The sequence below is a fragment of the Trematomus bernacchii genome, unplaced genomic scaffold (genome assembly GCF_902827165.1).
Source record: "Trematomus bernacchii unplaced genomic scaffold, fTreBer1.1, whole genome shotgun sequence".
In the NCBI taxonomy this organism is placed as follows: Eukaryota; Metazoa; Chordata; class Actinopteri; order Perciformes; family Nototheniidae; genus Trematomus; species Trematomus bernacchii.
The window spans coordinates 1,043,989-1,188,167 of NW_022987710.1; the positions used below are offsets into that span (position 1 = coordinate 1,043,989).

Consider the following 144,179-nt stretch of genomic DNA (forward strand, 5'->3'; position numbering starts at 1 on the left):
TTATTTCTTTAGAAATGTTTTTCTTTATGTAGTTATGTACACATGACAAAAAACTTTTGAATCTTTTAATTTTTGAAAAAAATGTGGGTGTGGAGTCCCTCCAGTTCCTAGAATGCACTATCTTGGGGATGGTTTGCTTTCCATCCCCAAGGTCAAACTCCGGAGCTTTGGGGACAGAGCCTTCTCTGTGGCAGCCCCGAAGCTCTGGAACTCCCTGCCCCAAGACCTCCGTGAGTCTGAGTCCCTCACCCTGTTCCAGTCCCGCCTCAAAACCCATCTCTTCAAGTCTGTATATCCATAAGCCCCCCCCCCCTCTCAACCAACTTCCTCCTGACTGCTTTTCTGTTTTGTTTTTTGTTTTTCTGTTTTTGTTTTGTTTTGTTGTTGTTTTATTGCCTGGCCTTGTTTGTCTACCCTTCCCCAAATGTAAAGCGTCTTTGGGTTTAGAAAAGCGCTATAAAAATAAAATGTATTATTATTATTATCTTCCATGAGCTGAAACTGACCTAAAATGCATATTAATGGGTGCCAAGCATAGACTGTTTTTCCTAAGCCACTCCGCCTTATGTCCTATACCATTCGGTATATTTTTAGGGGCACTGATATGATATGTTAACTTCCTATTCTTAAATACACTTGCAACAAATATATGTGTTTTTGGTACAAGAACATTTACTGATAATAATATGAACCTGTCTACATCATATTAATTGTCAAGCCTTCATCATTGCCTATTTTGCCTCAAGCGCCTTGGGCCCTGAAGTGAAATAAGTCTTCGATACTGGACAGTTTTTGTTTTATTGTCATCTAAAAACAGAGGGATGATAGCTCATATATGAGACTTCAAAGGTATTTTATTTTGAAACTCAACATCAGAATGTCCTGATTTATTCTGAGTGACTAGATGGGGTGTCTTGCTATCACCCTGGAGTGAAATGAGTCTTTGATACTGGAGAGTTTTTGTTTTATTCTTATCTAAAAACAGAGGCATGATAGCTCATATATGAGACTTCAAAGGTATTTTATTTTGAAACTCTACATCAGATTGTCCTGATTTTATCTGAGTGACTAGATGGGGTGTCCTGCTATCACCCTGAAGTGAAATAAGTCTTTGATACTGGACAGTTTTTGTTTTATTCTTATCTAAAAACAGAGGCATGATAGCTCATAGCCTATATGAGAGTTCAAAGGTATTTTATTTTGAAACTCTTTAAGTTTTACATTCAGTTAGTTATAATGTGGTAGTTATACGTAGTTTGTCTTACATTATTATTGGTCACATTAGGCCTATATAGTACATATTTTAATATGTTTGGTATAATTGTTATTGACCGAGTAAGCACTTTTATTTTGAAGGCAGTCTTTCCAGACCGCTACCGTAATGCATAGGATATTCGCGCACCACAAAACAACGCGGATGCTGGCTTGACTGTGTTTTCCGAAGTGGAGGCTGGCTTGACCGCAGTAGGCTACAGCCGTTGTGTATTTATTTTATTATGTGAAGCACTAAATGGTTTTAGAAAAAGATCGACTCTTTGTTTGTAGATATCTACTAAACTAAAGCAAATAAAGAGAGTAGGCCTGTTATCAGTGGCGACTGGTCATTAGGTGTCAGCAGAAAGTATTACAAATAATACTTACAAATTATGATTACAAAAAATGCAAAAAAAAATAAAAAAAAATATAAAATATATTTTAAGATCATGTTTAATCATCTGATTCGTCTGTACATTGCTGTTGTAGTCTGTGTTCTTCTAATTAGTGTCTACAGTCACAGTGTGTGCCTATTGAGCTGTTTAGAGCCATGTGGGACAAAACCTGATCATGCCCCTCCCTCTCACTGTCTAAGTGAACGGTGACTGTAAAAACTACACTGCGCATGCTCAGAGTATTTTCCTATTTAATGTGTGTGGCAAACAAATTATGACCATAGGGGCACTGAGCTGCCATCCCCACCATACGTCATCTCACATCATTCAGAGCTGATTGGCTGTAAGTACGTGTGCCGCGAAAAGTGTGGTGTGTGAAGAGGAGACGTGAGAGCTGCAGTGACGCGTCCTAAAACCAGGAAGTAAGCTGCGCATGGCTTCCCTCGACACAAAAGCAATGAGGTTTCTCCATAGGATTTTAGAAAATAGCTGGAAATAAGATCTGTGGGAAACGTACCTGTTAGATAAATGCACGTTTTGTTCAGCCGGATAACATCCACATGTCTACCCTACTTTTATAATTTTTTTATCATAAATCTATCTATTAGATTTATGATAGACTTTTGAAACTACAAGAAGATAAGGAGGACTTTTACAAAAAAGTTATAGACATTTTTGTCCAGAAGGATAGGCAAATGGACTTCATCTTCAAGTCAAGGTAAGACCGCAATTTTATTGAAAATGGGATCTTACTAAGAGAGAACAATTCAATATTTAAATGATAAAATTACATTTTTTGGGTATCCTTTTGTTGAACTGTCTGTTTAAAATTCATCGAAGCATCAGACAAAAAAAGCTTTTGAAAATAATATTATATTTTGGTTTAGGTCAAAATATAATATTTGTAAACCTGAAGAGTCAGTGCCAGTGCCTCACCAGCCATGAACCTCACTGCACATCACTGCAGAAGCTTATATATAGACATCTACGTTTTTTGTGCCCCACCACTTTTGTACATATAAAAACGCCACTGCCTGTTATACTGAGTGATATATATTATACACACCGGCACTGCTCTGCTTTCTGCACGGACCTCACAGCTGTTCTCTGTAAACATTGCGTCGCGATGAAAGCAGTTAGGCTAATAAAATAATATCCAGGGGATGCATGCAGAGCTGTCATTGGCTGAGATCAGTCCGGCCGTGCGTCACGACCATAGAGTGGCGAAGTCACGCCCTTCTACTTCCGCCCCATGGGACCTTATTTCGGAAAAATAATGTATTGAAGTCAATGGAGAGAGAAAACTTATCTTTCGATCCCGTTTGAATTGGGCCATGAATTACACATATGTTTGTCAATCTTAAAAAATCATTTCCATGTCAAAAAAGTCACAGTTTGTCGTAAAATTGTTGAAATATAAGACTATGAAAAATACGCAACTAGAAAGACTACAAATCCCAGAGTCGCGTAAGTGATGTCACAATTGTTTTCCTCCACTAAGAGATAGCTAAAATCAGCGCCATATAGATATAATCTATCTATATGGCGCTGGCTAAGATAAGATAACTTTAACAAGATGCCTGTGTGCTTAGTACCAGGTTGTTATCATACCAGCAATGGGTTTTGCTCGTTCTTTCGCTTCCCGTCTGATGAAAGGACCAGGAGTGTCTGGATCAAGCTAGCTAGTAGCTAGCACGTTAGTTAGCATTACAGCCGTGTCATTTTTATTAGCCTTAACATGAAGTAACATTAAGTAACCCAACATGTTAAACAGTAAGAGTAGTAGTCATATTTCGTGAACCCTTTGAATAGTACTGTCACCGGTGTGATCATTCTATAATACACAATTTAAGTCCGGGGGAGAAATGCTAACGCTAACGCTAGCATCGACGATCTTCTCTACTTCATGCTATCTGCACAAATGGTTGACATTAAACATTAAAACGACCAGGCAGTTCAGAGAGAATCAAAGGAAGGCAGGCAGGCAGCTTTGCATGACATTCTTCAGGACGTGTTTCATTGTGGTGATAGTGAGGGTAGTCAATAGTTTTGTTGACAAGACAGTAGTGACGGCCATCTTGGTGACGTGTGTTGTTCTGTGAGACCAGAGATGTAGTTCATTGAGCGTTTCACACAAACAAATGTGTTACTTCACAGTTTTACGACACATTTTTATTTTTTTGACTTGCAAAATTATCTTTTAAATTGACAAACATATGTAATTCGTGGCACAATTCAAACGGGATCGAAAGATAATCTTTCTCTCTCCATTGACTTCAATACATAATTTTTCCGAAATAAGGTCCAATGGAGGTCCACCGGAAGGAGAGGGACTTCGCCACTCTATACACAGGGTTGCCAACTTTGGGTACCTGGCTGGAGTGAGATTTTGATATCATGGGTTTAATTCGGTTTAATTACACATGCGCACGAAATGACTGCTATCGTGTCAGCAGCGGGACCTTAGCATATATATAGGATATATATACAATATATACAAATACACAATAATGGACACAGACTATAAAGGGCACACAGTTTCATTCACTAGTGAAAGTCAAACATCTTTGTTTCCACTGTTTTATTGTGTGCCTGTCGCGATAAGCAATTAATTGACTTATCGTACGATAAATAAAAATGAACTCGATAACTTTTCTGACCTCGATAAATTGCCATTTACATGAGGATGTGACTAGCAGTTTGAAAGGATGTACTTGAATTATTATTATATATTATCATTATGTCAGTGGTCTAAAATGGTCATACAACGGTGCCGACAATATTATCGTTTATCGGAATAATTTCCGGGAAAATGTATCCAACAAAATTAATTATCGTGAGAAGCCTATACATGAAACACACACACACAAACAAATCTACAGACTTACTCCAAACTGCCAAATATATTAATTAATACTCTCACTCTTATATACTCTTTGACTCTATTTTGGCCTAGTAGAACAATAAGCAGCAGACTTTTACTTTTTTATCATTTCTACTGGATCTTAGATCTGCGCATGCGCTCCAGAGTATTTTTGTTGGGTAATCTATGGTAGGGCTAACCCATACAGTGGTGGGGCTCAAGTCAGTATTTGCAATGTAATTACATACACGCTCCCCCCGACAGATTATTTCCCTGTCTCAATCCAAATTGAACTGTATGAAATAAAAAGGCACATTTGTCTTGTAGTAAATAAAAAGGGCGACCTGGAGCCAATCCTGCAATTTCCCCACAAGTGAATGAGTTGACATGCTGAAAACCCAACCCCTGCAGGGGGGTCTGGGGGGATTCTCCCCCAGGAGATTTTTTTAAATACTAACATAAAATACACATTCTGGTACTCTCTTGAGAAGAAAAATAAATAAATCTATTACTACACGACATATTTAAAAAAATGAATGCCATTTTTGTTTTTTGTTACTTTGTTCTGAAAGCTGAACCTGCTGCAGCAGTGCTGCTCCTCACAGAGAGAAGAGGGAAGAGGCTGTGTGAATTACTTTACATTGTGGATAAGGGTGGATAGCCCCCATTGTTCTCTGTGTCAAAATGAAAGACAGCCCACACACCTATCAATCATCAAACCGTGGGGTCTTATTTCATCTCTATACATCGATACAACATTACGTGTTGATAGAAATCAACACGTAATGTTGTATCGATGTATAGAGATGTACTACCGCAAAAGTATTCTCCGTCGGGACTTCCTGCAACAACACCACGCCGTTATCGTGATTCTGATTGGCCAGAAGACATTATCAAAGATGTTCTATTGAGAAGACGATCACTACGTGACAAAAGTTTTCAAAACCGTTTCTAGTCTTCGAATTCTTGTTTTTGGCGTGAGAATAGTTTGGGCAGCGTGAGAGCGTAAGATTGAGAGTGAAAGCGTGTGTCACACGCCAGATGTGTGAGAGTTGGCAACCCTGCTATACAGTCTATGGTCACAACTCTTTGAAACATCTCTGTTGCCGGAAATGCATCCACTCTAGCTTGGAACACTATGCAAAAATCATTGAAACTGAGCATTTTAATTCCCTTGCATCATTTTAAAGCACGGCTGGATGAAATGTTATTGGATACCTGTCACTGTAAATAGGTTGCTAATGTATACCCCTGTAATTATGTTGTGATGTCCTTTTTGTTTTCTGTTGTTTTTATGTGTAACTAATGTACCGCAGGTCTCCCTTGAAAAAGAGATCGTTGATCTCAATGGGATTTTTTAACCTGGTTAAATAAAGGCTACAAACAAACATGTCTGCCGAGCATCTTGCTTCAGAAGCGAGGCAAGAATACTTCCTGCCATTCGGAAAACAAAGAGTGGAACAGGCTAGCAAGTGTGCGTCATATGAGAGGCCCCGCCTTACATCTTCCGCCAAAGATTTGGGGAAATTGGTCCGTGCGCAAAGCATTGTGGGGATTTTAAGACCGCGGAGTCTACTCATGTGCAGCCTCGATATTTCTCCAAACGGAGTACGCCGGGCTCGGTAGATTTCCAAGTATGCTGGAGATTGGAACAGTACTTCGGCGGCACTCGATGACGTAGTATGCTTGAAATAGTGGCTCTGAAGCAGCTTTACTCGCGATTGAGAAACACCCATTGGCTTCCAAGACGATATTTCAAGGATGCTACGTCATCAAGTGGCGCAGCAGGACCGTTCCAATGTCCAGCATACTTGGAATTCCACCGAGGCCGCGTCCTTGGTTTGGGGGAAATTTCGAGGCTGCACATGGGTAGACTTCGCATCCTTAAAATCCCCACAATGCTTTGCGCACGGATCAATTTCCCCAAATCTGTTGCAGAAAATGTAAGGCGGGGCCTCTCATATCACACCTATATCTCATCACACCTGCACACTTGCTAGCCTGTTCCACTCTTCGTTTTCCGAATGCCAGGAAGGATTCTTGCCTAGCTTCTGAAGGCATGTGCTACCAAGCAAGCATACTCACGATTGAGAAACACCCAGTGTATCCTCGATTATAGCTCCTCCAGAGAGCCTCCTCGACACTCGATCCTCAATGTGCATTTAAAGAAATTAGATATCCTTCAACATTGCACGCTGAAATTCATTTCCGGGTCACTACCGGAGGACCGAAGAGTCGAGGAGGGGAAATCCCAGAAATGGGACACGGCCACTGACATCTAGTGAATTCAGCCAGAGCGCATCTATGACTTCATAAGTAATAAAGAAGACCGTACATGGAAAGAGTTCAACCTACACAGGTCTGCGACTCATGATTTGGGTCACTTTTGGTTATGAATTGATTGTTCTAAAATTACAGAAAATAATAAATGTCCAAGGTGATGTCTTTAAAAGATCCTATTTTGGCCATCCAAAACATTAACATGATAAAAGGCAGGCCGTAAACAGTCTTTTCTACACATTTTGCATGAATAAGGAATAATTCATTATAATAGTGACTCGTGGTTGCAGCCATCGTAAATTAAACATTAACACCAAAAATATTTTAATTCTTTTTTTTGGGAACAATTGTGTGATTTCAGAAGAGGCTTGTCACAAAAGAAATCCCCAAAACAACCAAACATTGTTAAAAGTCCATAGAAACAGTTTTTAATTGAAATATGTAGCAGCATTTTATTTAAAAAAGTCAAATAAACATTTTGGTGGTGGGGAGAAAAACCGCAGGTTAGGATAAAAATAAATGTTAAATACAATCAATACTTTAGCTTCTGAAGCCTGGCTGGTTCACTCGTCCATTTAGGTAGCCAAGCTACTGGTCCCTAAGCAAAACGACAACATGGCAAGAGTTCAACCAAAACACACTGCATCACACACACACGCAAACACTCTCCATCATGCAAAGCCCACTTTTATAGCAGCACAGAGGGACAAATATGACCCTAGGAAAAGTTTTTGGGCAAATGAGGCCACTGATTAAAAACAGCAATCATCCCCCCACACCCCAAACACACACACACACACACTTAATAAAGTAGAGAATTCATACAAAAATGTCCATTCAATTTGGCCTCTGCATAAAAAATTGGCAACCAACAAATGTGTAGGTGTGGTTGTAATTCACGTAAGCATTTGGGTGCAATGCTGTTGAAAATCTTCTCAAGCCGTCGCATCCGTAGCAGAGCAGATCCTTTGCTCTTTGACTGAAGGGTTAAATAATCCTGCAGGGATATAAACTGTCCACTGGGTGGCAGTGTTTTGTCAAAGTCACTGTGTGCGCCCAACATTTAAAAGCAACTGCATCCATGTAGTTGGCTTGAGTTAAAAAGGAAAAAATACAAATTCCATGAATGTTTTCCCACTGAGAATCCATCATTGCTGTTCAGAGTCAACACAACAGAGGTGCTTTTCTTCTCCATTCAGCCAGAAGTGAAACATTTATTTAGGATTTGCCGTCGTCTGGTCAGTTTCAGTGATGGCGTCGCTGCTTTGGACAGCGTCGTTGTGGGGATGGAGTTTGAATCCTGGTTTGATCTTCAGCACCGCAGCGTCCACCGGGACCAGCTCTTCCGTTTTCTCACTGCTCTGCGGGGGGGTCAGGACACCCGAGGGTACAGGACAGTTGCCGTGACGCTGCAACTCCACATCCTGGTAGGAGTAGGCCTTGTCCTGCAGACAGCAAATACAAGGATTACATTTACTGTGACTAGAGAACACTTCTTCAGGATGAAATATATTTGAAATTGGATATTTTTACAAAATCCAGCTCAATAAAATCAGTCATTTCGAGATAAAATATGGATTTACGAGTTGTAAGCAAAACCCCAAAGACTTTGCTTTCAGAATGTGAAACTATTATCGCCATATTCAGACGATAAATACACTTTGAAGCTTGCGCACACACTTTCTACAGCATGACTTTCACTGATGAGCGTTTAAAGAAATGTATCATTTATCATCATCAATGCTACTAGCTTTAAAATGATTGATGATAGTCAATACAATGGATGGATGTCTGAACAATAAGCTGCTGACTGTTGAACATTATGAGGGGGGCAGCCCCTAGTTTCTCCCTGCCTGTGAAACGTTCTAACATTGAAACACTTTCTCTTACCAGCCATGTGATGTAGGAGGCGTGGGTCTGGATGTTGTGCATGTCATCTGCAGAGATTCCTGTGAATGTTCTCATAGACGAACCACCGACCTCCTGCAGCGCAATGGCGAACGGCACCATCCACCTCACACACTCCTCCACCTCCACCCTCTTCAGAGCTGCAAGCACAGAAGGATGAAGTGAGGAAATGATAAAGTATGCTTTAGGATCACTTTTGCTCAAGAAGAGTAAAGCAAGAGGAGTTCAGGAGGAGCTTCTTTTTTTACCCGAGACGTTTTCCACCAGCTCCAGAGAGGAGAAATGAAACAGGGCTGAGGCAGCGAGGATGCCGTTGGAAAACTCGAGGCAATGCACATCGAGAATACACAGGTCCAATAACTAGAGGGAAAAATAGATACAAAATGAAACATCAGAGCCTGCCTCAAAATGATACTGAACCATCACATTTGTGAATAAAAAGGATTTGCTCTTTAAAGCTACACTGCAGAGCTGGGGACTCCGAGGGGCAGCAACCCGTAGAGGGACCATAACCGATTAGATGTACAGTATTTGAGAGTCAATGGATGTGATTTAGTAAGAGATCAACTTGTAGGATGATCCAAAGAACACATGAAGCGACTTCTGAATGAGTTTACCATCCAGGCAGGTCAGTGATGCCTTAAAACCAAATGATGACAGATTCATCTACAATGACTGATTTTCTTTAAATTAAGTTTGTATTTCAATCTTAAGCTCGGTCGCTTCTTTGAAAAAAAGGTTTCAAAACAGAAGTATTTTGATTACATGAATCTAATCATATTCCTAATCAAATAAACAAGGTGAACTGCATGTTCATTTCTGGTCACTGTTCGTGCCAGTTGAAGCTGTGAAGCGTAATTGTCAAACATTACAGGTGAGAACAGCGTGGTCCGCCATATATTTTTAAGTTTTTAAATACATTTCAAAGAAGGCAGAGTTACTTGAAAAAAAAAATACATCCATGTATAGTATATATTTTTGAAAAGCACTTAAGAATCTAAAGCCCATTGGAAGCCAATGCACCAGCACTTTTCTTGTTGTTCTGAGATTTTATTTGTATGCTTTCTTTCACTTATTTTAAGTCACTTTGAATAAAAGCAACAGCTAAATTCAATGTAATGCAATAATGCTTACAAGAAACACACACTAAGCCACTCCTGAGCGCTACCAGAATTGAAATATTTGTCAAACTAAAAGAAAGACGAAGCTTTAAGCGAGTGTGCACACTTCTGTCCTTTTTCTGTATTATTGAAATACCCACTTGCTATTAACTTGAAATGAAAAACACACAAACGGCATACCTGTGCGATTTGTGTGAAGGTTTTCTGGGGGTATTTGGGGATGAGCAGCTCGTCTGTGTCCTTCAGGTAAGCCACCTGCATGTACACATTGAGCCAGGAGATGGGAGTCTGTGGGCTGAGGCTCCAGTTCAGCTCCTGGGGGAGAACAGAACGAGAGGACAACCTGCCGTGTTAACATTCAACTGGATTGACCTAGGTTAAAATACTTTTGATTATTCATTATATTTTTGGTTTTAAAACTGTGTGCTTGCCAGTTTTCTAAAGTTTCGTTTTTATACATTTAGCCGTTTTTGTAAAGGCCAGGTATATCTCAAAAGGTATGTAGCTCCAAAAATATACATAACAAATTGGGATGTGTTGGACTAACCCTAATGTTACAATCTTTTACATTTGGGAATTCAGTTGAATCCTTTTACACTACCAATAGAAAATGACCTCTGGTTGGTTAAATGGCATTTGATTTTCTACAATATTCATTTAATCTTCTTAGTCTAACATACTAGCCTGTTCCATTTCTGTAATTTAACAGCACACTAGTTGAGGGAGCTTCGTGCTTTTCCTATTTTGGGTAGTCATTTATTATAGACACACAAAAAACGTTACTTATATTAATTTCTTTTAACCATATTATGTCAGTAGAGTTTTCTTAACCCTCCTGTTATATTCGTTTTTCTGTAACAGCAATAATATTCCTGGGTCTATTTGACCCAGTGCATGTTTAATTATCCAAAAATGGTCAGAAACCCCAATTTTTAGTTTGTACCTTTTATTACTATCAATTAAATCAATATTTAGTGCAATTGTGCCCCTTTCACACCAACGCCTTTTCAGCGCCGGCTCGGAGCTAGAGCCTGAAAAGTACCGGTTTTTCGGTTTTTCCTGTTCACACCGCAGCGGCGGTGCTCTAAGCTCCGGAATCCGGTTAGTTTCCAGCTCCAAAAAAGTTGTCGGTCTAGAAGCAAGACTCCGGAGCTAAGAGGCGGCGGCGCTTACGTCTCTCTTACGTCGAGGCGTGCAGGAAACTAAACCCATCTCCCCTGAACATGGGTCGACTGAAGAGTCTCGTCATGCCTGCCTACAAGCAGTAGCGCTGAGCAAAGTGACTAGAAGGCAACCACACTTATAAAAAAAAAAACCACACTTTATAAAGTCAGGCAACACTAACCAGGCTTCGTGTGATTCTGTTTATTTGTACCTTACTTTGACCATCCGTTCGCTGTTATTGATCATTGTGGAGAGCAGGCAGACGTTTTGTTTGTTATTATAGCAGCTATCGGATGGAATCAATACATGGGCTGCACAGGTTGTCATGTCCGACTATCACAAGTAGAATCATAATGAAAAATACGCCGGTAAAATGTGCCTGTAGAAAACGGCTGTTTAGCTTCGGTTGCTATGCTAACATCACCCATGTTATACCAGAGAAACTTTCATAACAGCGTTGTGATGCCAAACAGCGTCAATTCAGACTGACACCAAACAGCGTCAATTCAGACTGACACACATTCACTTAAGGGGAACTGGGGATATGTATCAGCTGCTTGTGTGACAGTCAGACAGTGAATACTTTAGAGCCGTGTGAGCTAACCCGGAGCTAACGGGACAATAAACTCCCGTGGAAGAGCAGCCGGCCAGCACTGCAGCGGTCGGTAAATGCCGCTGAAACACATTAATAAACAATGAACCACGGCACTCTGGAGAAAAGTATAAGGTTGGAGAAGTCGTTATTTAATTTAATCTGGCTTCGTATGATTAAAAGCAACACGATCATCGACCCGACGCAGTCCCCCGTTGTTGTGAGCGCCGTTGGGGAGCAAATCAGCGATGTAAACGGTGACGTCATGACGCAGCAGCGGCAGCTGGGCGGTGTGAACAAAGCGGGAGCAGAAAAGGGAAACCGGAGCTGAACCAGAAAAGCTCTAGCACGGAGCTAGAATGGGAAAAGCGCTGGTGTGAAAGCCGCATTATTCACCTCTCACAGATCATGGTTCCATTAGAATAAGTCACTTGTTTTTCACAAAACATATACATTCAAACACATTTCTCTATTTTTTTTTTTTACATTGGAAAAACCTTGATATAAAATACCTTAGTTTTGCACAACATAACATTTTTTTAATTACTTTTTACATTTTCTAACTTTTTTTCCCAATCAGTTGATGTTGATAAATAGAGACGAGACACTTCTTCTCTTCAGGGTCAAATTGACCCGTTCACTTAGAATCAAGCCAAATGAGTCATAAGGATTTGTATTTGTAACTGTGTGTGTGTGTGTGTGTGTGTGTGTGTGTGTGTGTGGGCGCATTTCCACTACACGGCCTCGCTCGGTATGGCTAGGCCTCATTAGGACTGGCTCACTTTATGGCGCATTTCCATTACAGTTTAGGAACTGGGGTAGTATCTATAGTAACGCAGTGTAGGCGGAGCCGTGACGTCATCTTCAATGAGAACCCCAGAAAAACAACACAGCCGTTAGCTGTTAGCACTCAGAGCTCACAGCTCCTCATATATGTTCAGAAACTAGACAAAAGTTAAACAAGTACAAACCACAGACTGCCTGTGTCATGGTGAATACAGTCGCTGCTTTATTTATGTCTGTATAGGCCGTTGTTGTGAGTGTGGACGGTCGGAGCATATACTGCATTAGCTTAGCCAATCTCCATTTAGAACACACGCATTTTAAAAGGTTTTTCGCCTGCCGTCTGTCTGCAGACTTGTCAAAGCATTAATTCATGGTTTTTACTAACCGGTATCAGTATGTTGTTACTTCGGCATCATTTTGAAACGTGTATTACAATTAAATCACGGTCAAATATGTCCATCTTGTTGTAGTTGTTGCCCCCTTGCCAGCGACGCTCTCTCTAGTTTAGCATACTCAGCCCGAGTCAGCCTCGTTGTCTCTGGCCCTAGACCCACGATTTTATGAGGCCAGAAAAACTGTGAATTAGGACCCGCCGGCCGGTACTAGGCCAAGTGGAAACGCAACCAAAGACGGGCCGCTGACGTCACAGCCCTCTTAAACCGTGCTCCGCGCTGTAGTGGAAACGCGCCATATGTGTGTCTGTCTGTCTCTGGCCGTTTCTCAATGTCGAGTATACCTGCTGCAGAGCCACTATTTCAAGCATATTACGTCATCGAGTGGCGCCGAATGCTGGGCATTTAACATGCATTTAAACAGTCCTTCAGGCGCCACTCAATGACGTAGTATACTTGAAATAGTGGCTCTGCAGCAGGTTTACTCGACATTGAGAAACGGCCTCTGTTTGTCAGTATATCCCATTTGCACTTCTGACCCCTCTGAGCCTCCACTTTCACTGCCGGGTCAAATTGACCCGAATACAATCTCTACAACATGCAGGGGGGGTTCCAAATACATGACATGAACCATTTCCATTTGACTTGTTTATAGCCCTAATTAAGGCAAGTAGAAGAAGTTTCATACAAAAAAAATACTTTAAAGTATTATTGTAGATTTTCAAAATTGAATACGGGTCAATACGCTGAACGTAACAGGAGGATGCGTTTGTATTATTTTCCGGTACAAGTATTCTTCAGTGCTTATTTTAGTTTTAGTTATTAAAAACAACCCTGGGATTGATGTATTTGTAAAATACAAGAATAGGGAAGAGAACACACACCGTTTGTGACTTGGGTAACCAAGGCATATTTTAACAAGACACGTCTTACTATGTTCGTGAGATAACCCAAAATATCATCAGTTGGTTAGTTTGGCTATATGATATTTGGACAAATACAGAGCAGATCCTACTGATGTCAGTGAGCTAAGTGTGTGTGTGTTTTTACCTTCATAATAATGATTTCCATACTGAGAATCTCATCTTCGGTGCAGGCTTCGTCTGTAACGTAGGCAAACTGGTGGACCTTGGGAGGATACATCTCCTGAGGGACGCAAAAACACAGGAGACGACCTTTATAACAACCACTCATACCAAACCAACGAGTGGAAGATGTTGCAGGAGAAAGGGGCAGTGAGAGTACAATGATATATCCAACACATGCCCACAACAAAAGGCCAAAAATAACCACAGGGTTCTTATCGAAGCAGAGGGTTTAATTTTCTCCCGGATTCTCCAACCCTTCTCACCTCTACTTTAGCAGCTATGAAGAGACAGGTGATGCCTATGAGCTGCAGCGTGGTTTTGAAGACGTTTCTCTGGGTGGCCATGAAGCGATCAAAGTAGTCCTGCGCGAGGTGGTAAGACTCCCTGTGCAGTTTGTACACCTCACTCACCTAAAAACACAAACAGAACATTAATGCAGGAATAGGGCCGCCCCATGACTTTTAACCACTAGAGATTTATGTGATGGCACTATGGACATGAAGTGGCATCAGGAAGATGAAATAGTACCCATCAGGAGAAGCTCATCTCATGACAACGTTTTGTTACTGTAAGATGGAACAGCCATGTTTACCTTTTTACTATTCTATTTTCCTTTATTTAAAAACAAACAAACACCCAAACAAAAGCAAGATTTAGAAGTGATTGAAAGGCATATAGATTTTGGAGGACATGCGCCATAAATGATAGTATAGACTGCTGTTAAGGACTATAATGACCGTTGCTAAGGAGGATGGAGAGAGAAAGGAAAGGGGTTAAAAGACTGAGCGCTGGACGTCAGATAAATCAACAGAAAAACCCTGACAGGAACACGGTATGTGCTCTGTAGTGTTTAAGGACTTGTTTGTGGAAAATAATCTGTAAACAGACTTGGACAGTCACAGAAAACATCAAATCAGAGCTGCCTTCATTTTAAATTAAGTTGTTGTCGGAGATCTAGCTTTTGGTGCACCGTGGAATGGAGTTTTATTTTCTTAGCGTAAGCAATACGATCATTTTCAAGTCAATAAAATAATTTTAATTAATATTGGGAGTCAAGTCGTTGGTCTGTTTAGTATGTGGCCGTGTAGCGGGATAATGTGCAGCGAGGCAGTTATTATTGGAAAAAGAACACGGAGCCCGGCACGAAGCAGAGGGATCTTGATTATCCCTTACTTACTTGATGGTTTGTACCACAGGGTGTTTACAGATAATAACCCAAAAAACACATTTGTATTTTCTCAATAATTAGATTAATTGTCCAGCTCAGAACCAGTAAGAGGCCTTAGTGTTGTCGGGCGTTTTACAGTCATGAAACTTATTGTATGATCAGGGTTCTTACACCTTTTCCAAAGTCAAATTCAAGCACTTTTCAAGCATTTTCAAGGTGCATTTTCAAGCTTTTCAAGCATCTTACAGCTGTTGTAAATTACATATTTATATACACATACTTATACTCAAATGATTATTTCCCTGCCTCACATTAAATCTGATGTTCTTTATGCTATAAACAACCAAATGTGTGTTTCATAATAGCATTCTACATGAGGATGACAAATTAAAATGTTTAGAAAAGAAAACTAAGTTTAATATTTCAAAATGAGTGACCCATCTGTACGTAGACTGGGCATCCCATATAACCTGGCTGAGCCAATATAAAACAATCAGCCAAATAACTTTTCAATACATTATTGATTACTATTTTTGAGGTACTTTTAGGTTGGCAGTAAACACAAGTCAGAGGTAAATGGTGTACTTTTCCTCCACTACATGTATTTAATACCTTTAGTTACTTTACAGATGTGGATGAATGATGTGAAATATAATCAAGTGTTAAATCAGACTTTAGTTCCACCTGGAGTAAATTCACAAGCTACTCTGTAGTATACAAAGTCATTCAAACTAGCTGCTCCTTTACCAGCTTTGATAACACTTTCATGATCAATCATTATAAAACATATCATATACAATTATTAGGGATGCTCCGATCGCCAATTTTGGGGCCGATCGCCGGAATCAGCTTGTTCCAGAGGTAGATAAAATAGCTAAGTGTGTTAGGTCTAACTCTTAATGTGTGTTCTGCTTCGCTCACCGGTCCGTCACAGCGGGTGGAGCTGCAGGATTTCTGCTTCACACACGTTGCATACCGCTATTTTATTGTCCTTTTCGGACACTTAAAATACTGCCAGACTAGTGAAGCCATTTTGGCGAGCTTGTTTTGCCGCGCACAGAGAAAAGTGTCATGTATTTTACATGCAACGATAGCCTAATCTAAAATGCTCTACTACGGCGGACCTTTCGTGTGGTGTGTGGCTCGTCAGCGCAGACTCTCGCATCGTTATTGTTGCACACTTTGCAGGAGGCTACTCTTGGGCTTCGCTTGACCCTCGTCTTAGCCATGGCTTGTATTTGTCTTCTGCTAGCCAACGCTCGTTGACACGGCAACCTCCTGGCATACTGTCATCTATCACTCTCATCAGAATGCCCAGGTCACACACGTAACAAAAACACTTGCCGGTCACGCGCATTGCGCGGGAAGGCCGGAGCGGAGCTGTTTTATGTAAAAGCGAAGCATTTAAGCGCGCTCCGACTTCTTTATTTTCTTTTAATCTAAAAAGCGAAGTAAAGCATTTACAATTTCAAGCACTTTATCCCAAATTCAAGCACTATTCCCAAAATTCAAGCACTTTTCAAACCTTGAAAACACCTCGTACAATTTCAAGCATTTTCAAGGATTTCCAGCACCCGTACGCACCCTGTATGATGTTCTTTAAGGTTCTAGCTTTTTTATTATCCTGCTGTCTAACCAATTCAATCAAAAAAGGCAAGTCAGTCGTTATACACACAGCCTTTCCTTTTTCCTTTTACCACCTATAATGCGTAAATGATCAAAATGGAAGCCAGGTGGAGACAAATTCTAGACTAGTTACAAGGACATAGTACACACCTCCATGAGCCAGTCCAGGAGAACAGCTCTCATCTTGGGCTGTAGGTGAGGATGTTTCTCCATCACATGGACATCCTTGGCGTACGTCTTGTCCTTCTCCAACATGTTGTTCCACACCACATCCTTACTGGCCCAGCTGATAACAAAACAGAGATGGATAAAAAGAAAATGGTAAAACATCAAATATTTAACTCATGACTGTCCCCCTTGTTGTGCAACATTTGCTAAGCAGCATTATGATGTTCTATGGGCAGACATCTTAACCACAAGACCAGCAACAACAACTATTAGCCACAACCTCAGAAAATGGACCACAGAGAAAGACATGTGCTATATTATATCAAACAGGTTGCTGTAAGATAATTATTCTAAAAACAGTACTCACCACAGGGCAGGAAGCGGCGCACACCGTACAGGCGTTACATAGACGTTGTGGAAGTTGTAGTGGGGGAAACCTGCGTTAATCAGGGCAACGGGCGGGTCCTCTTCCTGATCAGGTGTGGGGATGCACCTCTGTGGACTTGTGTAACCAGCATCAGGACTCCAGCCCGGCTTTACAGGAAAGAGGGAGAGCAGAGAGGTGAGAAATGGAAAATGAGAGGGGGAGGACACAGTATTGACTCGGGCAACTGAATAAGCCGGATGGTTTACATTACAGACAAAATATGAACTATAGATACCCTTAATATGGGTATAATTGATGAAGTATGATCGTAAGGCAGAATAACCCCAAAAAATTACTTTGGGAATGAGCAACCTACTTATATACCAGCTGTGCATTTGATAAAATACAGTGGCAATATTTAGTAACCAAAAATGTATATAAAGTGAACTTAGTTAGGGGTGGGTTATGCCTACCTCACATTCACGCTGCTTCTTCTTCGTCATCTCTGCTACCTCCTCATCAGGATCTTGTAAATACTGAGGATCAAAGATGGACATATTTTAAAGTTAAATTTGTCTTCAATTCAAAGCACAGATACATCAGATCAATCTCCAGCTGGTGAAAGGTAGAAACTGCCAATTGTCCCAGCCAGGGATGTTTTGTTTTGCAAGCACTAATGAAAATCATTATTAAATCCAGCAATATCAGTTGTACAAGAAATACTCCAATGAAGCACAGACACTACTTGCTAGCAATGATGAACATTTGTGACAACCCAGACACACCTGAAACATGGGGTTTAGGCCCATTATAGGCTGCTCTGTGAGCCTTTCAGACTACTTACAATGGCAACATCTGCCTTCCTCTTTCTCGGTCGTACTGTATTTTCTTTGAACGCCCCGGGAGCTACAGACTTCGCTTCTGTGTCTTCCCTATAACAACAAAAGACAAACACGTACTTGCAGTTAGTCTCCGGAGCCGACATAAACAGTTTAACATGCTTGGCCTAATATGTTAATGCGGGCTAAAACAAATAGCAACAAGCTAACTAGCCGGATGGCTAAAGCTCCATCAACTTTTCTCTCTGTCGTCACACACTTTGATTGACGCGCTTAAAATATACATGAATGAAATGCGTATGAAACTCACCGTTGTCTTCGCATTATACTCAGAGGGGTATGTGTCAGTTTCAGAGTAAACCTGTGAATGAGAAGTGTTTAAAACGTTTGTTATTTGGGGTTTAAAACAACACATTCATACACTCCCAACCCCCACTCTCGACTCCCTCCTTCTGACAAAGCCCAACTCAGCCTGGCGCGGGGAAATGGAAACAGTACTCAATGTAAAAAGTCGCTTAAAAGTACCACACAATGCTATTTCTTCACGAAACTACTCGGTGGCAAACACAAGACGTATTATAAGCCCCCCGAGGTTTTTATTTCGCGCATTTTTGATGGGAAGCTGGTTATTTCCCCCACTAAATATGGACAGCTGGCTTGCCACATAATGGCCGAACGACAGGCACAGCTGAGACGCCTATTATCCCAATTTAACATTTAACATTAACAGTAATAACACTAGGCATTTAAGTACGAGAATCCATAAAAACCTTGAATCCAGTATCTAACTTGCTGCGGTTTAGTTAGCATTCAATTCAGCTTAGCAATAAAAGTTGCACCTAGCTTCACAAACACGATGCAATGGTACAGTTTCGTATTATCCACTCACCTCAAGATGCTGCCCTTGAAGTTCACTCTTATCCAAAATTAAATATGTATAATGTATAACTTCACAGCCTGTTGTTCGGATGCAGTGGTGCTCTCTGTGTCCGAGTGTGCGTGTACCCAGGCCGTGCTAGTTCCTCTGAGCTGGCGCCTTGTAGTGAACAGATGACTTGAAGCATCAACGTCAGAGAGGAGTGGATTTCACTTGGCGCTAAACTCACAGCTTCACCGCCTCTCTGTAATCAAACTCTCTCCCAATTCACCACCGTTTCGCATCCTTATCGTGTACAGAGTTCGTGTTTTGTATATAATCGATATATATTATGACAAAGAGGAGGGAAAATGAGTTTATAAATTTGCCGGCAAAACTGGAGGCGTGTCTGCCGCGGTGACAGCTGCAGGGGCGGGGCTTCCAAAGAGGAAGTGCCCGGGCACCGCGTGGCTAGTCTGTCAGATGTAAACAAAGCCGTAGTGCTTAGATTTAAGCCTAAAATACAATGAAATACGACCATAATGTTGTGAGGTAACTAGGTACGTTTGTTCCGTGAACTCCAAATATGGCTGTCTTGCGCTGTCACGCTTGGCGCATCAGTTATTTAGGTAAAAAAAAGAACTATGTTAGCCGGCGGATGCTTCTACCGCCCATTTCCAGCTATCTCCTATTATATCCACGTAAAGCTTTTTGTTTTAACACACTCTCTGCACTGCTAAATACTTTTTTACTTCAGGTGATGAGGTTATGTAAGATAAATAATTGTTTTAGGCACTACTGGTTTGATATGGATTTTAAAGATAGTTTATTATCACTGATTTTGCTCAAAAACAAAACTGACCCTTGGCCAGTCACGTGATCCACATGCTTAGAAAGACAAAAAGCAAGATTATTTGTCTCTGCTCAACTGGTTGCTCCACAAAAACGGCAACATGAAGTTTTTGAACCTTTTTGGGCGACTGAAATCTGTGGTTATTGGAATGATTCATGTTAAAGCTTTACCAGGTAAGACTGACCTGACCCTTAAGATTTACATTTTAGCAGTTGTAAATGAACTATTCAGTTTATTGACTCTAGTAAAGGTTGTAAAGGTAATTTGTCTGTATTTCAAATCCCACACATAAATCAGATCAATCTCCAGCTGGTTAAAAGTAGAAACTACACATTTTCCCAGGGGTGTTTTGTTTTGTAAGCACTAATACAAATCATTATTAAATCCAGCTGCATATACAAGTTTTTGCCAGCAATGATGAACTTATGTGACAACCTAGACACTCCTGAAACATGGGGTTTAGGCCTATTACATTATTCAGACTACTTACAATGGCAACATCTGCCTTCCTCTTTCTGGGTCGTACTGTATTTTCTTTGGGCGCCTCAGGATCTAGTAAAGGTTGCAATACCACAAAAATACTCCATTCAAAACTGTCATATCATTTTGTCTGTGAAATCCTATATGTCAAATTAACATGGTCAGGTAAAAGCATATTATTCGGAGCTGACTGTTGAAGTACTATAGCAAATTAGAGTAAAAATCAATTTAAGAAAAGTACACATATTTCAAATGTATACTTATAGGTGCAGTATTCAGGTAAAGATATTTGGTTACCTTTGGGAGCTTTTATTTGTCATATCTCTTACTTATTGTTTCCATATTTGATGTCTATCACAGGCACCCCCCTGGGCTGTATGAAAATGTCCCGAATCACAGAAGAAGCCTGCAGGGAGGCAGAAATCTACCGTGATGCAGGGATTGTAAGTTATTGTACATTGTGTGAATTCCTAACACATTAAGTCTTCTTAAGCGAGCCAGTACAGTTACTTGTGAACCCCTCTTCAGGATGCTGTGATCATCGAGAACATGCATGACATCCCTTACTCGTTCTCTGTGGGCCCTGAGGTGACGGCCTGTCTGACCGCAGTGTGCTCGGCTGTGAGGAACATCTGTCCACAGCTGCCGCTCGGAGTGCAAATACTGTCCTCTGCAAACCAGCAGGCCCTGGCAGTCGCCCTGGCTTCAGGTTCAGTCTTTACATCGTTGAATGATCGTTGTGCTGTGTATATAATGCCATAACCATCTGCAGTAAAAGTGTTTAGAACATAGGTATATCAATCATGTATCAGATCAACTGTAAACTGATTTTCTGACTAACATCAGCTCATTACGGTCTGGTCGGGTTTCATGATTTAAGGTGTGTTTATCAGTCAAATAAGATGCTGTGTGTTTGTCCTTTAGTGTTTTATGTAAGAACATTTAAAACAATAAAAGTAGGAATACCACAGTACTCGTGGTAAAGTATTAAAAGTATCAGCATGAAAATATAATTAAAGTACAAAAAACATTACTGATTAATCAAGACGGACAATTTTATTCTTATCATTTTATAATATATACTGCCTTATAGCTTGTGAATTTCCCCAAGGGATCCATATAGTCTATATAACACATGATCAATTATATGTTGATTATATTTAGTATAGTTTATCTGAATATGTATTTTCAAAGTGACTAAAACTATCATACAAATGATTAGGGGAAAGTAGAAGTAGTATGAAATGGAAATACTCAAGTAATATGCAGCAGACCAAACTGTACTTAAGTACAGTACTTGAGTAAATGTACTTGATTTCTGAACCTCTGGTTAAAAGGAACCTGTATCTGACACAGAGGCTGCTTGTTATGTTCACAGGTCTGGACTTCATCAGGGCCGAGGGTTTCGTCTTTTCCCACGTGGCTGATGAAGGACTCCTGAACGCCTGCGCCGGGGACTTACTGAGGTACCGCAAACAGATCGGAGCTGAGCATGTGCAGATCTTTACCGACATCAAGAAGAAGCACAGGTGAGATCCCCATCTCTACATTTTTATTAGTAACTAGAACCATAAGTGCCGCTTAGATGCAAAAAAGAGCTGCAACAACTTTAGTGGTTTACTTAAACATTTCTCTGAGTGTGCTGAAATAATAGGCAAGGGCAAGACCAACTACTAACCAGCCCCCCTGTTAGAAAAGAGGATTCATAGTGACTGGATGGATAAATATTAGATCTGGAGACTTGAGGTGTTTCAGTTTGTTAGTAGCCTTGAAAAATGTGCGTTCCATTGGTTGTCATTAGGTCTGGCAGGGTTTAGGTTTTTCTTACGTATATTTTCTAAATATTTATCAAAAATAAACTAATTAAAAAAGGGAAAGCCATTAAGACTTGTACAGGATAACATGTCACTAATTTTTTATCTATTTATTAAAAAAAAAGATCTATAGAAATATCAAAAATATACCAGGAGAGGTCAAGAAGCTGCAGGTTTATACAATTGAATTCCCCTCATCAACAAAAAACAAGCAATAGCAAGAAAGGGTGAAAATATATTAAAATAGTCAAATGATATACTTCTTGTAATGTATATGAATTATTTTGGTAATACAATATGTATAATTTGCTTATTTAGAATTCTATATAAGTATATATAGGATTCTTTGTTAAAGAGTGGAGAATGAGGCAGATGTAAGTTATCGATTACTCCTACACTTTGCTGCAAATAGTGTAGCTTAAGTTACAGTTGATAGATACAGACGATAGATACAGGCCCAGACCAGAATAACCCCCGTGCCTCAGTAACCTTTGTCTAATAGCCCATCATCAATGATGCTCCTAAGGAGCCACTTTGAATTTTGAAATGTCTGGAAGTATGAAGCAATATCACTGTTTGGTAAATTGACACCCTGTTCTATGTTGTTCTATAAAGAACGTTTTACAGTGTAATGGAATTCATGTAACTATGGTCTTCCCAGTCAAAGTTTTATCTCCAGCCAGTTTTACTCGGCCATGTCCTGCTTGTGTATGTACACTGTGTGTTTGTTTCCCCAGCTCCCATGCCCTGACCTCAGACGTGAGCATTGAAGAGACGGCACATGCAGCAGAGTTCTTCCTCTCAGACGGACTCATCATCACAGGAGCAGCTACAGGACAGCAGGCTGACCCGCGGGAGCTCAGAGGTACCGCACCCTCCAGACTGCCAGGAGCACATCAACGCTTTATCAGGCACTGCCTAGCACCTAATCATCCTATCAGTTAACAACACAGGGCTGAAACACAATCTGTTAGCAACATCCATTGGATTGATTTGACATTAATCTTGTCAATGCATAATTGAGTCTACTTGATGTTAAATGCAGTAACTCCCCAGATTTGAGAAATACTATCCTTGGGCTGCACAGTTAATCAAAATTGTGTCGTAATGCGTGTGTTCAAATACCATTTTGAATAAAGTTTTGTGGAGCAGCAGAGATATCCCGGCCTAAAAATCACATTCCCCAGACTTAAGAAATAACAAAATTGTTTGGTACAGAAAAACTATACAAAAATGATCAATCCTTCAAATATAGTGAATCATATCTCAACCGCAGTGTCAGTCAAAATAATCGCACTTAGTTACTTTCTCAGATATTCTCCACCATATATTATAACCATTTTGTGCTGTCGACCGTAATGTTGTCATTTTTAATCATTGCCTCATCCGTCCAGCAGAGGTCACCCTCACCTTTAGTAAAGCCCTTTATATATAAACAGTCTATGGTCAAAGTCTATGAAAATATGTTCTTAGTATCAAACTCATTTTGTAAGTGTCCTGGAGTGATACCCAACTCACGCTGACCTTTTACTAATATAGCTTCAGAACAAGGATTACTGGCAGGTAGGTGACTCACTGCCAATCTGATATGCTGTTTGGTGGATACAGTTACATGCGGAGGAAGCGTGCAAACGACTGTATAATAAGAAAATGCCACATATGCAGATTTAAACATATTTTTATAAATACAAAACAACTGGGGATGAGTCATTTAGATATTTATAGTTAACATGTTCACCATATATATTTAGAATTTGAATACTGCTTCCATCAGTGGCTTAATCAGTGACCACGGGGAGCTGAAGGCCCTGCCGTTTGTATCTGCAGAGAGTCACAGGGTTGTAAATCTGGACCATGTCCTTATATTAGCGATACCAGGCCTGCTATTTTAGTCTCTAACACGACTCTAAACACTCTAAGCCTAACACACACACAGCATTGGTTCCATGCACACACTCACCCCATCTTTTCCCCTCACACACACATGCACGCTCTATCTCGGGACCACAAGCACGCAGACAAGGGTCAGACAGAATGATACTGGAGCTCACATGCAAGTGTCCAAAGTTCCCTGGGTGTGCCACAGCCTCCTCTCGCCATGGCAACTGACATTCATTAACATTATCATATATGGATAGGATCCAGATCTGAAAAAATAGCATGCTGCATCGACATAATAAATAATCTCAGATTACCACATTTGACAGTAACTGTTTGTGTGGATTTTAATAGAATACATTTGAGATGCATCCATGTGCATGTGATGGTGAGGAAAGGAAATCAAGTTGTTGTATGCTTTGAAGAAATAGTTTGGATGTTTTGAAGTGGGGTTATTTTAGGTACTTGTTTGTAGTCGGTGTATTATCTGCAGTAAATTGCGTCAGCACACCCGTAGTTTGCAGAGCAAAGCAATGTACTGCTTTTATCCATCAAAAGAAAAAAGAGGCCCACCCTTAAAAAATAAATGGGTAAAGAGTATGTTATATTCAAATTATTTTCACCTCTGTAACTTGCATGGAGACAGCCCTTTCTGACGGGAAACTAAAGCTGTTATTTGTCTCTAATGTGCTCTTGCAAAAGCCACTAAACTCCATTAAAAAAAAATGTGATTGTACTTAACAGAACCTGAGGGTTGCTGGTCTAAGGCTACTTTGACCAGTTTGTTTGTCTGTGTTATTGTAGGCTAGCGACTCACAGGTAAACACAGGTAAAGTAACCATTTTTTCAAAAAGATTCATAAAATCTGGTGGATTTGAAGATAGCATAAAAAACATCTTCAGGATACACTTAATATGGATACCTACCTTACATAAGCTCAATTCAAAACAACTATCCCTTTAAAAGATCCATAAGTCATCATTTATTGTTTTCTTTATTTTTTCAAGTGTATCATTAAATATGTGCATTTCTTAGAGTTGGAGTAGTTACCCCTGTTCAGATGTTTCTTTGCTTTTTGCAGAGGTTTCCAAGTCTGTGAGGATCCCAGTGCTGATTGGTTCTGGGGTAACCTATGACAACATTGAAAGCTACATTGGTGCAAATGGGATGATCATCGGTTCTCATTTCAAGGAGGGGGGCCACTGGGCCAACGCCGTCGACCCGGAGCGAGTGAAGAGGTTCATGGGAAAGATACGTGAGCTTCGACAATAAGAGAGAAGGTGTTTGTCTTGTGTCCGCTGCCACATTAAAGACCTTCAGACACCAGCTTAAGAAAACAAGACTTTCATTTTTTTGTACATTTTATAAATACACTCATAGAAAAACATAATATTCGACTGTATTTACACTCGTCTAAAATGAACAATGTGTGATATGAAAATAGTGGGTAATCAAAACACAAACAATGGTTTTGTAATTCCCGGGGGTTTTCACCCGACATAATTACTGTACAGCTCACCGTGGCATGGTACGAGCTTTAAAACACTTGTTACAAGAACATCTAAAACTAAGGCACATGAAATAATACACACTGAATAAAACCAAGAAAAAACATTCAAACTGCCATAATAATCCAACGGCATCGTAGATATTGCATTAAAAATCACTCTACAGGTTTGAAGTGTTCATATGTGAATCCTTGCTCAGTTACAAAACCTTTATCACACACACACACACACACACACACACACACACACACACACACACACACACACACACTTCCTAAAAGCCCTACCTCTGGTTATATCTATGGAATCTAAACTAATGCTCTCCAACCTGAGGGACCGACTGTTATTCATGATATCAGGAGTTCAAGAATGATTGTTCTCAGTGGTTTCAGCTGCAGTGCAGGTTGCCGATAATGACATTTAAATCAAACTGCACAGGAAGTGGTGAATCTGATTGTGCTTTGCTTTGATGCTAAATTATCTGTGTGAGGTGAAACAATGGTTTGAAAACCTGAGTAAGTCAGAGTCAAGGCACTGTGCTGCACAACTGGGCTGTGGTGGAGGCACCTTGAAGCCCCCCCCCCCCCCTTTCCTGTTTAGTTGTTGCAAAGGCGCTGGCAGGGCTGCTTGAAGTGTCCGTAGCGCTTCTCTGTGGGGGAGAAGCGCATCTTGGCGAGGTTCTGCCTGTGGAGGCCTCCGCGGCTCAGCTTCTTCCTCTCAGCCTGGGCGCCGGCCCTCTGCACAGCCAGCAGCTGGAGGTGGCCGGGCAGAGGGACCCCCCAGGCAGCCAGGCGCCAGGAGATGTGCCGCCTCACCACCACCGGCCTGCAAACACACAGGGGAGGGTTAGAGCATGTGTTGATGGCATATTAGATGATAGGTTAGTAGTAGGTAGGTTCACTGATAGGATACTAAGACGCACCACGGGAAGTTCCTCCTGCCTGTGGCCAGCAGACTGTTTCGCTTCTCCCCAAGAGCTTCAATAGACGGGTACTGAACTTAATTCACCAGCTAAAACTCTCTTTAACTGTGCAATCCAGTGTTCATATCTTATTAATACTAATACAACACTGTTTATATTGTAATATACATGTTGTATATTGTAGGAGAATGACAGTTCTTAGGAGGATAGTTTTAGATTAATCTTGAGACTGCAATATATCAATTTACTCAAGTAATTTACCCAATTATAGTTTTGAAACACTTGTTCTTAAGTATTTCCATTGTGTGGTACTTTAAACTTCTTTTCACTAGTAGTAAAAATGTTAACTTTTATTTCACTAAATATTTGTCATAGTTTTAAGTATCTTATTTAAGATGTTATGTGAAACTAGAACGTCTTGCGGTTGTATGCCACCAGTAACCAGTCAAGTTGCAGTTTACATGCATATCTGCGACGTCATCTATATACTGTTAGACATTGGTGGGAAAATGTTCAGTTTGAGTGACTTTGAGCTTCATCAACCAAAATCCATTTTGTTCATCACTTAGTCAACGTGGATGTTTGTTCCAAAATTTGAATAAAATCCCTACATTTGTTCTTGAGATCGAGCCTTCACAGGAATGTTACGTTAACCAGCATCCTAATAAACATCAAAATCGATATAGAGTGCCACAGTGACGCATCCTAAAACCCGGAAGTAAGCTGCGCATGGGTTCCTTCGACAAAAAAGCAATGCAATTTCTCCATAGGATTTTGGAAAATAGCTGGAAATAAGGTCTGTGGTTGGCACACATTTAAGAGACGGGTCACGTTTTGTTCAGTCGGATAATCTCCACATGTCTACCCTACTTTTATAATTTTCTAATCATAAATCTATTGATCATAAATCTATCGATTAGAAGGGTTGCACACTTATACTTTGATTTGGTTAATAGTTCTATATCGACTAACTACAACAGAAAACCATACCTAAAAAAGAATCAGCATAATCAATCATTTATAACAATATATACTAATATTACAATGAATGCAATACACAATGACTACTTTTGATAAAGTACATTTGATTGTACATTAAAGTACATTTGATTGAACTTATAATGGAGTATTTTAACAGTGCAGTACTTACACTGATGAAATAAAGCCGCAGAATGCTCCTTCTACCACTACACATATAAAAACCTTAAGGTCATTTACTTCCACAAATGCTGCTAATTAATCTTCTGTATTTGACTAATGCAAGTTAAAGGAGCTCTTGAAACATTGTACACATTGTTAGCTTCTGTAATCAAGCCTTGATTCTTAAAATGAAAACACAACACACTTTTGGGACTTTCACAGGTTTCAGTGAAAGTGTAAGACGAGTGTGTCTGAATGAAGACTAACCTGGAGGTGTCCTCTTCCTCTTCGTCAGAGCCAACCTCCTCCTCTCCGCTCATGCATCTCATTTGGTACACGGACATGCTGGGGTGCTCGATCAGCAGGTTCTCCAGGGGGCCCGCCGACAGGGCCGACAGGGGCTCGTTCTCTGCAATGAGGACATCTTCTCTTTACATCCCAGAACACACTGCGCCCAAACTGAGTGGATGATATAGAAGTGAATACCACAGACTCTGAAGGGTTTATTTGTTACCTGGCAGATTAACGATGATCCATCCTCCCTCCTCACTCTCCATCAGCTCCTCATAAGAGTCCGTTGCCTCAAAATCCTCCCCAGCGTTCCAGAGCAGCTGAGAGAGAAGCTTTCCGAACATCTTCAGACTCAGGTGCTATCTGGGAATTAACAATAGTGAGAATATCAAGCAATGCACAAAACACACTGTGAATTCTTTTTGGAAGGGTTTTGGCAGCTGGGGACATTGGATGTGATAGTGAGTTCTGAGTTCACAATCCTCAATCAGAATTAAATAAATAAAACATAAAAAATATATAAAAAAAATTGCAATAAAAATAAAAATACAATACAAAGCAGAGGTTTTTATTAACCTATGAAGTTATAGCAGAAGGTCCACTTAAAAAATTAAAAATAGAATACAAATATTTATTTAGGGACACGATGTTAAAGATTAGCAGATTTTACAGGAATACAAAACAATAAATAACTATTTGTATATTAATTACTCACTCAAAGGTTCCTGGACAAAAAAGGTCTAATAAATGTCTGTATGGTGAACGGAAAAAAAAGAAACAATGTAGATGTCTTTAATGATACAGCTAAACTATATCAAAGTATCTCATGTTTGTGAACTATTTGTTTTTGGGTTCTTTGTTCTCATGCAAGAATAATTCAAGGTAAAACAGCGAGGGTAATTGATACCCCAAATTGTGATTTTGTGGGTGAAGTATTCCTTTAATCCTCTTCCACCTGAACCTCCTCTCTGCCTGGATATATTTCCACATGAGCAGAGCAGGGGGCTCCCCGTTGAGGCTGTGCTAATAAAACCCCACAGATCTTCTCCAGTGATCACCTAACCCCTGCTCTGCATCAACAACTGTTTCCATTGCGCCAACACAGGAACCTGAGCCCTGAGCTGTTAGGTCGCTTCATGACGCAGACTCACGAGCCTAAGATGTTGAGGGACCATGATGATACAAGACGCTAGAATTTGACTGATTTCAAAAATATTATATAATCTGCGACACTGCTTTAAAGAACAACAACTTTTCTCCCATGAAGAAAAGTTGTAGGCGTGACCTAAAACCGCAGCTGGCTGACCTTTTGTCCTAAACAATGAACCTGTAACATTATGGAAGTGTGTACACTGCATGTTTGTTTATAAGTCCCCTGTCCTTCTTAGGCAACATAAATAAGGCTTATTAAATAAGGAAAATAATAACAATACATTTGATTTAAAAAGCGATTTTCAAGGTAAAACACTACGTAAAATAAAAGAAATCAAAAATACTTTTGGGTTTCTCCTGTTTTACATTAATTCTAGTGTTATGTGAAAGATATATACACTGCATGTTTGTTAATAAAGTCCCCTGGTGGAGGTCGCCATGTCCTTCTTAGGGAAGATAAATCATGCTTATTAAATAACAAATAATAATACATTTATTTAAAAATATGTTTTTAAGGTACTCAAAGACACTCTTCATATACGGGCTACAATTCATGAAATATAATTAAAAACACACACTTAAAATATACAAAAAACAATCTTAACATTATTATTTGAGCAAATAATGAGCAAAAGTTGTCAAAGTATTATGTTACTATGATCTCATCCTATTTATCCAATATTTACTTATGACAGCTGATCGCATAAAATGCCGACATCAACATTTCCTTATCTGTTGAAAGTATAATCACAGGAATATATGAAATGCATACTGGCTACATTATTACACCATTATATCACAAGTATTAATACATGTCTGCTATCATCGTTCAAGACCAACAGAGTTCCATAAACAGACCCGTGTTTACCCGTGTCAGTGTCTGGATGCCTTCCTTCAGTGTTTGCCCGGAATCTAATGTCACCAGACCCCTCCCTATAAACACACACATAATCCCTGTCTGGCCGGTCTATTATAACCTGATATCTACAGGACGAACAGCTGATTGCACATCGACGCAGTTTTATTTATCATAATAATAGCATTGGGTGGATTTGACATATCACTGCCCAGAGGATTGCACTTCGAGAACAAAAGACAAATTACATCCAAAGATTAAAACAGGCCAGTATTTTTACCGTGCTGCATCTACATCATGACTCACCTGATTAAATAAAATAAATGTTTTTCCTCGGGTGTGGCCGTTATACCCAAAGGATCCTTCTGTGTTGCTTGTTCTTCAGAGATTGTTTTGATCTCAAAGTTGTTTTTCGGAGAGTCCTCCCTGTGTCCTGAAACGTCACCAAGCCGCGCCCTCTGAGGCGGGACAGTTGTACGTCAGTCACTGCGTCACATGTCCACAAAACAACCCACTGATGTGACAACAAGTTATGTAGTGGACTGAAATATTGCGTTTTGTCTTTCATATTTATCCACATTGGCGTTTACACAGTTCTCAAGCTATCAGAAGGGAACAGTAAATGAGTTTGCAAACAACATAATATACGAAAAAAAGTCCCCGTTATGCTGTAAAAATAAGGCCCGTGCTGGTGTGCTCTGCTGTTACAACCATCCCCGTAACTCCGCTCGTGCTAACTTTAGGCAGCAGCTGCACGTGAAAAGCAAAACAAGAATATTATTCTGTGAAAACTGGTTAAAATGGCGAACGTAACGGACAGAGCTACCAGAGTTAATTTATCTTGTAGAGTTTTGGAGATAGGTCTTTTGGAGATAGGTCTGGCTATGCAAGCCTGAAGGCTAGATTATTTACTTGTTCAAGTTTTGGTGAGACGCTGTCCTCTTTATGTTCAAGACTGTTCAAGATAGTTCCCACACTAATCACCACTCCAATGTTTTGTTTAGTGCGCATGTGCAAGATGTTGTTATTTTAAGTCAAACTGTTTTTACCTTTATATATACAGTTTATGGTTTTTACCGAAGTGACGTCTAAAGTTAAAGAAGAAAACACTCCGACAGAGACTTGGTGAGGACAGAATGCCAGCAGCTATCACGTTTTAATGGCATTTGGGTTTTGATTCCCATGTATCTCCAAATAAAAAAATAGATGAACCCAGTCCGAGCTGAACAATTAAAGTCTTGACTTTCCTTTTTTAAACTAATTTAGACTTTTTTTTAAGTGAGCAAGGAAGTACTCTATCATTATAGACACAACATGTTTCAAGTTTCAGCGATATATATTTATTATTTATAGAGTTACAGCCTTTATATATACAGTCTATGGTTACAGCAAATAAACGGTTGAAAATATCTGTCTTGTCTCGATTAGCTGTTATTTACTCTCTGATTGTCTGAAAGCAGGAAGTGGATCGCAGAGAGTATGCGCCGAGTCCGACTGCACGCGAAGAGTAAAAACTTCTACTTCTAAAGCCTGTATTTATCCGGGACAGGATTGAAGGTAAATACAACAATTAGATAATTATTGATACAAAGTTGATGACAGCTGTGTTCTATCTATTTTCTGTGCTTTATATAGACTCAGAAATGAATCCCATGGTCTTTGGACTCTTATTTTGTTCGGTTATAAAATAGAAACGAAACGCGGGTTTATGTTGTACTGGTATTAATTGATTGATTGATTGATTGAAAAGTTTATTAACAGCTTGTATATTGGGTACAGTACAGTACAGCTCAAAACATACAATTGTTAAGGGGATGCAGACCAGAGAAAGACTTTCGTCTTGTTTACATCAGGGTCCCCCATTTCCAATTCATCATATCATTTAAGACATATAAGACATATTTGACATACAGATGGCTTATTTACAATTTACATACAGGTGGTTTTTTACATACAGATGGCTTATTTACAATTTTCATTTTAGATTTCGTTCTAATACATCCTAACCGGACATTTAAGACATACCAAGTCTACAGATATACAGTTAGTAACAGAGTCTAAAATGCGAGTATATACATAGATGGGGGGGGGGAAGCTGTCCATTGTACGACAGGTTGAGATTTGTACCATTACCGGGGCCAGTTTTGCAATGCTTTCCCCCGAAGGTGCTCTTTAAGAGAGGTTTTGAAGGTAAGTATAGTTTTACTTTCCTTTACAGTTGTGGGAAGAGCGTTCCACCTTGATGTGGCATAATTGCGAAACGTGTATTCCCCTTTTTTTGTGCCAAATCTGGGTTTTACATGATTTGTGGAGCTCCCTCTGGTGTTATGATCATGGTATTCCTTGACCTTTGGGAAGAATTTTGACATGTACATGGGTACCATAGAGGTGTAGTGGATCTTGTAGACCAGGCCCATTGCAAGTAGCTGTACTCTGTCGTCTACTCTAAGCCATCCTAGGTTGTCAAAGTGGGCAGAGGTGAGGTGGGTTCTAGATGAAAGGTCAAGCAGTAGTCTGACCAGTTTATTTTGCGATGTTTGAAGTTTTATTTTTAGCGCCTTGGAGGTGCTATGGTACCATGACGTGCAAGCATAGTCATAGTACCCTTGAATGAGTGCTCCTGCCAGAGTTTTCAGGGTGTTTTTGTTTACCAGAGAGGAGATCCGGTATAGGAATCTAGTTCTTTGATTGACTTTTTTTATTACATTGGATGCCATTTTGTCACAGGAGAGGTTTGCCTCAAGAATAGATCCTAGGTATGTAATTTCCTTCTTACTTGTGACAATAATGTCACCCACTGCAACTGAGAAGTCGTCGGATTTGCTGAGATTATGTTTCGAACCGAAGAGAATGGACTCTGTTTTACCCAGGTGTAATGATAATTTATTATCGGCGAGCCAGGTGCAGATTCTGCCGAGCTCGGAGCTGAGGGTTTTTTCAACCTGCAATCTGCTCCTGTCAGAGACCAGCAGGGCTGAGTCGTCCGCGAACAGGAACAAGTTGCAGTCACATGCTGATGACATGTCATTTGCATAAATTAGGAACAGTAACGGACCTAATATGCTTCCTTGTGGAACACCACAGCTCACTGGGAGGGGGGGGGGACAGAGTACCGTTTACCTCCACCATCTGTTCTCTCCCCTCCAGGTAGGATTGCATCCAGCTCACCGATAGTTTATCAAAACCAATTGCTTTTAGCTTGTCAATCAGAATGGGGTGATTGACAGTGTCGAAAGCCTTTTGTAGGTCCAGCATCACCATGCCGCAGTATTTACCCTCGTCCACCTCTTGTTTGATGTGGTCGTTCAAATAAAGAAGGCATGTGTCAGTGGAGTGGGATGTTCTAAAACCAGATTGAAATTCATAGATTAGTTTCTTTTCTGCGAGGTACTTTTCGACCTGTTCATATACTATTTTTTCCATGACTTTCGAGATGGAGGTAAGTATAGAAACAGGGCGGTAGTTGCCTGGGTCCAATTTGCTGCCCTTTTTGTGCAGGGGGGTTACTCTTGCAATTTTGAAGTCTTTGGGTACTTTTCCCTGTTTTATGGAGAGGTTAATTATGTGAGCTATGACTGGTGAGATGGCGGTTGCTGTGTCTCTGAGGAATTTGGAGGGGATATTGTCGTGGCCAGTGGCCTTGTTAGGTTTGAGGGCGCTCAGTTTAATGAGTACCTCTGCTGTTGTTACCCTTGCTAGACTGAAATCATCTTTGCGTACCCCTAGGTTTTTGTAGTAGGTCATGATGTGATCTACTCCAAAAAGCCCTGAGTGGGAGGGTAATTTATTTACAAGAGTTGTGGCTATGTTTGTGAAAAAAATGTTCAAGTACTTGGCCACATCCAGTTTGTCTGTGATGAGCCTGTTATCTGTCTTTATGTTTACGTTTGAAAATCTCGTTTGAGTTTTTTACTGCAGCCAAGCTGGTTATTGAGTAATTTCCAAAGTTCACGGGGTTTATTTTTGTTTTCCTCAGTTTTGTCATTGATGAAATTCTTTTTGGCAGTTTTGATCATGGAGCTTACGTCATTTCTTAGTCTGTTTCTTTCAATTTTTAGTTCAGTCACGTGGGCCTGGAGTTCACTGCTCGTGCTTTTGGAAAGCATTGACTGACTTTTATGAAACTCAGAGCATTTTTTGTCTCTGGTTTTCATGGCGGTCAGTATGCCGGAGTGCATCCACGGCTCAGCGCGATTTTTTACCCTGGTTGTTCTTAGGGGGGCCAAATCATTGAGTATTGCAGAGAATTTGTTTTTGAAACCAAGCCATGTTTCTTCAACTTGTGTACCACTGAGCTCATCTGACCAGTCCAGGCTCTCCAGTTCTAGGTTAAAGGCCTCGCTAGAGTAGTTTTTGAGGTCTCTAGATATGACTGTTTTGTGACAGCCGGCCTTTTGTTTTAGCTTTTTGCGGGTACAGAATATCATATAATGATCACTTAAACCGCATGCTATAACCCCTTTACTGGAGATCCTGGACCTGTCAGAGGTCAGAATGAGATCAATGGTAGTTTGTGTTGTTTCACATACCCGGGTGGGTTGGGTGATTAGCTGGCTGAAGCCGTGCAGATCACAAATCCTACTGAAGGACTTGAAGACGGACGTGTCTTTACGTTGCATATCCGTGTTCCAGTCTCCAATAATAATTGTCTCTACATCCCCCACATCAGCCAAACACCCATCTAATGTATCATAAAAGTCACTCTGTTCCGGTGGTCTATAGATTGTCCCGACTATTACAGATTTAGCATTGTCAAAAAGAATTTCAACCCACACAGATTCAATATTTTCATGATGCAGGTCAGTACGGTTTTTGAAATTGGTGTCTTTATGTATGTACATGCAGACACCACCTCCATTCACGTTCCTGTCCCTTCTCACTACAAGATAATCTTCAATTTCAATTAAACCAACAATTAAACCGTTTCTGATTTAATCTACTGTCTTTCTATATGTTAAGAAAACAACTTAATAGCGTATTGCTTATTGTGCCCACTTTTTTTTTTAATTAAGTCAGTTTATAGAACTAATTCATAGCAGTGAATCGGCTAACAAACACTTCAATAACAAACCCCTAACAAGCCAAACTCCAGTCAGAAAGCGGGTTGTTTTAAATGAATAATGGATATTAATACCAAGCCTTTAAGAGCACGTGGCCTACAGCTCGTCATATTTTACAAATGTTCAGTATACGTTTGCAGTTGTTCCCATACTGTTAAAGTTAATTAACTACTGAAAGTAATAGATGATTAAGTACTACCCTACATAAATGTAAGACAATGTAAGATTGATTTAAAAATCATATGATTTTGGGAGTCAGTTGTAAAATGCATGGACATATTTATATACGTTATTTAATTATTCAAGTGCTGTTATTTTATAATGTTGAGGCTAATTTGAATTTTAAAGTAAAAGTGAAACCAAATGTATTCTGACGTGTCTTTGCTTTGTTCTTCCTTTGTCACCTTTTCCAGTTCGAGAGACGAATACAGTATCTGTCTACTTTCACTCTGAGAGATCCTGACTTTAAGTCATAGCATCTACAGGGATCTAAAAGTGCACTGTGTGTTAGCCTAACGGAGAGGGTCTGTCTTCTTTATCTGAAAGCATATTCTTCAATAAAATAAGATTTAAAAATCTTGGAGTCATAATGGCAAGCTTGATCCCTTTGATCTAGGAATTACAGTAATGGTAATGTGCTAAAAATGGCTATGTCTAATGCTGAATTACAAACTGGCCATCTGTCTAAAAGCCTTAAGAGCTGTGTTTAGTTGTTTGTTTAATTGCACATTTGTCACTATAGTTTGCACCACTGAAGGTCAATGTGAAAAGGTTTTGTTCCATGCTTGGTAAAGGGCTTTTTGTCAAAATCTATCATGACATCATGATTGCAAAATAACACACTTTATTTTAAGTACAAATAAATACATAGAAGTTTCATTGCAGGTTGTACTGAAAGTGCTCTTGGTAATTGTTCCTGCGGCTAAATGTCATGAACTGATATGCCTGTTTCACCTGATTCACTTTATATTCATGGCCTGAGGACATCTCCATGTGACAATAAAAGAGTCTGTAGAGAATGTGAAACAATCAAATATCTGTTTGAAGATACGATTTCTTCCTGATTCAATTCAAATGTGATTTGAACTTTTTCTTCAAACAACTGGATTAGGTTTGGTAAATGCTATATCCAAAACCTGTTTAATCTGTGTGAATACTCCACGTGAATAATCTGCTTCAACTGAAGGGTAAAGGTTTGTCTACCTCTAATCTAATCAAGGTTTACAGGTGTGTGTTCCTGGTGTTTCAGTGACGATCCCTCAGTATTGTTGACTGTCCTCTCTGTTCAGTGTCTCAGCGCAGGGATGGCTCCACGGATCGATGATGTCATGCGTCTGTGCTGTGAAATATCTGCTCACGATCAGATCAAAGCGGCAGTGAAAAACTCCACCAAAGGAGCGCTGGCGGCCGGAGGAGTTGCGTTTGTAGGCGGGCTGCTCGCAGGACCTCCAGGGATCGCTGTTGGTAAGAATACAAAAGTAAACCATAATGACAGTCTGTGAAACTGCCCTGTTTCTGAGGGAAACAGTGCATCTGCCTGATCAGAGGGTACACATGTAGCCCATCCTGCCAGGGGGCTTCAAGATTGTGAGATTAGTGAGTTCCATACATGGATGAGTTTTCAGAAAGGGGTTTAAGGGCACAGGCCGTGGTCCTAAAGTGTCAGGGGCCCCCCAGGCCTCCATCTACAGAATGTCACTCAAAGATGTGTACAAACAATAGACTGTAGATCACAAGAAAGCACATCAACAACAAAGAGGTGCAAAGAGAATCTCAATGACCAAAAAACATCCAAACAGAAAAACCAATTCTCAGCACAAAATGACTACAACAAGACACAAATTGACCACGAAAATACAAAAAAAGTAATACAAAAGTTACACAGAACAACTACAAGTGACATACAAGTGCTATAAAGAGACACAAAATGACCACGAAGAGATACTAAAGCACTACAAGAGACAAAATGACAATTAAAAGTCACAAACGTAAAACAAAGATACATGAAACCAACACTAAGAGACTTTACAGACACACAAAATGACTCCAAAGAGAATCAAACTTACAACAAGGAGATGCACAAGGACTACAGAGAGAAAGGAAATAACTACGAAGACACACAAAATAACTTCAGAAACACAGAGTGACTTAAAAGAGATACAAAACCACTCAAAAGCAACACAAAATTACTTTAACTATAACTTCTCTGGTGTCTGTTGACTCCATGCCTGCATCATGCCTACAGCTATTGATGGCCCTTGTGATTTATTGACCCCCTCCTCCCCTCTGTGTGTGGCAGGTGGAGCAGTGGGGGGGCTGCTGGGCAGCTGGCTGACCAGCGGTCAGTTCCGGCCCCTGCCTCAGATCCTGATGGAGTTGCCCCCCGCCCAGAGACAGAAGCTCTACGATGACATCGTGTCCGTCCTGGACAACATGGACTGGATGGATGCGGCCCAGCTCGTTTCCTTGGTGATGGGCAACGTGACTCTGCAGCAACAGGTCACCGCGGCGCTGCTGAACTACGTCACTAAGGAGCTCAGAGCGGAGGTGCGCTATAAGGACTGAGTCCTGCTCCACCTGGACTCACAGGACCACAACCAGAGACCTTTCCATATTTTTGTACTTGGCTGAAAACATTTGAATCCTGGAGGTTTCACTGCCATGACCGTGCCAAATGAAGCAGTTAGAGTGGCTATCCCAACAACAACAACTATTTCCTACTTACAATTTGGAGGCAAATATAAGCTTCCTGATTGGATGTAAGGTAGCTCCACCTCCACCTCTATAATTATAATCCAGTATATATCATTCTGCATAATGAGTACTTTTGATGATGAAAGTATATTTGAATATCAATACTTTACTAGCGCAAGAAAAGTTCTGAGTACTTCCTCTACTTCTGCCTAACAAGAACACATCATTGTTCAGTCACCATGGAAACCTAATGGACGGATAGTGACATAGAGAGGCGAAGTCCCGCCCATCTACTTCCGACCCATGGGACCTTATTTTAAAAATTATGTATTGAAGTCAATGGGGAGAGAAAACGTATCTTTCGATCCAGTTTGAATTGGGCCATGAATTACACATATGATGTTTGTCAATCTTAAAAAATCATTTCCACGTCAAAAAGTCACAGTTTGTCGTAAAACTGTTGAAATATAAGACTATGAAAAATACACAACTAGAAAGACTACAAATCCCAGAGTCGCGTAAGTGATGTCACAATTGTTTTCCTCCACTAAATATAAGAGATAGCTAAGATAAGATAACTTTAACAAGATGCCTGTGTGCTTTGTACCAGGTTGTAATCATACCAGCAATGGGTCTTGCTCGTTCTTTCGCTTCCCGTCTGATGAAAGGACCAGGAGTGGCTGGATCAATCAATCAATCAATCAATCAATCAATCAATGTTTATTTATATAGCCCAATTTCACAAATGTGACATTTGTCTCAGTGGACTTCACAGTTTGTACAGAATATCAGTATGACAATACGACACCATCTGTCCTTAGACCCTCACATCGTACAAGGAAAAACTTCCAATGGAAAAACCCCACAGTTTAAAGGGGAAAATGGGAGAAACCTCAGGGAGAGCAACAGAGGAGGGATCCCTCTCCCAGGACGGCCAGACGTGCAATAGATGCCGTGTGTAAATCGAAGAGATAATACATTTTACAGCATAGGTAGACCAAATGTTTGGAAATGCATGTGTCTATAATAAGAAGATGAATTCACAAGGATGTCAACAATCCTGTGGGAGCCATCAGGGAAGTAGTATGATGAGAGTCAGGCAGGACCACAGTGATAGGTTCAGCCACGACTCGAAGTCCAGGACTCAAATCCAGAACTCAGGATAGAGGATCCAGGACACAGGACCACAGCAACAGGATCAGCCACGACTCAGGATCCCGGCGTAGATAGACACCAAAAAGAAATTTGGGGGAAGCTGGGTTATTCGGAACATGAGAGTACACAGGTACAGACAGACAGAAGGAAGAAGTAAGGTGTCCCCCAACAGTCTAAGCCTATAGCAGCTAAACGAACGTGTCTACGTACATGCACTCCCTTAGGATAGGTTGAGGGAAAGGGGTAGCAAGTAAGAAGTAAGGAACAGAGGTGGAGAGGCACAACGTGTCTACGTACATGCACTCCCTTAGGATAGGTTGAGGGAAAAGGGTAGCAAGTAAGAAGTAAGGAACAGAGGTGGTCTGTAACCACATCCTAGAAACAGAAAAAAAGAGGACCCTTATATAATTTGTTGTCTTGTTGGATTTAAGCCAAGCTTGTCTTCTTGGATAGACTCAGACAAATACTAACTTGGTTTAATTTTGAGTGTTCATGAGCTGCATGTAGTCACCCAGAGCAAGTTTAAAAATATGTATCGCTCAATAGAAGGCTGTGTGTACTGAAGAGATGTGTGTAATCTATGCCACTATACAGTAAGTAGGTCAGGCATTGACATGTGGTGCATGTGGACACAAGACAATAATATTTGTATGTGTTGGCAAGTATAAGGGCAAAACAATGTATCACAATATAATCCAATAACATATAACTAGAAGGTGTAAAAAGCTAGCCTGGTTCTCTCCAAAACAAAAAGAAAGCCCACTTTCAAGTTAGCTACCTAGCTAGTAGCAAGCACGTTAGTTAGCATTACAGCCTTAGTCTTGTCATTTTTATTAGCCTTAACATGAAGTAACATTAAGTAACCCAAAATGTTAAACAGTAAGAGTAGTAGTCATATTTCGTGAACCCTTTGAAGAGTACTGTCACACCGGTGTGATCATTCTATAATACACCGTTTAAGCCCGGATGCCCCCGGCCGAGAAATGCTAACGCTAATGCTACATTAGCATCGGCGATCTTTTCTACTTCATGCTATCTGCACAAATGGTTGACATTGAACATTAAAAAGAGCAGGCAGTTCAGGGAGAATCAAAGGAAGGCAGGCAGCTTTGCATGACATTCTTCTGGACGTGTTTCATTGTGGTGATAGTGAGGGTAGCAAATCCCTTTTTTGGCAAGACAGTAGTGACGGCCATCATGGTGACGTGTGTTGTTGTGCGAGACCAGAGATGTAGTTCATTGAGCGTTTCACACTAAAAAAAAGTTACTTCACAGTTTTACGACACATTTTTATTTTTTTGACTTGCAAAATTATCTTTTAAATTGACAAACATCATATGTGTAATTCGTGGCACAATTCAAACGGGATCGAAAGATAATCTTTCTCTCTCCATTGACTTCAATACATAATTTTCCCGAAATAAGGTCCCATGGAGGTCCACCGAAGGGGAGGGACTTCGCCTCTCTATTAGCACAAATAAAGTTTTTGTACGCCACAATCAAGTCTTTCTTTTTAAACGCACTCAAATACTGTGCCTGAAGAGTCATATACTCTGGATCAAATCCAATCACACTGTATCAGGGTGTTAGTACCTCTGCTTAGGAATTTCAAATAAAATACACTTTGAAGCTTTTGACTGTTTATTTGCAGATTTAAAGTTCTCCAAAAGTGAAGGCAAATTAAAAAAATGTCTGCATAAGAACCGCAAGAATGTTTCTGTTCAAGTTGAGTGTATATTTTAGTTTAAAAAGCACTAATCTGCACCTACGGGTCTCTGAATCAAAGCAATGACAATAGTTTGGTGGTGTTATGGGATCCTAGTTTGTCTTTGTAGTCAGATTTCTCCCAGTTCCTCACGCTTTTAGAGATTCTTACTGGGAACCGAAAGCAGACGTCTCCTCTTCATAACGAGCAAAAACAGTGATTAAAAGTTCGAAATAAAGCAGGTTCAAAATCAGTGTTTCTTCAATGCGGTTTGGCTGCGGCTAACGTTAGTTTCTCTGAAAACTTAAGATCCAGACATCTGATCACTAGAATATTAGATCAGGTTAAAGTTTGGCTTACGCTGAATAAAAAGTAAATTCATGACAGCTCCTTTCAGGCAACAACGTCCCATGTTTAAATGTTACTGTGGCTGCGAGGGAGTGCGCTAGTTTTTAAACCAGAAGGTCGTGAGTTGATCCCAGCCGTGCAGTCAACATGTCGATGTGTCCTTGGGTTGCTCCTGATGGCCATGATGTGTGAATGTGTATGAAATGGCTCCATTGGACTCCTTTGGTTACTTCTTGAACAGTGACGGCCCGTCCACACGGCGGCGTGCGTTGAAGCTTCAGCGCTTCTTCCCATTCACTTTGAATGGGGTGACGTGCGTAGTAATCAGCAGCGAACCGCTTCAACACGTGTATTTCGGTTTTATTCACGGCATTCATTTTGTTATTCTACAGTATTGTTGTTTTATAGATTTGTTAATGTATACAATCCAATTTGTAGTGATGGCAGTTTGACACTGAAGCTTCGAACGGAGCTTCAACCGTGGACTTCCTATTCCATAGAAGCAGTGATTCGAAGCTTGCTTCAAATCACGTGACATGTGACGTCAGAAGCAGCAACTGCTTCAAATCACGTGACATGTGACGTCAGAAGCAGCAACTGCTTCAAATCACGTGACATGTGACGTCCGAACCAGCAACTGCTTCATTTCCTGAATGAATCACTTGACTGGTTCGCGGTCCAATCACGCGATTCAATGCACTGCCTCGTCTCTATTCTGACAGGTGACAGGTCGAAACAGTTTCGAATTTGAGCGCTTCAACACTTTATAACCGCTCTAAACAATGCGCAATGTGTGGGTTGTTGTCGTAGTTTGCGTTGTTGCTGTTGAGTTGTTGGTAGTGCATTTGAATTGGATCATTATAGAGCAAGCCAGGAAGAAAGATAGGTCGTTCTGGCTCGGGAAACACTTCGAAATGTGGAGAAGTTGTGAACAAAAAGACAATGAGTAATATAAAAACAGCTCTATAATTTAAAGGGGACCTATCATGCAAAATGCACTTTTGTACGTCTTTTATACATGAATATGTGTCCCTGGTGTTCCAAGGAACTCACCAAGTGTCAGAAAACACAACCCTCTCTATTTTCCTCCATACCCAAATCTCTAAAAAAGGGGCTGCAAAGGATCTGATAAAAACTGATCCAGATTTGAACACTGTCCTGACGTCAGGACGGTGGCGCTACGGCTATTGGGCCAACTCCACCAATCAGGAGGAGACAGCCACGGCCATTGTCGTTCGAAAGCGCTGGAGACGCTGTAGTACATATGCCAGGCCTGTAAGTGGCGCTGTAGTCTGCCACAAAAGCAGCGAAGAAGACTTGGTTACCATGGTTACCCTTCTGTTTATTCTCCGCTGTGGCTTTCTTTCTCCCTCCCCGAGGCAAGCGTTTGCTCCCGCTGCAATGCAATCCCTCCCCGTCGAGGCAAGCACTGTAATTCTCTCCGGTTAGTCCACCAGCAGATGACAAACACCCACCTCTCCGCCTCTTCCAAGGAACGAGGGGACCGTGCGGCAGAGTTTCAGTTTCAGTTTGTTTCGCCGGTCAAGATGTCCGTTAAAGTTTAAATCTTCCGGACAAAATTAGAAAAGTGCCGGTCAGAGGTCTTCTTTGTTATTTATTGAGCTTTAAAACAAATGAATAACGACTCTATATAATAAAACAGGAGGACGGAGATCTCTTTTTCTCCCCCTCTTCTGACAGCCCAGCAGCTGATCAGAGCACGGCTCACCTCTCCTGCAGGGGGGGCGTGGTCAGCAGAATCAGACCCGTAGACAGCAAACAGCACATAGAGCGAAATGAGGCATGGCTAAAATGCATGATCTGTTTGGTATTTTGAAAACAGAAACGTATAAATATACCTTATATAGGTATGGCCCTACAATATATAATTTAAATATAGCATGATAGGTTTCCTTTAAGGAATAGATAGCCAGTGGATAGAGCCGGCGGCCCGAATGCGGCGATGTCCTCCGCGCAGCTGGTTCAAAGCCCGGAATGGATGAACTTTTAATCATTGCTTTTCAACTTTAATACTTTAATAACTGATAAAAGGCCCTCTCCGCCCAAAACAATGTCCAGCACTCTCTAGTCTCTTCTCATTAGCCGCGTTCACACTGGAGTACTTTTCCCTGTACTTTTCGCGTTTAGTTCCGTTAGTACCCCTTATGTCGCGTTCACACCAAAAAGAGTACTTAGTGCCGGGAACTTTTACCCCCATTTTTAGTGCCTGCTGAGAGATGGTACTTTCCTGGGGGAAAAAAGTGCCCCAGTTCTGATTGGCTGGGCGAATTGCAAACCACGCCCCGTAAAACTCTGAAATGTTTTGTAGAGCCGCCATTTTATTATCCTCGCATTAGCATTATTAGCATTAGCATTCGCCCAGCGCACAAACGCAGAGAGACTAACTTATGGCAACATGGGAGCGGTGGAGATGAGGTGTCGGCGTTCTGGCGATTTACTCGGAAGGCTTCAGTAGAAGCTGCTGGGAGTCCCAGCAGCTTCTACTGAAGCCAGTCCCCAACTCCGGGGACTTCCGCCCGGGGACTTCGGGTGGCAGTATGCGCCGTGAAGTTGTTTGCGGCCTGCCAGTAAACCCAAAGCAGAAGAAGACGAAGTGACGTCAGCGGCTCATTTGCGTAATCTTCCCTCAGGGAACTTATTCCGGTGTGAACGCGATCGGCTCTTAGTTCCATAGGGGAACTAAGTGCCGGGAACTAAGTGCTGGGAACTAAGTACGGCAAAGTACTTGGTGTGAACGCGGCTAATAACCCAATACACACAATTATCAATCTTTAATTGCAAATAGAACATGATATTCAGTCTTAGTGTGTGTGTGCATCGAATATTTTTCAAGGCAAAGATATATTAAACCCACTGCAGCCTTGCACTTCGCCAGGAGAGGTCGCTGTAACTGAAGCTTCGAGAAATGAACCTATTTCCGACACAATTGTCCAAGTGGTTCGATGCTTCATTCAAAGCTTCATTTTGCCATCACTACCAATTTGTGTTCTTTGAAATTGAAAAGGATATTGCATTGTGTTTGTTGATATCGGAGATTTCAATAAATTCAATTTGGCAGCCGCAGTAAAAAAAAAAGAAAGAAAATACGAATATCCCGAATAACGAAATTGAAACCCGAATAGTACGAATATTCGGATACAGCCCTACAGCACAGGCAGTATGAGAAAAATAAAGAGCTTTTTGAACATTAAAGCATGGGGACATGACACAGTAGGCTAGAGGCAGTAAATACTGATATGAATCTGAAACTAGGAAAATATGTCCACTTTAATATTTAAACGTGTTGCTATTAACACATCCAATGAAATCGGGATACAAATATCAGCCGTTACCACTTCTTTCCCCGTCAGCGCTTCTCTAAAACACAGGTAATGGAGGGAACCTGCTGCAGCTGTTTTTGACTCTTCCAAAGAAACACATCTGTCTCTACCTGCTCCACTGAACTGAGTGCAGATCAGCAGTTTATATAAGAGCCTGTTTAATTGTGAGTCAAGTTATCTTGAATATACAGTATAGTTGAAACCACCTATAGTGATCATGCTTCTCTGGGTCAAATTGATAAATGCAGATAATTATAACCATTTTCTCTTTCTTTCTTTATACTATCTTATTGACTGTTTTGTATTGTATTATATGACTATCATAATGCTTTTTACAGATTTAAACAACTTTCAATTTACTTTGCAAATGTAAATACTGTATGGAGTACTTGATTACAAATAAGAAAAATATTGAAACGGCATTTATAAGAATGATTCAGTTCAAAATCTTCATAAACCGAGTGATACAAAAAGTTTCCACTGTACTGTATAATAATACTGTTCATTTAACCTTCAACAAGCAATGTACGTTTTAATGTGTTTACAAAGGCATCATTTTTTATTCATGAAAACACTTTTTGGATGTTGAAATGACATTACATTTAAATAGAAACAAGATATCCAGCCTTTTCTTCTTTTCAAATATGTGTCCAGCACAGAGACTGAACACACCTCAGAAGGCACAGAAAACATCAGAATCGAGACAACTTGATCCACTGATAGTAAAAACTGTTTACTAGATAAAGTACCGAGGACCCAAACTCCAAACCAAAGAGTTGTAAAGCACGGTTCAGGATCACAACGTACTTCACCTGAACAGAACTGTACCTGCAGGAAGCAGTTAGTTGGAGATTTAAGTAAAGATAGGCCTAAACTGTAAGATATAATTTCCTAAATTTAAGAGAGAGAAAACAATTCTAGTAACTGAGTAAAATTAAACTCGATTAAACAAATATTTGTGGGTAAATCCAGGTTTTAAAGAGAAAAAAGCTATAACGGAAAATTACCCATTTCTCTGGGTTGGCTTGGGTTCAAATAATGTAAACACAAATATAATATGTCTAGACATTTTAATGCCATAATGATACATATAAGTTTAAGCACTACATACATTGATATATGATCTTATAAAGACTCCAACAAAGGCAAATATGTTAGCTAACAGAAGCGTTATTTCACATTTCAGCATTCAATTAAAGTGGTGTTTCCAGCCATCAGCAAATAAAAGTTGAACATGTAGTTAGTTCCTCCAACAGGACACATGTTGACCTTATGCTACTGTTCCCTAAACAGGGTGAAAGAACACCAGCGCTTATTGTCTACTGGTCATATACAGCTTCACCCCGTTTTAAATCCCTTAGTTTTTCTTGAATGAAGCTGCAGAAGGCGCAGCGTGAAACTGGGATATTTGACCTTTCTGAAAACTCCTGAGCCGGAGTAAAGTAAGGGACCATGACCGTGTGAAACCTTATGATGGGTTATGTGCCCGTAGCCGTTGTTAAAACATGAGTCCAGATGAAGGTGCCCTTAGAGCCAAACCATTTCACACTGATGTTACTGATCAATAATTATGAACCATCAACATACCTTTATTCCCTTTCTTGCTAAGAGGATTAATATCACTCTTATATCAGCCGGTTCGTATAACGCTACAGCCAGGAGATGGTAAGCGTAGCATTAAGCTAGCCTAGCTCAGTGCAATGGTAGCAAAACACATGATGTCCTTTTTGTTAAATGCATACAAAGAGCAGTGTAAAAATGAGACCTTATCAGGTCAATTGTAAATATTTTGAAAATGGCAGTTTCATTTGTACACTGCTTTAGAGGTGGTGGAAAGACGTTTTGTTTCACATTTAGGCCAGTCTTTGAAGCAAAGCATCAGATATGCCGTCAAGGATTATAAAAGTATATTTAATAAAACAGAAGATACACTGTTGAAATATAGAAATGACCAGTTGGGCAGTGAACAGATGCATTTAGGTGCAAGTAGTAGTGTGATAGTGTGGCAGTGCTTTGTGTGGCATGGTTACATGTTTATATATTTATGTATATAACATTGCTCCGTATTTAAAGGCGTGTTCTGTTGTTGACAGAGTAACAAACAGGCACAGCTGTGTGGAGTTAAGTAGATAACATTATTAGACAGTGAACTTCTTAACTATCAAAAATGGATCAATTTCCTAGCTACTTCTTTTTTTTTGCCATTCTCATCAACCGCCTAAAATTTGGTGTAAATTTGTCAGCACAACGTAGCTCAACAATTCTCACCACAGGAAACAAAATGGTAGCATCCAAAGCTATTTTTTACTTTCCAAAAAGTATCACAATATAAAGCTTTGTTTTTCCTCCTGAGATGACAATAAGTGAAATGTTCTCGTCTAAACCTATCTGATGTACTCTTGTGATCCAACTGTTTTATCCAGCGAGTGCAAAGTGTGGGAGAAGTGGAGGAAAGCCTCTGAGATCTGTGCGACGTGTTTGAAAATATAAAGAGTACAGCTCTGATCAGAACAACTGGATTCAGTGTTGAGATCAGTGGAAAGATCCTAACAGTTCATGTCTATAATGCATTTTAACACTCACTAATAATGTGTTATAATCTGCTTACAGCTTAAATCCTGCTGTCATCTAGCTGTAAATTAGAAAGCATTTTATAATGACTTATACCTATATTGTTTTGTTGTTTCAAGGATTCTAGTGAATTAGAAATCCCATAACTGTTATACATTATAACCACTCATAATGCGATTACAAATTACACTGAGAGCTCATTGGTTGCTTCGAGTCACAATTCATCTTAGGTTTAGTGTGTTGTTTTTGCATAGATTTATTTATTTTGTAACTTTACTCAAAGCAAAGAACAAACAATTAGAGTACCTTATAATGACATAACATTATGCATATTAATGAGGGCTTCTAATTCTACAGTGCTATAAGCGGATAATTAAGCTTTATAGACTGGATTGTGAAATAACTTTAATTATGGGTCCTAGTAAACTCTTCACAATGTCTGACAGAGAGGCAGTGAGCAGCAAACACACACTCAGAACAGGGGGACTCAGTGTGAGTACACACACACAAAGTACAAGGCAGGTTTAAAGCAGTGACGCATTAGTAAAGCTACGTGTGGAAAATACATTTCACCCCATTTACATGTGGAGTAGGTAAAATAAAAAAGAGAATTTACACTGTACAATACATCATTTGCTAACTAAAGGGAGAGAGAAGGTGAGGAGCTAGAACTGCTCAGAGAGGAGGTCACACAGTCTCTGAGACACCGACTCCCTGCTGGTCCTCAGCGTCAGGCGGTACATCTGCAGGGGGACAGCACAGTTACACAGAGACATGGGGGGGGAGGTACTGCAGAGCCATGGTTATTACACTAAACTATTAAACTTGTGTTTTTAAGTATGTATTTTATGTCCCTTGTAGCACTTTGGGATTGCTTTTAGCAATGAAAGGTGCTTTACAAATAATAATAATAATAATAATAATAATAATTATTACTACACTGCTTAGTTGAATACTAAATTCTGATGGTACATTTGGACACTCCAGAGGTCTGGTAGGAGAACAGACCGTTTTTGAGAAGGATCAAGGGACCATGTGCAGTCGTATCAATCGGCAGAGAGAAGTCTGGACAATGTAATGTCAGCTGTGGACAACCCACATTAGTATTCTCCATCCAAAAGCACCATTCTTTATTAATATTCATTTTCATATTTGTGGAGAGCAGGACACTTTGGATCCATGATGCTGTCGCTGCAGTTTAGTGAGCGTGACGCAGTGGAACACACTTTCTTTATGAGCGGAAGCAGTATGATCATTTTTAAATCAATGAAATCATCTGCTCCCCCCTGTGGGTGTTCTGATCATTACAGGTTCTACAAAGGTGGTTATCAACTCAAGCTTTCTTCCCCGGGCTCTGTGAGCCGTCACATAAAAGGGGGCGCTTGGTGCGTCATTTGACTCTTTTACCATACCAAATGGCTTGTTTAAACTTCCGCCTTATAATATCATTAGAAAAAGATTACGGCAGACAACGTGTTGCTATACATAAGATGGGAAAGCTTTCAGAAATGTACTACTCGTTTAAATTCACAAGTAGTAATATATATTGAATTCCCCACTCGTTGACATATGTATCTTCATTTTATTCCAACATACATTGCAAACCCACTTATGGTTGATGGTACAAAACAAGGACAGGTGAGAGTGTGTGTGTGTGTGTACCTCTGCCTGTGGGTTGGGCTCCAGCCTGAGGAGGCAGCCCACCTGAGTGTTCTTGGTGTGAATGACTCCAGCTCCCACAAAGTTTGCAGGATTGGGATCCACCCCAGTGAGCAGAGCTACCCCAAAACCTAAGATCTGCAGAGTAAGTTACAGAAGAGAAGATGACAAAATAAACATGAAATATCACACTCACCAACCAGTGAAGGAGGGGTTTACATCCCTGTCTGCCCAAAACTGCCCAGTATTCATATCGTATTCATCATACGATATGATAATACCATGTGGTCAGAAAAAGTTAGAATTGTGTTTTGTGATGCTGACCATCACCTTGGACCACCAACATCAGTAAGTGTAGTCTTAAAGAGGCCCTATTCTGCTTTTTGGAGTTTTCCCTTCCCTGTAGTGTGTAGGTTATTGTGCATGTAAATGGTCTGCGAAGGCTAAAATCCAGTGGCGAACCGTGTCTATCACAACTGGACCTTCTGTAGACACACACACCCCGCCGCGCCCCCCGCCGTTATAATTTCCATCTTTTCACTGAATTGTCGTCTTGAAAAGGGTACTCACAACAATTCCGCAACAACATCATCTTCACCTGTTGCACTTAACATTTCAACGTTAAAAACAATAAAACGGCATGAATTGCTTTGTGGCATTCATCTGGATCCTCTGTCTCGAGCCAGTGAACTACCGGGCCTTCTAGAATACCCTGGAACCGAGGGAAACTCTGAAAGAATACGCCCATTGGCTACAAATCAATATATGATTGGTTGATCAAACTGTCAATCCAAATGTACGCTCTCATTCAGTGCAACGGCCAGGGCATTCTATCAAGGATATAGAATACCTTGGTTGAAGGATATTCTACCCAGAGACCCAGAAACAGATCTGATTGGTTGCATTTATTTTCTAAAACAAAACCACTGAAATGCGTCGTGCATGGTCCGAGAAGGACAAACAAATCAATGTAACACTGTAATATTACAGATCAACAACACAGATACGATTCTCATTTATTAATTTTATTTATATAATTAAATTGATTTTGTGTTTGTTTTATCTGAGTGTTCCAGGGTATTCTCTGAATACCTTGAAGGCCCTGACGGTTCGCCACTGCTAAAATCCCATAGTCTACACCAGAGGGAGTTTATAATACAAGTCTGGTTGGAGTACCAGATGAACAAGTTGTTTGGTAAACAGTAGAAATACTGTGCTCATGTTGGAAAGTGAGGCGTGTGGCGCAGTGGATAGAGCCTTGGTGTTGGGATCAGGTGGTCACAGTATTGAGTATGTAAGTCGCTTTGGATAAAAGCGTCTAACAAGTAACATGTAATGTGTGCTTGCAAGTCTGTGATTGGTCAATGCAGTGGCTCACTTGGATTACGTCATATCGCATTGCAGAAAGAGTTGAGCTGAAGTCAACTGCAACGTGGCCTTAATGGACCCTGGGTGCGTTTCACTTCGGTTAAATGGATTCCTTGCGTCCCTCACTTGCGTCGTTTCCCTGCGTCTAGTCCCTCCCACCAGGGAAGCATGGAGAGACGCAAGGAAACCACGAGAAGCAGGGAAATGAGTTTTAAGAGCAATGGGACGTCCTTTCCTCCGGAGCGTCACGTGAAGCGACGTCCGTTTGTGATGACGCCGCACAACTGATCGTCTGACAGCAGCCAGCTCAGTGCATGCGCTGCATCGTCCAATCAGTGAGCGATACACAGTAAGGGGGGCGGGGCGAGTGTCTGAGGATTTCACCGGAGGATGGTCTGGTAGTTCCTCGATTATCTCTCCTCCGTTATCACTACTCGATCCTCCGTCACAAATAAGGCCACTGGGACGCTACTCAAGATGGCGCAGACAAATCAACTTCCGGTGATACCGAGATCGAGGAGCGAGGAAATGAAAAATAAGAGAAGTGAAACACACCCCTTGACTCAAGATGTGGATTGACTTTGATATCCTGGCTGACCAACCCTATAGGCTAACCAGTGTTACAGAGATGGTCACAAAACATTCATGTTGGTGCAGATGGTTAACTGCAGAACATTATCTGCAATCTTTTTGTTTCTTATTTGAAATTAAAAAAGGCACTCAAGACCATCTGAGGGTCGCTTAAACTTTCACCTGGTTACAAAGCTACTGTAGCTGCTATAAATTCAGTGAACCGTTAAATGATCCGTTCAGAGTTTCTCGAGTGGTGAAACAGCTCACATTACAGCATTTCAAGATGAGTCCTACACCCCCCCCACACACAGTGGTTTCATGTACAGTGAAGCAGTTTTTTGTACCTTGGCGTTGGTAACGTCTGTGTCCATGGGGTGTTGGGCTTTGAAGATTGTCTGGACCTCTTGCTGAGGACTGAGGAGACAGAAGAGAGACAACATAATGACTTGTTAAAGGGCGAAAACTTTATTTAAAGGAATATTTCTACAACAAAATTATAGGTTGTTCATCCTTTACTTTAAAAAATTTCTTTAAAAATTCAAGTTAATGGTGGGTGAGAACCAATTGTAATGTTGTGGATTAAGCATTCTTTTAATATGAATTAGGTACAGGTAATTTAACATAAAACTTAGGAGAACGGTCAGAAGCAGCTAAAAATAAAAGGCCAGCTACCCGAGTGTTGCACAATGTTTGGCCTGGATCATCCAGATGTTTTATCATCTTGGAACAAGATCTAATATAGAACCGGCCATCTGAACCTTTGTATTACTCAATATAAAGATTATTTCTTTGGTAAATTAATACATTATTTGGTCCACAATTCATTTAAAAGAAAATCCCATTTCTCAAAGCTAGCTTAAAATAGCTTCTTTGAGATAAAAAACTAAATATATTTGACACATTTAGCTTATGGAAGGTAAAAGAAGCAATATGTGTCGTCAGTACTAAATCCAACCTATTGCATTAGTAATCGCAATATGAGAACGTGATTAAAATAATAGTGGAGCACGCTCAGGTACTGCGGAGCGCATAAAGCTTAGCAGACTCTTCACGCTAACGAAGGATCACTTCTTCTTCAGGGCAGGGAAGGCTACGCAGTACGCAGTCTACTGTCCCGCAGCTGCTGCCTCTCTGTTGGACTCCGGTACTGCACATTACTCACGAGACGTTGTAAAAAAGAAGTGGGGGGCAAACGCACTAACCACTCCACCCCCGCCGTGCGGGCCGGATGAGAATGTCTGGCTTTGTGTTGTGGCCCGCCAGTTGATGGTCACTGTCATAGACCAATGCTATGGAAGCAAGGGACCGTGGTGCATTGATGATGTAAAGCAAGCCTTACACTCCGAGCTGCTTCCAGCGCTGGAAGAAGTCTTCCGATGTCATCTCCGTGGGCTGGAAAAACTTGTTGAGCATCACAGGGAGTTTCACTGCGATGTTCTGAAGAGTTCCCCCGTATCTGTTCACACACAGAGTCGGGAATGAGCACATAGAGGAACCTGATACACGAGAAACAAAAGTTTGATTCAGACACCGACCTGAACTGGACGTTGAGGACCGGTGTGTCTGAGAAGTCTGACAAACACTCGATGTTGAGGATCTGCTGGAGCTGAGCCCCCCCTTCCACTGTGGGGTCCACTGGCATAGTGTGGACATTCAGCTGTGGGGATAAGGTCAAGGACTCCACAGACACTTAAATGACACTGGCAAACATAACAAAAAGTTTACCACCCATTCACATCGTGGGTTTTGTTTTAATCTCGAATAGTTTTTTCTTGACAGTTTGAGTGGTATGCGGAGAGTCCTTGACAATTTTAAACTTAATTTGGATGTTTTGTATGAGGTACTTATCCAAAGTCAGTGTATAAACTAAGGTCAATTACGCTGGGCACACCCCCAGTTTGGTGAAACAGATGGGAGTTATCACATGGAAGCTAATACTAATGTCCCGCTGTGGTCAGGGGCAGCAGGACAAATATTTTAGGAACATAAAAGAAAGGCCTACCAAGAAAAACAAATAGATGTTTGTGTAAGTGTATGCTATATGGAGAATACTTTCACTGCTTTGCTTGCCATGTGACAGCTAAACAGTCCATGTTTCCGAAAGGGAGCTGGGAGTTTTCTATGCTCTCAAACATACCCATCAGACTCCATTGAGAAAAAGAAAAATTCTACAAAGCAGTACACAGGAGTTACTGGTATAGTGCTGTCTTAATCAGTTAGCTTGTTTGTGTGATTGTGACTTTGTTGAATCCAAACAAACCAAAGTCAAGCATTAACTCAAACAAACTGAATGGTGGAGGCAGCAGTTGACCAGCATCACAACATCATGTTTTTTTTCAGATTGTGTCTGGTGGCATTGGCGAGAGCATAGATGGATATAACGGCATCAGTTACACGTCGGAAAGGGCTGTCTGACAGCAAGGTAAAGCAGTGAAATATTCTTAATATAGCTTACACTTGATAACAAGGTCTTAGCACTAGTGGGCAGTATATTGCTTTGCCTTCCTGTGACAAATCCTGTCTGTTTCTCCAAACTGAGTGTGGGGCAACTACCATTGAGTGGTTTTAATACACCAACCATGAACAACCTCACACAAACGATCCCTTTAAGTACACTCAGGTCTGTAAGAAGAAGTCGGAGCAGTGGAAGGATATGAGTCTTGAGCGTGTCGCTGCTTGTCACTGATGAGGAGAAGCTGAGGAACTGGGAAGATGTCTTGTTGCCGTAGAACACGTAAATGCGACCTGTGGGAGGATAGAAGGTAAACTATCTACACTATGCACTACATTTCAAAGTCATATGATTACTCATCCCATTTCACATGTTATTTTCTACATCTCTAATGCTGCCAACGGATGAGATTAGAAAAAAAAGATGCAGAACTCGTGCAAAATAAATACTGTTGACTAATATCTACTTACCGAGGTTCTGCCTGTACTCAGACTTCAGTCCAATCTGCAGCAGCTGGTTCTCAAAGATAACACCGTTGTTCTTACAAACAAACCTGGAATTTTAAAAAGGCACAAAATGATTATAAAAGTACAAAAAAGACCATAGAGAACATATGGTTTGCACTTTGTCAACCCATATGCTTAGTTAGGGGAGGTTTAGTGTGCTGATCATCAGATCGGGGGGGCAGGGAAGCACAGGTTCAATCCCACCTTGACCCCCCATCACAGTAAACATGCCCTTGTGTCCTTGGGCAATACACCTCCCCCTAGGGCTGCTCAATTAATCGTATTTTAATCGCAATTACGATTATGGCTTGCAACGATTACGAAAACAACGTAATCGAAATAAAACGATAATTCTTTTATTATTACTTTTCTCTTTTTTTTTCAAATTACATTTTTTTTTTTATTCGTTTTTCAGTTGAATTATGCTTAAAGTTCAGGGTAATCAACTGTTAAAAACATACTGTTCACATTTTTTTCTCCAATAAATTCATGTTTTCAAAGTAAATGGATAATCGTTTTTAATAATTGTGATATCAATTATTGACCCAAATAATCGAAATTATGATTTTTGCCATAACCGAGCAGCCCTACCTCCCCCTAAATTGCTCCTGTGGGTATTGTCTACAGTAGTCAATGAATTACTATGTCCAATATATTTAATATGTATGTAAAGCGCTTTGAGCACTTGGAAAAGTGCTCAAATAAATTCAATTAATTATTATTACTTTGTGTCAAAATGTAACGCTAGCAGAATATTTCAGCTTAATTGTAAAAGTTGCAGACAGGCTTTTCAAATATGTACATATAAATCATAAATCCTTAATTGATCCAATAGCAGTAAAAATGTACATTGTTTCAGAAGGGCCATTGCAGATACAAAAGGCTAAGATAAGATGACTAAACTAACATAATCAATACAGAGGCATGTACATGTTGATACAATTCAATCAAATATTTACCATCTATGGTAAAAAAAAATCAAAAAAACATACTAGGGGAGTGAGGGTTTAGCAGGTAAAATGGGTCCAATAAAATAAACTATCCAGTTGCATTATGGGAAATGCAATATCCAGTACTAGAGAATAGTGGCAGGATACCTCAGTGTCTGTAGTTTGGATTTTCTTATATTAATCTGTTTCACACTAAATCACAATTTCATATTAATATATATCTCACCTGGAGAAGTGTTCCTCGCACACATCAGTGGGTCCGGGTCCGGTGGTGGGGGCGGGTGCGGGGGAGGAGAGGTCTGACAGGACGTCCACTAACAGACTAGCTCCGGCTGCAGGGCTGGAGTTCATGTTCAGCAGGTCTGTGAACGGGTGGCTGGGGGCCTGCCAGAGAAACACCAGCAAACATGCACTGTTACACACCTAATACACACATAATACACACATAATACACACAAGCACAATAAGGAGGAGACTGGGACTTACGTTTTTCATTGCCATATCTACACTGTAGCTACTGTGCACATGACTATAGAGTGGTGCAGGGGTGACGTATTTACCCGGAAGTAAGCTGTGCATGGGTTCCCTCGATTAAAAAAAACGGGATTTCTCCATAGGATTTTGGAAAATAGCTGGAAATAAGGTCTGTGGAAAACGAAGCCGATAAATGCACGTTTTGTTCAGCCGGATAATATCCACATGTCTACCCTACTTTTATAATTTTCTAATCATAAATCTAATCGCCAGAAGCAAAATGCTATAAACGAACCACAGCCAAGTACAGCAGAGTCGCACGACTTCAACGTCACGCCAACTTAAGATCGATATTCAGAAATACAGATTCTAAATGGTACAAGTTGAAGCGTTTGTTTGAACAGTTTGCAGGAGGCAGGTACTTGCTTTCAAGCAGAACAGGGCAAACAAACTTAGAGGAGTGTTTACGTGTTCGGCGTAATGACGTACAACGTCCTCGACAACTTCTGTAGTCCTATTCGGCCACTTGTTAACAACCATTGTTTTTCAGACACGTCAACTCTTCAGAAATCACCAGTGGGGTAACTGCTGATGGATTTAATGTCGTAGAACAAAACGTGATCCGCCTCTTCAATGTGTCTCAACCACAGACCTTATTTCCAGATATTTTCCACAATCCTATGGAGAGATCCCGTTGACTCTGAGACAAGGGAACAGGAAGTGGTTAAAATGCTAACTCACTTCCGGGTTTTAGGACTCGTCACTGCACCACTCTATAAAGCATTGAATCTTGAAACTAAAGTGTTGTTTTTTTACACAAGTAGTAATTAACTATGAGGGCCACAATGCCAGGCTAAATACAATTCTAAAATAATGTAATTAATTATATGTTTTCTAGAGCTGAAACATTTAAGTGGAACTGAAGCTCAATTGCTTTTTATAAAGGAAATATATTTGCACATTTCGGCACAACCCTCCACTTTAAAATATAATATAATACACTGCAGTTTGTCATATTCATCTTTTTTTTTTTTAAGTTTAGTTTCTATTGTATATTTAAATTTGGTGTAAAAACTTGTCTTCATTCTTTTACTTAATGCTGAATAGTTTCAAAAATAATATTTTCTTTTTATAATATACTTATAATGTTTATGTTTGCACCAACAAACACTAACACTTGTATGTGTAAACGAACCTGGCAATAATCAGATTCGGATTCTTAGACACGTGGTCAACTTCTGTAAGGGGCCGATGACTGAAGATCTTTAGACTATAGTACGGCTGTACTGAATAGTTAGATGCTTCATTTGTAATGGTGACATTCAAATGAACATCATACACATTTGAATGCTCTGCAGCTTTGTTTTTGGCTGACATTATTATTATTATGTTTAAAGCCTGTATATGTGCACAACTGCAGATAAATATGGGGCTACACTAATATTACTAATGTTATACTATTTACTAAAAGCTCCCCCTTATTCTCGTCCCCTCCCATCTCTCTGTCTGTTAAACACGTAAACAATTATTGGCTTATGCTACACTAGACAGGCTAAAATGTTCATTATAATCTGATGACTACAATACAACAATTGAGAGAAGACTAAGACTACATTTAAAAAAAGCGTTGGTCAACCAAAACTAGACTCAATTAATCAAAATGTGACTAAAAGTAATGAAAGCATTCTGATCTAAAGTGTAAGACCAAGACTACATCCAAAACAAACACTGAATTAGGGTGATCCAACCGGCACAATAATATCAAACTCTTCATTAACCTCTTATGCAATTCCTATCTGTAATTCGTATGGATTCTAGCTATCGATATACCATGTTCCCAGCAGAGAGGATTGTGGGACTATAGGAGGCAGGACGGGGTCTGTTGGTAGGAAGCAGGTCTGCCACCAGAGAAGGAGGAGAAGACTGATGGAGAAGGAAAAGAACAAGAAGAGAAGATAGAAGGGTGAAGAGGTGAAGTAGGAGAAAAGACAAGTACAGTTGAAGATCAAGGAAATGTTCTAATAGAGGAATAAAGGTAGAATGAAGGCAAAGCAGTAAAAGCAACACGATATACGCAGAATAGGTTTTCTATACTCTAACGTAAAGCTATTATTACAGAAAGCTGTGCAGTTACCTTGTTTGTTGGTTCCGTGTTCTCGCTGTGCTCCGTGTTGCCGTTGACATTCCAGCGGGCCTCGTCCATGTCGGGCACCTTGCCGGGGCCCTTCTTCTTCTTCAGCTTGGCCAGGATGGAGGACTCTCTCTCTGGGAACGGAGGCATCTCCTCTAGCACCGTGGCCTGTGGAGGGACAGAGACAGTGAGGACTGGGCAATACACACAGCTGCTGCACCTCTGTACTACTAGCAGTAATTACTATTATTATTAGAAATCAGGGATTTTACAGATATTGAGTAATCACATTTAATCTTGCATATGACACCAAAGGAGTGGCCGGTTAAACATATAGAGCAGGGGTCGGCAACCATTGGCACGCGGCGCCGTAACCAGTGGCACACTAGGAATAAGTGGAATAAGTGTGCAAAATATTTACATTTTATTTTTGGATCCTGAACGAGACCGCCGCCAGAGCGCGTCTCCCTGTTACCTGCAGAAGGAAGCCATGCACGCAACGCAGCCCCGCTCTCTTTAACTCCAGGCAACTTGCTGATGTTTTCCTCCGTGGTGAAACGATCAGGGGTGAAGTGCTGCCGGAGCGCGCTCACACTTCACAAATTGCAGTAGTACCCATAAGGAGCTGTACAAATGCCGCAGTTTTTGCGTGCCTGTGTCTTTAGTTGAAAGCCCAGTGGCGATCTGCTCATCTCTCATCGAAAATAATATGCTACACAGGGGCGGACTGGCCATGTGTGTTCTGGAGAATCACAGAACGGACGGTCGTCCTTAATATTATGCCGTTTAAAGCAATTATTTAAATTTGTTTAAACCGCATCATTTAAGTTCCGCACACACTGCCTCCCCGCAGCGAGGCTCCCCCCGCCCTCCGGTTGACAGTTCACGAGCGTCGAGCTCTTCACTTCACCCCCCCAGTTGTTGTTCTGAAGTTTATAGTTTGGGGAAAAGGTGATCATTTTGACAATCTTTGGTTCGAGCAGGACTTCCTGTTGAAGGTTTCCTGTCATGTGGATGTGAACTAATACTACAGTTACAAAGCGATTCACATCAAAATGTGGCAAAATCTTCAGAAAAGATATGTGATGTTACTTTTAATGCCTTCACTTAAATGTTGCTCACCACATGTTTTTGGAAAAGAACAAATATGTATTTATTTCAAACAGCTGATTGAGTCTATGTTGTAAAAAAAAAGTTATCAAAGTTTCAATATGGACTAGTTCAATATCCAAATCTCAGTAAGGGTAATATTTGGTATGAAGTCTTGTGTTGCTACAAAGAAGTGCCAGGCAACACACGGTATTCCACAGACTTAATCAAAAGTCCTTGTTTGGTACAGATCTTCATTGTTATGTAAATCAATGCCGACTTTTTTTAACCTGTTTTTGTGAAAGCTTGAATGTGGGCCAGACTGATAGAATTTGGCGTAATCAGTATTTTTGTGTACTTCCTGCAGAGCCCCCTCACCAGTATGTCGGTGCTGGCGATGCAGCTGAGCCTCAGGTACTCGATGGCTCTCTGCTGCAGCTCCACGTCAGCGTTGCGCAGCTGGCTGTCTGAGCGCAGCACGTCCTGGATGGTGGGCTTCACTTCTGGAAACAGGTTAATGAACTTGATGTAGGCGGACAGCAGCAGGGCCCGGGTCGGCACCGAGCACAGGTGGAACTTAGAGTGGAGGAGGTTGAACTGGACCAGAGGGCTGAGGGAGGACACAAACATTCAGGTCAGATCGAGACTCTTCACAAAACTAACTCAATATGTCCCTTGTATATTACATTGCTGCTGCTGCTTGTTTCCTATGGAAAACACAGCACCATGTTTAGTTTAGGTTCACCCAAATTACACAAACATTACAAAATGTTTTTTTAAATTAGAACTTGTCTCATCTAGCTGTGCAGATAGTGTTGACTTCATTAACAGTACTTTTTAAACAAGAAATAGTCCAGGTGAAAACTTTGAGAGAAACGGGGATACTTCTCTCAAAGAGACACAGCTGTTCCATTTGCTGTTAAAAAACTATTCTATTCAAATATCTCAAAATGTGGAAAACAAAACCATATGAATGCTTGCAGTTTACCTGGAGCGTGGGTCCCCAGCAATAAGGTTTCCAAACTCTCCGAGGATGTAACCCCCCACCTTCAGCAGGTTCTCGTGGCAGGCTGGAGCCTGCAGTGCCTACAAGAGTTCACAAAGCATGACAACATTGGGTTGGAATACAATCTATACATAATATCTACTGCAAGCAGAGGTGTTGATTAGCCACCCAATATTGTCAGTATGGGCTTCACATAGTCCGGACACAAGTATACAATCCCTCACTGGTATCACAACAAGGCAAACTCTTTGGATTGACTCTGGTAAAACTCAATTTAAGTCAACGATCTTTGGTTCTTTTCTCTCGCTTTTTTTTTAATGTTGTTTAATTCAAAATATATTTTCAGTTTCACAGTGCGATCTTAGTTTATAGCTAGCTCACATTTGTAAAGTTACTTGCTGTATAACTCTGCATTAAGAAAAATGCATTACAACTTTCCTTTGCAGGCTTCCTGTTATTATCTAAAATGACTCCCTCATTCCTTGTGCACTAAGGGGTACATCTAGAGCAAACAAAGGTTTAGGACATTCATAGCTGCTGCTCTGTAAATCCTGTTAGTCTTAGGAACCTTTGGAGACCAGGAAAAAGACATTACAGTTTTTAAATGAAAAAAGTGAATTGCTGAAATTTGAATGTTTCAGCCAATTCCCACTTAGTCCCTATTTATTCCTCTTGATGTGCTCATGAACAGGGGACTTATAACACATGATGGTGGACCATAAGAGGACTCTTAAGAGGAAGATTCTGAGTGTGATGACAGATATCTTCATGCCCACCTCAAAGACGGTCTTTGCGGCGTATCCTTGGACATCGTCTTGGTTTATGACGATCTGGATGACTCGATACCACACCTCCTCGCTGACGTGGTCCCCCGCAATGCGGATGAGGTTCAGAATGGTGTCCACGTACCAGGTGTAGTCTACAGCATATTTTTCAGCCAGGATAGCCACCTTGAGCACCTGAGGAAGAAAAGCAAGTGAGTCAGGGGGAGAGGCATACACAGAAGAAGAAAATGATGACCAGGCTTGTACTGATGACCCACTATCTCCTCTCTGATGGAGTAGTCTGCGTTCTCCAGGTAGCTCAGCATCTCCGCCACTATCTGCTTGGAGTTGCTGCGGTCACACATGGCGTAGAGCAGATCCACGGCTCGCTGGCGCACACTCACATCTCGCTCTGTCTGTATACAAATAAACAGAAATGTATGACAAATGATTATGGCCAATAATATAAGAAAACAAAGCTTGATATACAATATATTTCTCTTCTACTCGTGATTGCATTAGCAACCTTCAGTGAAGGTTGCTAATGCAATCATCTCTTAACGCTCTGTTAGTTTAGGAAGCGCTTTATGTGAGCAGAGCAGGCAGACATCAATATTGGCAGTGCTCAAGATATTTTAAAATTGTTGGCCAACAAAATCATAATCGGGATTACATTTCAATAATTCAAGAAAAAAATGGTCAGATTATTTAATAACGAAAACTATTGTTAGCTGGAGTGCTGCTTTATAAGAACCTTCAGTTAATCTGTTAGTAAACTGATTGTTCGTATGAACTTGCCAGCCATTCAAATAGGCTGTTCATTATTGTTGTGTTTTCATAAACGCTGATATACCAATGTCCATAACAGACAGCTCACTTATTGCCATATCACAGCTTTGCATCTTAGAACAGAAGTCCAATTCAACATTTGTCAAGGGACAACTATCAATTAGTAGAAAAAAACACTGAATGTTAGTGGCATAACAGACTCTATAGCCAAACACTAGTCAAATGGTGAAAAAAAAAACATGTTCATCATGTCCACATCACAGCTTATCAAAGCAGACAGCTGATGAAGGCCTCACCTTCAGAGCGTTGATCACAGTATCTATATGCGTCTTCACCGCCTCATGAGAGAACTCGGAGCTGGCCAGCGTGCACATGCTCTCCAGAGCCAGGTACCGCAGGTTGGTTTCCCTGTGCTGCAGGAACTGGCCCAGCTGGTTGCAGGCTCGTACCAACAGGGTGGGCTCACTGAGGGACCAGAACAACAGCTAGATGAAGAGTCAACACACATTGCAACATCTAAAACCCCACATAGGTGAAAAATAAAGTCGAACAAATGTAAAGTAGCCTAAATAGGAAGATAAAAGACAAGGGGTCAAATATTTCCTATATTAGCAGGGCTATGTTCTCAAGATATCATTGTCATAAACACTAGTTTAAAAAAGCCTGGAAGTATTTTGTTTTTGATTGACAATGGATGGGGGGGGGGGGTCCCTGTCAAGTGCCTTTCTGCAAAACAGCAGATGCTATGTGGCTACAGGACTGAATACAACATGTTAGAATCCAACATGATTTACTAAAAGTCTACCCAGTGGCCCAATTATAAAACCCCGGGGAATGAACCAGAGTTACATGAGGAGTATGACCGACCTGTCGTGGTGGATGATGAGGGCGATGGCTTCAAACAGAACAGCGTTCTTTGCGTTGGAGTGCTGGACCTTCTTGGACTTGGGGGGCTCCTGGGCTTTGTTGAGGATGGTCTCCAGACACTCTGTCAGGCGGCTGCGCAGCGCTGCGTCCTCTGCAACAACAGACAGCGTGTTCTGAACAACTCAAGCCATTACATTAAAGAATGTTCATATTAAAAACACAGACATTCAGCTGGGACTCAAAGCAAGGTTTTTCACCTCCATATCCAAAATAGTGGGAAAAGCTGATATATTTTAACATATCTCATAGAAGGTATTTTTTTCTGAAATGTATTTGTCTACTCTGGTGCCATCTAGTGTCAAAAATCCATTCATGCAACTATTCTATTTTATAAAAAATGTTTAGGCTAAATCATAAACACAGATAATATTTGATAGACATTTGGCCTGGAACATTGAAATCTTCCCAGACATGTTGACCGGCACCATTTTTTGGGGAAAATGCTGTGGTTCTTGTTTTAGGTGAAAAATGGTGCCTATCTACACCTCTTGAGCAGCAGGAGAATTCTGATGTATCTGTCCACAGAGTAGCAATGAGGAATCTATTGCTTTTATTGGCTACATTTACCCTCAATGTTTGATCATCCAATTAAATAGTGTCAAAATATTATTTAAGAAAGAAAGTTGCCCACTTTACCCAGTGAGTAAGTTCTACTCCTCACTTTTCAGGTGATAGGACTGTATGTTTCTCCACTGGATAATCATCTGTGGTGCAGAAACACATAAGTGTACATACCAGGTGGAGGGTAGCACTGTAGCAGGCGTAGCAGTTTGACAGACAGCCATGGTGCAGCAACAAAGTAATATGTGTAGTCCTGTAGGTCGATGGATGCTGAAGTCACAATCTGGACAAGCAACAACAAGGTGACACATTAAAACACATGAATATATGTTCATTTTAGATTTGATCTTTGACCTCAGTGAATGAAGTTATCATGTAAAGAGACAGACACACTGACCCTGCTGAGCCGGGCCACAGCCAGAGAAATGGATGTTCTGAAGTCCTCAGGACTCTTCTGGGCTAGAGTGGTGATGAGGCTGGTGGCTGCTGTTACTACTCCCTGAAAACACACACACACACACACACACACACACACACACACACACACACATCATTATATCATAATTACAGATTAACTGACACAGTATTAAGTGTCACTGGAAAACTGTGCTGCTGGTTCACAGAGATGAGAGGGGTGAGATGGCCAGACAAAACAAATCGCTGTGACATGAAGCCAAAATTGTTACAGTGCACGCAGAACACATGGCACGTAGATTGTTGCAGTGAATGCAGATTCAAAGTTCAAAAGCTAAGAAACTTGAACCTGTAAAACCGTTGAAGAAATTAAACACAAGCCAACAAATGATATGACAGTATAAATAAATAAATGTATACTGTCAACTAGATGCAATGGGTAAAAAGAAGACAATAAGTATTTTAAATTTCATAGCAAAAATAGCATAGCTTTTCAGTTTTGTAGCCTTTTGTGACCTGTTGTCTTTTGGGAAGGTGTTTGTTTCCGTGTTATACAGTGTTCGAATGTTCCTTATTTTTTACTATGAAAATAGTTTATCAAAGTTGCCAGTGGGCTAAAAGCTCCCTTAGTCACAGGCAAGAGGGTTTTTTCCCCATTGTATTGAACATGAACTAGGGCTGCACGATATTGGAAAAAACTGACATTGCGATTTTTTTTCCCCCTGCGATATATATTGAGATATGAAAAAATACAGGAATTGAAGAAAAAACTGGTTTTTTTTCCCGCAAACCATCCTTTCTTGAACTTTAATGCTATACAATTGGTATTTTTTTAACTATATTTAACCGGATTAAGGATTTTAGTCACGGACGTCTGGATCTTAAGTTATCAGAGCAACAAGCTGAGCTAGCTCGGTTAGCAGCGCCGAACTGCCCTGGAGAAACACATGCAACTACTTTATTCAGCGTTTCTACCTTTAATCACTGGGTCCGTTTGCTTTGGAGATTTGATTGTGATTGGTGGTTTGCTGTGCATGCAGAGCCTGCATGTCACTCACTCAAGTACCCCTGACATGAGCCGCGCAAGTTTCCCTTTTGTAGCAAGCAGCAAAATAATTGTAACATGACGTGTTTGAGTTAATTTGCCTACTTAATATCGCACGTCCACGCGATGTGAATATCGCGCATGCGCATATCGGGATTATCGCCACGACACCATATATCGTGCAGCCCTAACATGAATCCAACCATGACGCACAATTATGGGTAAGAACCAAACAGTGAGTTGTGTGTAACATTTCAGTGAACAAATTACACACTCAAGACTCCAAAGAAAACAAACACTGCGTCACAAAGCAGCCTATGTTATCGTAGCGTCACGGTCTGGTGCAGAACTCAAGGCATGTAGATTGATGGACGTTCTGCGTTTCCTAAGTTAACAAGCTCGGAAACTTCTTGTTCGGTGTTGCCAACATGTGTTGAGGAAGCGATACACATGATATCATTTCACAGCAGTAGCCAGATGCTTTTTTAATGAATTGTTGTATACCCCATCCATAAGAGATGCTATTTTATTTTTAAACAATCCAGCCATAAGAGATGCTTTTTGTGTTTCCATTGCACGTCTTTGCTGAATACTCAATTCTGAATTCATTTCAAGGGTCTGACTTTTTTCCGCTAACAGACTGCTGCTACGGAGGACGCTCTGATCAAGGGAATATGTTTAGTCGTATCAATCCGCAGAAAGAAGTCCGGTTTATTCAACAACAGTAAAGGGCAAACAAATAAAACACATTTGTTTTCCTCGGTCAGAAAATACTGTGAATAATCATTTTTACAAACAACTTTCCCCATAAAAGGATAAAAGAGTCAGCGAGCTGGACCTAAGGACTATTTTAGGAAGCAATATAATACATTTTTAATCAACAAATTGTTGAGACAAGTCGTTGGTTTATTTAGTACTAAGCGGGATCATTTGCAGAAAGGCAGTCATTAATGAGAAAAGGAACACCGACAGGGTGAGCAGGTTCCCGACAGAGTGACTTGCTGCACATTATCTCTTAAAAAGACAATGGCGACCTGTTGCCATTAGGGAAAATATTTGTTCTGCATTAGTATAGCGTAACTCAGAAGTGTTTGAAACGTAATTGAACCATGACTCTTAAATCTGGGTATTAACTGAACCGTGACGTTTGTTTACCGTCACACCCCAGGAGAACACATGACACACTTGTTCAGACTCCTTAGGGAACAGAAAGGACTTGGGTCAGTCTTACCAGGTGCTGGTCGTTGAGCAGGTGCACCACTCGTGCGGTCCATTCCCCCATGGGCACCAGGTCCGGAGAGGTCCTGTTGAGCCGGAGCAGACACAGCGCTGCACTCTGCTTCACGCTGTCCATCGTGTCCCTGCAGGCACAAGTCAATCCAATACACCATTATGTCTTATGATTACACGTGTATTTTTCACAGTTTATTTATTAAAGGAACAGGTACAATCATACAGGGTCCCAATTGAGACCATGATCTTCATTCATTTTCATTTCTTTCTTAGAATTAACCATCCGGTGCAGGACATTCAATTGTATCAGCCCAAGGCGTGCACAGGATGTTGATGTATATATTCTCAGCTGCATCACAGAACTCATCTCTAAGATTTGACCATAATTCAGCATCCCAAGAATTGTCTTAGCGAGGGTATGAGCGTTCAGTGCCATAAGAAGATTATACATTTCTGAAATGAACTCCTTTTTGTTAGGCACAATTTCCAAATCACAAGGTCATTTTGGGGGTGTATGTGGAAAAGACGGAAATTGGGGTTTAACAAAATGTCTTACCTGGAAATATCTAAAAAGGTCTTGCCCAGAGAGTGCGTATTTGTCTTTCAGGCTTACATTTGCATTTTTAAACTGCTAGTGGATCAAATTAATTGCGTTTGAGACTTCAACAGTTGAAATATCTTCATACAAAATAATTTTGATGTACAAACCCTGCCACCAGGATGCTGGGAATTTGAGAGGCAAAAGCTTCAGCCATCTCTCTGCTGCCCACATTAGCGATGCAGTGCAGGGCCAGGTTCATGAAGGTGGGGTTGCGGCTGGCCAGGTCATTCTTGATGCCGTTGTTGATGAGACTGATCAGGTCGCTGTTAGAGTTCACCAGCACTGAGATGAACAGGTACCCCTGGAAAGGCACATGGGGGAAATGTTTTAGTGTAATTACAACATATTTGTATACTCCTTAGTCCCACACCTGTACACAAACATATTTCCATGACAGCTTGGTGTGTGAACATGAGGACAAACTTACGATTTGTTTCTCTGTGTACTTGTTGGAGCTGAGGAGGTTGACGGCCTCCATGTGTCCAAAGTCGATGTCATGGCCCAGGAGAAAGATGAAGAGGAGCTTGCAGACATACTTCTTTTTACTGTAGCCATCTAGAGCCTTGTCTCCTACTCACACACAAGGGCGCACGCACAAGGGCGCACGCACAAGGGCGCACACACACACACACAAGGGCGCACACACACAAGGGCGCACACACACACACACAAGGGCACACGCACAAGGGCACACACACACAAGGGCACACACACACACAAGGGCACACACACACACAAGGGCACACACGGGCACACACACAAGGGCACACACACACACAAGGGCACACACACGGGCACACACACACACAAGGGCACACACACGGGCACACACACACAGGCACACACACACACACACACACACACACACACACACACACACACACACACACACACACACACACACACACACACACACACACACACACACACACACACACACACACACACACACACACACACACACACACACACACACACACACACACACACACACACACACACACACTACACACACACACACACACACACACACACACACACACACACACACACACCACACACACACACACACACACACACACACCTACACACACACACACACACACACACACACACACACACACACACACACACACACACACACACACACACACACACACACACACACACACACACACACACACACACACACACACACACACACACACACACACACACACACACACACACACACACACACACACACACACACACACACACACACACACACACACACACACACACACACACACACACACACACACACAAAATTGATTAGAATACAAACAAAAGCTGGAATTTATTCATTCAATTTTAAAGACAAATGACTGGTGGGACTAAAATGATTTATTAGGATATCTAGGGCTAATTCAGGATTAAAATACTGCACCTATGGATGTTAATACATCCATAGGTGCAGTATTTTAATCTTCATAAATACTTATTATTACCGAAGTTTTTTTTTTCTTAAATAAACCTTAACTTCAATTGTGAGACTGTGAATATTATTTATGGCTATACCACATTTAACTCCTGAAAAAGCCTAAGTGAGTCTCATGTTTACCCTTAAGGAATCCGTTTTGAATGCCTACGTTGGTCATCTGTGATATGACATATGGCTTGCACTGAAAATATGTATTCATATTCATAATTGTCTTCACTTTAATTTGTCTAAATGTAAACTCAACTACTCTTGTGTGAACTCTTTACCGTCCTATCCTGTGTTTTACTCTTAATGCTGTTGCTGCTCGGTCACTGGATGTCCCTACTGAGATGAATAAAAGGTGTTAACATTGGACACAAAGGGTGCATCCTGGTCATAGTTATTTACCACAGAGCATCTCTCCCGCTACTTACAGCTCTGTTAGTCTGTCGCAATGGAACAAAAGCAGAGGACAATTTAGGGGCTAATGTTTAGGGAGGTGGCATGATTAATTAATAAAAAAGGTAAGCATTACGCCGATTTGTATTTTGCTGAAAAACGTATCTTAAATACTTGCATCTATGGGTACAATTTGAATTAGCTTACTACTTGTGATCAAAAGTTTTTCAGCCAGTTATTTCCCTCGTTCATAATAACGCCCAGTACACATTTCCTCTGAGACTAGATTAGTTGTTGAGGCGGTCCGTCTTTGTAAATACAATCACACACTAGACACTACACAAACTGTAAAGCCTTGGCAGATGCATAACAAAGCTCTGATCAAATATTGGGCTACCCCACACAAACATTTGATGAAAAACACTAACGGGGTCAGATTGCTTAAACTAAAGGGCTTGATGGATTGTCAAACAATATCTGAGACCTTCTCCCCCTACAACTTTCCAGCATTGGATTTGACGTAGCCAAAATTGTAACTTTTAATACTTTGAGAGAGCACATAACATAAACAATGAGATCACTTATGAAGTTGAAAAGTTGGCCTTGTGCAGGCTGAAGGGCCCATAGAGAACACATTATAATGAACATAGGCCTGAATGCTGGGCAGATTCATTCTGGAGCAAACTAATTATAGGCAGCATGGAACAGGTGGCAGGAGAAACAACACACACAACAGGACACACACATTCACAGAGAGGTGTGTGGACCTTTTACAGTGCAGAAACATCCAAAAAACGTGAGGAAAAAATAAATTAAAAAAAGCTGGGACACAGTCACAAGATGAGTTAGCAGAGCAGATTAAACAGCAACAGGAAAACATGTGACATGGAAGGAAAAGGATTTGTATCAAGAAACAGAGCAGGTGCTTGTACAATTTGGTCCATGGTAAAATATAAACTTGTCATGTATGCCTTAGGGCTGCTCGATTATGGCAAAAATCATAATCTCGATATTTGGGTCAATAATTGATATCACGATTATTAAAAACGATTATCCATTTACTTGGAAAAAAATGTAACAGTTGATTACCCTGAACTTTAAAGGTGGGGTAAGTAATTTTGGAGAAACCAGCTTGAGTGCGCTAGAATTTGAAAATACACAGCTGGAAAAAATCTGCCACTTCCTACAGAGCCCCTCCTCCAACACACACGAACGCGCACATGACCAATGAGGGCACGAGATAAGTTTGTGCACAGATGGAAGGCTGACAGGCAGGTAGGCCATCCAGTTACTTTAGTTAGATGTTAAGAGCATTCCATGGAATATAACAAAAAGTGTATCTCGAGCCGGTTTCTCAAACTTACCTACCCCACCTTTAAGTATAATTCAACTGAAAAACCAATATATATATATATATATATATATATATATATATATATATATATATATATATATATATATTTTTTTTTTTAATTAAAAAGAAGAAAAAAAAAAGAATAGTTTTATTTCGATTATGTTGTTTTCATAATCGTTGCAAGCCAACATCGTAATGCGATAACAATACGATTAATTGAGCAGCCCTAGTATGCCTTACACTGAAGTCTAGCCTGCAGAGTTGTTCACCTACCTTTGAATTTGGAACGGATATTGGCCAGTTCTTTGTTTATCCTCTTGACCTCTGCTTCTTTGCTCTTACCTACACATAGATCAAGATATTGTACATGTTACATGTTGCTGTGAATACTCAGACATTTGAATAGATCCTATTCTTGTTTACAATTAGTTTTTTTTCATTTTATGAGCCGAGAGGAAATAAATCCACATTAGGTGTTCCTCATGCACAACGATATGTCCGCCAATACAAAACCGTGGCTCTTTTATGAGGTTCTTATAAAGGACGGTGGAGCTCAACTATACAGAGACATATTGGCTACAGCTAGAAACCACTTAATTAGTATACTTAGAGTACTGGGTAGCTTCATCTTCTCCAAGAACAGCCTGAATGATTGGTGTCATGGATTTAAATAAGGTGCTGGAAGCATTCCTTTGAGATTGTAGTCCATGTTGTTATTCTACAGAGACAATTGTAGATGTTTTTCTATGATCACTATTTCATTACTTAGAGATCCATTTGTGTATATCCTCCTTTTGAGAAGAGGATCGCTGATTATGAGTGTAGGCGTGGGAACCTAGGTAATGTGTTGTTATGGCAACAGGGTCATTAGGAAAGGGTTTACAGAACAGCTCAACAGAAGAGATTTTTAGGAAACAGCTATGTTTCAGTGTTGAGGAAACAGATTGAGGTGAGCAGATGCAAACAGTTGTTGTCTTTAATGAGAGTGAGTCAGCATTCAACAACCTCTGCAGCTCAGATGCCGCATCAGCACTCAGTGATCATAAACACCTGTGGGGATTATAATGTAGCTAGCCATTACACGTACTAACTATCAGGAATCCCATTGCATTGGTTTGGCCCCTAAGTGTACTCTGATACAGCTGTGAACAGTATCATCTGAAACAGTTATCATTGATACAAGAATCAATCTCATAAATAATTAAAATCATTAAGCCGTAAAATGACAGGGTGATGACTTTATATTACTAGGTCATAATAACAAGATAATAAATCATGATGGGCTATATACAGTAGGATGCAAAAGTCACCTCATAATAATGTATTTTCTTTGGTGACTGAAATCTGTTTCCTCATTTGAGCGCACATCATAAATGTAAGTGAATCTAAAATGCTGAATAAACACTTAAGGAGAAAGGAAATGGTAAAGCATATGGTAACAATTCTACAGTGTAAGACATACACTTGTAAGAAGAGTTAATGGCCTATTTCATAATTTTATCCCACTTAAACTGACAGACATTTCTTCTGAATGTCTCTAGCTGGACGCCTGAAAACACGGTGAACGTTTTTTAATTATAGTTGGCGGATTTTTTGCATATTTTAGGAGAAAGAGATCCTGGCAACATGTGACATATCCTTGCCCACAGATGTGCACGTCCTCACAAAGGCTCAACTGTCAGCTGTGACGTTAACGCAGAAACAAAAAACACATAGATATATATAGTGTTGGAAAGGATTCGCTTGGTTTCTGGCAGAAAACTATAAAACACACTAACTTAAAATGCAAAAGGCTAATAAAATGGGCAGTTTGGCATTATCTCCATTTAGCCGTCGGTCCACGCCCTTCGACGTGACGTTAGCAAGTGGAAGCTAGCGGCTAGCTTTAATTAGCAAGTGTGGGCTAGCCAGCAGAGTGGTCGTGTAAAGCCGTCTAAGGTCGCTGAAGTTACAAAAAGTATGAGTAAGGGGCATGGGAAACATGTTCTGAAAACCATCCGTCATATAGCTAATCCTCGTTACACCAGCTAGCTTGTTACATGCCTATCCAACAACTGTGTATGTGTGTGATAAACAAACTTACAGTTCCTGATGTCAGAGATGAACACGGCCAGGCCACGCATCCCATCACCTTTTGAGACTGCAGGCATGTTGTATACTCCCTTTTAACGTTACGATTAATCTTCTGAATTAAAAAACGCCTAACCATATAGAGTAACTTTCTTTTAAAGTGTGCTAAGCAGCTAGCAACCGCAGCAGTACCGGACAGGGAGCCCCGATATATGACGGAGACAGACAGGAACCAGAGCGGCTGCGGCTGCGTCCGGTTTCATACAGACCTAGACCTACACCTACAAGCCAACCTACATCCAAAAAGAAGGGCTGCGTTCCATACATGTGGAAGAAACAACATGGCGAATGAGACATTTTTATCACATACAAATATATATGTGCACGGCTTGGGGAAAAAGAAAAGTAGATTTAAAAAATAAATGTATTTTTCGTACTTTATTTTTAGTTGTGCTGGCTATCTTATATGGTTACAGTAATCCAGAGACTAGCTGTTATCATAGAAAAAGCAGATTGTCCAATTCATCTAAATGGGACAATACATTTGTTCAGCATTAAGATGTACAATACCATTTTTAGAAAAGTATATAGGCCTACGTTGATTTTTTTTCGAAATCACCACATTTTGAGTTTAATGGTTTTCACTGGACAAGACGATTTCGGAAAACTTGTACAATCCAGCCTATATTGCAGACAGTTTTTGGTCATTTGTGTCCTTTTCCTAATTCTTAGCCCCCCCCCCCCCCCCCCCCCCCCCCCCACCATTCTCAGTGAAATTAGAGTCTCGGAATCTATTATATACATGTGTATATATTTTATACACATGATTATTTTATTCTTCACAGCAGTCTCTTGGCTTCTTTTTGAGTTTTACACAAAGAGTAGCATTCCAATCAGACTTTTTTAGAAAAGTGATTTGCTGCTACATATATCATCCATGTAAATGATTTTACGATGTTTCAGTACAGCATAATCAAATAAACTAACAAAAATAAACACGTGTTTCGGAATGACCCTGCACAGATACCATACGACAGTGGGATGCGTTGGATACCTGCAACAATCAGTTCTGCACAAAGGTCTGTGTTCTCTAATTGTATGAACAGAAAGCAGATGGATTACACTAGGATTGATTTTCATCAAGCTTCTCAAATCTGGTTCAGATCCGGTTGTAAATGTGTTTAAATATGCCAGGTCTCATATGGAGCCTCCTAGAGGTACTAGGCTACTGTTTAAGACACAATTAAAGAACCAGCTGGAGACTTCCTGTCTCTTGATATAATTACAATTACTCATCATAGATGGATAACAGCATGGGTGAAGTGAACATGTGCCCTGGGCCCTGGACTGAAGGGGGTCCTTCTCCTCTTAAATGGATCAGCAGGATCAGTCATCTTACAATAAACTCAAATGAACTAAAAAGTGGCGACACAATCAGAATACACTGACAACTAAAAATATTTGACAATAGCGTGGTAACGACCTGTCAATCAAAAGGTAGCTGCTTTAAAGCATAACCTGCTTTATCAGCTTTTAGACTCTAAAAGGGATTATAGTTTACAAGATAAACATCATGCAGTATTGCAAAAATGTTTAAACCAGAAATTAAGACCTCAAACTTTTAGGGAAAATGTTCAATGAGGAAAAAACCAAGTAAGAAGGAGGAGGAGTTTCTCATAGACTTTCATAACATTTTCTTTAAGCTGGATTCACCTTCGCCTAAAATGAAAGATATTAGGCATGAATAGTACAAATAAGATCAATATATACACCGTAACCAATACTGGAGCATTTGTTACGCCAGTTATCCGTGAGACATGCAAGTAAGGACTGCTCCATCGGTCGACATTGGCCCTGCAGCTGGTTAACTGCAGAGCCATACAGATATTTAATTAAATCATCAGTATATTTACATTGTTCGTTGCAACCAACAATTCTCTTTTCCGGGAAAAGCCCTCTATAATTTGTTACAACTGGAGTGAATACAATTGAATTTCGTTTTTATTAAATAAGTACATACAGAAGATAAAAAAACAAAACAATCATGGATATAAAAAAATTAAATTTGATTTAAATTTGACTTTTCACTTGAAGATTTAAAAAATCTGTCTTGCACAATATGACTACTCAACCATTACATTTTTGTGGTTTTACCCCATCTGTCCTCTCTTAGCCTAATAAACCCACATTCATCGTGTGAGAGCAAATCACTAAGCCACATCCTCAGTCTTTGTTATGTTCCCAGGTGGAGGCCAGATACTTAAAATAGTTATAGTTTTAAGAACATGGCTTTACTTCTTTCTTGAACGTTGGGAGTCAATGTCCTATTTGATATAAATCAATTATTTAGAAATCACATACACATACTTCAGCAAAGCAAGTAGATGCACAGATGTAAAACAATGCAGTTTATTAGCACGTGTGACGCAAATAAAGTTGATGAATGCAGCCACAAATCCTAAACTACTCCATGAGGATGTCTGACTCACTCATTTACAGTGAATGCAGCCACAAATCCTAAGCTACTCCATGAGGATGTCTGACTCACTCATTTACAGTAGGGGGAAACCTTATAAATGTTACTCCTAATCGCTACTGATGGCCAGAACTAGTAGCGATGATGGTTGCTCATACTGTAACAGTAAAAACCTTAACCCTCCATGCTTTCTTAGGTATATTGGTGAATAACCAACTAAAGCTGTTGTACTGTTGGAAATAACTACCTTGGCAACAGTATGTATAAAGACAATTGATTGAGGGAAACACTCACACAATCTTTCCATAGCATGGATTGATGAGCAGAACAACTAAATGTACAGTTTGTATAAGGAACAAGCCAGCAATACAACGTCAACAGCATTTTCGAAACCACCACAGTGAAACAGTGCAACTTGACAAAACTCTTAAAAGTCTGCATGTGAAAACAAAAATGTACAGAGCAATTACAAATGTATCGAATTGATTTCGAAGCTTGGTTTGATGACTGAACCTTTTGGCCTAGTTAATTCAGACCAAGACAATGATATCTGGGAGGCGTGTGGCAGTGGATAGAGTCTTGGTATGGGGATCAGATGGTCACAGGTTCAAACCCCACTGCAGTCAGCATGTCGTTGTGTCCCTGAGACACTTCACCCCAAATTGCTCCTGTGGGGATTGTCCACAGTATTGAGTATGTAAGTCGCTTTGGATAAAAGCGTCTAACAAGTAACATGTAATATGCCATAAGATCTTCACTTCTTCTATTCCTCTTTCTGGCTGGTTTTATGTTTGAATGGCATTGCTGTTGCTCTGTTTTATTAGACTTTTAGTTTGTGCTTTCTTTCCTTGGAAGCTTGTTGAACTTTGGAAAAGGAAAAGTGCTTTGTAAGCCTTTATCCTTCCTATAATTCTTATCAATAATTTAAGAACAAAAAACCGTAATTGCCACGTTTGAAGCAGTCATTGTGGTGCACTTCCCCGAAGTGTGTTAATCGTGTCCAGTACTAATCTCTCTTCTGCCGGAATAAATGGCTGCTCCCTCTCCATGCCCCCCACCCACTGCGGCTTCATAAACACCTCAGCATTTTGCTCTGCGTAACAGTACAGCTGGCCACTCATTCTGAGCTGAACTACTACTGCACTGTTCTGCTGCCAAGAGAAGGCTGTGTTTCCTTCGAAGAACTAACTGTCATCTACTTCAAACTTAGCTGTTGCTTGTGCAGAACAACTTTATTGAGAAACAACTGCATTTCTACTGCTGATCTAGAAACAGGCATGTATGTCAACAAGTCTGAAGAACAGGGGCCATTCAGAGGAGGGTCTTTGGACTCGGTAAACCCTGCTAATGAGGAGAAGCAGCTCAACAATGAAGTAAGTCCATGCATTATATGTTAATATAAAAAGCCTCAACAAAAGAATAATGTTTGTTTTCTCAGGAGTTGTTTTAACCCTCTGATTTAACCTATTCCATGCACAATAAAGGTACAACATTACCAGTTTTCAATACTATTTGAAACATAGCTTATTGTTTCTTGTAATATCTTTTAATCAAAAATATTTCAGCACCAGAATTTTAGGAAAAACATAAATGTTTTTATTTTGATATGTCATCATATGACTTTAACTGTATTGCCATGCAGAGAAAACGAAATGTTTTTACAAATCTAAATGAAACTTCCAGATATGGGTACAAATTGACCAAGCAACGAAAGTACAAAGTATTTGTTATTTTTCTACTAATCGACACACATCACACTTTATTTTTACCTTTTACAATGTATGGTTTTTGCAGCAATTTTGACTTTAAAAGCCAATAATAAAATTAAAAATGTATTTATTAGGACTGCCATTATAAAAATAGAATCACATAAATCATTACAGCTAGCAATTAAGATTTTTGCTAACAATAAAAAAAGTACTACAAGTCAAAACAAACAGTTTTAATATCCACTGTACTTTCTATCAGTGCATGCACTCGGAAAAAACTATAGTTGGTAGCCGTTGAGATACTCGCATCCAGGTCTTTGGCAGTGTGAGCACCAGCTGCAGACATTCAAGCATTCAACCTCTTCCTTTTCACTTGTGAGACTTTATCCAGTTGTTGGGCAATAGCTGGGTTGTGAAACTTCCACCCACACCTGATCAGTGTCTTCAATGTGCTTGTGGCGATGTGGTGTGTCTTCTAGGTGCCTCCTCGTTTGTGGCCTTAGCACGCTCTTTGCCCAGCTACTTTAATGTGCATGTGTTATACCCGCAATGCAATCTCCAGGGTGTGGTGCAGTTAAGGTGTTGTAAGCATGTAATGTGGTAACATCCAGCATGTTGTGCCAGAGCACCATGGGCCATTTATTTCTTATGCATGTGTAGGTGCACGTCATCTGATTCATTGTGTGTACTTTTTGTTCTGTTGTAGGACCGTTCCAATTCTTGCTTTCCCTTCACCCTATTATCCACCACTTTGCTTCATGCATTCTGCTCAGGAAGGAAAAAGACGTTTCAGTTGATTGAACTGAGCATAGCTACAGTGTTGTTGAATCAAATTTAAGAGCAGTTGAAATCCCTGGATTTAGATTATTTCATTATGGCCGTTATTTCTGGTTGTTCTGACAAGGGTCTGTAATCTGGACAGATCCTTCTCAAAAAGCTCCAAGAAGACACTAGTACAAAGAAAAGATTATGGTTTGATTCGGCCTATATATACTCCATATACAATTCTGAAATGTATCTTCAAGACTATACACTACTTGTACATTTGTTAATATTAATCACCTGTCTGTCTGATTCCAACAGTAAGACAACTTTCACTCCCGTCCACCTCTCTCAATGCTATACAGGCACCCTTGCATCACTGATCCAGCAGACTTTTATTTCATATTTTTGCTGGTTTGCCTAGATGATATTATAAAAGCTGCTTCTAAATGGCACAAGCTGCTTATCGACTGTGACACAGTCACCTGGGCCGACCTTTGCTCCGCAGTATGTCATGAAACAGTCACCTACCTGAATGCTGCCATGTAGTGTGAGTGCTGCTGTGCAGGCTAATCCTGACTCAGTGTAATCTCTTTAAACAGATTTTTTGTGTGATTGCAGAATCTGCGAAGTGCTGTCCTTGTTCCTGATTAAACCATTTAAAGCACCTGCAGTCTCTCAAACTCAAGCACTTAGACATTGACGTCAGTTACATTCCTAGGGTTTATACGGATTAGGGCCTTGGTGTCTCCAGGACCACATTCTGCCATGATGACACAGAAATTAGGTTCAAATCAAATCTGAAACGCGTTAATGTCACGGCTGGTCAAACCTTTCACAAGCAGACATTGCACATTAATGTGTCGAATAGACATCAATTTGTCATATACATACTATGTGAAGTGTCATGTGGTGAGTTAGCCAGCTAACACAAAATGGGGAAAGAAACTTTAAAAATGTAAGATGACAATATGTCTTTGTGCAAACGAAGAGTTTAAAGTGCAAAAAACATTTATGAAAAAACATGAATTCAAACTCTTTAAATAGCATGCTAATCAAGCTACATCCCACATGGTCACAGTAAGCTAGCTAGCGGAACAAATTATAATTTGTTAACAAGTTATAAATGGTGCACTTTGACTGAAGCTATGATCCGCATGTTAACAGAAATAGAAATAGAAAATATTAAATATATTCGTTCCAGTAATATAATTAAACGGTACCTGATGTGTTTTGGCTCCGACAGGGCAGTAGTGTGGGACGCATGTGATGCAAAGTGCATGCAGAGAGAATTTCAACATGTAATTCAAGAGAGCGCTGTTGAACGCTATGTGTGAATACAATGTAAATGGGCATGCATTAAACCAAAACATGCCATAAGAGCTAGTTTTGTTTTTATGTGCATTTTTCCCATAAATAAGTTTACACTAAAAGTTTTCGATCTATTTTTATTTACAGTCTCACTGTTTCTGTTGCTCATTGATGTTTACAATATCCATTTTTCAAGGCCAGTACATTTGGAGAGCATCAAGACAATAGGACCATCTCCACTGGAAGGCCCACCAGCTCCAAGAGAGATGTTTCAACCATAATATTTTCACTGAAAAATGAAGTCGGTGGTCTCATCAGAGCACTTAGGCTTTTTCAGGTGAGTGTTTTATTAACTCTTATGTTTTAACAAAGTGTTAACTGTTATCTTTTTCGGTTGAAATTCCCTTATCTCATTTAATTTGATCAATGTTTTCAAACCTTTTACACTTGTTAAGTTAATCTTTTATGTTATGTTTGTGCAGGAAAAACATGTCAACCTTGTTCACATTGAGTCCCGCAAGTCCAAACGTAGAAATTCCGACTTTGAGATCTTTGTGGATTGTGACACTGACAATGAACAGCTCAAGGAGCTGACTCAGCTGCTAAGGGAGCATACTGATATAGTTGAGATAACTCCATCAGAGAACTTCACTATACCTGAGGATGGTAAGTTGACTTTTGACTGTACTAAAAAAACCTTACAACCACTGTATATGGTTAAAATGCAGGGGATGTTTTGTTACGGTGTATTCAATATCGACACACAAAATCAGAACCTAACATATTTCTATATTTCCATATTGTGTTTCAGATATGGCTGTGCCCTGGTTCCCACAGAAGATCTCTGAATTGGATCTGTCTGCAAACAGGGTTTTGATGTATGGCTCTGAGTTAGATGCTGACCATCCGGTATGTAGGGCAGTCACAGAGGTGCTTCTTTACTAATATAATAAGACAGTTATGAAGATGGATACTGATATTGTGAGTGTGTTTTTGCAGGGATTTAAAGACAACATGTACCGTAAAAGAAGAACATATTTTGCTGATTTGGCCATGAGCTACAAACTGTAAGTTTCATTGTTTGTTTGACTGTCATGCAAACACTTTAATTTTGCATTGATGTATAAAACGGATTAAGGTGACCAGTTTCAACATTTAGGGATAAACCCTTTCAGGGAACACCAACCCCAAAACATAACGAGTACATTTCTAGTAGTCCTAAACCTGGAAATGGCGTTTAAGCACTTAAGGGCTCCCTCGTCTTAAAGTAATCATTTTTTTAATGAAGTCATGAGCATCATATAGTACTTTATATCTTTACGCTAGCTTATTACTTCTGGCGATTGCCTTTATGCTTCTACTATTATAAAGGTGGTGTTAATATTTGAAGATTATGCTGCTGAATAAATTAAGTATCATAAACATTTGTTTGCCAAAGGTCATGTTTTAGACTATTAGTCTGAGAAACCCTTGCAATGCTAACTTCTGGGACAGCCCACCAAAAGATGTCATCCATGCAAGACATCAAATAAATAGAGCAACTCCAGGGCTAAATCAAATTAATTCAATAGTTTTGAGAAAAAGAACTTTTAACAAAGCAAGTAGGAAAATAAAGCATAAAGGCAAACTCAAAAGAATTTGGGTGAACAAGCAAATACGTCAGGAAAGGTTGTAGTTTTGTATAATTTTTTTATTAAACAAAACTTTGTTTGTCCCTTGATTACTAAATCAGAAAAACAAACAAAGACTGCTGTGTGTCAGACTATATTAAGCTAGATGGAATTAAAATAAGTTTTAAATGTGAAGAATGTTTGACGTAAAAGCATTTCAAAACAAAAAGCAACTCATGTAATTTAATTACTTGTTAACCAATTGAATGCATCTTAAGAATCTTGCCCTGGCTACAACCCTTATTGTAAACTTCATTAAAAGAACAAAGATATTTGAGTTACTTTCTAATATGGGATTCTATTCGACAATTCGTTTTGTCAATTGCAAATATAAAATGTTAAAAATTGAAAGGAAAAACGTGGTGGTGGTACAGCTTTCTCAATGACCTACTGCAATGACAGAAACTTGGATCAGTTATAAAGTTACGAGTTAAACAAAAACTTGTTGAGATGCAATAATACAGTATCACAAAATGACACAATATTTATTGATTCATTACATTGTTACGTTATTTTACCAATATTCTATACTATTGTATTGACGTCACAAAGCTGACTCTTTCTGTATGTCAGTGGCGATCCTATTCTTCGTGTAGACTTCACTTCAGAGGAGGTGCGTACCTGGGGGGTGGTGTACAGGGAGCTCAACAAGCTGTACCCCGGGCATGCCTGCAAGGAGTACCTGAAGAACCTGCCCCTGCTGACCAAATACTGCAACTACAGCGAGGACAACATCCCACAGCTGGAGGACGTCTCACACTTCCTCAAAGGTAACGTTTCAACCAGCTTTGATCATTCTGTGGGTCTCAGCAAACAACACGATACAAACAGAGTGTTTAAGCCACACCATTTTTCAGTATTCAGTATCAGTATTTTCTGCCAAATTTCCCTATGAAAGGTCTAAATTGACTTACAAAAGAGTTATGATGTCGAGCATCAAGTATGGGAGTGCTTCTATTCTCTACAATAAAGGTAAATGGACTGTTGGTTGTGGTCAAAGATTCATTTGCATATGTATTTAAACAGCAAACGGCCCAAAACACTTCCATTAGGAGAAACGCGCTACAGTTTCAAAGACTATGCAAATATAAAAGCACACATGCAAATGAAGAAAGATCTTCACCAACTTGATAGCATGCGCAGCATTTAGAAAACATTCACCAACTTCATGAAACATGTGCAGTGTTTATTAAAAACGAAATGCTGCAAACACCAATATCTGCAATAAGATCGGGAGGAATCGGACAATCACATAGTTAAAATAAGCTGACAACACTTACATTTGAGGTAAGTTTCCAGTGACAGTCACTTGGACTTACTGCTTCATTTTGTAGCCAGCTGATATATGGTCCAAGACTCCCTTTTTGTGTAATTTTTACTTGTCTGATTATCAATTTAAGGAAGTAAAATGGAGCTAAGAGACGCCTAAAACAGTTTTTATTTTTGGTTTCATTCATTTATTTGACTCAAAAGTCAATCAAATGCTAAATTGCTGTCAGATGGGGAATTTATCCCAACGCTTTCACACAGACTGTTTACCTGCATTCACTTGAATAAACTTCATAGGGATTACTTAAGATTAATTCTGTTTGTGGTTCTTGTATAAAGCCCATTGTTCCTGATAATCCAGGTAATTCTTGGCTTTTTAACTGTTTTCAATGGAAAGTACCTCTACCAAAGAAACAGACAGGCAGTGTGTTTGTGAATGTGTGTGTATGTGTGTGTGTGTGTGTGTGTGTGTGTGTGTATGTGTGTGTGTGTGTGTGTGTGTGTGTGTGTGTGTGTGTGTGTGTGTGTGTGTGTGTGTGTGTGTGTGTGTGTGTGTGTGCAGAGCGCTCAGGCTTCATCATTCGGCCAGTAGCAGGGTACCTCTCCCCCAGAGACTTTCTGGCGGGCCTGGCCTTCAGAGTGTTCCACTGCACTCAGTATGTCCGTCACAGCTCCGACCCTTTGTACACTCCTGAGCCGTGAGTACAAATGTGCATACGCACAAGACTTTCACTTTGTACTACTGTTGCAATGACCACGAGTTGAAAACACCTACCCACACTTCTCAAATGTGTGTTTGATGCAGAGACACGTGCCATGAACTGCTGGGTCATGTTCCTCTGCTGGCTGAGCCCAGCTTCGCCCAGTTCTCTCAGGAGATTGGTTTAGCTTCGCTGGGAGCTTCAGATGATGCTGTTCAGAAACTGGCCACAGTGAGAACACACACAAGCACGCAAATGCACACACATGCAAACACACACCACTGAAAGAAACCAAAGAGGAGACTAAAGCCAAAGAAGTATATACTGTACACTTATATATACTACTACACATTGACACTTTTATTTTAGTGAAATGCCCCCATTTTATTGAAACCAGCTCTCAGTTTCACATTATGAGTCTCCTCGGTTTGATTTAAGCACAAAATCCTTTATAAAATGGAGTGTTGTTGAGCAGCTTACTGATAATTGCTAATGGCTTGTCATTGTTCAATATCGCATTATTGTTTGTTCAAAGTTCCCTAAAGTTTGAATTTACACATTTTTTCAATGACATCTATTACTTACATTCTAATACTGTGGATGAATAGGATAATGTCCAAATGACAACCTGTTTTGTTCTAGTGTTATTTCTTCACAGTGGAGTTTGGTCTCTGTAAGCAGGAGGGCAGGCTCAGGGCCTATGGAGCTGGACTCCTCTCCTCCATCAGTGAACTCCAGGTAACACATTATGTCCTTTGTCTAGCTTTATACAATACACAATCATCTACTGCACTTTATGCTCATACTGTGAACTAACTGTGCCTCTGCTTAGGCTTTTTTTCATAATCTTTACAAAATTAAATTACTTGAGATTTTGTGCCAGAAAACACTTTATTTGCACATTACAGTTCCTGGTTTATAACAAAACCATAGATTTTTAATACAGCAACAGTATTTTTTTTGTTTTTTGTAATGATCTCAATTTATATGAATGAACCAATACTGACCTTATCAGTCAGTCCTGTAGCATTAGCCCATACACAGCAATGAGTGTTGGGGGGGAAATCGTAACTAGCTTTTACTACCACTTCGGAGACGTTTGAGTGGGGTACTTCACATTTTAATGTTTCGGTCAGCCAAAACCATGTTACATGACCAATCAGGTTTGGGGCGGCATTCTCTCAATATGTAAATGTGTCTACAATATGTCTCTTTCTTCCATCAGCATGCTTTGTCTGGCAAGGCCCATATCCTTCAGTTTGACCCCGTGGTGACCTGTAACCAGGAGTGCAAAATAACTACGTTCCAAGACGTTTACTTTGTTTCTGAGAGTTTTGAGGACGCCAAGAACAAAATGAGGTCAGTAGAATTCCGCTCTGTAAATACAGATTTCTCTTAATAATGTTGCTAACAACATTTTAAATAATCCCAGTTGCAATGGGCAACCTATTTTACATAAATTAATTACCTAGCACTGTAACATGTTTCATAGAGTTGAATTAGCCTGCTTTAAATTGCTTGTGCTAAGCTAGGCTAATTACCTCCTGGCTCTAGCTCTATACTTTGCACACAGACATGAGATTAGTATCAATTGTCAATTGTCACATTTGGAAATAGAGTAAATAAGTGAATTTTCCAAAATGTCAACCTATTTATTTACCAACAGCATTTCCTCTATCTGTAACCTACCTAAACATTTTGTTAGCATACCAAAACATTAGCTTAGCTTTAACAATTCCTTTTGTTGTGTACCCAAGGAGGTAACTCACAGTATTGTTGTTTATGTTGCATTTAACTAAATGTAACTTCTTATTAAGTCCCTCCTTCTCCTTTTTCGGAACTTGTACTGTATTTATGAATTCTGAATTTCACTTTTCAATTGTTTTTAATTGGCCGCACACAACAACATGGTTGTTGAATTTTTTTGTATTTCGACGCTGTTAAAGTGATGTGAAAAATGTATCTGGGTTACTAATTGAAAAAACGTTGCTGTGTCTGCAGGGAATTTGCTAAGACCATTTGGCGTCCATTCACAGTACGCTACGACCCCTACACCCAGAGTGTGGACGTCCTGAAGGACACCAACAGCATCAACAGCATGGTGAAAGACATCCGACATGAGCTGGACATTGTAGAAGACGCCCTAAACCGTCTCCACAAACATCTGAAGGACTGAGGAGGGGTCAGAAAACACTATATGGAGTTTAATCAAGTTATAATTAAACAGTACTTGTTGCCTCATGATTGGCCAGACATATAAATGTTGTGTAAAGCTGCCAACTGTTAAACAAAACTAACAGGAAAGTGAGGGATATGTACACGCCCATCCAGCTCTAAGAAGAGGTTTAATCAAACAAGTAAAAAGACCTGTGTGGGTGCACCATGCTGTATTTTACCCCAAAAAGCAGTTAAATAAGCATGTTAATCCCGACTGATGCAGCTGGCGTCTTTACACAGCTATGCATCACATCAATATGCTTATATCTATATATTTGGCAGCATTTACCTTTTAAATTGACAGGTCACTTCCAGACATTTGTCCTTGTTTTCGTCTTTCATGTGTTTTTCAGTTAATGATCGTGAGTTGATATATTTTGGCTTTCAAAATGCTTCATAACTATCCACAAAAGATGACTAGCCGCGTTCACACCGGAGTACTTTTCCCCGTACTTTTCGCGTTTAGTTCCGTTAGTACCCTTTTTTTTTCGCGTTCACACCAAAAAGAATACTTAGTGCCGGGAACTTTTACCCCCATTTTTAGTGCCTGCTGAGAGATGGTACTTTCCTGGGGGAAAAAAGTGCCCCAGTTCTGATTGGCTGGGCGAATTGCAAACCACGCCCCGTAAAACTCTGAAATGTTTTGTAGAGCCGCCATTTTATTATCCTCGCATTAGCATTATTAGCATTGGCCCAGCGCACAAACGCAGAGAGACTAACTTATGGCAACACAAAATAAAACATGGGAGCCCAGGAGATGAGGAGGTGTCGGCGTTCTGGCGATTTACTCGGAAGGCTTCAGTAGAAGCTGCTGGGAGTCCCAGCAGCTTCTACTGAAGCCAGTCCCCAACTCCGGGGACTTCCGGCCGGGGACTCCGGGTGGCAGTATACGCCGTGAAGTTGTTTGCGGCCTGCCAGTAAACCCAAAGCAGAAGAAGACGAAGTAACGTCAGCGGCTCATTTGCGTAATCTTCCCTCAGGGAACTTATTCCGGTGTGAACGCGATCTGTACTAAGTGCCCTGGGGTAATAAGTGCCGGGGCACTAAGTGCCGGCACTAAGTACGGCAAAGTACTTGGTGTGAACGCGGCTTATGTCAACTTCCTATATAAAGTCTTATGTGTGTCATGCATTTATTGTACTGGGCCTGAGGCTAGTTAAAGTTGAGTAGACTTACCTGAACACCAAACAAAAGCTTAGAACTTGGCTGTTCAATTTAAAATGTAATAAATGCAACAAGTAATGTGAGAATACATAATTTTATGATTGATTTCACTTATCATAACACAATAGTGGAGTGATAATGTCTTGCCTTAAGGGGTACCTTATAGCTGTAGGAATAGTAATTTATTTTAAGTTGTATATGTTGAAAAGGAATCTAACTTCGATACAACCAATGTTAATATCTAGGTCGTCTCTGATACCGAGCTCCGATGCTGATAAGGCTCCGGAAAACGGCTGTCCTACCTTTAGGACTAAACCCCCCACAATATAAACGCAAGATCACCGTAATATGCTTAGGGGGGCAGCTAACAGCGTGGCCTCTAACACCAGCTGCCCGTCGTATCACTTATTTCAGCACTAAAGCGTTGGATGTCCGACCGCCAGGATAGCAAAACAGAGAGTGTAGTGCAGTAGGTGTTGGTGGCCTGGCAAGACCCCAGAGCAGTATCTAAACTGCCCCTGGAGGAGAAACGTACAAAGTACAAACCGGTTTTATTAGGTATTTTAACAAAAATAGAGGATTTACAAGATCCAAAAAATAACAAAAGATAGATACAAACGTTTGACAAGGACACAAGGTCAAAGTACAAAAGCAATAGGTTCCCAAGTGAACCCCCTAGAGCCGTCCAAAAGAGCCCAAGCCCAGGCCCAAGGCCCAAGAGCCAAGACCCAAAATCAAGCCTAAAACATTTCCCCGCAAGCTCTCCCGTTTCTCTTCACTCATCATCTTTTATAGTCTCTTCCCTCCTCCCTCTCTTCATCAGGTGTAATCCCCTTTCCTTTCTTTGAGTGAGAAGGAGGTCACATAGGTTCAACTCTTACTTAATGAAACAATTAAAATGTTGAACAAATGAAAACTATAGTAATGATATGCAATTTTAACAAAAGTGGATAAGAAAATGTTTCATGAAAGCAGAACACATTGTCAATGTCATGTTTAGCATTTAGATTTATTTTAACTTCAATTTAAAATATGCAAACTTTATACTTTAATTTATTAACAGAAACAAACTTAACAAAACTGTCACTATTGTCTCTAATGGGGATTTCACACCAACGCGGTTCCCGTTCCCAACGCGGTTCCCGTTTCAGCTTTTCTGGTTCGGAACCGGTTTTTCTTTTCAGCCCCCGTTTTGTTCACACCGCCCTGAGCCCGACTGGTGCTGCCGCTGCTGCGTCTTGACGTCACCGTTTACGTTGCTGATTTTCTCCCCAACGGCGTTCACTACTACAACAATGGGGGACTCTGTCGGGTCGATGATCGTGTTGCTTTTAATCATACAGTGGCAGAACTTCAGTGTTAGTTTTATTAGATCTCAGCGCTGCGTTTGATACTGTTGACCACAACATATTACTAGACCGACTGGAAAACTGGGTGGGACTTTCATCAACAGTTCTAAATTGGTTTGAATCCTACTTAAAGGACAGAAAAAACTTTGTTTCTATAGGTAAATACAAATCTGAGTTGACAAATATGACATGTGGGGTACCTCAAGGCTCCATCTTGGGGCCTCTTCTCTTTAACATCTACATGCTACCACTGGCTCAGATAATGAAAAACAACAAAATAAGTTACCATAGCTATGCGGATGACACCCAAATGTACATAACCACTTCACCAGGAGACTATGCTCCAATTCAAACACTGAGTAAGTGCATTGAACAAATCAATGACTGGATGTGTCGGAACTTTCTCCAATTAAACAAAGTTAAAACTGAGGTAATGGTTTTTGGAGCCAAGGCAGAGCGTATAAAAGTTAGCGCTGAGCATGTTCTGCAATGTGCATGTTCTGAGCATGTTCTGCGTCTGCAATGTTCAAAACAACAGATAAAGCCAGAAACCTAGGTGTAGTCATGGACTCTGACCTGAGTTTCAACAGTCACATTAATACAGTTACTAAATCAGCCTACTATCACCTAAAGAACATATCTAGGATTAAAAGACTAATTTCACAGCAGGATTTGGAAAAACTAGTCCATGCTTTTATCTTCAGTAGACTCGACCAGGGGCGTCGCCTGGACCTGAAAACATTCGGGGCTTAGCCCACAGTGGCGGCGGCACTACAGTGGCATTTTTTACTGCAACACTCCCCACACGCACACACACAATACACCCGCGACTGTTACAATGAAGGCTCGATAATCAGCTCACGGCATATAGGCAGGGGTAAAGTGGCCTCCTCTAGGGGGGTCCGGGGGGATGCTCCCCCGGGGAAGATTTTTTTTTAAATATTGAAGTTAAATGCATCAATCTGGTGCACTTTGAGAGCAAAATGAAGAGATCTATGGATACCTCTCTCAACACCCATATGAAGCAGAACTGTAAACAGATGTACTTTTTCTTTATGGATATTTTACTAATCACTCCCCTTTTAAACTCTATTCTTGTTTTACTGCCATATAGTATTTCATAACTGTTTTTCCTTTATTCTCTTATTTTCTTTATAACTATAATGATCATATGGAGGTGTGTCGCGGAAATAATCTTTTGAATAATTTGTGACCAAACTGTTTGAGACCCACTGAAAAACTTAGACTAAAGTTAAGTATCTAAACACTCAGAGAGTCCTTTAGCTCACCTGAGTCTCTCAGTCTGAGAGGAGAGGACTCTCCTCCAGCTTGTTGTGGAACAAACAGCTCCTTATGTCCGTTAGTGCAGCTAGCTAACCAGATGCTAACAACACGGTCCCTGCTGGGACCGGTCCCTCCCTCCCCTTCTCTCCCTCTCTCTCCCCCTCTCTCTCTCTCTCTCTCTCACACTAAATGCGCTATTGCCACACACACACAGAGCCCAGCTTGAATGACACAAGCACACGTTTATTTCCATGCAACTCTCTGATTGGTCTGGTGTCATGCCTCTGTTGCATTCACTGAACACAGGAAATTACAGTGCTGCCGTCCTCTCTTGTGTCATGATGAGGTTCACGTAAAGCACGGTTAATGTATTATATTATTGAGGGAGAATTGTCCGGGGCTACAGAAAAAACATTCGGGGCTAAAGCCCCGGATGCCCAGGCCAGGCGACGCCACTGGACTCGACTACTGTAATGGTGTCTTTACAGGTCTCACAAAAAAATCTATTAGAAAGCTGCAGCTGATTCAGAACGCTGCTGCTCGACTCCTCATTAACACTAAGAAAGTGGATCACATCACTCCTGTTCTGAAGTCTTTACACTGGCTTCCTGTGTGTCAAAGAATAGATTTCAAAATACTGCTGCTGGTTTACAGTATAAAGCATTGAATGGTTTAGGCCCAAAATACATTTCTGATCTACTGCTAAATTATTAACCATCCAGATCTCTCAGGTCTTCAGGGACTGGTCAGCTTTCTGTCCCCAGAGTCAGAACTAAACATGGTAAAGCAGCGTTCAGTTATTATGCTCCAAATATCTGGAACAAACTCCCAGAAACCTGCCGGTCCGCTGCAACTCTTACTACTTTTAAATCCAGGCTGAAGACTTTTCTTTTTGCCGTTGCTTTTAATTGAAACTGAGCGGTTGTGTTTCGTTTTTGGTTAATGAACATTTGGGGCTAGTAACACCAGGGAATCAGTGTCTGGGGACTTTGTCCTGGCTGGTTTTCTCTGTGTATGCTGCTCGGGACGTATGTGCCATACAAGCGTACACAGCTCATGTTCGGAGAAACCTTAAAGGAGGGCATCAGTAAAGTGGAACTTCTGTGTGAACTGTTCATATCTTAAACTGCACTATAACTTTTTATTCATGTATTTTTTTTCTTTTAATGTTTATTTTTTATCTTTGCTTTTTAATGACTGTTTTTAAATGCTGTTTTCTGAATGTCTTTCATTTTTGTAAAGCACCTTAAATTGCCTTGTGTTGAAAGGTGCTATATAAATAAACGTGCCTTGCCTTGCCTACGAAGCCAGATTAAATTAAATAACGACCAACCTTATACTTTTCTCCAGAGTGCCATGGTTCATTGTTTATTCATGTGTTTCAGCGGCATTTACCGACCGCTGCAGTGCTGCTCTTCCACCGGAGTTTATTCTCCCGTTAGCTCCGGGTTAGCTCACACGGCAGCAGCCGCTGTAAAGTATTCACTGTCTGACTGTCACACAAGCAGCTGATACATATCCCCAATTCCCCATAAGTGAATGTGTTTCAGTATGAATTGATGCTGTTTGGCGTCACAACGCTGTTATGAAAGTTTCTCTGGTATAAAATCAGGGTGGCAGTTGCGGCTCCAGAGTATTTTTGTTGGGTAATCTATGGTAGGGCTAACCCATACAGTGGTGGGGCTCAAGTCAGTATTTGCAATGTAATTACATACACGCTCCTCCCGACAGTGAAACGCCACGCGTGAGGTTTAGATTATTTCCCTGTCTCAATCCAAATTGAACTGTATGAAATAAAAAGGCACATTTGTCTTGTAGTAAATAAAAAGGGCGACCTGGAGCCAATCCTGCAATTTCCCCACAAGTGAAAGAGTTGACATGCTGAAAACCCAACCCCTGCAGGGGGGTCTGGGGAGATTCTCCCCCAGGAGATTTTTTAAAATACTAACATAAAATACACATTCTGGTACTCTCTTGAGAAGAAAAATAAATAAATCTACAGTATTACTACACGACATATTTAAAAAAATGAATGCCATATTAGTTTTTTGTTACTTTGTTCTGAAAGCTGAACCTGCTGCAGCAGTGCTGCTCCTCACAGAGAGAAGAGGGAATGTGTGAATTACTTTACATTGTGGATAAGGGTGGATAGCCCCCATTGTCAAAATGAAAGACAGCCCACACACCTATCAATCATCAAACCGTGGGGTCTTATTTCATTACGTGTTGATTTCTATCAACACGTAATGTTGTATCGATGTATAGAGATGTACTACCGCAAAAGTATTCTCCGTCGGGACTTCCTGCAACAACACCACGCCGTTATCGTGATTCTGATTGGCCAGAAGACATTATCAAAGATGTTCTATTGAGAAGACGATCACTACGTGACAAAAGTTTTCAAAACCATTTCTAGTCTTCGGTAGGCTATTCTTGTTTTTGGTGTGAGAATAGTTTGGGCAGCGTGAGAGCGTGGGATTGAGAGTGAAAGCGTGTGTCACACGCCAGATCAGATGTGGCATAGGCCTAAGCCGTTTTCTACAGACACATTTTACTGGCGTATTTTTCATTATGATTCTACTTGTGATAGTCGGACATGACAACCTGTGCAGCCCATGTATTGATTCCATCCGATAGCTGCTATAATACAAGACAATGTCTGCCTGCTCTCCACAATGATCAATAACAGCGAACGGATGGTCAAAGTAAGGTACAAATAAACAGAATCACACGAAGCCTGGTTAGTGTTGCCTGACTTTATAAAGTGTGTTTTTTTTTATAAGTGTGTGGTTGCGTTCTAGCAACCCAGTCTCACGGCATTTCGTGTTGTAGTCACGACATTTAATCTATTGATTCGTGTTCACCAACACGATTTTTCCCCTTTTTTTCGTGTCACACAGAACGATTTTAAAAGCAATGTATTTCAATTGGTAGTATGTTTCGTGCCTGCACCACATATTTTTGTCCGGTCGGGTCTTGGAAGACTGTGGGTGTGTTCATAAAAACATTTTCTTACTCAATATCAAGCCACAATTATTGTTTTTATTTTAAATCGTATAATGTCTGACTTTTTTTGCCGTCCGTGAGGAAAAGAAATGGGCTCAGAGCCTCAGAATACTGAAATCTGTATTTTTTCAATCTTTTTTTCCTTCTAATTTGTTATTCTTTTCTAAATAACACACTGTTATTCTTGTTTTTATTTATTCGTTTAATTCTATAATCTCGGGCTTTTTTGGCGTCCGTCAGGAACTGAATTTCAAAATAAAATAACCGAAAACAGACGTAGGCGATACACACCCACTGAACTGATTACCCAACATCCTCAGCTATGGTTTAAGCTCGGTGATTGGATTGTTTAGCCGCAATGCACGTTGGGATATGGTGTTTATGCGATATGAAATCCGAAAAACATTTAAAAAAAAGAAAATACAATTTATTCCGAGTGTGCTTGCTTTTCTCTTTGAAAGTCATCACATAACAGCATTGTAATACACGGTTCGGCTGCATTAAATATTACACATCTGCCGTAGTTATTTATTTATAGAGCCCTGATTAGAAGACTTCAAACTGGAAGAACTGCAGCCGAAACTGAATACGTGACGTGGATCATAAATATATCAGCAATTAATCAACATCTTCAATTTCTCTTCACACAATACGTCTCCTTGCAGTATCAATAGTAATTCGGCTGATTTTTATATTTGATCCAATTGGTAGATAGGATATATTTACACCATAACGGTGCACAGCTGATATAAAAGGACTTGATATTACTGATTTTCTTTGAATATAAGAATGTAAATACTGAGTTGAAAGAATAGTCAGGGGTTTTGGGTGATGGGAGACACATCTATGGATTCAGACTTTCAATAGCTTACCATTAAATGGATATACCTTTCTATCTGTGATGTTTTACAAATCAGATATTAATGTGTAGAAGTAAAACATGTGAAATAATATAGCAATATCCTGTACAATTATGTGAAAACATGAATAAAACTACACATATTCAGATGTTATACATACATAAGTGTCCTACACTAATAATACAAAGTTATTATGGTATGCTGTGTGTACCTTGTGTGCACCGCCTAGTGGTTAAAGCACGTTATTGAATTATTTTTTAAATATGTTATATTTGACGAAAAAAATATGAAGAGTACATACTTTCATAGGGGGAAAGTAGAAGGTCAATGATAGAAATATAGAATATAAAAAATCAAGAAGATACTTTAAGTGATCTCTACAATAAAACAGTTTAGTGCCGGATGTATAAAGATATTAATAGGAGGATGTGCAAAACAGAAAAACAAATTAACCTTTATTTAAACATTAAAGAATACTTTAGGTTAAGGTCTTCTTTTAAATAAGAAAAAAGCTTTGGGGGTATCTACAGATAAATATTAAGCCTGACAAAGTACTTAACGTCTAATATATTGCTTTCCTGCAATGTTAACAATGTCGAAGCACTTATTTTAACTGATATTATACATATGAATTATACTCTTATGTATGTAGATAGTATAAGAAATGTGCAGAATTTGACAGTTTAATGGTGGAGGTATACACACATATTGATAGATGTCTTGTAATGCACTGTTGAGTAACCTGCGACCCAAGTTTTTCATTCATTGCATAACTACACCGTAGTTGTGTATATGATATGTCAATAAACCTTAGAAAATCTTGAAATCTTGAAAGGAATGTGCAAAATAGCCATTATAGTCTTTAATTAACTATTAGTAGAGAATAACGAGTCATGAATATGCTTTATAGGGATCTGCAGATAAATGTTTAGTCTTCTCAAGCACCAACTATCAAATATCTCTCCTGATTGTTGGCACTTGACAATCACCTTCCCTGAATTGTACTCAGGTGTAACTAAAGTCTGATTTAAGGGTTGTTTATATTACACATCATTAATCAGAATCTGCAAAGTAACTAAAATAAATGCAGTGGAGTAAAAATACCAGGTTAACCTCTGAATTGTAGTGGAGTAGAATTACAAAGTAACAATGAGCTGCCATGTGGGTATATATTAATGCTGCCCATTATGGACACAAGCAATTTTCACCAATTTATTCATTATATGTTTTTTTGTACTGCCACTCCAACATCCAATCCCAGAGCTTGAAGATTAATCACGGGGTTTGTAGTCCCAAACGATAGCTGGGGATTATGGGTAGTGTCTTCCTAGAATTGTGGTTGGAACTTTTATGCCTTCTAAAATGCATAATGTGCATAGGTCAAGAGTTCAGGATGTTCTGTCTAGTTTCACATGTCTGATAAGACATTATTGAGACATACATCCTTTCCATCAAACCAAATTATAGCCAATTTAGCATTTTTTATCAATGGTAAGCTTAATAGAGGTAGGTGAGGTAAAAGTGAGGCCTGTCACGGCCACTTAGACAGTAGATCTGTCAACAATGTATACATTTGTATAATGAAATAAAAAATATTGTATTATTTAAATACATTAAAATGATAAAATTCGGGCCACAATGTTCAGGGTATCTTATGCCATGAATCACTCTGTACAAATGGATTGTGGTATTAATACTAAAAATGAAAACATGTCATCACCTAGTTTTCTGCTATGCACTGCTCATACCACAAGGTGGAACCGTAACAACCACAATGGTTCCGGGCAGCTACCCACAATAAATGATCTCATTTTAGGAAAAGCTGAGCAAAGCAACCACTCATTTAACAAGGTGGACAGCTATTTGCAAATATACTGTGTGTGAGTATACAATAATTAACAAATAGGCATATTAAGCAACTAACACACTTAGATGTAATGTGAATGCATTGAACTACAATTATCTTACAATGATAAATGATGTAGAGAAAGCACATTTAATGTGTGTTAGTCAAATTAAGCAGCACAGGCTATGCAGCGTACAGCATTGCTCAAACAATTAGAGGGACCCATTAGCAGTATTAGTTAGTAATGACATAAAAATAAGCAAGCATAATCTTTTAAAGGGATTCAATTAACAGTACATTCAACTGTATGTGTGGCTTAGTATTAACAGTTCAGTGGGTGCACACAACAGTGAAAAAACAATGGTGGTAACACCCTGTTGTGTACCTGAGCTGACCACATAAAACATGTTTCACAAACGACGCCATTGTGAAGCAACAGTATAATGTTTTGCTTCTACAGGACGGAGTATAGATACAATGGAGACCCATATTAATAAATATTAATACAATTGTCGTGAACTTTTTTTTAAATAACTTAAATGGTATGATTATCAAATGTGACTGAATGTGATACAAGTTATTAAACGAAGATAGTTGACATATCAGCTCCCCTATTAACAATACTGGTTCATATATAAATAAGTGCTAATTATAAAACTCATCAACTGTAAATATTTTTTCTTGATTTTTTTTAACCGACCATTACAGGACATAGTTATTGCCACAAGAGAAACGCCCAATGGGTGTGCCTCCAACATATTAAACTACAAATACTGAACTAAAATGTTGTTTTTGCTTATACAACTTCTTGGCAGTATCTGAATAAAGCCAAATATGAAGCCCTAATGCAGATACTTTTAAAATATCTAGCCAAGCAGAGGAGGCACATTTTTTCATTAATTAGATATTTGCATATGTTTATATATGTAAATGTATGTATATGTTAGGCTGTAAACCTTTGCTGCACTGCCATAGATACAGTGAAGACAGATTAAATCCCTCTCATTATAAACATTTTACCTTTCTGACATTCAAATACAATATTAAGTAAAAATAAAAATCTGCATTTAAACCCATAACATCACTTTACCCCACAATCAAGATGCAAATGTCTTGCTATTATTACTATGATAATTATTACAGCAAGGCCACAATAAATATTTGTAAATTAAAGGTCCCATCATATGCTTTTCTGGTTATTACCCGTCCCCTTGTGTGTTATGTAGCTTTTTCTGCATGTAAACGGTCTGCAAAGTCACAAACCCTCAAAGTACACCCTGTAGCGAGTAAAACTCTAACACAGAAAAGACGTGTCTATGCGGCCCCAGAACGCCTCGTTGGAGATTTTTCTTTTTCCATTTTTTTCTTCCGGGGCCTATTTACGTTAAGTCCAAATGGACCAATTGGCACACAGCTATAGAACAATAGGCACACCCTCTGCCAGGGTGGACTCCCGAGCAGTTTAGGAGTCCGCCCCGCGAGGCTCCAGGAGCGGACAGTGTGAGGTGGATTTTCCACTCTGTTTCCCTGGATGCTGGATATAGACCAAATGCCGTGCCGGCGGGACACCGCGGTGCCCAGGCTGAGCTCCGCAGTGTCTGCTGGCATGGCACGCAGACCCCACGCAGCAACCAGGAAACGACACCAGTAATCCACCTCACACTGTCCGCTCCTCGAGCCCCACAGGGCGGACCAGCGAGCCCCGCAACGTCCCGCCAACACAGCACCCAGACCCCACGCAGCATTCTCTTCTGTTTGTCATTACTGCTGTCATTTTCTGGTTGCTAACGCCATTGTAAAACATAAACACTGATGTTCAGCTGTAACGGTGGTTGACTTACCAGAACAGAGTGGGCGAGCTGACCAATCAGAGCACAGTGGGCTCATAGGGAGGGGGGGGGGCCGGAGCTCCAACAAGGCGTGTAGGACAGAGTGTGAATACACATACTATACAGAGATGCTGTATGAGAAAACCAATGTGATTTTGGAACATTGAACAATGTAAATCTATTCTAGTAGACCTCAACAATGCAATTATGATCAGTAGAAATGGCCAAGACATGGGACCTTTAACATTAAACCAATCAAAAGGTATAGACTGAAACTTTCATTGTATTTAATAAAAACTTAAAGGTGGGGTAGGTAAGTTTGAGAAACTGGCTCGAGATACACTTTTTGTTATATTCCATGGAATGCTTTTAACATCCCGATAGCAATGAATATCTTAAGTGCTTTGACAAAAAATCCATAAAAAAATGTCATCTGTGGAAGCCGTAATACTGTAAAAAGTACGACCATTAGCCGGCCCGGCTAAAATAACTGGATGGCCTACCTGCCTGTCAGCTTTCCATCGGGGCACAAACTTATCTCGTGCCCTCATTGGTCATGTGTGCATTCGTGTGTGTTGGAGGAGGGGCTCTGTAAGGAAGTGGCAGATTTTCTCCGGTTGTGTATTTTCAAATTCTAGCAATCTCGAGCCGGTTTCTCAAACTTACCTACCCCACCTTTAAGTGCAGTATAATCACATTACTACTCTAAACTTTAACAATATTGTCTTTGTTGCACCCAGGCCAATCATGCATATTGAGTCAAACTGATTTGCAGAATTTTAATTAAGGTAGTAAAGTGAGAAAAAAAACTTAAGTTAAGAACAGAAAAGAGAAAGGACCAACGAACCATGTCTTGAACATTCACTGCATCCAAAGTTATGGCATGGTGCATCACACTGAACAGCCTTGTATCTTTTGAAGCATATCTCCTTTAATAGAGCAAGTCTGGTCAGGATACATCAATTAATGGGAAACTGTTTCTAGATGAAGATAAAGAGACAGAAGTCTTTGAGTATGATTTAGATCTGTGTAGATGAGTTACCAAGGTTAATAATTTCAACACTGTACTGGGTCTTTATTGAGTTTTAGTTTTGAATCAGAGCATTGTTTATGTGTTTGAGTAGGCTATTCAGCCATTTGAGGAAATGTTTCGAAGAGAATATAAATGTGTCATGGAAATGGCCAAAAGCAGTTTGTAGGCCTCCTTTAATGTTAAACTGTAAAACCATCTGCACCAGGTAACCTGTTAGCAACAGAAATGGTGCTTTTTTCCAACTCTAATTCTCTGGGCTAGCTTGTTGTTGAAACAAATCTTAAATAAAAGAAGGACGCCACTATACTGAAAAGGATTGATGTCTTCAACGGTATTATTTTTAATCAAAAACATTTACAGGTACGTTGAGGTCAAGAAAAATATATTATCGACCTGGATTTGAATCTGGATGAATACTGAGAAGAACCCAGAGGCATCGTGCTCAGTGGTGGATGGATAATCCCCAGTCTGGAAGCAGTCCACGACCACGACACTGCATTGACAGCTTCTTCTGGAGCTCTTGGAAACTAAAGTATTAGTGTTTGGAAATGTCACTAGAAGATAATATCTGCTTAAACTTCAGAGCTAGCTTTACAGGTTGCACTTTTAAAGAGGCTCTATGTAGCGTCCATGGGTAGGCCACATCATGGCATCATGACGCAATATTTTGTTTTTATTCATTTCATTTGAGTATGCCCGTTCTGCACAACCCTCCAAATATTTTGCACATTTGTACACAAGCTACCTCTCATCCACTTCCATAACAATAATGCACATATTTGATTTGATTATTCCAAGAACTTAGCATTAGTAAACCGCACAAAGTTTTTTGGTATATCCAGATTTCATGTAAATAATTTTGTATATCTTAACGTATAATAGTTTCAATTGTATTATTTTATTTTTTGGTTGTTTTTCTTACTTACTAAGAATATTCAGAGAGGGGAGCTTTCCTCCAGAAGAAGCTGTCAATGCAGAGTCGTGGACTGCTTCCGGAGTGGGGATTATCCATCCACCACTGAGCACGATGCCTCTGGGTTCTGCTCAGTATTCATCCAGATTCAGATCCAGGTCTATCATTTTTCATGGACGTACCTGTAAATGTATTTGATAAAAAATAAAGACATTCAAGACATCAATTATTTGTAGGATATGGCTTCCAGTTCCTCCTTATATTTACTTGTTTCACTTATTTTTCACAATGCTCCCACTTACCTTTTTATACTTGAATTGTGTAATTATTTTTATTTTAAATGTTTATTATGTCTGCATACTTTACTAAATAATGTTCACTTAACCATATAGGCTGTTTTTTGTTGTTGTCTTAAACGGTAGCCTACTGTCTCGTAAATGTCCCCTCTGTGAGACTAATAAAGGAATGGGATTCAGATTATGATATGTTGATGTTGTGTTTACAGCTCGTGCTGGAGGAGAGCAAAACAACAAATCATTGAATGAGATGTTTCCTTTGTTCTTTTGGCCTGAACAAGCTTCCATACGCTACTGGTAAAACAGAAGTCGGTTTCGGGGAAATTGCGTATGAGAGGAAGCATTTACAGAAGCAAAACAGACCCCTCCCAAAATGTTATGCTATGGCATGTTAAATCGGTGTTTTATTCTGAAGGCGTTGGCCGGAAAGTCCGCTGTGTTTTACATTTTGGGACTGGATTACGGGGGGTGCTCGGCAGTGAGGGAGGGAGGAGTTGGGTGTTGCCTCTGTCTCTGAGCCCTAGTACGGATTCCCAGTCGAGATTCAGCCCGTTACACGCCGCGACACCTGGCCTGCTACTGCCGCTGTCCTGTGAACTCAGTACCCGAAAATACCCGACTAACGGACCACCATGGGAGTCGAAGGCTGCACAAAATGCATCAAGTACATGCTTTTCTTGTTCAACTTCATCTTCTGGGTAAGCAAACATTGTTTTTTACAATCCATATTGCGTTTATTTCGCTACGCATCACCGCCTCCTCGCGCTGGTTAGCGGGTATGGTTTGTTTAGGCAGCCCGCCCATTATGAATGGATAAACCAACAACAGCCCCGCTACATCTCACATTTAGTCACCGTTATACCTTATGAATAACCAGCCACGCCTTTTCACCACTAGGGGAGAGTATGGCAAAAGGATGGCAACACGATAAATTGCTAGAAAAGGCATGTTTGGTTGGTATAACACACATTTGCTAGTTGGTGGATATAATCGTTTATAGGCTACACCATACGAATTAGAGTCACCTCATGTGAAAAAAAAAAGCTCCAAAAAAACAATTTCACTCGAGAATTTTAGTTTGTTTTGACGCAAAACACATATTTCTACCAATTGGATCAATATTTAGTTCACTATGAGAGGCTTTAATACTATAGGGTCTCATTAAAAGTTCTAGTTTGTGTATCTGCTGTGAGGCGGGCGGTAGTGGAGACTACCTCGCTTTGGTTTGGAGAATGGCTTTGTTTGGATTACATCCTCCACCCAATCTGGGAGTGTGTGTGTGTGTGTGTGGAGGGGGGACTCATGGTGGTTTCCATTTGATGAGTCAAGGCCCTGTGTTGGGTGATGGATCATGGAAACATTTGTGGGAGTTTAGTTTTTACTCTCCTTGTGGAAGAGTGGCAGAGTTTGTTCCGCAAAAAGCCTTTTCACTTATTTCCCTTTGGTACTTTCTTTTTTATTAATAATCAGCATTCATAGCCTAAAAATATGAACCTATATTTTGTTAACTTATATGTGTGGAGCTAAGTGTCAAGCAAGCTGATTGGTTGATCTAACTCAGTTCAGGGGACAGATGTGTTGCCAAGAAGAAAACTGAAAGAGTTTAAACTGTGTCGGGGGCTGCATGTCGGGGGCGTGTTTGTGTTGTCAATGAAATATGATCATGGAATTCCAGTTGGAGTAACCCATTCAGGCCAAATACCCCAAAACAATGTTTTTAATAATCTAATACAGGATTTGAAGGCAACTATTTAATTTGTTTTGCAATGTTTGCATGGTAAACAGTATAGCCATTTCTGTTCAAATTAAAAAATCTTCAAGCAATTTGGGCTTGGATTGGCAAACAGAAAATAATATCTACTTAATTTAACAAAAAATCCATCAGGCAAAAAAAAATGAATGGTGCTGCAAGTCAGTAAGATTGATCATCTGGGGAACATGGCTGTATTTAACTCAATTTAGTAGCAAAAACCCTATAATTATTATATTTTTCTATCTGGCTGGACAATATGGACGAAAATGCTATCACAATATGTATAAAATAATAATAATAATAACAACAACAATGTGTATTAAGATTTGTTGTGATTATATATTTTTCTTTCACTTTTGCATTTATTAAAGGTGGGGTAGGTAAGTTTGAGAAACCGGCTCGAGATACACTTTTTGTTATATTCCATGGAATGCTCTTAACATCCCGATAGCAATGAATATCTTAAGTGCTTTGACAAAAAATCCATTAAAAAAATGTCATCTGTGGAAGCCGTAGTACTGTAAAAAGCACGACCAATCATTTTAGCCGGCCCGGCTAAAATAACTGGATGGCCTACCTGCCTGTCAGCCTTCCATCTGTGCACAAACTTATCTCGTGCCCTCATTGGTCATGTGCGCGTTCATGTGTGTTGTAGGAGGGGCTCTGTAAGGAAGTGGCAGATTTCCAGGCATCTCAGGATTCAAAAGTTGAGCAATGTTCAACTTTTGAAGCTGAGGTGGAAGCGTCAGCCAATCAAATCCCGTTTATGCAAATCTGACAGTTCAAGCGCTAGCCAATCAAACCGCGTGTATGCTGGGAGAGACATGCCGCAGGTCATTTCCTCATATTCCAAAAAATGGAGGAGAAATTAATTATAGCGGTAGGGAATCACCCGGTGCTTTATGACCAGTCCCTATTTACCTACCGGGATACAAACCGGAGGAGCCAGGCATGGAGGGAGGTGGCAGAGACAGTGGTAGGTTTTTGCCTGTTTGGGGAGTTTATATCCAGTTTACTTCGGGCTTTTTTGCTTTGTATGTCGGGGGCGGGAGATTCATGTGATTGGTTGTTGGTCGCGTTGCTCGCAAAAAAATCCCCAAGCTTCAGATATGCCCACCTCCAAGATTTTTTTAACGCTGCTGTGTGGATGCTCCGTTAGGGTTGATAACATACGCACAGTATAAAACACTTATTATCTGCCATATAACTGCTAAACCTTAATTTTTTAAGGGTTAGCCCTATGCTAACTTGAATCAGGATAAAACTACTAAATATAGCAGCTCTATCTAATAAAACGTTATAAGACCCAACCAATCAAATTCGGATGAATCTAGTCATTATGCAGGGGTTCCTTTAGATACAAATATATTTGTTCCTTTAGTAGCCACAACAATTGCAACAGAGTAAGCTGTGAGCTCACAGCTTTGTGGCTGTTTGTCTATTGCTTTTATAAGAGGAGGAAAATGTATTATAAAAAAACACCTTAGATTTTTGTGTTGTTTTATAGCCCAGCCCTAGTGCAGACATTCCACAGCATAAACACATCAGCATGATTCAAACAGTGGACCAGGACCTAAAGCAATTAAAAAGTTGAATAAGGGGTCAGAGAAGGTGATTTTATGAACTGGCTATAACTTATTTTTGGATAATTTGCTTTGGCTTTAACTTCCACACTAAAGCAGGAGCAGTAGTGATGGAAATTCCGGCTCTTTTCAGTGAGCCGGATCATTTGGCTCGGCTCACCAAGAAGAGCCGGCTCTTTCGGCTCCCAAACGGCTCTTCAGTTTACCACATATACCTTTTATAATTCAATCAAATTGAACCCTGTTTTGACAAATGATTTATATGTGTACACATATACCACTTAAATTATTCAATACATCTTTTGTACTGAAGTATACAAAAGTAAAAATTACATTTTTAATATAAATGATTTGCTGTGGCCAATTGTTTTCATTGCATTTACTGACCCTTGTAACTCTCTGATACCACCCAATGAATGCACTGACTTGCTTGTAGAACCACACTACACAAAGCAGATAACAACACCTATAAAAACTTTAGCATAGACATTTTTAAAAAGGACAGCTACTGTATCGACATTTTTAAATTGTATTTAAAGAAAAAGCCCTGACAAAACAGCAGGGCTCTATTTCAGTATTAACTAAAGAAAAAAAGACAGCAACAGCTGACATCAAATCTTTGCTAAGGATAATCATAAATAAATAACATAGTGAAAATAAATATATTGCAATGCTCAAAACAGCAGCATCCAACCGTCTCTAATCCTTGGATATTACATGTCACTGCATGCATGCACGGAGCACCATATCGCAGAGATCATCGCGATATCTCCGCAGCCCAGTGTCGCCCATTAATCTATCACACACACGCTAGTGGAGAGAGTTTTAAAGTCTGCCAGTCAAGTTTTTTTGTTCCAGGTTAAACCCCCCTGCATTGTGGAAATATTTAAGACACTTTTTTCACTAGTGTGTTCCAGTTAGACATGCGTAACACTTGCTTTCTTCTACGAAACATTTGAAAATTGTCTAACTAACAGTCCAAAACTTAAAGATATGAATTGCACTAGTGACTAGATGATGATGTTAAATTGACTTTTTTTGTTTGAGATACTGACAAATCGCCACATTTTTCCCCAACAGTATTGGATTCAAATGTCTATTTATTTGATCTTGATTTACATTTATTTGTACATACTTTATATAGCCTAATCTCATACTAAGACATTTAAATCCACATTCTATTGTGGATACTATATTCTATTTGTATACATACAGTTACAATGTCATGGCCTGCTCCGTATAAGGCAACATGTCAATAAGATATGATTGAAAAGCTTTAGCTGGAACAAAATTGAAACGTTTTTAAAGTTTCATATTGGTATTGGTTGACACTAGGGATGTGCATCTCCATCACTGAGGCCGATGCGATGCGCATCTCGATATGTTGCCAACGATACGATACATTAACGATACATTTGAAACACCAGGCGATGCGATACGATACGATTCACCCCTGTTGCGATACAGTTCGATACGATTTGATTCAACATTATGCGATTCGGGGCGATGCGATTCAACACGATGCAAAATAATGATACTTCAATATGGTACAAAAAAGGATTTTGTTTTATTCCTTATATGCAGCAAATCATAAATTAACAAAAAAGTGCTTTACATATTTGGTTCTCTCTACTAGTACTGCAAATCCCATTATGCTGTTTCTTTTTACCTTAAAAAAACAAAACACTTGGACCTTTCACAGACTGGCCTTTTCACAAGTCCTTTGTAGTAGTGTTCTCTGTCTCCAGAGTAAAGTACAATTGTATAACACCTCACAGTTAAACAATCTAAGGATGCATTGCCCATGATTAACAATGTGCAAATAACAACTACCGTAGTGCAATGCCCATACAACTGCCAGCCTGATGTGCTTAACACTCATCCATAGGCTAACTCACCAGTGAGCAGAAAGCAGTGGTGTGGTTTCTATATGAACTAAAGCCGTGTTCACACCGGAGTACTTTTCCCCCTACTTTTCCCCTTTAGTTCCGTTAGTACCCCTTATGTTGCGTTCACACCATTTTTAGTGCCTGCTAGAGAGGTGGTACTTTCCTGGGGGGGATCCGGCCGGGGACTTCGGGCGGCAGTATACGCCGTGAAGTTGTTTGCAGCCTGCCAGTAAACCCAAAGCAGAAGAAGACGAAAGTGACGTCAGCGGCTCATTTGCGTAATCTTCCCTCAGGGAAAAGTACTCCGGTGTGAACGCGATTGGTACTTAGTGCCCTGGGGTAATAAGTGCGGGGACACTAATTGCCGGCACTAAGTACTGCAAAGTACGCGGTGTGAACGCGGCTAATAACAAATACAAATAACCTTTCACAAACAGGTATTTCATAACTGCTTACAATTGTAAGGAAGACATTTAAACTATTATTGGCAGTCACAGGCTGTTGTAAACTAAACACCACTCTCACTGACAGAACACCTCACTGAGTGATTTAACTCATATGTCTAACTTTCAGGTTTTTCTTTTCAGCTGCAGACCCCATGTCGCCTCTTTATGTGCGTCGCTAAGTTCCGCGTACTACTTGTGTACTTTAAAGCGGCACGGCATCGTTTACAATTTGCGAGCGATTCTTCAAGTTGTCCTTCTTTCTTGAAAAATCCGAAGTGTTGCCAAACGTTTGATTTGTAGGTATTTTTCGGTGCGCTGTGTTTCTCTTTCTCCTCGACTTCCATGTTTGTTGATAACTGAGACTCTCGGCCTCCGTAGTGGCGAAGCAAAGATCGTAGGTCTGTGCGATTATGGCAAAAATCATAATCACGATTATTTTGGTCAATAATTGATATCACGATTATTAAATACGATTATTCATTGACTTTGAAAACATCCATTTATTGAACTTTAAAACAAATACATATAATAATTTGAACAGTATCTTTTTAACTGTTGATTACCCTGAACGTATAATTCAACTGAAAAACCAATACAAAAATAAATAGAATAAATGATACATTTATATTTACATTTAAATAAATAATATCAAAATAATAAATACCAATAAACAAGATCAACAAATATTTTGGAGCGCACTTCAACAAGCTACTAAACATATGTAAATATGATAAATACAAGTAAATTAGACTAAAATAAATTAGATCAAATATGTTGCAGTGCACTGTCACAACCAAGCAAAGCAAAATAATCGGTTTTTTCGATTATGTTGTTTTCGTAATTGTGGCAGGCCAAAATCGTAATTGCGATTAAAATACGATTAATTGCACAGCCCTAAAAGATCGTCTCTGCTGAGTGCTGACAGGATGAGGGGATATTATATGAATGAATCGTTTTTTTACCGATGCAAAGATGCTACAATCGATTCATCGCGAGTTCAACCCAAACTGTAGCCGATGTGCACTCTTTCAACCGGTGCACTCGCATCTTGAACGTTTATGCCGGTGCACCGATGCGAATTGGTGAATCTTAACATCCCTAGTTGACACACACCTGGCCTGCAGCTTAAGCATGGGAACCCCAAAAGGAAATGCTGTTGACCTTTGACCTCCCACTTCTGATTGCCATTATCAATAATGAATGTCAACCTAAGAGCTGGTGTTGAAAAGTGAGTAATCTATAAGGCGCGTTCACACCAAGTACTTTACCCACAATAGTTCATAAGAACTTTAGTTCATGAGAGCTCTTTTAGTTCTGATGAACTAAAGCAGATCGCGTTCACACCAAAATGAGTTCCTGGGGGTGGATTAGGCAAATGAACCGCTGACGTCACTTCTTCTTCTTCTGCTTTGGGTTTACTGGCACGCTGCAAACACTTCACGGCGAGTACAGTAGGTGGCGGTATGCACCTTAAAGTTGCAATCCGCCAAAAAACCGAGAGAAAAAGAAGAATAAAAACCTCCCGCGCCCACTTGATGTAAATGAGGCGTCTGTTTACCTTCCGACCTCAGACATGAGCTTCGTCTGAGTTATTTAACCTGTTACGCACCGTCCCCCCGGTACCGGGCGGATAAACGCGTCATTTGCAGGAAACAACGTCTAAGGAATCTTAATATTTAATAAACTATGAATGTTTTATATCCATGTAACGGGAAGAAACTCAGCTAACTGATCTTTTTAATTTTTTTCTCCAAAAAAACCCCACAATGCTAACACTCAGCCTCTGAATTAGCCACGAGCTAATGTTAATGCTAAATGTAACCTATCTCTGCACCTAAACTCACTCCTAACTCCCTTTACTTATTACTTATCCTAGATGCACAGCCAACCCATCGATTAGCATCAGCTGGAGACACAGAATCTGGGGGTGCCCACCTCAACACTCAGTGGTAAACATTTGCGACGCTATAAACGAAAGCGTACATCATAACATGTGGAGCTAGGTAGCTAGAAACGCTAACATGGCTTACCTTGGTCAAAACTGGTCTTCAATGGCATTAAAACGATAAAAAAACGATGCTGCAGTTAATCCATAGGTTAATCCAATGTGTCTGTGTCCTCTTTGAAATGATTTCTGATAATCCATAAGCAATAAAACTGCTTTTTCGTTTCCAAATGTCAGAGCTAGAGATAGGTCCACTCTGACGCAAAATTACATGCACGCAGCCCCCACCTTTTCTCTTCACAACGTGTGTGTGTGGGGGCCTCCCCCTTCGATTCTATTGGCTCTAACGGTCAGAAAGAGGTGTCAACCATCAAAATCGACCAAGGGGAAAAAAAACCATTTTCACCCAAATCACCTCAGAGGTGGGGTGGTTTTGGCTAAACCTCTCTAAAAAGGTCAAATGTCACTTGTTTTGCATCAATCTTGATACAGGGTACTTATTATATGTTGTACTTTGGATTTCTAAAGCGTTTAGTCTACTAACCCATCATCCAAGGGTAGTTTTCACTATCTGTAAAAAAGAATTTTTGGACGGACACTATAATTTACAGTTTTTTACTATGTAAAATCTGAATTTTCTTTAAAATAAAAAAACATCTATATTGATTCTGACACTTCTACATCCAACTCACAGATGTAACCTTGCTTTGATAAAATAAATTATTCATATAACCCTTTTAGAAGTTAAGTTGTAGTCATTTGTTTTGGGCATGTCATTTTCGAGCCTGAAACATGAAAAACAGGCTTGGTGCTTAACAGGTTAAGCAAACACAAATACAGATCGTCGACCAGTCAAATGCAATAGCAATGCTGATTCGGAAGCGAAGGCGGTTAAGAAGGATTGACAAAAGGATTGGACGACGACATGCACGCGCTACGCTACGTGTGAAATGAATAAACTGTGCCAGGTGTGTCGTATGCACACTAAATAGGCTCAGCAGCTAACACACCTTTATTATATATCCTCCTGAGAGCAACTGCATCCGTCTGCCATGAACCCTACAGAAACCTACGTGTTAGTTGTGGCCCATAGTGGCCTCCATTTGTGTCGTGTAAAATGGGGGAAATCAAAAGTTAGCAAATCCCCATGTCATGTTTATAAAAACATTTAGTTTTAGGTCAAATAATTATTACACTGCTCTGAAACTCACTACACTAACTCCTAAGATGTTCCCTTACTATAATTAATTAAAAAATATTGAACTCACAACACTGGTAATAACAAACTTAACCATTTCTCTTTCTATAAATAAAAAGTGCTTGTGTTGGACGCCATTTTGAAATACAATGAAATTATCTTTTTGAAAGCCACAATAAATAAAGCTTCGCCAGTTTATAACCGATGAAACATGATGGTATCAGAATAATCACTTACATGTGATGTATCATGCTACACAGGTCACTGTAAAGATAAAGTGTCAGAGGAGAAATAAGCAAGCTTAGTTACATGAAATGTAATGAAAAATGTAAGATACAGGCTCCGTTTAATCGCCATGTAGGTTCTCTTTTATTGCACACTCAAGACAATATCAATAACAGCATCACGCTGTCCCAGGTGTGTCGTATGCATGTAAATAGAAGTTAACATTTTCAATATCAAATAAAGTGTCAGTAGTATCAAAACATATATATATATAACAATAGGTAGGCTCAGCAACAGACACACCTTAGTGCAAAGTGAAGTGTCAGTATTAATAACAGTGGCATATATATATAATCACAATAATACAAAATTAACTGTCCCAGGTGTAGGCAATTTGGGGTGAAGTGTCTTGCCCAGGGACACAACGACATGCTGACTGCAGTGGGGTTTGAACCTGTGCTCCCCTGATCCGAACACCAACGCACCAGACCACTGCACCACACGCCTCCCAACAAGTCATTGTACAGTTTATCAACGACAACAAGTTTTTCTTTATTTTTTTTATTGAAGGCCTGTTGGATTTAATCAGCTCGCATTGCACTGCCAGAAGCCCAGCCTGAAAGGTATTTTGTTGCTCCACCTGGCGCGCCGCCGAGTCAGCATGGCGCGGCATCACCATGAGCAGCTTGTCGTCCGATTCCTGGGCCTTGTGTGAATGCAGCAGCCGTTCGTCGTGCATCTCCTTGGCACGCAGGTCCTCATTCTCCTTGCTGACCATGGCACGGCAGTCCATCGCCATGATGGTGTCAAGGAAGCTGTCATCCCGTGCCCGCGTTCCTAAGGAGAAATAAGCAAGATACAAGATCAGTTTAATCGCCTGCTAGGTTGTCAACAGAGACAACATTGGACATGGTGCAGGCAGGGACAGTGTACAAAATGCAGGTGTAAAGTAGAAGATAAGATAGGATCAAATAATATCAAATAAAAAATAAATATCAAAGTGCCCTTATTTATTGTGTTGTGCTTAATGTATGCTTGAACTTTGTTTTATAGGGATTAGTGGACATCAGTTAGATGTGTAACCTTCTTTCAAGGCCAGAGTAGTTACAGTGTAAGTGGATTGACATCTAACATAACATGGCTGAGTACAATTATAACAATCAATAAAAAAAAGGAAAAATAAATAGAATTTCAATTACATTTCTACTTAAATGTGCAAACATATTAGAACATCAGTCTTTGTGGCATGCAGGTAATCAACTGTTTAAGCTTTTACCATTAACATGTGGAATGAATGTTGCAAATTACTTGAAATTACAATGTATTGTTAGAGGTAGCATTATGTCCAGCTAGCATGCTAATTGCTAACATTATATTATCGTTTTATCCCGGAGGGGAAAACTAGTTTCTAATCCAGAGAGAAACACTTCGCCTGAAACACACGATTAGTGCCATGAGTTAGGCAAGCAAATTACAGAACATTGCACACTTATTCACAAGTCAAAACGTGTTCATAGCGGGCACGGCTGAGAATAGCTAGCTAGCTAGATGTTGTTAGCCAGCTTGGACCTATGATAGCAAGTTCTAGCATGGCTAGCTCGATCTACTGAGCAAATAAAAGTACATCTAAGACCAGTATTGTGCAGATTAAAACAGTGCAGTGCATGTATTTTATTTTACCTTCGTAGTCGTCCCGACATGACTTTGCCAGGTCTGCTAACTTTGCTGAGCCACGGAAACTGCATTCAGTAGAAGTTTCTGAATGCGGCGCTTCGCGTCCTCCGAGTAAATCGCCAGAAGCGCCGACACATCCTCTTCACTCCACCGCTCCGATGATTTATTTAGTGTTGCTATAATAACTGCTTTCACAAAAGTAATCTCTTCGGGTGCGCTGCCCGAAGCAAGCAAATACAATGGCCGCTTTAAAAAAAAAAAAATCAGAGTCAAACGGGCGTGGTTTGCATTCCGCACAGCCAATCAGATTTATGAACTATTTTCTCCCACGACAGTCCCTGCTCTCTAGCAGGGACTGAAAAGCGGGTCAGATGAACTAATTTGAACTACTTTAGTTCCTGGGGCTTTTTGGTGTGAACGCAAATATATCGTAGTTCTGATGAACTATTGTGGGAAAAGTACTCCGGTGTGAACGCGCCTTATGTCCCACCGCTGCACTTTTTCTCAGTCTAACTGTCCAGGGAGCAGAGAGTTAATAATTAAGCCCCATAGCCAACACTATCTCACATAGATAACAATAAGTCAGCAGGCACAGCAGCAGCTTCAAAGTCAACACAGGCACAGTATCCAAGTTAGCAGCGACGTGTCCCTTTACAACCTAAAACATTTTCTTTGGATCATTTTTGATTACTTTTCAGAACCAGCATATAAAGTGTCAACTGACAATTGCTGGAGATACAAGTGCCTACCAATCTTTTATGTTAAATAGTGCGTTACCCCTTCAGAACAAGACCTGTGTAAATCAGTTACACTATTTTGGGTTAAAATGAGTTTTCTACACCCACTATACTTATGATGCATCTTCATTCACCACCATTCACCACCAATACTGCCTCTTCCTATTTATTTAATGCCGAAACACACACCGCCAGCCAAAGTTGTAGACATTACAGTTAGGGATGTCCCGATCACCTTTTTTTGCTCCCGATCCGATTCCGATCATTTGATTTTGACAATCTGCCGATACCGATTTTTCGCGATCCGATCTTTATGCAATGCATTAAGAGAAAAAAAAGGTAACAGATAACGGCTGGTCATCCAACGCGATGAATTCAGCTATCTTGGCTGTTCTGGGGCAGTTTCTCTTTCCTTTTAAAAGTCTCTGAAAGTGTCAGTTGTTTCAGTGCCGTTACCTGAGTGGCCGCTGTGTACTCGTCGTGTTGTTGTTGGTGTTTGTTTCTCAGGTGGCGTATTAGATTGGTCATGTTGAACGTAGCTCTGTTCTTTCCACCACGCGGAACCTCCGCCTTGCAAACATTGCATCTAGAATTGTAATTAGAATTGGGAGGGATGAAACCCTCTTTAATGGTCACACATGCAGAGCACACAGCACACACACAGTGAAATTTGTTCTCTGCTTTTAACCCATCCTAGTACCAGGAGTCTAGTACTAGGAGCAGTGGGCAGCTATTGTACAGCGCCCGGGGAGCAATGGGAGTGAGGGGGGGAAGGGGGATGTCCGGTGCCTTGCTCAAGGGCACCACGGCAGGGCAGGAGGTGAACTGGGACCTCTCCAAGTAGAAGTCCACACTCCATATTTTAGGTCTGGTCGGGGACTTGAACCGGCGACCCTACGGCTACGGCTGTAATCTGGCTGTTACACTGCCTTTGCTTTCAATTTTATAATACTTCCAAACTCCTGACATTTTCTCTGTCCCGACTCCCGAGTCACCAGCTGAACGTAGCCTCTCGTTAGCTTACTGCTACTATTAGACACTGCGCCCACTCTGTTGCCAGATTTGAGAGAAATAAGCAACCAGGTCTATGAAAACAAGCCCAAAAGAAGCAACACATACATGATGTTGTGTAATTTTAAACCAAAAACTAAGGCCTCAGGATGACTTTAAGACGTGAACATGGTCATTTTTGTTTTGTAACATTAAATAAAATAATACAAATATTTTATTAAAAAAAAAAAAAAAAAATCTCTAATTACAGTTCTGTGGGCAGCTAGTTGACGTAAGCTGTTAGCGAAAGTTAATGATAACATTCAAATGATGCGTTCAAATGTACTCTTGTAGAATTGTTGGCGTGAAACTTGAATATACGCAGTTATTTGAAGGGGATCATTTCACAGCAATAAACAAAAAAGTATAAGAGGGGAAATTATGAACTTAAAGTTTATAATTCATTACAATAAAAAATACTAAAAGCAAGATTTATTTGAATCAAAGCCAATATTAAAACACATAACGTGCTCACTTAGAACTTAGTTCATGAGAACTCTTTAGTTCTCATGAACTAAGTACAGATCGCGTTCCCTGAGGGAGGATTAGGCAAATGAAGCCGCTGACGTCACTTCTTCTTCTTCTTCTGCTTTGGGTTTACTGGCAGGCCGCAAACAACTTCACGGCGTATAATGCCGCCCGAAGTCCCCGGCCGGAAGTCCCAGCAGCTTCTACTGAAGCCTTCCGAGTAAATCGCCAGAACGCCGACACCTCCTCATCTCCACCGCTCCCATGTTATCTTTTGTGTTGCCATAAGTTAGTCTCTCTGCGTTTCTGCGCTGGGCTAATGCTAATGCTAATAATGCTAATGCGAGGATAATAAAATGGCGGCTTCACAACACTTTTTTGGAGTTTTACGGGGCGTGGTTTGCATTCCGCCCAGCCAATCAGAAATAGGAACCTTTTTCTCCCACGAAAGTACCTGCTCTCTAGCAGGGACGGAAAAGGGGGTAAAAAGGTTCTCATTAGCCGCGTTCACACCGGAGTACTTTCACCGTACTTTTCGCGTTTTAGTTCCGTGAGTACCCCTTATGTCGCGTTCACACCAAAAATCGTACTTAATCTCGGGTACTTTTACCCCCATTTTTAGAGCCAGCTCAGAGAGCGTACTTTTCTGTGGGTGAAAAGTGCTCCAAAAGTGCCCCAGTGCTGATTGGCTGGGCGAATTGCAAACCACGCCCGTACAACTCTGAAAATGTTGTGTGGAGACGCCATTGTTTTTCCTCGCTACAAAAACACAACGCTCCGTGCGTTGTGTTTGTTTTTGAAAGCAGTTATGGCAAGCATCAAGAAATGATGAGGAGTTGTCGGCGCTTCTGGAGATCTACGCAGAGGACGCGACCCAGGGAATGCTACTGAAGCCAGTTCGGTAGCTTTCACTCGACCTGGGAATTGTGCACAGCCGGCTAAATATAAAGAAACTCAGGACTACAAACGGCGGATTCAGTGGCCAACGATGACTATCACGACGAAGGTAAAATCAACTACACTGGGGTTTTAATCTGCACAATAATGTATATATGTAATATATCCTTACCAGCAACCAAACGCAAAGGTACACACACACTGTAACTTTGTCTTGAAAGAACGTTACGCATCGAACTGATGTTCACAATCATGTTTATTTCATAATATTCATCATATTTTATGTTTAACTTGCCTCAACAACATTAAACAAAGTTCAAGCATACATGAAGCACTCAAAAAGGAACAATCCTCCGTGTTTGAACCTCTTGAATCGCTGCATAGCCGATTTATTTGGACTGGATTATCCCAGAGAGGCCAAACATTCTTTATAACACAGTTTCAGATTTGTGAACCCTTAATTCTATTTGTGAAAATACAAAAAAGGGAGATTTCAGTGCTTTTTTTACATGTAGACCACATTAGACCAGGTCCTGATCTAAAACCACTATACCTAGACTCATCAAATCTGGACTGGATTATCCCAGAGAGTCAAAAGATTCTTTATAACACAGTTTTAGATTTGTGAAACCTTAATTCTATTTGTGAAAATACAAAAAACACATTCCTAGTATGTTGTAAAACTACATGGCGACTAAACAGATCTTGTATATTGCTTATTTTCCCCTCTTAGGAAAGCGGACACGGGATGCGAATTTCTTTGACACCGCCCAGGCGTTGGAGGACCGGCGTGCCGTGGTGAATGAGTCGCTGCGTGGAGATCAGATGGTGCTGTTCACCAAGGCCCAGGAAACGGAGGACAAGATGCTCACCTCGATGGAGCGCCAGGCAGAAGTGTTCAAGCAGCAGATGGAGCGCCAGCAGCACCAGGATGAAGTGTGGGCGCTGCGCCATGAGGAAGCGTCGGCGCAGCGGCAGGATGAGCGACAAACTGCATTTAATAACAGTTTATTTGGTATAGTTTTTGTAAATACTGACACACGACACACAACGTTGCACTAAGGTGTGTATGCTGCTGAGAATATCCCTACACCTGGGACAGTTTATTTTATATTGTTATTACTGTTATGACTTTATTTTATATATAATGTTTACTGACATGTACAACTGACACTTTATTTACATTTAAAATTGTTCTATTTAATGTTATGTCTTGAGAGTGCAATAAAGAAAACCGACATGGCGATTAAGCTTATTTCTCCTGACACTTTATCTTTTGTGACCTGTGTAGCATCCTATACATCACATGTAAGTGATTATTCTGATACCATCATGTTTCATCGGTTATAAACTGGCAAAGCTTTATTTGTCATTTATTTATCATCAATGTTGCAACCTTGTGGGGGAATGGCAGGGGCACATACACAAATATGACAATTTATATAATTTTAAATATTATTTGACCTAAACTTTTAATTCCCCCCCATTTCACACAACACAACATGGAGTCCACTATGGGCCAAAACTAACATGTATGTTTGCATAGTGTTTATGGCAGACGGATGCAGTGGGTCTCAGGAAGATATATAATAAAGGTGGGTTTGCTGCTGAGACTCCCTACACCTGGGAGTTTATTTTATATTGTTATTACTGTTATTATATAGTACAACTGACACTTTATTTTATATTGACAATGTTTACTGACATGTACAACTGACACTTTAGTTACATTTAAAATATTTCTATTTAATGTTATGTCTTGAGAGTGCAATAAAGAAAACCGACATGGCGATTAAACAGATCCTGTATCAGTTTTTCTTCTTCTTCTTCTCTTGTTTTGTAGTGGATTGCAAACAACTTTAAGGTGCTTACCGCCACCTACTGTACTTGTAATCTTCCCTCAGGGAAAAGTACTCCGGTGTGAACGCGATCTGTACTAAGTGCCCTGGGGTTAAAAGCGCCAGGGCTCTTAGTGCTGGAACTAAGTACAGGAAAGTACTTGGTGTGAACGCGGCTATTAACTCATTTTAGTTCCGGCTCTTTTTGGTGTGAACGCGACATTTCGGAACTATATCGGAACTAAAGTGGGAAAGGTACTGCGGTGTGAACGCGGCTATAGATGATCGTGAATCAATATCAGCAACATAAATATGGGATGCTAGCATCTCTAATCGTGAATCAATGTGCAAAGTGTTCAAGAAGTGTTGGTAATACTCTTCAGGAGCCACTTTTAATGTGATTGTTTAGTGCATTACCGCAGCTCTGTGGCTCCTTCTTCCACATATTCCACTTTAACCCTTTTAGTGTTATTGGCTCCTCCAAAGAGCTCTGAAAGGATGTGTGAGAGCAGACGGCTCTGGAGAAACACTTTGCCTGCAGTGTGGCCATGGAGTAGCGGGCCGCGGAGCCGGGCTCTTTAAAACGGAGTCCTCCTGTTTCCATATATCACACTGGACATTAAGAGGGTTAAGGGGGAGGGAAACCTCTCTGTGTGTGTGGTGGTAGTGGAGCCTCATGGGAAGTGCAGACAACACCCCAACCCCCCACTCCCAGTCCCTCCAGCATGCCCGGCATTCTACAACCCCCTGTACTTTGGGCAACAGGCAGAAATAGACACTCGAGGGAAACTCGATCCAACACGGGATGATATTCCAAGCAATTTAAGAGTTTCACCTTCGTTTCTCTGTCGTCCCTCCCTGTTGAGCGTAATTTAGTATGATGATTCCTGCCTTGCAACACATTGTTCGATATTAATATTAACACTGTCAGGCAGCAGTAGTTGCGCTCTCTATCGGGACAGCAGGCTGTAGGAAACATGATTACACCGGCCAATGTGTTTAGACACATGTGTTTCCTGGAGTGGAATGTGTGACAACAAAAGCAGAAGTTGAATGAGCAACAGATGGTTGGATAATGTCTTCGGCATATGAGGCCAAAAATATAAGCAGTCATTGAAAAAGGGCAGAAGCTGTAAGAACGAAGTGTATTTGTATCAAAAAGGTTTAATGAACTTATTGTTTTAGTTCTACCTAACCAGTCAATAGCAACATTTTGGCTGTTGAAATATGTCTTTTGAAACAAATTACTGTTAACGTTTTAACTACTAATTTAAGATTTTCATTCAAGTTTCTTTGATTCTCTAAAATAATCCTGAAAGAGTTCACGCTGCTGGTCCCTGTGACTCAAACTTCCCACATAACATATTTATAGCTCAAAGACTGTCTCATGGATTTGTGATCAGTGTATTTTTTTAACTTTCTCTTAGCAACCGCCAGCTTGTAGATGTGTTTGGGAGTTCTTTAGGGTGTAGCAAACATGGGACCAGGACCAGCAGTTTGGCGTGCTGCTCCTCGGTCACATATCTGACGCACACTATGTAGACCGTGCATTTTAGAGTTGTCAAAACGTATTCATTGTTTTAATTATTGATCCCTGTCTCGTTTAACATAATTCATAGGTGTCCCTTATCTGCCCGTTATCACCATTCATATCTATACCACCAAAGAGTTTATGATAAACTGTTAACAGGAGTACAATGTTCTTCATAGATCAAGCCTTTTACCTTTGCTTTCAGAGAGCAACATATTGACCAATTTAACCTAATCTACACTGCCCTTTTCATATTTATCTTTTTCCAAAAATCTAAAACTTAATACCCTTAATTTTGTGTCGTTTTCTCCTGTTTGTATAAAGAAATCCACATTTTTCAAGGTATTTTATTGAAGTTAGAAATGCAAGTATCATAAAAACAGGCTGTTATTGGTTTCCTATCTCAGATGGAATTTTTCCCATGACGTTTGTGATTCGTTTTTTTCCCTGAAGTTCAGCAAGACCTCTCCCCCTGTGCTGACACGGCACTAAAACCAAGTGGAGATAGCTGTGGCAATGTGAGACTACATCAGGCGAAGCATAACACGTCATGGATTTCAACTATGTTCTGTCTGGGCTCTCCCTCTATTCATCATTTATATATAAACGCGGTAAATGAAAGCCTTGCGTAAATCTGCTTAAATCTGGTTAAACCTTCATGCATGTCATTGACGAGTCAGTGGTAATTCAGGGGTTAGGAGGTGGGGAGTTCACTTGAAGTAAGTGAGTCATTCTGTGTGTGGGTGTGTGTGTGTGTGTGTGTGTGTGTGTGTGTGTGTGTGTGTGTGTGTGTGTTGAGAATCTGCACTCCTCCAGTTATGGTGTTGATCTGGTTGCTGGGCAGCAGCTGGCCTCAGCCCTGGAATGGACCTCACTAAAAGAAGAGGAGGAGTATGGATTGGGGGGGTGGGCAGATCAGCCTGTTTTGGTTCAACTCTTTTCACAGGAACTAGTGTTGGCGAGTTTAATTTAGATATTCTGTTTCTCCACATTTTCTATATATCCTTTATATATATATTATTAAATATCCCCACCCATGTGCAGCAGAGGGGTGTCGGTGGTGGGGGTTTATTTGACTGCCGCTGTGGTGCTTGTTCCTGTGTGCTGGCTGAGGTATATGCTAACTCCAGTTATATTTAGGATTTCTTTGTCCAGGGCCAAACAAAAGGGCTCAGGAAGGCTTATGTCAATGTAAACCACCCTGAAAAAACAATACATTTCAGTAACAAAGTTACACATCGCAGTATGTGCACGGCTTCCCCAAGGAAATTGGTTGGAAGAGGAAGCATGAAAACCAATTGAACAAAAGGTTTCACAGATGTTCGATGCTCCATTGTTTGCCTGGTTGCCTTAAATGTACTCTCAAGATATCACTAGCCTCCCAAAAAACACCCAATAAGGAATAGTTTGAACATTTGGGAAAACCCTTAATCACCTTCTTGCTGAGAGTTAGATGAAAGACATAATGTTTCCTTATCACCCTGTATCTAGTTTTCGATTCTACATCACTGCTTGTACACAAATTAGGGATATCAAGGGTTAACCAATACAACTTTGTTTAACTAGTTACACGTCAATCTGTCATGTACATCTACCATCTGTACGGTAATCTACGGGCATGTGTATGTGTCCAACTGCGTCTCTCTCAGCAAGTGAATGATTATTGAAAATGTTCCAATTTAAAATTGATGCATGATCTAATTGGCTCCGTTGATCAGCCTATAGAGAGACAAACGATTAAACTATTCTGAACGAATATCAGCTGATAATGATAACTTGCTGGTCGAATGGAGGAACTTAAGCATAGCCAGCGTAAAATAAAATAAAAGGCATTTACAGATTTAGAACACAAAACGTAAAGATGTCACCACCTTTAAATGAGTAACGCTCTTTGAAATGTTACGGCAAAGTTTGTGACCTGAAAGCTCCTCTTCAACTGTTGGGGCTGTTGGAAGCCAAATTAACCAAACTGACACCCTAAGTAAAGATTACAGAAAATCATATGCTGTGTTTCTAGTGAGCTTTAGAGGTTTGGGTGGATCCAGGCGAGCTGTTTACCCAATCCTTATGCCAAAAGAGGCGAAACACATACTACTACGTTTTTCAACATTTTAATTAGAAATGTCCACATTGCTCAACTTTCCCTGCCCATGTGCCTTATTCATCTTGCACAACTACCATGTAAAAATAACTTAACAAAATACCTATCCATAAAAGTTTATGGCAACTGAATAACATATTTTCTAGTTATAATTAGAAGGTCACCTACATCTTGAATACTTCTAATCTTCAATAATCAGCTAAACAACAGCCTTGCTCATTAAATGTGTGAAATAGCACCTCTGCTAATTTCCCACTATAGGCCCCTATGGTTTTATGCTGTAAAACCTGGCAGGTTTTATAGTGTTAATGGAAAGATATGCCATTTTGTGAAATAGAAATACCCACAATGATTCAGAGAGTACAATTAACAGTAAGATTGATACCACCCTCTTGTCTGTCGGATTAATATTAGGCTACATCCAGCAGCTAGCTAATTAGTTTAGCTCATGTAGAGCAGGGGTTCCCAACCCCCGGTCCGCGGACCGGTACCAGGCCGCGGAGGTGTTACTGCCGGGCCGCGAAATAGCTGTGAGTTTATCGTAATATTTGCAGAATTATAAATATATAAAAATATTTTATCATAATATTTTTTCAAAAAGTGTTTAATTTTCGCACCTATGCCACCAGTCATATTATTTCATCCAGTAGCTAGTTAATCTTTCACCAGAAAACCGTTGAAAATGGCTTTTATGATGTTCCGAGGGATTCGGCGGCTCAGCCTAAGGTCTCAGCCTCTTGTGCGCGAGAATGTTACCGGTGCGCCAAGTAGGAAGAGGAGCGCACAGGAGACAACCGTTTGATTGCAGACTGTTATGTTTATGTGGGGAAATGGTGGTGCATACATTATTTGAGATATATTTTATTAGTTTTATGAAGGAGATGTCCAGTCAGTCACCAAGGCGCATGATGTGTGTGTGTGTGCTCTGCTCAGCTCTGTGTGTTCGTGTCTGTCCGACACCGGCATTTGTTTTCAAATGTTTATGAACAGTCATTTACACACATATGGCTAACTCCATATATGCGGCTGTTCCCAAAATAAATTAGTTTAATCTTAATCTCGATGTAGTGCTAAATGCTGTCGGAGTGCACCGGAACGAACGACACTATCATAATATCTTCTGAAAACAAATTCCAGTGACACACACACACACACACACACACACACCCTGGCGACCGGACATCTCCATAATGCGCCTTCTCCTCGTTTTCCCAGCATTCACTGGATTATCCGTAAATCATACAAACAAAACCAAAACGTTAATTTATCTGTTTTGGTTTAAAAACTGAATAACGTGGTTTTTTGGTTTTCTGAAAAATCAAAAAACGACACCGGTTCTTTTTTAAACGTTGTTAATATGTTTTGGATGCATATTGTTCTAGTATTTGTTCAGGCTGTTACATACAATTAGCCTCTGTTGCTACCTGCTGGTGAGTAAATATTAAAATCAGTTCAAATTGACAACCGGTCCGCGATTTTTTTTTAATGTATCTGCCGGTCCTTGGCACAATAAAGGTTGGGAACCCCTGATGTAGAGTATACACACGTGAGTGTAGTATTGTTCATATTTGTATCAAATACTAACACACAGCAAGTTTTGACACTTAAGCTAATGCTGTCTTCGTAATAACAAGCAGACAGACGTGCTTTCTCTAAACTTTAAGGAAGAAAATGAAAACATGAAATACTGGCAGCTTATAGTTCTGTGATTAAACTACACTGTAAAATGTTTGGCTGTAAAATTACAGTAAATTACTTGCTACTAGTATTTCACAGTAATTGACTGTAAATATTTCACAGTAATTTACTGTAGATATTTTACAGTAAATTAGAATAAAAGTACAACTAAATACTGTGACTTTACAGTTGCCGTGCCCATGGAATTACTGTGATATAGCAGTGCAGAGCTGTGGTATTATGGTACCTTGCTGTACATAAATTACAGTAATTACCTGTATTTTCACACTTTTACTGTAAAAGTAATGCAACACAGTAGCCAGTAATTTACTGTAAATATAAAAATGTAAATAATACGAAATTTGACTAGTTAACTGGGATTTTACCATAACTACACAATTCAATCAGCTCAATCAACAAAGAAAAAGAAAGAAAAAGAAAATGCCCATTTTAACTTTTTATTACTCCATTGAAGTGCAAAGTACATTTCACAGTGTCTTGGACATGTTGTTACGGCCCCAACCTCTACTCCGCGGTAGTGGCTCGTGCTGAGACCCGCAACATGAAAGAATACACGCAATAACCGGTACTTGGTAACGAGCATTTCAAGCACAACAATTTCAATTTTACATAGATTTATATGTTGCATCGTTTATTTTAAGGCACATGCAGCGGTGCCCCTTTCAATTGAAGTAAAACCTGCACCAATGAAAGAAATTAGTATTTAAAGCCAAGCAAGAGCGATAAAAGCAAGAAAAGTCACTTAATTTGTTGTGTTATCACAGAGGATGGTCTGAATACAGTATTTTACTATGAAATAATACAGTAACATGTTGTGAAATCCTGGTAATCATTTATCCTGTACATTCACAGTAATTAACTGTGCCTGCATTGATTTCACTGTGAAATTCAAAATTACAGTATTATATTGTGAACATTACAGGTAAAGACTGTACAGTGGTAAAACAGTAATTTATTGTAAAATATTACAGCTAAATATTGTGAAATCATGGTCATATTTTACAGTGTAGGACTGGAACAGGACTTTTGTTTCAGTTCACTCCGTATGGCTAATACATATATGATATATCATTTTTTGCCCCTTGATGGATTTCCATTATCAGGATAAAACATGAAAAAATGCCATGTTAGAAGAAGAACATGACTCAGAAATTGTTGCTATTGTTTAATTTTTCTATCAGGACTGACTTAATGATTTATGATAACCTCGTAAAGATTGTTTAATTTTTTCACTAGAGAAGATGTTTACTAATACAAGTTGCTTGTCCTCTATATACAATGCATTACAACTATTTATTTGTTGACAAAATGTCATGCAAAGTTATTCCAGTATGTTTCAGGATAATATGTTAAATTGCAATTACAGGATAATCGTGAGATAACATTTTCATCATGCCTCATGCAAGTGCAATGTCGTGACCAGGAGGAACTTCATGTGTTGTGTTGTGTGTTGCAGCTTGCCGGAGGTGTCATTCTGGGCGTGGCCCTGTGGTTGAGACACGACCCCAAGACCAGCAACCTGCTGGTACTGCAGATTGATGGAAATCAGGCCCCCAACACCTTTTACATCAGTACGTATCTCATCTTTACCACAACTCCTCTCTGCCTCTGTCTGCGCCTTCACGCTGTCTGATTGAAAACCTCAAACCTGTGGACACAGTCCAGTAATGGCGAGGCCTGTGGCAAAAACAAATAAAAAAAATCCTCTTAACCTTGTTTACGACTGAATCACACTTGGAAAATTGCGGTGTTTCTGGCATTTCTGCTGATCTACATTATTTCCACACAACGACACTGCCCCTTTTTCCACTTACCACACACAGTTGAATGTTACTCAGTAGAATTGTTCAAATGGCAATAATCTTTCATCTTACATTTTAATTTTGAATTCTCACTTTGTTAAGCTTGTGCCAGTATAATCTCCATTTCTTTACTATCTACTTATATGATTTAGGGCTGTTCTCAAAATAGCAACAAATGCATCACACTATCATATTAGGTAGTCAGACCACAGGATGTGACTTTGGCAGACATTTCAAAATAAAAGTTTACATGTAATGAATCCCTGGCAGGTTATATGATCAGCCCAATCTTAGAAAACACATGTCAAAGCCAAACAAATAGAGTTCAACAGGTGTGAGAGATCTCCATTGAGGATTTGCTTAAAGAGACACAGTTACACTGTTTTATTAAAACAACATAGCCAGATCATGAAACCAGCAATCGTTGCCTTTTAAGGTTTCATTGATGTGCCGCAATGACTGACAGTGGAATGATTGTTACCTATAAAAGGTCCACCTTAACTAGTAATGGGGGCAATAACAGATGATTCTTTAAGGCCCTCTGATAAAGATGAATTTGATATGAATTATTCACAAGTTAAAGATATTTAAGCTTATGTTCATAAGCGCTTTTATGAAACATCATGTGGGAGTTATAATTCACTCATAGCGGGCTGGGCAGTAATCCAATGTGATAATTAATCATCACATCGAATCGTGATGAAATCATGTCTAGAAATTGCTGATTTAATCAAATCAGTCATCTGAATTGATAATAACAAACACATACACTCATTGCTCAGACGATATATATAGTTGTTTCACACCACTCAGTTCAATGTGATGAACACATGGTCTTTAAGTTAAAAACATGTTTTATCTAAAAGTTAACTTGAATGTGTTGTTTATTTTGCACACTAAGAGCTAAAAAGTGTGAACTAGGAAATAATGAAAGTGGAATTTTTGTCAAAATAACATAACAATATAACAAAATTCACACAAATAGTGAAAGGGCCTGTTAGAATTCCCCAGAGTTTAAGGTCATTTCTTCAAATTCCTCAGTTTGTGCAATCAACAAAAAAAGTATTCTGTGATATAAAAGGAAAACGAAGCTCTGTTATTCCACTCATCGATTAATGGACTTATTATTCCAGCACTATTGACCAGTGTCAAGCCAATCAGAGCATTGTTTATAAATGTATACAGTACATTACAGGATGTACAAAGTGGACCCTCAGTAACCTGGACGTGAGAATATTAAAGAGGTGTGAAATACGTTAGGGTGAAGTTTACTGGCCAAAATCACCAGCGGCTTGTGACCAGGACTAACAGAGGACACACCGCTCATCATGTGACTGTTAAAAGCTCGCTTTCCATTATATAGTTAGCTGCTGTCGCCTCTTGAACTCTACAAAGCAGCGTCCACATTTACCCATCGGTTCCCCCAATCGGCCAACAACCTGAGTCATCTGCCTTGTGACGAAATGAGAGATCAAAAGAAGATTTACAGAGAAAATCGGAAATGGTTGAGTCTTCTGTCTCAATCTAAAGTAGAGCTACAGAAAGAAAATGAGGGTGTGTTTGAACATTGTTTTCTCCGTCCTCTGTGGTGGCATAGCTGTGGTCTTTCACTGAAAAAAGGGCTCCCCAGTCAGAGAGGAACTACTTAGGGACTTTCTCTCCAACAGCCTCAATGATTGCATCCTACCCATTACATAAAGCCTCTCTCTCATTCGCGAGGAGGGGAGAAAGAGCCTCGTCGGTATAGGAAAAAATTCCTCACTAGCCCTCCCTTCTCCTCCTCCTCATCAGCCCCACCCTCTTCCTCCCTCCTCTGTGAAAGTGTTCCTCTCCCTCTCTCCGCCTGCTTTCTTTTCACTGTTGCTCCCCCCTCACTAGCCCATCTGGTTGTGGTTAGCGTTCAAGTCGCGCTGTCTCACTTCTTATTTTTCCTTTAGTACTGCCCACCCCCCCCTCTATCTCTGTCTGCCCTTTTCTCCCTCCCCCCTTTGTCTTCATCCCCTGCTGCCAGGAACGTTTCAATATGGAGTCCTACATCTGTTTCTCTCATGCTCCCCCAGTAAGTTTTTTTTTTAAATGTTGGAGTGAAATGCATCAATCTGGTGCATTTTGAGGGGAAAATAAAGAGACTAGATCTATGGGAACACCTATATGAAACAGAACTGTATACATTTCAATAATCATAAAATCATGGCCATAACCAATAACATACCATTTCCAATATGAAGAAACACTGAAACTTTATTTATTTATTTTTGGTTCATTTATAGTTGTGAGTGTGTCTGGGCTCCTGAACCAGCCTCTCCTCTCTCCCTCCTCTCCCCCCTGCTCCTCTTTGAGGCAGCAGCAAAGACTAGTTTTAGCTCTGAACAAGTTTTAAAAGTACTAAAAGTACTAATCACTACCCCCTCAAATGGAAATGTGTTTACATAAATGGTGACCAAACCGTTTGAGACCCACTGAGAACTTGGACTAAGTTAACTAGATAAAACACTCAGAGTCCTTTACCTCAGCTGAGCTGAGGTTATCCCGAGCTTGAATGACACACAGAGACCAATCGAGAGCTCTGATGTATGATCTGTATGACAGTGGCCATGTCTGCAGGCCAAATCATGTAGACAGCCAGTCACCCTGTGTGAGGCAGACCCACATTTGCGCAGCGTTGCGTTCACAATACATACAAAAAAATTAAAAAATCCTCAGGCCAGCAGGCCACTTAACAGGCCTGGGATCATTGTCCACAAGTTAATCGATCGCAGATGGCGTCGTGGTCGCGGACGAATAAAAAAAGAAAACTAAATGGGTGGCGTGGGAAACCCTGAACGTGTTGTTTCAGTTCCTGTTTAGTCATATAGATGCATCCGTTTACACAATTGCAAAGGAGTTGAGAAGTCCATTCCTTCCAGGTTACCTAATCATTACATTTTCTGTGGTATATTTATCGGATGTCATGAAATAGGCAGTTAGAACTAATAGATACTTATTTTGTTTTTTGTTACAAATGCTTTGATCAGAAAAGAGACCTATGACTCACAGTTTTGATTCGGAAAACAGGAACCAATACATATTTTATAAAATATGTTTTAATCTTGAATGAAGGATGTAGGGTTAATGCAAATATGGGTAAACATTTGAAAAAACACAAGCAGTCAGAAAAAGTCTTTATGTTTTTCAAATCAATTTTTAAGAGAAAACAAAGACAAATTGTATAACTGTCTCCTGTTATCAAATCAAATCAAATCAAGTTTTATTTATAAAGCACATTTAAAAGCGATTTTTGGTCAAGCCAAAGTGCTGTACATGTAATAAAAACACATTACTACAATCACAATAAAAGACAATAAATTACAACAGATATAATTTAACATTAACATTCCATTACAGTTAAATGTAGGGTAGGTAAGAATGGAGAAACCAGCTCGAGTGCGCTAGAATTTGAAAGTACGCAGCCGAAAAAAATCTGCCCCTTCCTTCAGACTTCCTTACAGAGCCCCTCCTCCAACACACACAAACGTGCACATGACCAATGAGGGCACGAGATAAGTTTGTGCACAGATGGAAGGCTGACAGGCAGGTAGGCCATCCAGTTATTTTAACCAGGCCGATTGGTCGTGCTTTGTACAGCGCCACGGCTTCCACAGATGAAATGTTTTTATATATATATTGTCAAAGCATTTCATTTATTAATTGCTATCGGGATATTAAGAGCATTCCATGGAATATAACAAAAAGTGTTTCTGAAGTGAACCTACCCCACCTTTAAATGGGTAATTTAGCTTTATTAAAGTCTTTTAACGGTAATCATTGTTTTCAAGCGTAACTCTTATAATGCACTGTCCCAATCAATAAACGAAGCAAAACCATCAAGCTGGGCTGTACGGATAATGATATCAAACCATACACCAATACAAAATTGTTTATGACTGTGTGTAAAAGAACTGGTTGCAAAAAGACACCCGATTTTGTAGAAGTCTATGAGAAAATGTTCAAACTTCACACTTAATGTAGTACCCTCAGTGAAAGTGTTCCTAATGAGTTTATGGCCTCAATATTTAGTTTTAAGTCTTTTTTTTACAACATGATGTTTATTTGATCAAATTTAGTGTAAAACAGAAAATAAAGCAGGGTATGACTTAGGGCATGGCTACCTTATGATTGTTACAACTTTGAACCCTGAACTGTGTTTCAGTTCAGTCACGAAAATGAATTAGGGGTTACGTTTTGATTGGCTAAAAGTAAGTACGGTGTTCGGTCTCACTAAGCTATCCCTTTTGTTTCAAATCATTTTTAACTACAAACCAAGAAGGCAATTGCCAAAAACCAAGATGGTGTCGGCCAAAATGGCAAACTTGAGGCTTCAAAAGAGGGGTCAACATTAGGTGACGCCATGTTCTATGTTCGCTACTCATATTGTCTATGTATCTATCATGGTAAATACCTATGGTAACTGCCCATTTTGAGTTGATTTTAGAATACAAATTGAGAAATACATACAGTTCATGATTAAAGATCTACAATGTGATTATAGCTTTTACAGTTGAAGTGCAGTCTGTACTGGTTCACTGTATTGAGTGCTTTAAAATGAAAACTACTAAATGGGTGTGGTTTGTGCGTGTTTCAGGCGAGAGCGCATTCTTTGACAGTTCCCCTGCCTAATATTTAACCCACATTTGCAAACCTTTGTAACTCTTAATGTTTTGGCGGAAAGTGGTTCATCCAAGCATAACAAAACATTTCTAGATCTTTGGCAAAGAGAGTTCTTTCGTATGGTTCAAACCCCACTGCAGTCAGCATGTCGTTGTGTCCCTGGGCAAGACACTTCACCCCAAATTGCTCCTGTGGGGATTGTCCACAGTATTGAGTATGTAAGTCGCTTTGGATAAAAGCGTCTAACAAGTGACATGTAATGTAATGTATAGAAAGACTCACTTTCCTGCTCAGCAGAAACATGCATAGTCATTGACTTGCTCATGCATTTGCTGTCACTGTCACAGTGAGTATTCCCAGAAGAGTTAACATGAAACCAACATGACACACCAAGGTATTTCTCACATAGCATAGGGACTTTACACACAACCAGTGGTTTGCAGCACCACCCCACAAAAATAGAAGCATAGTCACAGGAGAATCCCCTCTTTACAGAGAGGCAGGCTTTTTTTGGAAACTAATAGACTTGTCCAGGAAGGGATTGAAACCTGAAACGTGTCCAACTGGTCAATCTTTCAGAGTAGTGCTCCACATGTTTATCAGCTGCCTGCTGAGTAGGGGTGAGAGGCTTTCGGTATCTAATCTTCGGTTTTGATTTTTATTCTTTGGGTCATTATTCAAAATCAATTCTGGATTTAGTACAAATGGTTCCCTTTTTTCAGGATTTGCTCCAATCCGCAGTGCACCAGAAATGGGGATATGGCAAAGTATGGCATAAAAGCAGAGTTAATTGTTATTTTTTAAATAGTTGTATCAACTGATCGCAAAATGTAAATCCACAAAGAAATACCTAAGACAAAACGTAATTATTAAGACTTGACTTACGGAGTACATTAACACTTAAATACGTTTTTCACTTTTTTTGTCAATTCTGAGTGAGTTCAAAAATAACATATATATACACAAATATAAAAATGTCTGCCTGTAACAGAAATAAAACCTATAGAGCCACGTGCCTTTTTTTCTTTCTCAGATAATTAATCAGGTAATTCCAAGATAAATTGTACACAAAATCAACAGTTTAGGCAAAAGGCTGAAGCATCTGTAGATATTACATAGCTACAAACCGTTTCAGATTACACATTCATTTACTGTTAATAAGAATGATTGATTGGTTCTGCTTTAAGGAGCCAGAAAGAATCAAACTAATATCACATGACAGCGTAACACTTATTCTCTTAATGAGCACACTGTGTGAGCATACCAGACCAACATGTAACTCAAAAGGTGGAATTCATCAATCTCACACAAACTTTATATGCTTTAGCCACATTTTTTAACATCTATCCAATCCATTATCAAACTCTTAGAGAAGTGAAACAGCCATTGTTTTGGACAACGACTTCAAGATGTCAGTGAGCCAAGGCATGATATTCATTGTTCCGAAACAATAAGGCTTTGTACCAATTAGCAAAAGAAAAAATCAAAAACTTGAAGCAGATTACAACTTTTTATGCTCTGATTTGTATACTTCATAAAACACAGTCATTGTGTGCAGCGTTGACGGTTTAGTCTGCAGTGATGACATGCTGTCTGTCTTACAGTGCCCTCAATGAAATTCCACCTCAAAGGTCTTTTCCACTGAAATCTGAAGATGTCCTTACATGGCTGATCGCAGCATTCACAATCATTTACCAAAATATAACAGGGGAATGGAAAAAGGCTTTCATTGTATAATAAACAATAGTCGGATGACTTCAACTAAATGCATCTGGATAAAATATGATAGATATTATAATATTAGCTCCATCACCTTAGGGAAACCCCACCTGAACTACATGTTGTTTGCGGCAGTGAGCGGATGAACAAACACAAATTTCAAGAACATAGATGGAAATATTTACTTAATGTTTGTGCTCATTATAAAACACAAATAGGTGTGTCTTTATAAATATATATTCATATAGCTAAACATACTAATAGAGAAAGGAATAGAGATTTAAGTTATATAATATATTTTATTATTTATATAGAGTTAATGACTTCTTGTTATGCTGTTGAACTGTCTGACAAGCACTTTTGATGAAGCATATTGACACCTTGAGTAGCATGAGTGTGGGAGGAATGAGTCCTTAAAGCCTGAAATGAGTTTCATCTTAATTTAAATCCATTTACCACATCCAGTTCCCTTATCATGAATTCATTGTTTTGAAAATAGGTTTTTGGTTAGATGCCTGAAATAAGGTCTGTAGTTAACACAATCTTAAGAGATTTGTCTAGAATGTTTTATTCTACGACATAAAATACATCAGTAACCCCACTGGTGATTATCTGAAGCTTCTGTCTTCTGTCAAACAGCGGTTGCTCCAGAGCTTATTTTCGGCAATACTCTCAAATCCCAGTGCTTTTGGTTTTAGGCCCCGTGATGCCAACTTCCATGCGTCCTACAAAAATACATCATCACTGCACCCCTCTATGGACACTTTAAATCTCATTCCACATTTTGGTAACGTTTCTATTAAATACTTGCGAGTAGACTGTTTTTTATTTAGTTATGTATAGCCTTGACATTATTTCATCTCGAGTCATGTAATCCATTAGCTCCTCTTCGGACCATTCAATGCAGATGCAGAATGCCTGGTGAGAGAGCAAAATGGAAGAGGATCCATGAGAAGATTAGATCAAGACAGACAGGAAAAGACATTTAAGTAAATGGAATGGGGAAAATGCATTAAATGGAAAGGACAGATGGGTGGTGGCAAGAGAGGGAGAGATTGAGAAGCCTAACAGCATCGTGAAGGCAGGGATGGAGGGACTGTGTCGGGCTAAAGAGCCACAATATAGGAGATGGAGGGAGCACTTGGTCAGTTTCCAAGATATCGATTTACAAATTAGCATTAGTGTGTGCGTGAGTGTCTCTGTGGCCAGAGGAGAGGTGGGGGATGGGGCATGTGAAGTACAGGACCAGTTAGTGGTCCACAATCGAATTAAGGCCCCGTCCACACGGAGACGAAAACAAACCGAGGTCGATATCAAAAAATTCTTCCGTCCACACGGAATCGGCACAAGAAACGTGTCCGTCCACACGAGACCGCTCGACCCGCTGGAGACGCTGTAGTACATATGCCGGGCCTGTAAGTGGCGCTGTACTTCCGCCACAAAAGCAGCGAATAAGACCCCCCGAGCATGGTTGCAATGGCTACCTGGTTGCCCTTCTGGTCATTCTCCGCGGTGGATTTAGCAGCTAAATTACTATATTTGATCAACATGTAATTCTCCATGTCCACTTGTTGCTGATGGTTGTGGTAGAGGAGCTGTAGATGTTGTACTAACATCTGTAGCATGGTCAGTAGCGTCTGGAGCACGAAAGCAACCCTGTGATCCGCCATTGTTGTTGTTGTTGGCGAAACACATCAGCAATGACGCGGGGGTGAGCAGGAGAGGTGGGGAGAGGAGGGGCTATGGCGTCATCGTTATCAGGAAATGATCGTATAGGGCGTGCACACAGAGCCGTTTGGCCCCCCCCAGAGCGCTTCGTCCGCATCTACCCACCTTGGGAGCCGTTATCACAGGGCGATCGGATCGGGCTCCGAATCCGCGTTTCCGTGTCGGCCTCGTGTGGACGAACCGTCTATACGATAGAGAACGTTAGCGGATTCAACACGTTTCGTCTCCGTGTAGACGGGGCCTAAGTCTGAACTGACAAGCAGGAGTAATGATGCTGGGGCCCAAACACAGAGAGCTGCACTCCCAGCCTCGCAGCAGAACAATAAGCACTGTATGCCACAGCGCTCACTGGCATCAATATCAAGTACGCTGAAATATAATTTAGCGGGATACAATCAAGGCGGGATTGTGTTATTTATGGAGCCCCACAGAGCTCAATATTAATTAAATTAAATTAAATTATCATATGCAAAAAGTGTAATTTATATAAATGTTGAAATAATGATTCACTCAGCTAGTTATTATGTAATAATTCTTTATAACAATTTTAGTTATAAAGGTAATGTTTTTGGTTTCGTTTGCTATTCTGGCAGCAGGATTTTTAGTCAATAGAGGGCGGTGCAAGGGGGTTTGTTAAAATAAGTATGATTGTATAGAAGTCTATGAGAAAATCACCCTTTTTTTCAGTTGTTTTAATACCTGAGTAAACATTTCCTGACGAGTTTCTGTTCTCAATTGCTAGTTTCAAATATTTTTCAATATAGTCTGGTGGTCATTTTGTAAACAGTATATTTTAGGGCGTGGCTACCTTGTAACTTTGCTTTATTCAGCACATAAACAACACAGATTAGCAGTCGGCTTCTCAAATGTGTCAGCACTTCCAAAAGCACACAGTTCAAACCAGATGCAATCGCTACTGTAATAAATGACCTCACTCAAAATGAGTCCCTGAATGTAGATTTTTGTTGCAGTAAATTGGAAACTTCACTACTGTGTGGAAACACACATTAAGCAATCTGAAACAAAAGATAGTGTTGAGCAATCATTTATATGAATAGGACTAAAACCAAGAACCAAAACACATCAGCTAGACGGGGGGCAGCACCTGTTTTATGTCCTGAATGAAAAATAATGTTGAGCATTGTGGAGCAGGCGAGAAACAAGAAACAACTTCCTGTGAAAATGACTCACTTTATTCTACTGGCATAGAAACAAGAGTGTGCCTTCTGCTGTCCATCAGGCGTCATTGCAGGCTGGCAGGAATTAACAGGAGGTGGTCAAAGCCACAGTGAAGCCTTCCTCTTTTTACATTCTTGTAATAGCTCTTTGCAATCACTTGTTTTTCTCTAAGAAGCAGAACGAGTGTCAAGTATAATGGTATCCCTGCAGTCATCCTGCCTGCACACTTTTTAAAAAGTATCAACATTGAAATCACGCTTAAACTGAGCAATATAAAAAATCAAATGAATTCATCCTGATTAACACAAACAGATTTATGTCTGCAGGCCTAGCAACCTACATTGATAAAAAGAAAATCCTATAAAGATTGATAAACAAAAGAAAACAATTATTAAAAAATTAGATTAAAAAAACAATCTCAAACAATTCTCACAAAATGGAAAATAAAAGGCAAGCTTTTTCTTAGTTAAAAAATGATTTAATTAATTCTCATATTAAATGAGATTTTAAAAAGTAAAATCTTTTTTAACTCTTTTAACCATCCTATGTTTTTTTTTTTTAAGTTAAATCTAATATATATAATTATACCTGTTAATGTATGGTTGTTGCCATGGATATGAATCATTCCTCTCTGTCTCTGTGTCTGTCCAGGTGTACACATCCTGATTGCAGTCGGCGCAGTGATGATGGTGGTCGGCTTCCTCGGTTGCTATGGCGCCATCCAGGAGTCCCAGTGTCTGCTGGGAACGGTGAGTCACATGTGAAGGTTTTAATTAGTTGTAATTAGTGGCCCAAAAATAACCAAAACCAACTTCAAGCTGTGAAGATACTTTTCACACATTATTTAATGTTTTTTTATTCTCATTTTCTATTGATACAAATGTTTTTTTCACAATAATCAAATGAAATTGTGAGTTTAATTTTTGAAGGAACATGCACGAGTACACTGCTCCACTGATTATCTGGGGTCATTTACTTGTTAGTAAACATGGATGTAAAGAACACTGGATTTGAAATACACTCAAAAGAGTAACAGTGATTCTTAATTCATATAGCAGAATTTTTCGAGAGAAATCTCCATTACCTTTGTAAATCATATTGTCTATTTAAAAAGTCAAAACCTTTGTTATCTGACTTGTTGAAGGAGTAATGAGATGTTTCTGTCCTGCAGTTCTTCGCCTGCCTCATCATCCTGTTCGCCTGCGAGGTTGCTGCTGGAATCTGGGGCTTCATGAACAAAGACACTGTAAGACGGGAGGTTCACATATGCATGCTACATTGAGGCTCAAATACAGTTCAATTGCAGGTGTATAATGAAAGAGTTAAATATTATGAAACAAATTACTAAGTTATTCTGGTTTATTAGTATTGCAAATGTCCACTCTGTGGGACGAATAAAGGTGTTCTGATTTAGGCCTGAATTGCCAGGTTTAAAGGTAGAAAAACATCGTAAAACTAATAATATCACTGAAGAACTTCTTTTAGTTTAACAGAAAATGTGAAGTGAAAAGACGGTGAAATGATTCTTAAAACATGTTCTATGTAGCACGGCATAGATCCTACTGTGTGTCCTTTAGTGTCTATTAATCCTTCAAACTAATTAGCGACTTTCCTGAAATCAGCTCAAAATGAATTGACTGAATTCAGGGAACACATGGTTTAAAGTTCCAGGCTGACCTCTTTGTTCCTGTCTCAGGTTGCCACGGAGATGATCAGCTTCTACGACTCTGCGTATGAGAAGGCCATGACCTTCTCAGCGTTACCAGGAACAGAGAAGGACAACAAGGAGAAGGACGCCGTCAACGCTGTGCTCCGGGTCTTCCACGAGACGGTAAGAACAAAACGAAATGACTCGAAGATAACTCATTCATTTTGAAACACAGGATGTACTTTGACAAAAGACGTCTTCGTTTCATTTTAGGCTTTACAATCAGGGTTTTAGCATAGTATGTATTTCAATGGGACCTCTTAGTTTACCCAGGGCTGCCAACCCTCACGCATTGAGCGTGAGAGTCACGCAATCAACCCATATCTCACGCACTCACGCCACACATGCCTTTCCTCACGCTAAGTTTTCGTCCAAAATAAATTTATATAAATATAAAAATAAAGTGAAGGAACAGCAAACCGAGCGGTCTACGAAATGAGACGGTCTTCTGGCTTAGTTCAGTAAAGTTGGAACGATATTGGGAGATTCGGATTTCACGGATCAATAACTCATGAACAAAACGTTATTCAGACACAAATGACGTCTCCTAAGAAACGTGGTAAGGACAACGAACTACAATCACATTTTGATCAAAAAAAGGCAATACGCGCCGTCCTCCGAGCTGGACACGTTACATTGGTCTCTATCCGCAGCCGGAGAAGAAACGAGTGCTCAGGGACCGTCTGCAAAGTGCAACTCCGAAAAAAGAGAATTAAATAATATTCACTATTATACAGCTTATTACTACCAAACTCACCACACACATCAATAGTCTCCTGGTGGTCATACTATAGCAAGGAGTTTGGAAGAATATGCTTTTGAATAATTTGGGGGAATATTTATAATGTAAATCTTCAATAAATGTGGCATCATCTTGAATAACTTTACTATTATACAGTATATTTCTACCAAACTCACTATTTGCATTGTTGTTGTTAGCATATGGTTAGCTAGCTGCGCTAACGGATATTAGAAGCTGTTTCTAAAACAAGGAGAGGGAGAGCTCTGTCCTGTCAGACTGAGAGAGATAACTACAGCTCAGTGAGGTAAGGGACTCTGAGTGTTTAGGATAGTTAGTTTAGTCTAGTTATCTCAGTGGGTCTCAAACGTTTTGGTCACCATTTATGAGAATAAATGAAAAACAGTTATGAAATACTATATGACAGTAAAACAAGAATACAGTTTAAAAGGGGAGTGATTTGTAAAATATCCATAAAGAAAAAGAAAATCTGTTTACAGTTCTGTTTCATATGGATGTTGAGAGATGTATCCATAAATTCATTTTGCTCTCAAAGTGCACCAGATTGATGCTTTTAACTTCAATATTTAAAAAAAAATCTTCCAGGGGGAGCATGCCCACGGAGAGGAGGTGAGGACCCCCCCACTTATAAAATAGCACTTGATTGTAAGAGTCGCGGGTACACTGTGTATGTGCGTACTCCACTGTAGCGCCCGGTACATTAATGGGAAACCCTAGTTTGTACATGTTCAATACATTTGTAACACTGTACACATGGACGTTTCTTTTTTCGGTTCACCAAAAAAAAAATCTCACTCCAAGCTGAACTCAAATGTTGGCAGCCCTGGTTTACCTATTACTAAAACACACTTCTCCTGTGCACTCGTCCTTCTGCGCAGTGATTCAGTAGGTAGGTTTAGTTTCTGTAGAAAGAAAATATATGCTGAAATAATATTTGAAATACTTTTCTACGTCCTATATCTCCCATTCACACCAGAACAATCTAGATTTACAAATAGAACTACTTCAAAAATAAATAAGAATTGACTATTTTGGGGTGAACTGTGACTTTTTTTGAGTTCCTAAGCGGGGGAAGCTGATTTGTGTAACTATTCTTTTTCTAAATTGTTATTTCAAATGTTTTCTTTTGTAAGGATATAATTAAGTCTCCTAGATAATGTAGAAATATAGATTTCTGATACGTAAATTAAGATTTTTTAAGTTCGCCGTGTTTTAAGTTGGACCAGATCATAAAAGGAAACTACCGGTAAATGCAGGTTAATAATAGGAAATCTGAGGAGAAGTGTGAAGAATAGAACCATAATGAGAAGCTTACTGTGTGTGTCTCTGTGTTTCAGCTGAACTGCTGTGGTCAAGGCAAGACGACGTCTATCCTCACACAATTCACAGACTCCGTGGGCCTGACTAAGCTCTGCCCCGCCGCTGGAACCCCAGTTGTAAGTGCCTCCGTCCTGCCTGCACACTGTCTAAGGCCCCTTTCTGTTGTGTTCACATTGTAGCTGGTATAAAGATCTCAAGCATATCAAATATTCAAAAGGTTACACCTACCAAGTCAACATCTAGCATTATTCAGAAGGTTTGCGCAATACCACTTCATCACAGAATAATGTGTCTTGACCTTAAATTAAGACTTTCTCTGAAATATTTGAATATAAAATATTTGGAATGCTTAAAGAGGCCCTCTTATGCTTTGTTTGGGATTTCCCTTCCCTGTAGTGGTTTGTGTGCATGTCAATGGTCTGCAAAGGCTCAAATCCCTGTGTTCCCTTCAGAGGGAGTTTCTCTCCCACAACAATTTAAAGGCGCTCATGATTCAAATAAAGGCTATTTGTGGATTTAAAATATGCTAATTTACAGACATCTCTTTCTCAATGCAAATCAATGACACAAAGTCTTTTTGGTCCCAATCACATCAACACAGAAGTTGTAGTTCCCCCGTTTGGCCACAAGGAACATTTTCTGCAAATCCTGGGGGCGTGAGTCAGGGGCCTGAAAAGGTTGAGAAACACTGAAGTAAAGCAATCTTTTGATGGAAAAATAAATAGAACATTTAATTCCAACAAAATGTGATGTAGAGAATCACTGAGGGCTGCTATAATGTTGTGAATATATCTGCGGGGGGGGGGGGGGGGGTTTAATCTGTATTCACACTGTGTGCTGCACCCCGGGTTAACCTGATTTCTTGGCAGCACATGCACATTACTGGAATGACCAAAGTCTGATCCAAGCCTCCCAGGATGCCAGCATTGTAGTGTGTTCCGTTTTCTGGAACTGGGGTTCTCCGGGCTATTTAGCCAATAACCTTTTAAAGGAGCAGGGAATTTATTTTGGTGCATTTTCTTTAATAAAGTCAAATTGCTGAAACAATAATAGTCTGATGATAGGGTTGAAGTCACTGGCATCCGTGCTTTAAAGTGGCCACGCCCTGTCAAAGCATGGATTTGCCTGCTTTTCCCCTTCTGAATAAAAAAAAGAACAAATGAACCCAAACATTTCTAACCAAAAAGCAGAATCTGTAATCCTGCAAGTAATAGACCATTTTTAGAAATGTAACCTTTATATGATTATATATTTTTGTATTTTACTATGAGGGAATACAGGTACTTTTTTCTGTATTCTGATTACGTAATCCTGCTACATGTAATCCGTTTCTCCCCTAGCCTGCACACAGCACATGTGTACATTTGTTTGGCATACGATCTGATGTCTGAGGCAGTTGGTGTTTCTCTAGGAGTCTCTATACTGTGTGTCGCTCTGCTGCCCTCTAATGTCTCACACAGTTTGCTGCCTTCATTTAAAGCACATTGTGACAGTTCAAGACAATAGAATTAACCACAGTTGTCAGTAATGAAAAGCCTGCCTCGGTTTCAAAAGTGATCAGGAATTACAAGTTGTAAATGTGGCTCAGTTGTCATTTTACACTCTGTAATGTCTGGTGTGTGATTGGACAGATTGGTAGCAACAGTTACTGAAGGGGCGTGGCTTAGTGAACGCTCTATTGCCCATGTGAACAACTTCCGTATTACCTCGAGCTTGAGCCAGACGCTGAATAAAGCCCTGAACTGATCACTGTTAGGTGCGGAGCTGAGGAGTAGTATTTAAATACTCAGCCACAGTCAATTGTTCTACTTGCAGATATGATCAGATCTTAATGACATGTGTTGATGGTTTCCTCTGCAGGGTTGCCACCAGAGGATCGATGAGCTGTTCACAGATAAGATCGGCATGATCGGCATCGCCGCTCTGGTGGTCGCAGTTATTATGGTGAGAACAGAAAGCTGCACATCACACCTCAAAATGTTATATAACATATTGTATTGATGCCTGAATGTATCTAAAAGAAGACAGAAGACATTGTTATACATTCAAGTTTAGATTCACAAGATTATCTCATTCGAGGACACAGACACCAATTTGGATGAGCACCCGTCTTAGTGAACATTATGTTAAAATGAAAGGCCTGTATTATACAATAATATTTAAAATATTGAATATATTAGCATATTTAAAACATTTAATCTAACCACTGCTTGTGTTTGTGCTGGTCCTCCCAGATCTTCGAGATGATCTTCAGCATGGTGTTGTGCTGCGGGATCCGAAACAGCCCGGTGTATTAAAGCGAGGGGCCGGCAGCCCGCTGGAGGAGGGAGGACCCCCGCGTTTCCGCCTCGCTCTTTCCCTTTTTTCTCTTATAAGCAGGAAACGTCACGTATTATATTGCTTGCTGGATTTAGTCCGCTCTTTGAGAAGACAGCGTAACACATCCTCCATTGAGCATTTGAATTACACTGTCCATTCTTTTGTTGTCGGTTACACATGCTGGTTTGCATATTGGACCCATGCTACCCTAACCTGATATGTAGATATTATATCACACCAGTCACCAGTCCTGGTGCATTAATACTTTAGTGATGCATTAGTTGTTTACTGCTTCCTCGCGTATGAACATGCTCTTATATTCTTGGTTTTATGGATGTTTTTTCACTGTTTTATGTATAAACTGTATATAAATATATATATTAACAGTGCTTATGACTGCCTCAGCATGGAAATTGTATTACAGCAGATCCTTCTCCTGTATTCTTCCTGCACTCTGCTTGTTTGTCTCGCTCTAGACTGAACCAGATGATGGTGTGTGTTCAGCACCAGACCACATTGTGTGGTGTGTGCAGGAACTGACTAAAGAAGGAATTCTCAGTTCATCTTGGAAGCTGGAACCAAAGTCAAAGTGACCCGATGTCTGTCATGTTGGACCTGTGGAGTGTTTTGTCTTTGGCTGTCTGTCGCTCATCATGTGTCCAAACTGCCTGAGTGCTAAGTTGTATAAAACATTTATGGAAGGGTAATACAATTGGATCAAATGAAATCAAGTAATGTACGTTCAAAACACACTTTGGCTTGTTTGGCCGGCTCGGCTTATAAATCCTCACCTGCATCTCAAATGTAGTGAAAAGGTTTCATATGAATATCATGAAAGTCTGCATATCGTTTGTATAATATGCTTAGCAGGCAGGAACATGTCACCAGGCTTTTGCTGCTCTGAGAAATCATTAGTTCACCTTTAGGAATTAGTTTGATGTAAGTGGATACAATTATTACAAATTATACATTTAAAAGGTTTTATACAACTGTGCACTTATTTGTGAAGGCAACGTGCTTAATGTTATAATCATCTCTCTGACCCTCTATGACCCATCACATTTAAACTAAAATCAAGTTGGTGGAAATATCTGGTTGAGTCTAGTCCGGTCTCATGTGACCTGCTGTGTCATTGTACTATCTCTCCAGATACTACCCTTATCATCACCATCAATCAAACTGTGATATATATGGAGGCCCATTCCTGCCAGCAAAAAAAAAAAAAAAAAAAGTTAACCAGCCGAGACTCCGGGTATTTAACCTGAAAAGATGAATAGTTCCAGCTTCACTCTGTTACTTTGTTATTAATCCCTTACCAAGAAGTATTCAACTATCATGTTGTAACGTCAGTCTAACAAATTGATGTCACGGCTGTTGGATTGGCTGTTTGCTGTTTACAGTGGTAATATGTGTACTATAGGGCAGGTCAGTGACATTGAAGGCATAGTTTGGATGTGTTTAGTGTTGTTGTATGAGAAGTCAGTAGAGTGGAGGGTGTTTGGCAGACGCCCAGTTTGAATAGAACAAAGTTACAGTACAGAAGCTAAGCTATCTACTGCTGTGGAGCTGCAAAACATTTGTTATCCACTTAAAAGAAAGGCCTACCTATTAAAATCAAAATAAGTTTGGCTATATTTCTCTTGACCTTGCCTGCAGATGGCCCATTCCAACAGGAAACACCAGACTCCACTGACAAAAACGGTTATTTTGGCCTTCAGAACATGGGAGTTTCTTAATTCAGTAGTTTATTTCTGTTATTGTGTGACGTTGGTACGTTTACAAAGTCACACAAGAACACAAACTAACTGATACAGTTGTATAGATGCAGTTTTTGTCAATGGAGTCTGGTGGCTGAATACAGCGTCCAGTTCAATTGATATTGACTTTTTCAGTGGGGCCTCCATTTTAGAGCACTAAAAAAGGTTTTGCTTCTCAAAACATGGGGGGTGCCAACCACCATCCACTGGAAGTAGGATAAGAACCTCATACAACCCTACTTCTAACATATCCAAACTATCCCTTTAATGTTAGTGTTGAACCACAAATCAGTCATAACTGCCTGCTGGAGTTCAGCCAATCAGAAAGCCCCACCTTTAAGTGAACATGCTGTTTATTTGGTGCAGCAGGGTATGTAGCTGGATACTGTTCTGTCCTGAGGTCTGTTCCCACTAGCTCCTGCTGCCGCTGACACTAACACACACCTGCACACATCCATCACACACTCACATCATCTTGTGTAACCTTCCATATTATCACAGCTTTCCTCAACCAAGTAAAACCTTGTTAACATCTCATACTTAAACCAAGAAACAGTAAAAGTGTCTTGTAATATTTACAGCTCTGACGTATTAATGAAATCATGAAGGCTGTAGAAAGACAATGTATGCCTTTTTCTTCTTCTTGTATTGTGATATCAGTGTTTGGTACGTTGTCAAAGGAGTCTGCGCAGAGAGGGGGAGATTCGGTGCCAGTGGTGAATAGTGACCTTCAATAGTTTCTCCCCAGAAATCATTGGACAACATGACAACAGCCACCAGTCCAGTATTCTGAATACTTCTGTGTTTGTCAGGACCTGCTGTCCATGTTGCTGCCTTTTTAAAAACAGGAAGTGACTCTCAGGATCCTCTGCCACTGAAATCTCAACCCCTCTCTCTCTTGTAGACTTTGGTTTGCCCAAATATAAAGGGATTAAATGTATTTTACAAATAAACAATCAGGTTGTCTTGTCTTTTTGGGGGGGAATTCCTCCTATAAAAAATGGGAACTAACACAACAATTACAGGGATGGAAACAAATGTGATTATTATTATTATTATGTATTTATTTCAACAAGGACCATGCATACAAATACATTCATCTCAGAAAAGAGAAGAGATGAATTATGCCAGATTTGAGGTAATAGCTCATTTCCATCTGCAGTCTGAACCTAAAGGATATCTCATATCTTTTTCTAACTGAACACTTTGAGTCAACTTGATATCCCCAATGGATTTCAGCTGAATGACTCATTCATTACATTACATGTCACTTGTTAGATGCTTTTATCCAAAGCGACTTACATACTCAATACTGTGGGCAATCCCCACAGGAGCAATTTGGGGTGAAGTGTCTCAGGGACACAACGACATGCTGACTGCAGTGGGGTTTGAACCTGTGCTCCCCTGATCCTTGATCCGAACACCAACGCACTAGTCCACTGCGCCACACACCTCCCAACTCTGAGTTGATTGCAGGTTATTCAGATCGCCGTACTTAGTCCCCCGGCACTTAGTACCCCAGGGCACTAAGTACCAATCGCGTTCACACGCAAGATTACGCAAATGAGCCGCTGACGTCACTTCGTCTTCTTCTGCTTTGGGTTTACTGGCAGGCCGCAAACTATTTCACGGCGTATAGAGAGGCGAAGTCCCTCCCTTTCCGGGGGACCTCCATGGGACCTTATTTCGGAAAAAGTATGTATTGAAGTAAATGGAGAGAGAAAGATTATCTTTCGATCCCGTTTGAATTGTGCCACACATATGATGTTTGTCAATTTAAAAGATAATTTTGCAAGTAAAAAAAAAAAAATGTGTTGTAAAAATGTGAAGTAACACTTTTTTGTGTGTGAAACCGCTCAATGAACTACATCTCCCGTCTCGCACCACACCAAGACGGCCGTCACGTTGGCACATTTCACTTCTTTCTTTCAGAATGAGGCGAAAAGTATTAAAAGAGGTGAAAATCACTCCAAGTCTGGGCATGTTGAGAGCTGTACATACACACAAGGGGAGTTAGTCGGTTCCGTAAGAGCCAGCATGCGGGATTCTGGGATTTGTAGTCTTTCTAGTTGCCTATTTTTCATAGTCTTATATTTCAACAGTTTTATGACAAACTGTGACTTTTTTGACGTGGAAATTATTATTTAAGATTGACAAACATCATATGTGTAATTCGTGGCACAATTCAAACGGGATCGAAAGATTCTCTCCTCATTGACTTCAATACATAATTTTTCCGAAATAAGGTCCCATGGGTCGGAAGTAGACTATATGCCGCCCGAAGTCCCCGGCCGGAAGTCCCCGGAGTTGGGGACTGGCTTCAGTAGAAGCTGCTGGGACTCCCAGCAGCTTCTACTGAAGCCTTCCGAGTAAATCGCCAGAACGCCGACACCTCCTCATCTCCACCGCTCCCATGTTTTTTTTTGTGTTGCCATAAGTTATTCTCTCTCCGTTGGTGCGCGGGGCTAATGCTAATGCTAATGCCACAAATCAGGGCCGAATTCACCATATACATTGGGGGACACACATCCCCCCCAATATTCAGATACACTCAAAATGTCCCCCCCAATATATAGCCTAACTGATATAGAAAAAATAAAATAAAATTGCTATTCTATTACTTTTTTATTTTGGCTATTTGTATACTTGAAAATCTTTATTTTCTGTTATTATGAACTTCACCAAAATGATATATTTTTTTTTCACATGTAAATTGGTTCCGCCTTTGTTTGTTTATGCATACCTTTATTTTGTACCCGGGGGTGTATTTCGCTGTCGCACGTCCGAGTCCAGCTTCAGTTAGCGTTGATGCTCCAAGCATAAAGAAAAAGTAAATCTGTTTACAGTTCTGTTTCAAATGGGTGTTGAGAGATGTATCCATAGATCTCTTCAGTTTGCTCTCAAAGTGCACCAGATTGATGCTTTTAACTTCAACATTTAAAAAAAAATCTTCCCGAGGGAGCATGCCCCCGGACCCCCCCAGAGGAGGTTAGGTCCACCACCTGCCCACACCCCCCGTCAAATTGTCCCAACCACATTGAGGATGCTTCCTACGTCCATGCCTGAGACACAGTTTTGTGAATATTGTTGTTTTTTGCCCCCACGGGCGGAGGCATGGGGTTTAACAGGTTTTAAAGTATCCCATGTGTTAGTGAATTTTTATATATTTTCCTTTAGAATGGCAGGAAATTAGTATTCAAATTTTGATTGAATTTGTGGTCCCCCCCAATGTATACTCCATGGTTACGGCCTTGCCACAAATACAATGGCGGCTTCACAAAACTTTTCAGAGTTTTACGGGGCGTGGTTTTATTTTTGGTGTGAACGCGACATCAGGGGTACTAACGGAACTAAACGGGAAAAGTACGGGGTAAAAGTACTCCAGTGTGAACGCGCCTTTTTAAATAATTGGAAGACAACACACACCACATGTTTCTCCACTTATTCAACACTTCAAGATGGATTGTGTTACTTGTATTACTGACGATGTCTTTGAGCATTCACATGAAAGAAAAACCGTTTCCACTAGGTTAACTGCATCAGGGCAGGTTTCAGTTGAAATGTGTTTTTTGTTCAAGAGGCTTTTTTTAATTGTTATTTTTTTTACTGTGAAGGCACCTGTGAGGTTTTTATTTGAGCTAGGAAGTGTTTCTCAGGCTTCTTCCTGATCAGCTGAAATTTGGGGAATCAGCTAAGTTACTCACTACCTTACTTTGCATCAGGTGACAACATGATATGAGTGTTAGAATGTGAGTGAAAATGTAAATGCTAACCAATTAATTGCAGGCCTGTCACAATAGTTACGTCTATCGACTTATTGTACATTATAAGGACATAACATTTTAATTTCCAACTTCAATGTCTGAATACTCTGTAGAATAAAACCAAACATGCAGGATTGATAGTTTTGCAGCACTCTTGATACTTTCCAATCTGTTCTTCTGACCACACATGAGATAACAGCATGGATTCATAGTTTTGAGTTCATTACTGTTTTCATTCCAAGACATTTCTAAATCTCTATTTCAACAGAAGAACAGAATGTTATGATCAACGGACGTAAACACATTACATGAAATGTTGTGCCAGGTGGTTATTGGTACATCCTGCACGCTGCAACATGAATCATCAAGTTGATCAGAAGTGTGGATTCAAGTCACATGACATGGACTCACATTTGATAACTTTAGACTCGACTTGGCAAAAAAAAAAGACTTTCGACTTAAGAACATCTCATGATCTTATATATTTTTTCTCTTCCTTCAATAGCTTTATTTAGACATTTCTATGGAAGTATATTGATTCCAAAAGATGAAATTAGGGCACAAAACTAGTTCGAAGTCAACCTCTGAAATTAAATTGGACAAGTGTTCCCAGGAGGACAGGACTGTGAGTGTAACACATGAAATGAGCAGCAAGAGGAATCATGTTTCACCATCAGAGTCAGCAGCAGGGGTTCTCACGTTCAATATGATCAGAGCTGCTCACTCTGCTAACTTTTGGCAGACTGAGAGCAGACAAATTGTCTTAACCTGGAAGTGTAAGGTCAGCCATTATCTGTCCTTTAATTTTCCAAATAAAAGCTAGGGGCAGTGGCATTTTCTAACCACCAGATGGAGGCAAAGGGCAATATTTGGTGCCTGTGTCCAAAATCCAAACGGTGAGTTTGACAGTAAATACTGAGAAATCAGATTCGATAATTGTGTTCACTATGTCAGAGTAACTCCAAATAAATAATAGAAGACAAATCTAAATAAATAGCCATGCCATGCACTCAGAGACAGAAATCCAAACTGCTCAGGTCAAAGTGACTAATGTAAAACAGACCCATTAAGATGATGGGAGAGGTCAAAGGGCATTTTGTTCGACAGGTAGAAAATGACCATAAAGAGCTTTGGAGAAGAAGGAATGTGGCTGCAAGCAGACAGAGCCGCAGGCTGACAACACTTTATCTACAGGTCAGATCCACAGAGATTGATGTTGCAGTGAACCGAAAAGGTGTAGAAACTATAAAAACGACATGTTGTCCTAAACAGTCATATTGTCATTCATCATTCCTTACAGAGCAACACTATATTAAAAAATGCTGACTTGCTTCCCTGACGTTAACTACGAAAAATCAGCTCATTAAATGGCTGTAAGTGTCACTATCACTGTAATAATTAGTCACGGTCTAAACATACGCACGTGGTGAAAAAGAAACGCTATGAGTTTTTACACCTGTGGTTAATGTTGTGAATGGGAAAAAACCCTACTCGGTTGGGTTAACAAAGAAAATGATAATGGTTTAGTTAAAATATGTTCATTTGAATAAGACAATGTGAGTTGTACAAGGGATAGAGACAGTTGCCCACGAGGGGAAAGTCCTGTGTACTTTGTTATAATCCACTCACCCCGACCTTCCTCAAATTGATTGCTCATACTTCACTTAACTTCCCTGTGTCATAATTACTCAGGCCACTAGAAGTCGATGTTGTCTTTTATTTTTTTTTTAATCAGTGATCATCCATGGACCATGTGCATAGATGATAACAACCTTCTGAACCTACTATCAAATGTAGCAGGTCCATTTTAACACATTACAGCTAACGCCCATTCAATTGGCCGACTACATTTGAAGCTGTGTTTCCTGTTTTAGCTTGCTTGTCAAACGTGACCTCTTGCAATCTCAAGTGCCACAACAGCTGGAGGAAACTGAGCAGACTCCGAAGACTCAGACTGCCTGATGGGGATTTAATTCTCAAATCTGATTCTGCTCTTACGAGTCTGTGTGCTTGCACTTAGAGTTTGCTCTTTCAAATATGTTGTCATCAATATACCTCCATACAAATGTAGAAGTGTTAAAAAAAAGTAGGAAGAGTAACTGCATCAGTGATGGATTAAAACAATTATTAACAATTATTAAACACAATTGTGGCCTGAAGAATGCTCAACACCGTTTCAAAGAGTGAATCTTTTGATACTTTTTCACATCACTTTCCTTATTTAGTGATATTAGACAGCAACTGATTCTCTATTAACTGATTTGTTGCATAAATGACAATGATTAAAATATTGAAAAGGTAATATAAGATGTGCATTTGATCTTTTATTAAAACGTAAAGGAAAACAACCACACCCTTAAGCTTTTTTTTGTACACATCCAGGCTAGCTGTTTCCCCCTTTTGCCAGTCTTAATGCTAAGCTAGGCTAATTATCACCTGGCTGTAGCTCCTCTTAAACCTAATAGACAGGAGTCATCAATCTACTAATTTAACAATTATGAATTGTTCCTTTATCTTAACCTAACATGACAAAACATTAGCTACGTGATCTTTTCCATGATCCTATAGTTAAGTGAATTTACGCTTTCCATATATCTAACATCACACAATTTAACGTTTTGACCAATCAGAGGGCTCTCTGGCTGACTCTTATACCGAGCCTTGGCTTTTATAACCATGGACAATACGATCCAGGTGAGCTCTCCATCTGGTCCTCTTTACTGTCTGGAATGCCTATGAAGCTACACACCCTAGAAACTAGACTCTGTGTGTAGACACAAACATGAAGGTCAAACACGAGTAACTTCAATCATAAATATAAATCATGCTTATTTTGAAATGTATACTGTATCTTCTTTTTCTAAATGGGTATGTTTGTTACTTAACAGATTTATTTTATGATATTCGGAATTATTGAAACTGTTTTAATTTGTATTTTAAATAAACTGCAATATTATATTCCTGTTAAATGTTTGGTTTAACATTATCATTGTCATATCATTGTCATGTTTCACGCGTGCAATCAATCACGACAAAAGTTGTTGCTTGTTCTCTCCATTGACTTCTGTTACTTTAGCATCTCCGTTAGCTAGCATGCTACATTAAAGCTACATGATCATTCTTCTTCTTTAAGAATGTTTTACAGGACTTCTGTGTAAAGGATTGCTCATAGTGAGTGGGTGATTTAAACAGGTTCATGTCCTTCTAACTGAATGTCATTTGTAATATTAGAATATGCTTTTGTAAGCCATGTTTCACTCTGTCACTCCCCCACTCTGTGCTGAGTGTTTATCTCAAGACATCATTTCTCACTGCCATGTTTTAGTCCTGGACGCTCTGAATTCCAACACCCACTCTCCATCTAATAAACCACCTCCGCCCCATCAGTGCAACAAGAAAGCGAGCAAGTCATCCCCTTTCAAAAATATCAAATTCTTCTTATCTCAAGGCCTCAGCATCAGATAATATATGTGTTTAACAGTGAATAACTCCTGCCACCCTGAATGATAAAAGTATACCCATACATTTGTATTATCTGTGTTTGTTTCCGAAAGCTTATTAGAACCTAAATGTATCTTATTCTATACACTTTCCCTGAGATTCAGATACATTTAGCTGCATGGTGGCTATTTGGAAATGAGGCCCTGATTCCTTTATAAAAGGTGTAGTAGAATTATACGGAAGCCTGTGAGTGCCAATTTAAACATGATAAGATTCAATCAGTTGGCATTTTATTTGTGTGTGCACGACGACTGACAAATTGAAATGTACAACTTTATAATCCCATTTTCATGTTTAGAAACACTTAATTACTTGCACAATTGAAATAAAAACTAAACCGACAAATAATGATGACACTAAGCATAGGAACACTTAATGTCTCTTTAACTTTTAATTTTTATGAAAATAAAACATATTTATCTTCTTTATAAATGTGTTTGTAAATCATGCACACACATGTGGAATTACCTTTTATTTATTTGTATTATTTATTTTTGTATTATTTGATTTCAGGCACAAACTTCCCCAGAAGAGAACAAAAAACTCAAATGATTAATTAATCAAAAATAATTAGATTAATGTTTCAAAAGTGTTTGTTTTGAAATACTTTGTGTGGTCACAAACAAAGTAAACATCATAAAAGCCAGTCATATTTGTCATATTTTATAGCTGTAATTAGTGTGGTACAGATGATTACAAAATGCTGACTAAACAGCCTGTAATTAACTCAAAACTATATAAAATAAGCCATTAAGGGAAAATGTGTCTGGAATGAATTAACTAAA

General features: G+C 39.9%; 7 protein-coding genes across 10 annotated transcripts; 4 read left to right on the forward strand and 3 right to left on the reverse strand.

Annotated features, from left to right (window-relative positions):
* Positions 1-7,088: 7,088 nt before the first annotated feature.
* On the reverse strand, positions 7,089-19,226 carry ccne1 (cyclin E1). The gene is made up of 12 exons (XM_034140983.1): positions 18,901-19,226; positions 18,322-18,372; positions 18,017-18,104; positions 17,646-17,708; positions 17,173-17,339; positions 16,788-16,923; positions 14,107-14,253; positions 13,806-13,901; positions 10,002-10,136; positions 8,949-9,060; positions 8,683-8,840; positions 7,089-8,237 (listed from the first exon to the last, which is right to left on the reverse strand). The coding sequence occupies exons 2-12, from the start codon at positions 18,333-18,335 to the stop codon at positions 8,007-8,009; spliced, it is 1,347 nt and encodes a 448-aa protein (XP_033996874.1). The 5' UTR covers positions 18,336-18,372; positions 18,901-19,226; the 3' UTR covers positions 7,089-8,006.
* zgc:162297 (uncharacterized protein LOC555865 homolog) lies at positions 17,300-25,623 on the forward strand. Of its 3 annotated transcripts, none has more exons than XM_034140985.1 (6): positions 17,300-17,367; positions 20,561-20,643; positions 20,729-20,909; positions 21,579-21,729; positions 22,752-22,879; positions 24,974-25,623. In XM_034140985.1, exons 2-6 carry the CDS (start codon positions 20,578-20,580, stop codon positions 25,162-25,164), a joined length of 717 nt encoding a protein of 238 aa, XP_033996876.1. In that variant the 5' UTR covers positions 17,300-17,367; positions 20,561-20,577; the 3' UTR covers positions 25,165-25,623. The 3 variants fall into 3 exon arrangements, with proteins under 3 accessions (XP_033996876.1, XP_033996877.1, XP_033996875.1); XM_034140986.1 differs by lacking the exon at positions 17,300-17,367 and adding an exon at positions 19,358-19,427; XM_034140984.1 differs by lacking the exon at positions 17,300-17,367 and adding an exon at positions 19,815-19,893.
* A 283-nt stretch (positions 25,624-25,906) lies between these two features.
* si:ch211-260e23.9 (tumor protein p53-inducible nuclear protein 2) lies at positions 25,907-30,675 on the reverse strand. Its single transcript, XM_034140987.1, has 4 exons — positions 30,068-30,675; positions 27,977-28,116; positions 27,730-27,871; positions 25,907-26,225 (listed from the first exon to the last, which is right to left on the reverse strand). The coding sequence occupies exons 2-4, from the start codon at positions 28,095-28,097 to the stop codon at positions 25,997-25,999; spliced, it is 492 nt and encodes a 163-aa protein (XP_033996878.1). The 5' UTR covers positions 28,098-28,116; positions 30,068-30,675; the 3' UTR covers positions 25,907-25,996.
* A 559-nt stretch (positions 30,676-31,234) lies between these two features.
* Positions 31,235-37,812, forward strand: LOC117491116 (protein C19orf12 homolog). Its single transcript, XM_034140964.1, has 3 exons — positions 31,235-31,318; positions 36,111-36,285; positions 37,121-37,812. The coding sequence occupies exons 2-3, from the start codon at positions 36,126-36,128 to the stop codon at positions 37,384-37,386; spliced, it is 426 nt and encodes a 141-aa protein (XP_033996855.1). The 5' UTR covers positions 31,235-31,318; positions 36,111-36,125; the 3' UTR covers positions 37,387-37,812.
* Positions 37,813-44,594: 6,782 nt separating this feature from the next.
* Positions 44,595-70,713, reverse strand: LOC117491098 (AP-2 complex subunit alpha-2-like). Of its 2 annotated transcripts, XM_034140948.1 has the most exons (23): positions 70,476-70,713; positions 68,666-68,734; positions 65,605-65,747; positions 65,285-65,478; positions 64,575-64,704; positions 62,282-62,383; positions 62,059-62,167; positions 61,264-61,414; positions 60,693-60,861; positions 59,886-60,023; positions 59,620-59,802; positions 58,826-58,923; positions 58,216-58,447; positions 56,752-56,916; positions 56,448-56,540; positions 54,370-54,527; positions 53,158-53,240; positions 52,891-52,980; positions 51,771-51,894; positions 51,575-51,691; positions 50,580-50,649; positions 48,298-48,432; positions 44,595-47,378 (listed from the first exon to the last, which is right to left on the reverse strand). In XM_034140948.1, exons 1-23 carry the CDS (start codon positions 70,540-70,542, stop codon positions 47,301-47,303), a joined length of 2,898 nt encoding a protein of 965 aa, XP_033996839.1. In that variant the 5' UTR covers positions 70,543-70,713; the 3' UTR covers positions 44,595-47,300. The 2 variants fall into 2 exon arrangements, with proteins under 2 accessions (XP_033996839.1, XP_033996840.1); XM_034140949.1 differs by lacking the exon at positions 56,448-56,540.
* Positions 70,714-74,215: 3,502 nt separating this feature from the next.
* Positions 74,216-82,536, forward strand: LOC117491105 (tryptophan 5-hydroxylase 1-like). The gene is made up of 10 exons (XM_034140956.1): positions 74,216-74,311; positions 77,203-77,386; positions 77,532-77,629; positions 77,720-77,787; positions 78,964-79,160; positions 80,252-80,357; positions 80,465-80,591; positions 81,003-81,098; positions 81,586-81,719; positions 82,362-82,536. The coding sequence occupies exons 1-10, from the start codon at positions 74,216-74,218 to the stop codon at positions 82,534-82,536; spliced, it is 1,281 nt and encodes a 426-aa protein (XP_033996847.1).
* Positions 82,537-96,576: 14,040 nt separating this feature from the next.
* On the forward strand, positions 96,577-137,085 carry LOC117491101 (CD81 protein-like). Its single transcript, XM_034140951.1, has 8 exons — positions 96,577-96,855; positions 118,647-118,761; positions 128,917-129,014; positions 129,437-129,511; positions 129,962-130,096; positions 132,071-132,169; positions 133,914-133,997; positions 134,288-137,085. Exons 1-8 carry the CDS (start codon positions 96,790-96,792, stop codon positions 134,348-134,350), a joined length of 735 nt encoding a protein of 244 aa, XP_033996842.1. The 5' UTR covers positions 96,577-96,789; the 3' UTR covers positions 134,351-137,085.
* Positions 137,086-144,179: the final 7,094 nt, after the last annotated feature.

Coding starts and splice junctions, on each gene's coding strand:
- ccne1 (XM_034140983.1), bottom strand. Junction 17,340..17,645: donor AGAAGCAGCGTGAATGTGAG/GTAGGCATAACC, acceptor TTTCCTGTAAAG/CCGGGCTGGAGTCCTGATGC. Junction 8,238..8,682: donor CCTCCTACATCACATGGCTG/GTAAGAGAAAGT, acceptor TGCTGTCTGCAG/GACAAGGCCTACTCCTACCA.
- zgc:162297 (XM_034140984.1), top strand. CDS start 19,821: ATGAAGTTTTTGAACCTTTTTGGGCGACTGAAATCTGTGGTTATTGGA. Junction 19,894..20,560: donor TCATGTTAAAGCTTTACCAG/GTAAGACTGACC, acceptor TGTCTATCACAG/GCACCCCCCTGGGCTGTATG. Junction 21,730..22,751: donor GACATCAAGAAGAAGCACAG/GTGAGATCCCCA, acceptor TTGTTTCCCCAG/CTCCCATGCCCTGACCTCAG.
- si:ch211-260e23.9 (XM_034140987.1), bottom strand. CDS start 28,097: ATGTTCGGAAAGCTTCTCTCTCAGCTGCTCTGGAACGCTGGGGAGGAT. Junction 27,872..27,976: donor GATCATCGTTAATCTGCCAG/GTAACAAATAAA, acceptor TCCTCATTGCAG/AGAACGAGCCCCTGTCGGCC. Junction 26,226..27,729: donor GAGGAAGAGGACACCTCCAG/GTTAGTCTTCAT, acceptor GTGTGTTTGCAG/GCCGGTGGTGGTGAGGCGGC.
- LOC117491116 (XM_034140964.1), top strand. CDS start 36,126: ATGGCTCCACGGATCGATGATGTCATGCGTCTGTGCTGTGAAATATCT. Junction 36,286..37,120: donor ACCTCCAGGGATCGCTGTTG/GTAAGAATACAA, acceptor TGTGTGTGGCAG/GTGGAGCAGTGGGGGGGCTG.
- LOC117491098 (XM_034140948.1), bottom strand. CDS start 70,542: ATGCCTGCAGTCTCAAAAGGTGATGGGATGCGTGGCCTGGCCGTGTTC. Junction 62,168..62,281: donor CTGTGGCCCGGCTCAGCAGG/GTCAGTGTGTCT, acceptor TTGCTTGTCCAG/ATTGTGACTTCAGCATCCAT. Junction 52,981..53,157: donor TGAGTACAGGCAGAACCTCG/GTAAGTAGATAT, acceptor ATCCTCCCACAG/GTCGCATTTACGTGTTCTAC.
- LOC117491105 (XM_034140956.1), top strand. CDS start 74,216: ATGTATGTCAACAAGTCTGAAGAACAGGGGCCATTCAGAGGAGGGTCT. Junction 80,358..80,464: donor CCTTTGTACACTCCTGAGCC/GTGAGTACAAAT, acceptor TGTTTGATGCAG/AGACACGTGCCATGAACTGC. Junction 80,592..81,002: donor CTGTTCAGAAACTGGCCACA/GTGAGAACACAC, acceptor GTTTTGTTCTAG/TGTTATTTCTTCACAGTGGA.
- LOC117491101 (XM_034140951.1), top strand. CDS start 96,790: ATGGGAGTCGAAGGCTGCACAAAATGCATCAAGTACATGCTTTTCTTG. Junction 132,170..133,913: donor CCGCCGCTGGAACCCCAGTT/GTAAGTGCCTCC, acceptor TTTCCTCTGCAG/GGTTGCCACCAGAGGATCGA. Junction 133,998..134,287: donor TGGTGGTCGCAGTTATTATG/GTGAGAACAGAA, acceptor TGGTCCTCCCAG/ATCTTCGAGATGATCTTCAG.